We start from the raw sequence: 119794 nt of genomic DNA on the forward strand, positions 1-119794 counted from the left end.
TGAGTGTTTGTGTTTAACTTATAATTGCTGTCTTGATGGCGATTTTAATCTAAACATGAATGCTGAAGACGGAAAAGTATTTTGTAACGTCTTGAAACACGCATATAGTCAGGATTTGAAAACCAGTTCGACAACAAACATCAATTGAGAAAGTTTTTGCAGATTTGAAATGTTGTGACTTTTATCGGAGTCAAACCAGAAAAAAAAAGCATTTGACCAATGGGTGACCAGTGATCGTAATAAAGCAATCAAAATTTTTTTGGCATTCTTGACTGCTGCTCTGAAATAAAATTTTTTTCATATTATTTTTTTTTTTTACCTGTCTCTTACCTTTTTAAAGTACTTCATAAGTTTGGTTTTTGCTTGATTTTTAATTTTTAGTTACAATTCTATTTAAAAAAAAACTATTTGAACGAGATATTGAATAAATTATCAGAATTTTTTTTTTTTTTGGAAAATACTTTTTTGCATCTGAGCGTGATAAAGACAACTATTTAGGAATTTGAATAACATTGAAGAAAAAAGTGAAATAAATTTCTTTTAAAATCCTTTTCAAGTTATTTTTCGCAGTTTACATATCTTTTACAAAGAAAAACAAGTACAACATGCTTATAGGAAAAATAAATGTAAATTTATTTAAATCAATTTAAAAGCGTTGACATTTCAGATAAAAGTGCTAAAAAATACAGAATACATTTTCTAGTTTATTCACTCAGTTAAGTCAAATGCTTTCAGCATCTGAATAAGAATCACTATTATGTATGTTTAGGTTTGAAAAACATTTCTTATAACGTAACAGAGCCTCTAAAAGTGGTTTTTCGCACGTTTTTGCTTTCAACAAAAATCTGAAAGTTAGGGATATGCAGTTGCAAAAGACTTCTATTTTACAATTGTTTATCATGATGAGAAAATGTTTAAGGTTTTAATTTATCAAATTTCACTATTTATTACTTAGATGAAAAAATGAGAATAAGTTTTTATTTATTGGGAAAATGGGTATTGTTCGAGGTTTTTCGTGTCCACGTTCTTTTTGATTCGATCAACTTCAACACCATAATCATAAATAAATAATTGTGACAGTCATAAAAAATCAGGGAAGCATAAGTATTAATAAAAAAGTCAGATAAAGATCAAATTAATAATAAAAGAAAGCGGCCGATAATTTTAGAATTTCTTGATGATTTTTTTCCTGACTGAGTTTTTGTTTTGAAGTGTTGTAGTAAACCATTACTTGAAATTATAATACTCTAACTTATTTCTTTTTATTTTTACCAGGGCTCATATTTAAAGTTTTTAATGTTTTTTATGATAAAATTATTCACAATTATTTCTATTCTAATCTATATAATCTGTATTAGTTTACTACCTGTTCTTTTAACAAGTTTATAAGCAATACTAGCCGTCTTTGGTGATCAGTTTGGTCACTTTTCCAATTAATCTTGTAAAACATATAAACTTTAATGCCAACAAAGCCGAATGCGCAGTATTTAAATTTTCTAATTCTTCAATCCCTCCTCAAGTCCTAACACCTTAATTAGTTTTAAACAATATATTAACTAAATTTCTTTCGTCATCTAGCTGTTTATCTCGCGGGAGTACAATGGTTTCAAATTTTTATTTTTTCGAGAAATGTACGCGATATTTTTAAAGTTTCCTATGTATTGAATTTTAGTAATTATTTAAGATTAATTTGGCAGCCATTAAATCACACAAACCACAAACCAAAGTATGAGTTCGAGACATTTCAGTATAGTAATCAGCAAAATTATTATAATTATTTCCATCTCTGTCGCGCGATAAGATAGAAAACGCATCCCAATATTCTATTACGTTTTGTACTACTTCCTCACGCACCTTTCGATTTCTAACTTGAGTATCGTATAATATACATCTATGCTATTTTATTTTATATTATAACCGTCGTTGAACAGCCGACCCAATTAATGGGCTAACGACTACTAATGTTCAACTCTGTAGCCTTGTAATTTTGAACCTAATCCAGATGACAAAGGAACTCCTGGATCGAGTATTGGGAGAAATTAGCCTTCGTGGAGGACGTTTTCGATGGAACTAACCCGCATTTGCGTTACATGGAAAGGAAAACCTCGAAAACCTTCCACTGTTAACCTGACAGCAAAGGGACTCTAACCCATGATCTGTCTGAAACTGAGGGTTTTTCACTTCAACACTGTGGTCGATGCAAGCCGGATGCGAAATTCGTATCGACTGGGATTCGAACCCGGTTCGCCTCATTGGAAGGCGAACGCTCTATCACCTGAGCCAATGGCTCATATATCTATGCCATTGCTCTTAAAAAACAAGCTCCATCACCGATAATTAGTATGACAGTATGCGGCACCATAGCACCGTTAATGTTTAAAATTTCTACAGCCATTTTAGAAAGGATGAAGAAAAAAAAAAGAAATAATATCTTCGTAATTAAGATTTTATTTCTATAAAAATGCAAAATTATTCTCAATAAATACTTAACGTATAACTAATTATTAACTACTTAAATTATTATCTAAGATAACCTAACAAAATGAATAACTATTGTGTTATCCACAGATAGAGAAATACCTGAATATAGAAAGAAAAGAGAAGAAGAAAGATTATTAAAATAAAATAAAGTAATTTAAAAAAAACTATAAAATACATATTAAAAAGCAAGAAAGCAGAAAAATAAAAAGATATATCTCTTTATCAGCTCAGACTATTATATCCGCTAAAAAGGAGTACTTTCTTATATTGTATCAATACAGCCAAAGTAAAATATATCACGTAAAAAACAGAAAATCAAATGTAAAGAAAAAACAGAATAAAACAGAACACGAAATTTATAAAGCTAGTAGCGAATTCAAATGAATATATATGTATATTAATGAGAACTATTCTATAGTGGCGGAACATAACATATCGTAGTAAAATAAATGTTTAAATATTAGGTTTGTCCCGAGTATGGATTATCTTTAACATCAATAATGAGAAATAATCACCAATACATAGGAATTCAGAATAGGGCTATAGTAGTAGAAATGGAGCTCGCTTATGTGAGGTAAATACTCATTTATTTATAATTTATTGAATTTATTTACTTATGTAGAACATAAACGATTTCAAATTGTTAGAATTTGTGTTTGAATGCTTGTTTTGTCTGTTTCTTTAAAAATAGATAAGCGAATAACTTTTCGGGGGTCATATGAACTATTCAGTTTTAACTATAAATCAAATATAAGAATTTTGATTGAAAATTGCATTTATTAAGTAAATATTTATTTAAAATATGACCTTTCAAAAACAACATTCAATAATTTATTTAACAATTTTGAGTGTTTGTGTAGTGTAAAACTAAATAAAGGCAAGGGATTGGCTGAATAAGTATTCGCCAAACTTATCTCAGAATCGCCAAGTTTTGTATTCACTTTTAAGTATTTCCTTTTGTTTAGTTGAAAATAAATATTTACTTGTTTCTAATTCTATTTCATTTTGATTCACTAATATCTCGGATAGTTAACTTTTTAATCCTGGCTCATTTACCTTTTTTTAAATGTTACTTATGGTAATATATTGCTCAAAGTTCAAACGGCTTGTTTACATTTATAATAAGTAATCTATTTAATATACGATCTTTCATACGTTTTTAAATCTATAGATTTTGCTTTTTTTTCTTCAAAATTCTTGTTTTGAATTGCTGAAATAATTAGTTTAAGTTGTAGAATCTTTACAAAATTTATACTCTGAATCTTTTAATGTGATTTAATTTAAGTATGAAAGTATAAGACAGTATTTTAAATTTTCTTGCAGGTTCATTTTGTAGAATCTTAACTTAAAGTAAATAGGAAAGATGGTAACAAAAAAATAAGACCTGATGCTATTCTAAATCCTCCAAAAAGACTGAAATCGAAAAACTGGGATGAATTTTAGATGATCTTATATCTAATGCAAATATAAATTTATTGATTCTTCTCCATTTTCTTGTTTCTTTTATATTTTATAATTCTTAACGAACAAAAAATGCGTACAAACTGTTTCTATCTAGTAATGAATAATATTTTTATTTTAAATAATAATAATAATAAATTTTCTAATGAATTTGTTCAAGCATTAAAAAATGTTTCCGAAAAACAATGTNTTCACTAATATGTCAGATAGACTTTTTAATCCTGGCTCATTTACTTTTTTTTTAAAGTTACTTATGGTAACATATTGCTCAAAGTTCAAAAGGCTTGTTTACATTTATAATAAGTAATCTATTTAATATACGATCTTTCATACGTTTTTAAATCTATAGATTTTGCTTTTTTTTCTTCAAAATTCTTGTTTTGAATTGCTGAAATAATTAGTTTATGTTGTAGAAAAGTTAATGAGAGTGTGTGGGCGGAGTTATCGATCATGCCAACCTTCATCTATCAAAAGGTACCTCATATATGAATCAAGTTAGCATGTCTTATATACCAGTGAATTGATGTTTAATATTCGTAGTGGTAGTTACGCCACAGGAGTATCTTTACATAATTTATACTCTGAATCTTTTAATGTGATTTAATTTAAGTATGAAAGTATAAAACAGTATTTTAAATTTTCTTGCTGGTTCATTTTGTAGAATCTCAACTTAAAGTAAATAGGAAAGATGGTAACAAAAAAATAAGACCTGATGCTATTCCAAATCCTCCAAAAAGACTGAAATCGAAAAACCGGGATGAATTTTAGATGAGCTTAAATCTAATGCAAATATAAATTTATTGATTCTTCTCCATTTTCTTGTTTCTTTTATATTTTATAATTCTTAACGAACAAAAAATGCGTATAAACTGTTTCTATCTAGTAATGAATAATATTTTTATTTTAAATTACAACAATAATAAAATTTTTAATGAATTTGTTCAAGTATTAAAAAAAAGTCTCCGAAGAACAATGTAAATCGATGTAGTACTCAAAACACGCCCTTTTTTTTAAAAAAAGAGGCTTTTCCTCTATTTGAGGTTAGCGTCGTTTGTAGCGATAGGTTGCCAAATCTTGTAACTCGTCCGCATTGGTGAAAGTTTTTGCTCCGAAATGGCGGACGAGTCGGCCTCTCTAAATCAGGGGGGGGGGGATCAAGTTCAGAATACTATGATGAAAGTATGCTGAAAAGGTAAGAATTAAAACAGATGAACGAAAGATGCATTAACTCAGGCTAACGAGGGCTGTATAGTCACGTGCTTGCGGAAAAAAAAAAACGGCGAAACATCTTTATCAATATGAGGGAATATGAAACTGTAACTCATTTGACCAATGGATAACTTGTGATTGCAGTAATGCGATGAAATTTTATTATTATTTTTTAATTTTATTTATTTATTCATTTTTTAAATTTAAACATTCACCAGTTGTAGTAGCAGTTTTTTTTATCGTTGCACGATGGTCTTTTGACCATGGGGTAAGTGAAATCTAAGGATAATACCATTACAATTTTGATCCACTGAGGAGGAAATGACTTAAGCGGTTTAACAATCCGGATATATGCTTTAGCGTAGAACAGTTTAAGTAGGACTGATATTGTACACCCTCTGTCCCTTCGTAATCTGATCAAAGTGGTCACTGATCCGAACGCTCACTTGTCGGTGATGCTCGACTTCGATGATCTACTGCGAGCCGTGTATTATGAACAGTCCACTGTGTACAATCAGAACGATCAGTACAGATTCAGGGTGATAAAATACCTTGTTAAGTTAACACATCATGCATAACCATATAATTTCAGCAGTAATCTCTTTTTCGAGATGCAAGTACCCAATTAAAGAACATTTGCCTAGCTTTAGGCTAAGTTAACCGTAATGCAAACTTTTTTTTTTTTTTTTAAATCCCTTAGAGGCACGAAATTTCGGAAATTGTAAATCTGCTGTAAATCTTAAATCGTGTTAACTCAAATAGCGTTTGAGTTAGAGTTGGGAGGGAATTATAAGCCTATGTGACAATCAAGATGGGAAGGTGACTTTGATCAACGATTTCTATTGTCCTCTACTAATGGTGAAAGTTACGCTAGCAATGTAGGTAGTGGAAGCTGGGAGCATAACATAGAGAAATTGTCATTCACTTTTGTATGGTAGTGTGGAAAATGTTTATTTATGAAATGAAAATGGTGATGAAGTGGTACTTTTATACTAACTGTCTTTATTAATAATAAGCCTAATCAATATTATTAATAATGAGCAACTAAAACTTAAAAGAAAAAAAAAACGCCTAGAAAAATACCTAAAATAATTTTTTTTTATACAGATCCTTGAAAACCCATTGCTTTTTCTTTTCAATTTAATATTTTGAGAACAGAATCCTTCGTAGAGATTCTCAAAAAGAACTATTTTTGAAAAAAAATTGTTAAAGAAGTAAAAAGGTGAGTTTTCGATTTCGTTTTAAAAATTTTGTTTTTAGTTTTAGGTAGACGATGGATAGCTTATTAATTACCCAAGGCGTACTTTTGGAAACAAAACGGAAAAAAAAATGTATAATGTGAGGAAAGAAAAAAAAAAAAAATAGCGCGTGGAGTCCCTCCGCGTGGAAGAAGTGAAACTTCGTAATGTGGAAATGNCTAGATTCCAAATATGTAAAAAAAATTATATGTTTATTCAGAGAAAGTACGTTTTTGTGTCTGATTTCGTAATTTAATTAATAGTTAGCACTAATTAGTTAACATATTTGAGGTCACCCCCAGGAACCATTAAGATTGACACTTAGTTCGTGAAAATCCGATCATTAGAACGAAAGTTATTCAGGGTGATTCGTTTTTTTTTTTGCGGACTGTACACAAAACACGTCATTTCTTTAAGAAGTATCCTATTTGAGGTTAGCGTCGTTTGTAGCGATAGGTTGCCAAATCTTGTAGCTCGTCCGCATTGGTGAAAGTTTTTGCTCCGAAATGGCGGACGAGTCGGCCTCTCTTATTCAGGGTTCTAGTTCAGAATACTATGATGAAAGTATGTTGAAAAGGTAAGAATTGAAACAAATCAACGAAAGATGCATTAACTCAGGCTTACAAGGGCTGTATAGTCACGTGCTTGCGGGGAAAAAAAACGGCAAATCATCTTTATCAATATGAGAGAATATGAAACTGTAACTCATTTGACCAATGGGATACTTGTGATCGCAATAATGCGATTAAATTTTATTATTATTTTTTAATTTCTTTATTTATTCATTTTCTAAACTTAAGCATTCACCAGTTGTAGTAGCAGTTTTTTTATCGTTGCGCGATGGTCTTTTGACGACGGAGTAAGTAAAATCTAAGGACAATACCATTACAATTTTGATCCACTGCGGAAGAAATGACTTAAGCAGTTTAATAGTCCGGATATATACTTTAGGATAGAACAGTTTAAACAGGACTGATATTGTACACCCTCTGTCCTTTCGTAGTCTCATCAAAGTGGTCGCTGATCCGAACGTTCACCCTTTTCGGTGATGCTCGACTTCGATGATCTACTGCGACCCGTGTATTATGAACAGTCCACTGTGTGCAATCAGTACGATCAGTACAGATTTAGGGTGATAAAATACCTTGTTAAGTTAACACATCATGCACAACCATGTGATTTCAGCAGTAATCTCATTTCCGAGTTGTAAGTACCCAATTAAAGAAAATTTGCTAGGCTTAATTTGCTTTAGGCTTAAGTCAACCGTAATGCAAACTTCGTTTTTTTTAATCCCTTAGAGACATAAAATATAGGAAATTTGTGAGCATGCGCTGTAAATCTTAAATCGTGTTCACTCAAATAGCGTTTGAGTTAGAATTAGGAGGGAATTATAACTCTATGTGACAATCAAGACGGGAAGCTGACTTTGATCAACAATTTCTGTTGTCCTCTACTAATGGTGAAAGTTACGATAGCAATGTGGGTAGCATAACATGGAGAAATTATCATTTACTTTTGTATCGTAGCGTGGAAAATGTTTATTTATAAAATGAGAGTGGTGATGAAGCCCCCTACTTTTATACTAACGGGCTTTTTCTTTGTACTATTATTAATAATAAGCTTAATCAATATTATTGATAATGATCATTTGAAACTTTAAAAAAAAAGAACACTGAAAAAAATATCTAAAATAAATTGTTTTTGATACAGATCCTTGAAAACCTATTGCTTTTCCTTTTCAATTTAGTATTTTGAGAACAGAATCCTTCGTAGAGATTCTCAAACAGAACTATTTTTTTAAAAAAATTATTAGAGTTTCAGACTTTTTTTTAAAATTTTGCTACCAGTTTTTTAATTTTAGGTAGACGCAGGATAGCTTATTAATTACCCAAGGCGTACTTTTGGTAGAAAAAAACGAAAAGAAAAATGTATAATGTTAGGAAAGAAAAAAAAAACTACGATAAACCATACAATCTTGAGCTACCCTTTTACAGTATAAAGCACAACGGTTTTTGGAAGTCTTTTTAATCGAAGCTGGTTACAATAATGGAGCTATATATCTAACGAAAAAATATGAGCAACATCGTATATTAAATATAACAACCGTGAGGGCAGCCATAGAGATACTGCTGGCGATGACCTTCTTTCTTTCTCAGAAATAGCAACCCGGACTAGGCAAGATATTGGTTCCTGTTGGAAAAAATCTCCTGTGCATGATTGGTATGGGGGAGGCCGGCCTGGTCTTGCTCTGATCAGGGCAAGCAATAGGCGTGTCCAAACGGCGCTTGCCAGACTTAGAAGCGGACACACTCGATCCCAACGTCACGTTGCGGGCCTTAAAGTCTATCCACCCTGCCCTAAGTGCAATGTGAACCAGTCTGCTCCTGCCCACATCCTATCGTGTATTGGCTGCCAGAAGAGCCACCTGGTCTCCAACCCTGCTGCAATAGTACATAGCTTTGGGAGCTTTTTGGATGAGTTCATGGACTTGATTTAATGCTTCTTTTGGTCAAGTGGGCATAAGCAACAACAACACAAATATAACAACAGAAATAATTTGTTGCCAGTCAATAACATTGAATTTTAACGGATTTGATTTATTTGTAAATTGCTCACAAATCTTGTGATCCAGCATAGCCTTGATAAAACTTAACGTAAAGCTCCTCTACATGAGTTATAAGCTAATCATAGAGCATAGTACAATTTTCTTAGAACTTAAGTGTTAGTATTTGAACTTGAATACAAATAAGAATGGCTGAGGATGGTTTTCCTGGAAGAGAGTTTCGCGGTTACATCAAAGCTGAAGAGCCTCTTAAGATAAAACAGTCTAGTTTTGATCTTACTGTTCCCAAAGAAGAAGAAGATACCATTTCGGATGAAGAATCTTCAACACTTGATGCGCCAAAGAAAAAAATACCTTTCTTCTCCTTTCTCAAAAAAAGAAAAGCAAAGAAGGATAGTAAAAAACAAAAATCCCAAAAGCGGAAAGATTTGAGAGAGATTAAACGGACATATGACGATCCCAATAAACGCCAAGCAAGTGAAGTACAACCACTAAGACCACATGACAGTGAGCTAGAAAGTTCCGAGTCAAGTGAGCAAGAGAGTTCAGAGAGCTCATCAACAGAAACCAAAGAGAGTGAGAAAGGTCAGCATTAAAAAATATTTTTAAGATTTGACTCATCATATAATTGACTCATCCTATATCAAGCAACATTTTTTTACAATGTAATTTATTGCATAGAAATGCGAATTTTAGATTAATATATATTTTAGGAAATTGTGAACCGATCCAGATGTGAATGGATTGGAAACAACTTTTACGAATTTTCAATTCCCAACGCGAATGGAGCGGAGCCTTGTTTGGGCTTGAATGCTTATATTTGCCTCATAAGTAAGGTGATTTCTGATGCAAGGAAAAAAGGTTTAACCGATTCTAGTACAAAACAAGTTCTGCTTTGTGTATGCTTGAGAAAAGGAAAACCTCTTTGCAGGCTTCAGAGCCAGTTATTGTTCATATTCAGAACAATGATGAAGGAGCATTATGAGGAAAATATTTACGTTTTGACTTCAAGCTCGGTTAACAGTTAACTTAGATAAGTCTCGCAATGAAAATTTATCTAGTTTTCCATTCGGCATAAAGCAACTACAATGAAATAGAGCTACTACTACCATATATTGAATGAACATAATGAAAAACTATACATGAAAAATCGCGAATGCAAATTCGTAGATTTGAGCGAGAACTTGATTGGCTCGTTTTTTTCGTGGATAAATTTATTTCACCAATAAAGTTCTCGTCCGCATCTCCGAATCGGCATACGAAAATTTTTCGCATCCATTGTGAATGGTCCTCCGCGGTCCTTTTTCGAAAATATCGTTTTCTTCCCACCGTCGCTAAAAGGGGCAAGAATAAAAAAGTCTGCTTTCTGTAATAGGAATAAACACATCTCTCATGATTTATTCAAAAAAGAATATAAACCTAATTTCTATTTTGCATTTTATTTTGTTAAATTCAATGCTGTTATAGATACGCAACATATAGAAACTTAAAAGCTTATTATTAAATGAAAGAAAAATAATCATAAAACATAAAGTTCTTTATCAAGTATTATAAAATTTATTTTCAGCATAAAACTATTTTAAAAGTTTCATCTACTTAAACTAGAGTCAGATAAATAATTGAACCCTCCCCTTCAAGTTTGTGAATGCTGTGATTTGTAACCATGTCTGTAACCTTTAATCAATTCTGCCGTGTAATTGAAAAAACAACGTAGAGATTTGTGAATTCGGGCGGTACTACTTGGTGCTGTCTCTCCTATTGTGCTATCTGTCCTCTTCTACTTGACGAAGGTTTATAAGCCTATTTTGAGCACACAAGCCTGAAAATTTATGTAATTGCAATAACCAATAACCAAAACAACGTAAGTGCTTCACGACTGATTATGAAGTGGCTTGACAACTATTTTCCTTTTATTGCCAATGCTATGAACTCTAAAATAGAATTTCAAAAAACTAATAAAATAAAATTTATTTTTGAAAACTTTTTCTTCGCAATACAAAGATGCAAAATGCATAAAAATTTCAATTTTGAATCTTAGGTCACTTACGCAGATTTTTGCAATTGCGTGGCAGAATTTTGAATGAATTTAATGTATTTATGTGATATTTTTAGAGATAGATTCCTTGTTAGAAGAAAGCAGCTCTTCAATACAGATTCCCGAAGAGCTTATAAGAGAAAGATTAAAATCTAAAAGTCATAGAGTCGATGGATACAGAAGAAGAGAGAAAGGTAAGTTCCATAACAATCACCCATTGAAAACACTTTCTAAAATAAATCATTAATAGATATGTAAAATATAAGTTTCTTAATATTGGGTATGGGTTTCAATAATCTATTAGTTATCATCACACATTAAGCGAGCTCCCGATCACTAAAGAAGTTTTTAGGCACTTTGTTTACGAATTTCTTTTTTTGAAAAAACAATTATCTCATTTTTTTATTTTTTTATTTTAAATAATGAACTTAAGCAAAGCATCATATCTACTCTACAACTCTTTCCGACAATTTTAAATACATTACAAACTTAAAAATTTATAGCTATTTCCTTCTTAATATTTCCATCTTTTTTTAGTAACATATCTTTGTTCCTAGATAGTAGGGAACATTTGGTCGAATTTGATTCTTTAATTTTTTTTCAAGCAACTACGTTAATGAATATGCTTACATTTTTATCTAATTAATAAAAATAGAAATTATTTAGTACAAAAAAAATTATTTTGGTAGGAAAACTAATAATTTTTTGAGAGAATGCTGAGACCTGGTCGGATAAAACGAAGTATATATTGAAAGAATGGTCTTAAATTTTTTTTTTCCGATTGAAATATTTATTTATAGCATTCAATTAATACTATAACCTTTATACATACAGGGATTTTTAAATCAAAGAGCATAAATAGTTTAAAATTTAATTTAGTTGATCAAATTCAAGTACAAAAATCACTTTGATCACGCTTTTCTGCATTGTTTCAGGCATCTTGTACCTATTTTTTTTTTTACAGTTGAGGTACTGTATCTAATCTTCCTGGTATTCTAACATTTTTTAACTTATAGCCTTTTACACTACCCGTATTGGTCCGATTGACTAAATCTCGGTTTTATTCTATACTACTGTTTAATAGAAAAAAAGACTTTGAATAACTTAAACATGATGCAAAACCTGTTTTAATAATTAAAAAAATTAGTTGAAATATTTGTTATCAGATGATAAACTAACCCTAAATAAAACTTAATGCAATTAGAAACTAAACAGTCAAACCGGGATGTAATAATAAAAACTTTTTTAATGAAAGTTATTATTGTGATTTGTGTTTAAATGTACGCGTAATTTTACAATTTATAACAGTTTTCTGTAATTGAAGAAAAAAGAGATGAATTCTACTTTCAGTCTGTCTATTCTGTCTATTTTCAATAGTATACAGGCATACGTCATTTTATGAAGGAAATAAGACTAGCTAGAAATAAGACTAAGAAGCTAGGTGATCTTGTGTTAATTGGGTCCACTCATGGATTTCGCAAAGCAACACGGCTTTTAGTTTAGATGATCTTGATTTGATTTACTTGCTGTAAGTTTCCTCACCAGAATGAATTAGACACTTACTGACTCTTTAAGTCTGCAGATCTGAATGGTCAACCTATTTGGTCAACATCTCCTTTTTTTTAAAAAGATTATTATTGTCAAGACGCTGCTCTATGTGGCATTTTCGTCCGTGAAGGTGAAATCAGGGACAGTTTCACCTATGAAAAGGTGAATTCAGGGCTCCAAGTGGTGACATTCGCTGAATAAACATTAGGGAGGGCAATGCTAACTAGCAAACCCTTCCAACAACTACCTATGGCTTGAAAATAGCGTTGCTAAGCGAATGGAACCAATTATTCCTTGAAGGAATAAACTGACTTATGTCCTATATAAACAAACAAACAGCTTGTATACTACTGCAAATTATCTAGGAGAGGACTAAACTCTTTCTGAGTTAATTTTTTTGTTCGATTATGTAACAACTGCTTTATACCTTGCGATTCCAATAAAGTTTCAGGCACTATCATTCGTATGTATTATAACTGTTGAATGGATATTTTTTTTGTACTAGAATATTTTATTTTTCCTCTTAATTTCATCGAAATCAGTCCTGATGCTGGAAATAATCAAAGAAATCTGAAAATATAATATCATTATATAATAGCTCTATTATCAATATTACATTTTTATATTTTGATAATTTTTAACGAAATAATCAGTTTTTTTATTATTATTTTTGTCTGAATAGTACAATATGTCTCTGCTAAGAATAATAAAAATGCAATGAAATTTTATTAAAAGGTCTAAAATATTATTTTTATACAGTCATATATTTAGTATATTATTTTTATGTAGCCAATGTACTATGAGAAGAGCTTGGACGTTTTCTCTTCGACTGCTAAATAAACGGCACGCCGAATATATTCGACTTAACGTAACGTTGAACTAGTTCAAATATATTCGAAAAATATATTTGAATAACTTAATGCTTTTCTACGCTTATACTCTATTTTTTTTAAAAAGTAAAGTGAAACAAGGAAAGAATATTATATATTTGTATATTTCACTTGTGATATCCTAAAATTAAACAATGTATTTGTTGCAGGTATTTTAAAATGGTTTTTCAGATGTAGTCCGTGCATTTCCAAACTTCTATTCAGCAAGAGAACAGAATACAGAGCCATTAAGGGGATGTTCGGATTTCCAATAGGCTTAATCTTCGGATATAGTAAGTATTCATTTTTTGATTATAAATTTGGTTGGCTAAATATCAAGTTCCTTATAAAGACAGTCTCAGAAATGTTATTTCTCTATTTATGGTATTTTAATTGAGATGGTTGATGAAAAAGGAAAAACTTCGTGGGCCCACTGATTTTTGAAGACTCTGACGCCATGCGAAAAAACGCTTCTTTTTTACGAGTAATATTTTTATGAATAAATTTTTTAATATATAATATTTAAAAAATTACTTCAACACTGCATTATCTGGACTCTAAAAAATTTGCAAAAATTAAAAACCATTCATCTCAGGGTAAGATCTCGCCAAATTGGCAATTTTTAAAAAGCTTAGCAAATTCAAAAGTGTTAGGTAATTTGTATGTTCTAAATCTTAGTTAATTCTTTGCAAAATGGTTTACACTCATAGTTAAAAAATTTCAACTTTCCCTCAAGTGTAAAAACTGTGGTTTTAGTACTTTTCTTGGAGAAAGAAATTCGGAAAAGAAATATTTGTGGATCCAATAACTAGTTTGTCTGCAAAATAAATATTGCAAGCTTTTAGGAATGTTACCAATATCCCTCTATTTATCTTTTTAAGAGAGGTTTATCTTATTTACTTGAAATATCACGAGCCTACTTCCCCAAAATATTTATAAAAAGCAAAATACGAAATAAAACATTTTAGAAGAAATTAAGACTAAAGTAAATACAAAAAAAAAAAAAAAAAAAAAAAAAAAAATTGTTTTTACCGAAAGATTATACATTTAATATGCCAATAACATGTATTAGGTATGAAACGTAATATGAAATGCAATAATAATGGACAACTAACCATCTTTTCATTTCGGGGCATAAGCGAAATAAATTGGTTAACCGAACTTATAGCCAAAACATATTTATTTGCCGTCCCGCAGTGGACTGATCGTTAAGACACGGTTCCCAGCAGATCACCGAAGTCAAGCATCACTGGCTACGGTCAGTGTGCGGGTGGGTGACCACTTGGATTAGTCTGCGTAGGGACCGAGGGTGTGCGGTATTGGTCCTCGTTAAACTGTGCTACCGTAAAGTGCTCGACTTCGCGCGCAGGTCATCGGGCTACCGAAGCGGGGGTGCCATCCCCTCCGCAGAGGATCAAAATTGTGATGGCATGTCTTCGGATCATCCTCCGGGATGTTTCCCAGACCGTCGTCAATAGCCCATTGTGCAGCTCTAGTGCGACGTAAATTAACAACAATAACAACAACAACATATTTATTTGCCACAGCTTCGCACCAAATCTAAAGAAACTCTAATTGAAATCTGTCATAGTGAAGTAAACTAATAACCGAAATTATAGTCAAAAAGTATTTATTTGCCGCAACTAAGTTCCCAAAGCCTGGTCGGTAGGGCGCTGGGCCCATGTCCGAGAGTTCGTGGGTTCGAACCCCGCCGGCCGAAGACTCCCCGTGTAGTAAAGTGACTGATGCAAGTTAAATCTGTCGAGTCGCTAAAGTCCTCCATGTTCCCATAACAAATCAATACCTCTGGGGGTACTGGATTGGAGATCGATCGTTCTCTGATTCAGGTCAAAATTACGATCTGTGGATGAATGAATGGATGTATGAATGGGTCCGCCCTATAAACGGGTGTCATGTATGGTGTGGCAGAAGTCGAATTCTTGGCCATAGATGGCGCCGCTGGAAAACAAGAACAATTTCACCCCCTCTGCATAAACAGTCATACGTCGTCAACAACAACAACTAAGTTCCAAATCTAAACAAATACCGATTTTGAAGTTACTTTCACCTTCGCACACGAAAAAATAAGCAGGCTTGTTACTGGTTAAACTACTCTTCTAGCTTTGAATTGCAACAGAAGTTGAGGCAAATATTTTCTCAGAAAATGAAACAAAGACATTCCTCCCATTTTGCGTTGTGCCTCGTTTTTATAAAAATAAATTTTTTAAATGCAATATTTCTTAAGTATAATTTAGAAAAACGTCATCGGCATTAGCAATTATAATTATAGACATCATCAAAAATAGTATTTATGTTTCCATTGCATCTGCGTGGCTAATACTTGCTCTTATTCCTGCATTTTATTTAAACGAAAAGATCTTCCTGTCGAAGCTAAGGTTTTCGGATCCTTATTCGTTATTCATATAATCCAAAATAATTTATTTTATTACAATTAGAATAATATAGTATTATTGATATTGATATAATGTAGCATATTGATAATGTAGTATTATGATAATGTAGCATTATTGATTGATAGCTTACTCAAAAAGCAGAGTATGTCTGAAGAAGCAGTTGCAGAATGAAAAAGCTTTACTTCAGTTTAACTGTCAATTTGTGAAAAGTCTTTCAAGCGAATAATAATAAATATATATTTTTAACTATTGTTAGTAATGATTATCTAAAAGGTCAAGATTTGCCTTCATATATGTTAGCCTTATATGCTAATTGTTAAAATGACCTAAAACGTCAATATAAGGAAAAGTATGATACTTTCAGGAAAGTGATAAGCGTTTGAAATTTAACTTTTTAATATTTGAAAAGTAACTCCAACAATGCATTGTTTCAGCTTACAAATTTGAGGCAGTTGATTATTTTAAAGATTTTTATTTAGGAGAAAATCTTGACAAATTATTGATATTAAAAAAAAAATTATATATATTAAAAGTAAAGATTTGTTTCCAGACTTAAGTGAGAACTTAAAGACTTAAAGTGAGTCAATTTTATTTTTCTAGGTAACAAAGCTTCGAAAAACAGCACTCTTAACCCTTTACAGGGCTCTTGTTATTCTATTAATGTTATATTAAAGTATTTTTTGAGTTGAGCTTAATTTGTGAAAAGAAATTAATTTAGCTTATCACCTAATACTAAATTGATATTTAAGAACATTTTTTTCATGAGAAAGTGTCAGAAATTTTCAAAATTTTACGTACTGTAAAGAAGGGACCATAAACATCAACTCTTGTCCTCATAAGTAGCAAAATTTATAAATCCCGTGTTTTATAACAGCACCTTAAGAAATTTGTCTCTTAAGACAAAATATAGTGGTAACTACTTGACACCAAAGTGGAGTAGAACGAAGAACACTTCCTGTCGTAGTGAAACCCCAAAAATGTTCTTTTACACTACTTGGTTTAAGGTAGCTGCCACTATTTTTGGTTTTCAGTTACATGAATATTTATATTTGTAGTAAGATACGATACGTACAAGAGTCAAGTTATATTTACGAGACAATTAAAAAAAAGAAACATAAATTTAGAATGCACTAATTCTTAAAATAGAATTAATTTGTAGATCTGACATTCACGCAGCACAAAAGGAATATTAAGACGAGTTCGAATTAGGCTTAACAGAGCAGAAGCGGATAGAAATTATGCATTATAAAATTACTTAATGCAGTTTACAGAGACTTAAAAACTACGATATAACTATCCTTTTTACTCGACTAAAAACATACATATTTTAAAGGCGAATATTTGTTTGCGTTCGTAGATAGCAGAATTGAAGAAAACAACAGAACTCACGCCAATTCCTCAATCAATTGCAATCATTCCATAGATAATGTAGAAAATGTGCTAACAATGTAGCGAAAATATTTAACGTTTGGTGTGAATGCGCGTGAGTCTGGCTTAAACTTTTTAGATTGTTTATTTTTTCTAATGGTAGACACTGAACCTCTCGTTCTTTGATTCGGAAAATGCCGGGCCTGTTGCTGATTTATTATTACCCGGTGGACACCTTGAACTTTCGTCGTGAAAGTGAGAAAAATTACCCGCACGACACTGTCCCGGAACCGTTGGTAGGGTGTGCCACATTTATACAACAGAGAACAAGATACAATAAGAAACATCCATGCCCTGAGCGGGATTAGAACCCGTAAACATTGGCTTAACAGGCAGGCACATTGATCGCCAAACCGACTTTTTTTTTATATTGAAAGTTTTCTGGATTTAAAAGCATCCTTTAAATTGTATATGGAAGCTTGATTTCGTGTTAACTTGAAAAAATGTTCCTTCACGCAGTTTTTTGTGTTGTACAACATTCTATTCGGAGAGATATTGTCCCTCAGTTTTTGCAGCGAAAAAATAAGTTCGACGAAAAATGATCAAGTGAACGAACGTGCAACGCATAAGAGTAAATAGCTTAACAGCGTTAATTTCTGTTCTAGACCCCTCGCAAATCTTTATTGTTGCCCCTATTTATGTAAGCAAAGCCTTTCCTTGGGATTTTTTATTTTATTCTATGAAGTTATCAGAAAATGGCTGCACAAACCATAGCCTGGAAAATTGCCTCCCGCCGACATCTAAAAATGAATGAAGTTTGATGGGAAGAATACTCCCCAAGGCCTAATACAGAAAAAAAGTACTGATGTGTGAAGACGTGTGAGGTGACCTGTAGACAAACCAGGTATTACTGTAGCTACAGATGTGCGTGCTCATAAGCCAATTATGGTAGCCTCAAGACTCACCGCCTAAAGCAGAACAACCCTTTTCATTTTAAACGCAAGACACTAGAAAATTTTCCACTCTCTCTTAAAATGAGAAGCACTAGTATTTCTCAAACGGTACTAAACCGTTTGAAAAGGATATTGATTTATTCTTTTTGTTTGTAGTTTTACAAAAAATAATTATAGAAAGACTTCGCCTGAATCCTTTTTCAACTCGCATTTCGGGAATGATTTTGATGCTGTGGATGGGAATAGGCTATGCCATTTCAACTCAAGTCAGGTGCATCTGCTTCCTAACCATTCCATCCCTCTGTGGTAAAACTGGTAGAGCATACATCAACACTTTTATATTAACCATGATTATTACAGGTGAGTAATATTGCGGTATGTCATTAGAAAAAAATTGATATTTCACTATATATCGCTATATTTTTCCACTTTACGTTATTTTAGCATTAGTCACTAAGTGGGTCATGGTGGCTCAGGAGATAGTGCAGGAGATAGTGCAATCGTAGATACAAATGGCTGGTAGATACAAATTCTCCACCCGGCTCGCACCGACCACCGTGTTGACGTAAAATATCCTCAGGGATAAATGGATCATGGATGAGAGTACCTTTTTTGTCTGGCTAACTGTGGGAAGTTTTCGTGGTTTTCTTCTCCATGCAACGAAAAACCGGATTAGTTCCGATCATTAAGACCCCCACAAAGGCAAATTTCTCCCAATACTTGTATTAGAAGTTCCTTTGTCTTCTGGATTGGGTTCAAAATTACAAAGTTATAGAGTTGAACATTGGTAATCGCAAACTTAAAATTAAGTCGGCTGTTCAACGACAGTTATAAAATGAAGCAGTCACTATGTTCGTAAGTCGAATAAAATTTATCAACACACATGATAATATCAATAATTACCGTTACCAAAAGGTAATGTGTTCAATAACTGCCTTTTTCGATTATACCCCTGATATTATCCTTTTAGATATTTATCGATTGCAATAACGATTGTGATATTATCATTGTCGGTAAATAACGTACGTTGGATGTTAATTGTACGAAAATCATATCACGAAAATTCATTTTAATCTAGTGTTATTGTTATGCTTAAGAAATCTTGATAATGACGATACATCGATATGAATGACTTCATTAAGTAATAATTTTGTTTCTTATTTTTTCTTGGTTGCATCAGGAAAATTTAGAATGGGTGTTTCATAATTAAATCAGTAACTACATGTTTTTAGAATTGTGTTTCAAAAATAGTTCATGTTGAAATATGAATTTAAGACTTTTATAATTATATTAAATAAAGGGAAAAACAAAAATATTTTTAAAACCTGACTAATCATTAAGAAAGTAGGTTATATCAAATAATCAATACCTATTGGGGAAAACTGAAAGGTATTAGTAAGACTTTCAATTTGCGTATGGTAACCAAAGTGCTTTTTAAGTATTAATTCTAGACTTCTGAAAAGTACAAAATGAGAAATATTCTATGCATGAAATACACATAATCAATACTTTTAATATATATTTTTAAAATCTTGTTAAAAATTAAATTACGAGGTCCTATAGATTGGAAGATTGTATAATTGTTATCATTTGTATAAGTGAAATAAAAATTATCAGAATTTGACGACTCATTCTCACAGCAAAGGTGGAGTTAAAACAATCTTGCTATTAAGGGTGTATCCCGAGTGTTTTTACGATTTGTTACATAAATGAACTGGTTTTTGAGTATTTAACACCCCCTTATATGTTCTTGATAATAATACGTCTCAGGGAATAAAACGATAGACTCCCAATGAGTTGACCCGGTCTCGAATCCCATGATGGCTGTTTTGTACTAATTACGCAATCTGCTAGCAACCTTCTCAGTGCTGAAGTAAAATAACCTCTGTGGTAGACAGATCACGGGTTAGAGTCCCCTTGCCGTCAGGCTAACCATGGGAGGTTTTCGTAGTTTTACTCTCCATGTAGCGCAAATGCGGCTTAGTTCCATGAAAAAGTCCACCACGGAGGCAAATTTCTCCCAATATTTGATTCAGGAGTTCCATTGGCCTTTGGATCGCGTTTAAAATTACTAGGCTACGTCGGAGTTGGACATTGGTAGTCGTAAATTCAAAATTAGATCGGCTGTTCAAATAAAAAATAAATATAGAATGAAAATAAAATAAGACAGTGAAATGTTATGTTTTGATAATATTTTATTTTTTCCTCACTCAGGATGGTAGTTGTTGTAATTTATTTACGTCTCACTAGAGCTGCATAATAAGCTATTGGCGACGGCCTGGGAACCTGAGGATGATCCGAAGATATGCTTTCACAATTTTGATCTCACAATTTGATATTCGCTTCGGTAGCCCAACGACCCGAAAGCAAAGTCGAGCACTTTACGGTAGAACAGTTTAACTTGGATCAATACGACACAGCCTCGGTCCCATCGCATGTTGATCAAAGTGGTCATCCACCCACACAATGACCACAGCCAGTGATGCTTGACTTTGGTGATCTGCTGGGTACCATGTCTTAAGTATCAGTCCACTGCGGGACTCATCACTCAGGGGTCAATTTTCTTTTAGTAATGTGCAGGTTATAAATGCTCCATTTTTCTCTCTGCTGCCTTTTTTAAATCTAAGAAATGTAGCGTTTTCAAAATGTAGCTTTTTAGTTTTTGTCATTTGGATTCAATGTTCTTGGATTCAATTTCAAGATTGGGTATTCTTGGATTCAGTGTCAAGAGCTGTTGTATTTTTTGTGTGTTTCAGGCCCTCTAGAAAATATTATTAGCAATGCAAAGGAATCGACCCGTGTCATAAGTTGCATAGCATCATTAAATTACAACCATACAGTGAAACGCTTTAAGCTCATGTTTAAACCGGTGAAAGAAATAGTCTGGGATCTCGTGGTATGTTGACTGAATGTTATTAAAACATATGAACTGAAGCTTAAGAATATTCTTAAATATAGTCTGTTGTTTGTTTCCAGGGTGCAGGAGATAAATTAAAAGATGGTACGAAAGGATTCGAAGGAGCTTACAAAGAAATTGAAGAAGAGGTAAGTTACTCATGTTTAGCTTAATTTTGAGAGGCATTTATGACTGAAATTAGTTATGTCATTTACTGAGCTGGCCCTCAATTGAAGTTTTTCATTTAAAATTTCAGAAGTTTACTATTCAGATTTCGAGCTGATTAAATCTTGGGTTGAACAAAGAACTTCGTTCATGAATAAAATAGTGACATATACAGCAATGTTGTAGCTCGAATGTTGACTCGAGAAAAATAGAGTTAAAATTATGAAGGTTAGCTATAAAAATTAATCAGTAGAAACTGAAGGGTAGAAACTGAACTTAATAACTTCTAGTAGGTATAAATACTAAAAAAAATAATAACTGACGAATTTTTTTAAACTTCTATTTTGTCATATATTCAAAATTTCTTTCAGTTCTATTTGACCAAATAATTGAGTTTGCAATGATTTGAATTCCATCAAGGTACAAGTGGAATTCAAATCATTGCANTTGGTAAAACCGTAATCTGGGATAATAAAATTTTCTTTTGTAGTTTCTCTAGTTTTATTTCGGTAGTAGTATGTGTTGTGTGATATTTTGATATAGTATAAAAATATGAAGCAAATCTCCTTACGAAGAATTTTAAAAAAATCCCGCATTTTTTTTCATCTGCTACTTAGAAACAGCTTAAAGAGCTTAGTTTTCTGAAATTGCTTTTTATTCTAATTTTGTGCGTTCAGCAATGGTACTCGTTTTTGGAATTGAATTCTAAAAAGAAAAAGGGAAAAAATAAAGTGTATTCCTTATTGTAATATGTATTCTTAATTAACTCAATAATGAAATTTAATTGTTAGTTATTAAAATTACATAAATACCTAAAGCAACACTTTTCACATTATTTTTTCACGTGTAAAAAGTTTTACTTTTCAGACACAACTTAAAAATTTATTTGCATTTGTAAAGTTATAAAACTTTAAAATTACAATTTTCTAATTCATGGTCTCTTAACTTTTGTAATTTATGGTCACAATTGTTTTATAATGGTAAAACTTACTGAAATATTTTATAAGCTATAAAAATAGTAATTAAAGATCACTTAATCGTTATTTTTATTCAAAGCAATGTTATTTCTTTTCATTTTTCTTACACAAATGCAAATGAGCCAGAAACTAATAAACCCGAAATAATAAATTTTAGACATTCATAATAGTAAACCCATGCCCATATTTCTGAAAAAGTAACTAACCAAAAAATTTTATGACACTTTTGATTGCTAACAACATTTGACTTTTTATTCCTACAAATGGAATGAAAGATTAATCTGATAGCTACTAATAATATATCGCATGACAATATCAAATATTTGCATATGAATCATATTTGTATTTCACTTGTCGAGGGGAGTTTGAGCTTTTTAAAACATCAAGCTATGGAACAAATCGAAAAATATCTCTGTGAAAAAAATAAATAACTCTATGATTTTTCTCAATAAGGCAATAAATTTCTTCAGAAAGGCATTAAATTATTCTTAGACAAGACATTTGAAACTAAGTTTTTAAGTCATGTTATTACTTGACATATCAGAAATAAATTATAATTTATTAATTTCGCATTTAATTATTAGAATTTTTGTAAGTATATACATTATTATGTTTTACTGTCGTTCAAGAAAATTTCACTTAAAGGTAGCAACACTTATGTTTTGATGTATAAATCTTGATTTTTAAAGAGTAAAAAGGTCGCTTCACAACTTTATTCACAATAAAGAATCGAAAATTCAAATATGAATGTTTAAGATGTATTAATCAGGTATTAATGTTTATAAGTGTAGCCAAAAAAATTTTTTTTTCATAATAATCTTCCCGCTGTAATTGTTATTATTATTTATTAATATTATTATTTAATTATTATTATTTAATTATTATTATTTAATTATTATTATTTAATATTATTATTTAATTAATAATTGCGTAATTAATTTATTGTGCGATTGGGTTGCTTTCGGATTTGAGGGAAAGTCATGAGATAAAATACGTTAAGAATGATGCGAGAAAACTCAGAGAAACGTTCAACGAAGTATTAAAAATCTTCAATGAACGATGTTGTTTTTGTAATTATATAATGCGTTACTCATATAAATTGAAACCTTTTAGTGTAAAAAACGCAAAAATATGTTTGTGCATTTAAGTGTAAGGTAACGAACGGTATAGTACAATAACGCCAATACAACGTTTTAGGCATGTTAATCATTTAAGCCAATACTATGTTGCTCGCCTCCGTGACAGGTGCTCACTGGGTAACGTTAAATCCGCAACACTTCCGGCATCTTCCGAGGTGAAAAACGAAAGTTCAGTCCCTGCCGTAAAAAAAAAAATAAAAAAAAAAATAAAAAAAAATAAAAAAAAAACGTTTTAAGCATTGTTAATGCAATGTTTAATGTTTCATATTATTTCTCTATTTACAAAATTTAGCTTTGAACAACCTATTCGATAAGGGAATAGTAGTACAGAGAATAAATTCTGGGAAAAGTTACAAAAAATTAGGCAAGAACTGTGATAGAACATCCGATTCCCCTTTGTGTCACCTGAATTCACTTTTCTTTAAACTACAAATTTCCAATTGAAATGATTTTGTAGTTGTAGTTCATTTACGTCGCACTAGAGCTGCACAATGGGCTATTGGTGACGGTCTGGGAAACATCCCTGAGGATGATCCGAAGACATACCATCGCAATTTTGATCCTCTGCAGAGGGGATGTCACCCCCGCGTCGGTAGCCCAATGACCTGCACGTGAAGTCGAGCATTTTACCGTAGCGCAGTTTAACGAGGACCCATACCGCACATCCTCGGTCCCTACGCAGACTGATCCAAGTGGCCACCCACCTGCACACTGACCGCAGCCAGTGATGCTTGACTTCGGTGATCTGCTGGGAACCGTGTCTTAACTATCAGTTCACTGCGGGACCCAACTGAAATGAAACAGTGTTATTGCTTCTTATGCAAAGTTTTGTTGCAAAGTAAACTTTTCACTAAAGCTACACTAATTGGCGATGGTTTGGGATTCATCCTGAAGGATGATCCAAATACAATATTTTCACATTACACAAATATAGAGTGATTGTAATCACTCAGCATCCGCATCACATCTAAACGGGCATGGACTATTCTCGTTTCATAATCACTAGATATATAGCATCCGATAGGATTCCTATAAACTGATACAAGATTAGAGTCTGGTCAGTCATACAGCCTTTTGAACGGAAAATCGAACTCAAGCTTAAGACGTTGTAGGCTAACCCTCTATCCACCATCTCTTGATGGAAGAGTCAACCAGAGTATTGTATACAACTAAATAGCTTAGATTAAATTCACCGTGTCATTATTTTAAATGTGAAGTTTTTTTTTGTCAGTACAATTATAATATTTTCTTCTTTTTCATTCCTTTCCTTAGGGATTTTCACGAAAGGCGTTAAAGCATGCTATAAAAGCTTTGGTGCAGCCTATGATCGTTGTCATAGTTACTTACCAGTCATAGGATATCTCTTGTGTTGGCCCATGAAGCTCACTTTCATTTGTGATATTGCTGGAGGTAAGAAAAAGTGTTTGATTTATAATTTTAAATTTAATGAATGCATCTATTATATGGGGATCACCTAAAGGGTCACGGCTGTTTCTTCTACTTCACATGGCCAGCTTTCAGGTCAATTTTTTAAATCAGGAACTACTAAGCCGGTTTAACAAACATTTCTGTTTGAAATTTCTGCACTTTAAATTATGAATTTTGACATTTAGATTTGAAAATTGAATCAACTATGCCTAATAATCATGTTTGTTCAGTTCACTGATATTGATAAAATATTGACAAAATAACCATTTTTTGACCTTATTGTTTTTCAGCAATACTATTTTGATGGACTATTCATATTTTTTTTTCATTTTGGGAGAATTTTATTTGTATTTAACTAATATGGCAATGACTCTTTTCTGGTAATTTTTTTTAAATTTTGATTTTTAAGTTTATCACTTATAAAGACTTTCCTTTAGAGCTAGGTTAGAGATAATCACAGACTTTTTAATTTTGTTGTTGGGTTATGTATTTTTTAAATTTATTTCTGTAACGAAACGTAAAAGATAAAAATAAATGAAATTATTATTTTTTTTTAAAATAAATTTTTTTTCCGTGATATGTTTAACTCAAACGAAACAAAAAATCTTCTTTTTAAAAATTTGCATTTATTTTTTTAAAGAAAGTACAGTAAAAGATAATACACTAACCACTTTCAAAAAGTTAGCGCTAATTAAAGTTTAAAACATAAAGTAAAAGTTAGCGTTAATTAGCGCTTGCTTAAAGTTTATGTTCAATGTTTCTTTCATTAAAATGAAAGTGTGTACACATATTTTTCTATAATTTCTTATATACTATCTAAATATAGTATCAAATTGTATCGTAGCATTTATGGGAAAGCGAGCTTGTGATTCAAAAGATGCCTTGAGTCCCGGTTTCGGAGAAAGCATGGACACAGCGGATGAAGTTCAGAAAGAATTTGACAAGGAATTCGGTGTTCAAGTACATTACAAAGTATGAGTAAGAAATTGATGTTTGAAAGTTAAATTATTTTATTTATGATAATTAGCTGGAATTGAACTTGAGAATAACTTACGTGCCTCATGGACAACTTTTAAGGGTGTTCGTTGTTTCCACTTTAGTCTGAATAAAATTCCTTTTGAGAGAAAAAAAAAACTAAACTTGTAAAAAATATTTTACACGAAAAAATTATAGTATCCTCTCATATCTGATGTTTTCCAATGTTAAAAAAAAGATACGCAACAGAAAAATTCATTAAGTCATGAATTACTTCTAGTAGCTGCAGCATTATTGTCGGTTTTAACATATATACAGATTAAATAAGCTCGAATCGCATTATTATTATTATTTTTATTAAAACTTAGTTATAAAATAAAGTACCTGAAAAATGTTGTTTAAAATCCACATAATGTTATGCAGTGCATTATCAAAAACCTTTTATTGAACTCTAAGTTTTTTTTTGCTTCATACATTAACTTAGATTTTGTTTTATGCATATCATAAAAGTCACTGAAAAAATTACCCATATTCTATCCACGGTCCAGTGGTTGAGGCACTGAAATGTTAATTTGAAGCACTAGGGATCGATTCCGAATGGCGGCTTTAAGCCCGTTCATCTTCAGATCAATGCATTATCTAGGAAGTGAAGGCGACCTGTGCGCAATGCTAACCACATTTTCTTATATTTTGCAACCGTCGTTGAACAGCAGACCCAATTTTCGGGTTTACGACTATTAATGTTCAACTCCATAATCTTGCAATTTTGAATCCAGTTCAGAAGGCAAAGGAATTTCTGGATCAAGTATTGGGAGAAATTGGCCTTCGTGGAAGACTTATTAATGGAACAAACCAGCATTTGCGTTACACGGAGAGGTAAAGCACGAAAACCTCCCACGGTAACCTGATGGCAAGGGATCTCTAACCCATGATCCATCTACCCCTGAGGATATTTTATGTCACTGCGAGCCGAATTCAGAATTCGTATTCGATTCCGGGTCACCTCATTGGAAGGTGAAAGCTCTATCCCCTGAGCCCCCACGGCTCATGCTAGCCACATTTCCACAATCATGGTTACGTGACCAGGATAGCCTGGTTTAGTAGGGCACTGGCCCTATGTCCAATAGGTTGTGGGTTTGATTTCTGTCGGGCGAAGATTCTCCTTCCCCTTGGTGACTGGTGCAAGTTAAGTCTGTCGGGCCACCATGTTCCCATATCAAATCACACCTCTGGGGGTACTGACACGGGAGTTTCCTTGACTTCTGGATTGGGTTCAAAATTACAAGACTACGGAATTGAACTTGTTAGCCGTAAACTCAGAATCAGGTTGGCTGTTCAACGACGGATATGAAATAATGGTCACGAAATTATGGAGCCTATGGTTCATAACGGGCTGTTGCGGGATGCTTGTTTTGTATGAAAGCTTTAAAAGCATATTTTTTAGCTACGCTAGTTTTAGGCACGATTTCAAGAAAAACATGTTTAAAAATCGATCAAAAATATTATTCTATGAAATCAAAGTAAATATACTGAGGATTAAATTGTCGTTTGGTTTTTTTTCTTAATATTTGTGCAACTTCTGGGAAAATAAAATATTTGTTTTATTTTTACAAAACAATCCATTTATTTAAAATGTATTTCACACAAATAGCTCTACTAATTACTAGACATCATTAAAAAATGTCTAATATACGTTAAAAATATGTTAGTCAATGTCTACATTTGATTCCTCTTCCATCATATTAGGGTGCAAGCGTTAGGACAATCCTATTAATCACTCACCATACTAGACCCCGCAGAATATAATCTTCAAAATTACATCATATCTCATTAGATTTCAAATACGTAAATCTCTAAATTATTAATTACACTAGAAAACCCTAAGATAGTATCCCTAAAATTATTCTTTATCACATTAAAGCTCACAGATACAATCTTTCTTCATTATATTAGGAAACGCAATTTCGTGAAATATCATTGAATATGTATTTAAAAAATGCCTTTTTCTTATAATATGAAAAAAAACTACTCTTTATTTTTACAGTTAGATATCCCGCCGGAAAAAGTGGATCAAATTACACCTCAAGATATTGGACATTCTCTGAAATATCAGTTCGAAAAGAAGAAACGAACGTTAGAATTTTTTCTTAATCTCGCAACCAGAATTCTCACCTTTACATTTATCTTCGTTTTCCAGACGTATGTTCAAATATTAATCATTTTAATCATTGCATCACGATTGTCAGTCATTGGTTTTAATGAAATTATGCACGTAATCGCAATCCCGAATATTGCACGTTATCGTGTGTATAAAATGAAATAGAAATCGTAAAAATGAGTAAATTTAGTTAAATTTAAACAGTATTTTATTGTTCATGCTATAGTAAGCAAAAGTACATATTTCTAACTGCAAATCGATAGAACAGAATTATTGTTCTAAATGGAATATTTTGTTGTTCCGAAACAACATACACAATATTCACCGGCAGGAAATTAGGATCTTCAATTTGGGAAATATGTACCCAATAGTTTAGTTAGCAGAGATTTATTAGGTTGCGCTCTTTAACCTTATTTTTAACGCATCTCCTTACAATTCTGAAATTATTTTAAGCAAATCAAACAATTCAAAACTTTTTATTTTTATTATTTTCTTTAACGATGATTTTAATATTTTTGAACATTTAAATCGATAAATTTGTACCTAATTTTAACCATGTAATTTTAAGTACCAAAATCAAAATTTTATCTTAATCAAACAGTTTATGAGCAAAAAAAAATTTTTTTTTTTTAAATTTCCCTAAATTAACACTTCAGTTAAATTTTGGATTTTGTAACTAAAAACTATACAATTTAAAATTATATAAGAATTTGTGCAACTTACTATGAAAAAAACTTTTCGTTTGTTATTAACTTAAATAAAAGTCATAATTAAACCTCATTTTTTTTTCTCTACTGCATTTATAGTTGCTTAGGAAAGTCTGATGTAATAATAACAATTCTGCGAACTAAAATTAGAATGAAATTAATTTAATTTTAGACTAAATAGCTTTACAATTCTTGTTAAGCCACTTACTCATTTTAACTAATAACATTTAAAATAATCATCAATAGATTCTATTTAAAAAATGAAGCTTGTTTTAAGGATTTAAACCATTTCGTTCAAAATTTACCAATGTTTTTTTGCTGGGCAAAATTTCTTATGAGCATGAGGCTTCTAGTTTTTGTCAATGAAACCGATATTTTTCGAAAGATTTCACATTTAAGTAACATTATGATTTTAAACTTTGTGATTAATTACCTTTCTTTTTTAAAGCTCTCGTAAATACTGCGATCAATACTTAAGGAACATAGAGTTCGACAATAGGTACATAACTTCATATTTTCGTCATATTGATGAAAGAAGAAAAGCACAGGTAAGCATCTGTTTTTTTTCATAATATGAATTTCAATATATATTTATAAGAAGAGAGAAATATTCTTATACTAAGCATATCCATACTTTTTAAAAATTCAGAATTTTGGATTTTAGTGTTATTTTTTTAAATTTGAAACTCCCGTTGTCTTTCAATACACTCAGATGACTACAAAGATTTAAGTTAATATGGTTTATAGGTATCTATCAAGAATTAAAAAAAATAGGTTAAAGCTCTTTGAAATTTCAAGAGGCTAAGTCCTAGTTTTTTCTTCAAAAACTAGCATATTATAGAATAAGAAGTAACACAATCATTCTTTTCTTAGTGAAATTACAAAAACAATTAATATTTTTAATTTAATGCAACCTAAAAATAAATATACAAAGCACCGAGCAGATTAAGTCATTAAAATCTATAAATTATTAAATATAATGAGTTATATAATACTTTTGTCGAATGTAACGCAGCATGATTCATTTCCACCACACATTTTGGCCAGTGTTACTCTTCTAAAATTTTCATTTTGCAATGCTTGCATTAACGTAATTTATATGTGTGATCAAAGTTTTATTCTTTTTCAAACATATTTAATTTTGAACTGGGACGAGGCATATTCTGTTCTTGGGTAGAGTGAAGTAGCGGAACTTTGCTATTCGCCTTTATCCTGTGTGCTTTAAGGGGAATTGAGTTGAGTTGTTGTTGTTGTTGATGATGATGATGACAAAGTGAAAGTGCAAGATGTTCAGTTTTCTGAGAATTTAAAATCCAAAAGTTTGTGGTTCCAATACGGAAGTAGAGGATCTTTGCTATTCGCGTCCCGCAGTGGACTGATAGTTAAGACACGGTTCCCAGCAGATCACCGAAGTCAAGCATCACTGGCTACGATCAGTGTGCGGGTGGGTGACCACTTGGACCTGTCTGTGTAGGGACCGAGGATGTGCGGTATTGGTCTTCGTTAAACTGTTCTACTTTAAAGTGCTCAACTTCGCGTGCAGGTCGTCGGGCTACCGAAGCGGGGGTGCCATCCCCTCTGAAGAGGATCAAAATTGTGATAGCATGTCTTCGGATCATCCTCAGGGGTGTTTCTCAGACCATCGCCAATAGCCCATCGTGCAGCTCTAGTGTGACGTAAATAAACTACAAGTACTCCATTGCTATTCGCTTTCATCCTATATGTTGTAAGGGAAGTTGAGTTGTTGTTGTTGATAATGATGATGGAAAAGTGAAAGTGCAAGATGTTCATGAAGAAACTAAGCAAATTCAATGTAAAATTTGCAATTTTCCGAGAAATCAAATTATAAATTTCTTTTGGACAATATTCTGTTCGTCGTCAAGAAACTTTTTATAGCGTTAGCAATAGCTGGAAGTTGGCGAGCGAAGTGAGCAATGGTATATGCATAAATTTAGTTTATTGTTTATTGGAATTACATACATTTGCAGGTTTGTGTGTTCAATTTAGGCTTATAAACCTTTGTCAAATGGAAGGACAGATAGCACAATACAGAGAAGGACAGCACAAAGATACATCCAGGGTGATAGCGAGATTCGAACCCGTTACCTCCACGTTTTGCACTTCACTTGGCGGGAGATACCACTCGGATAGGGAGGCTTCATAAATTTAGCATAATATATACATAAACTTAGAGTATCTTTGTAAATCCAATGGACATAGAAATAGAGAAAAAATATTGGAATAAAGTATCTACTTCATTTAAAGGACTGATCCTAAAGACATGGTTCCCAATAGAACAACGAAGTCAAGCATCGCTAGCAATGGTCAGTGAGCAAGTGGGTGGCAACTTTGGTCAGTCTACAAAGAGACTGAAAATGTGAGGTATCATTGTTATACTGTTCTACCGTTAAGAGTTCGAGTTGGATTATCAAAGCAGGGTAGCAATATTCCCTGTTGAGGATCAAAATTGTGAAGGATCATCTTTGGAGATTTTTCTTGAAAAAGGAAGGTATAACCTTGAGAAGAGTTTATATTTATTTTGAAACTATGACAACATGCATAAATTTTAAGTATTAAAAGTGATCAGTATCCTACTCTCAGACAATACATAAGACGGCATTTTGAGATGATTTCCTATAGATGAGCTATATTTTTAGGATAAAGTGACACTGCTGCCTCTTAAAAAAGGTGAAAAGATAGAGTTGGTGGAGCCATTTAGAGTCAGGATCTCAAAGGATGAGAAAGCCAAACTAGTAAATAATTAAATTTTCATCATTTTTTATGTGTTTTATCATACAATCATTAAGAATTTATGTTAGTATTGATTGAAAAAAAAATTTAAAGCTTTAGAGCGGGTATAAAAAAGCTAAGGATTCTTTTCAGCAGTGTTTCTCAACCTGATTTACTGGAAAGACCAATGAAATATTTCAGTGTTTTATCATGGACCGGTAAAGTTAGAAATTGGGACTATGGATATAATTTTTGCTTATTAAAGATTGTGGCACTTAAACAAATAATTCTTTGATATGTTTATTTCTGATCATTTACATGCTCAATACAAAGAAATTATTTTGAGTCTAAACGTATTTAAATACAACTAAAATTTGTATTAATTCAAATACGAATGTTAGCTTTGCTAACATTCGTATTCTAATATGAATGTTAGCTCAAATAACAAAATTGCGAAGCCAAATTGTGTAACGATGTGTAGGTATAGTTTGTCTAAAATAAGAAATCCTCCAGATATTCGTCTGGACTTGTGACCATGGTAACGAGGTATGACTATTTCAAGTAGGGGTGCGGGGTCACTGTTTTGGAGTGGTTTCGGCTCGGGTCGGAAGGAGAAAGGGAATCTGTTTCTTCAGTCTACTGTGTTAGTCCTAGAGTAAAGCTACGCTCCCTAAAATGCACCATTCTTGTTTCCATAGCACAAAACGGCCTCAGACTTTGTGGCGGGAGGAGTTCTCCGTTAAGACAGACTGTAGTAGAAGTAAATACGAAAAAAGTAAATAGGATATAATAAACATTCAAGAAAATGAATAACTGGGTTTCTGTTGTTGCTGACTAACATGTCAATTCTAAGTGTCAAACTAGTTACAGCAGCACTTAAAGCAAAAGCAAGACTAAGCTGATTTCGTTGTTTAGTTTCAAGAACACCCATAACTAAAAATGTAGTTTCCCACAAATAAGTTATAGAAATAGATAATCTTAATTGCTCTTGCATAAAGATGGGGATAATCTTTTTTAGTTTTTATCTCGAACTTATATCTAATCTTTTTTAGTATATATCTCGAACTTATGTATCACGATTCCACGTGAAAACACATGCAGGTTTGTGCTTCCACCCAAACAAATACCACCCTAGACACAGACCACAGACACTGCCTCCTTGGCATACATCTCTTTCCCGGATGTTTGATGGATGATATCTTCAAATCGAAGAAAGCAAAGAATCAGATTTAATTAGAATAATTTTTATCCTTCTGCTTATAGGTTGGGGGAAATGTCTTTCTTGTATTCGATATTCAATAAATAACAAATTAACGGTAATAGAATTTAGCGGTTTAGGAACAATGCTTTAGAGAAAATGCGAGTTTCAAAATTTGGTCTAAGAATTTAAAACGATAATTTTTATTGTGAGGATAGTTTGATACTTGCAAGCGACGTTACGCTTGGATCAGCTAACACAGGTTTATCATATACGTGTGCCATCGCAGGTATCTAATTAAATATGAACCAAAAATATATTTAGTGTTATAAGAAAACCAAGCCTTAAGACTGTAACCTTAATACGCCATGCGCAATCTCGCGATTATATACAATCATATGATTGCGTGTAGCCAATTTAATTCAAGATTTTATGAAAATAAGTTTTTTTTTTAACCTAGACGCATAATTTGAACATACAGCATTTACATTACAACATGACAAACAACATAAAATTTTTTGGGGCCGAACTTCTAAACTGTTTCGGTTTGAATATTTGCTTCATAAGTAAGGTGATCTCCAAAGCAAAGTAAGAAGTTTTACCGGTTCTATAACATAACCGCTTTGTGTATGTTTGAGAAAAGGTAAACTTCTTAGTAAGCTACAGAAAATCTGTTTTTGTTTATATTCAGGCTTTGGCTTTGTATAATGATAAATTTACGCTTTGGCTTTGAGCTCGATTAACAGTTGATCCAGCTACGTCACACAAAGTAAAATATGAACAATAATGTCCATTATGCGTAAACTTTTTGATGCTTTGTGCACAAGCAAATATTGAGAATGCTATTAGTTGTTGCAAATATGCTAAAACGTTTCTCAATGGGAAATTTGTCCTGTTGTAAGGAATTATTTTGTTTTCTGTAAATAACAAATATCCATCCATAAAGCGATAATAAATGAAGATAACTCATACAGACGCTCTTTTCTCCGATTAGACTTCTAAATATTTGTTATACAATAAAACTTATTGACTACTTTCTGTACGTAGCTTCAGTGGTCATCTTATAGAGGGGTTTGAGGGATCAATTTTTTTGACTTCATTTCTTTTTGTATATAAATTAAAATCTTCATGTTATTCATATATTTTTTACGCAGTATATTTATTGCATATAATGATTCAAAATAAAAACAAACGTACTTAAGTTTTTTTTTAAAACTCGATTTTAACATTTTATTTAGCAAATAAACCATAAATCTTAAGAGTGGAATTAATTGCCAAAAGAAATTTTTTAGCGCATATTTGATACTAGACAGATTAGTATAAAACAGCAATTATGCATATTTTGTTAATGACGAAAGTCGATTATTGATTATGAATAATTTCTTAAAATATCAGTACACACGAACATAGATTTAAATAGAAATCTTTACATCATATTTATTTCGAGATTTCAAAGTTTATGTTGTTATATTTATAAACATATTTGTTACAGAAACCCTTAGTTGTTGTTGTCATTGGCCATTAAGGAAAGGGGTGTGATTGTTCTTGTTTTTCCAGTGGTGTCATCTACGGCTTAGAATTCGTCTTCTTCCACACCCATACGTCACACCCGTTTATAGGGTGGACACATTCATACATCCATTCATTCATCCACAGATCGTAATTTTGCCCTCAACCAGAGAACGATCAATCTCCAATCCAGTACACACAGAGATATAATTTGTTACGGATGACTTTGTGACCCGACATATTTAATGTGCACCTGTCACCATTCACTATACGGGAAAAGCTCTTAGTAGTTTTCTCATACGGTCAACTTACAAAGAGGTTTAATTAGTTTTTTCACATTATGTTACTGATTCAGTGAAATTAAGGAAAAGAATACAGTATATAAAATTTCCGGAGAAAGTTTATTCTTCCGGTAAAATTATGAAGGGTTTAAAATAGTGTTTAATATCAATAGTCAAATATATCAATAAAAATAGTGTTTAATATCAATAGTTAATAGTCACCTAGTAAAATTTGACTTACTTCATCGGTCAACATAGAAGATAGACAAGTCTAGTTTACATGGTTTGTTGTAAATTAAAACTGTCAGTTTTTTTATAGACACTAACTAAAAATGGTGTTTTTTATTTATTGAAAGCTTATGAATTCAATTTTGTTGGTTGGAGAGTTATTGACTGCTTCGATTATTTTGACATTTGACTGGATATTCTGCGAATTTCTAATGCTTATACAAAGACATTCCCAGATTACATATTATCAGACTGGTATATATATATTTTTATTTCTTCTTTCCTAAAAAAATAGTAATAACAATAAAATAATAAATAATTTAAAAGTGAGCTTTTAGAATGCTAGCTTGATGTTTATATAGATTATAAGGCATTATTGAGGAAATGTATGTACAATTTATTTTAAAGTAAAATTAATATTCGGGAATTATGTATATTGAAGTGTAATAATTATACAAACAATAACGGAGTGAATATCTCATTGTATTTTATTTTAATATTTTGCACCAAAATACAGATTTGAAAGAATACGAAGTTTTCAAGATAAAGCAAAACCTACGCCAAAACTGGTGTTAAAATTTTTATTCAATTACTGAAAATATTTTTGTTGTGCTTGTTAATTTTGCTAGAAAATAGAAGCATTATTTTAGTAGATAAAAGTTAACTCAATATCCCTTTTATAGGATCCTACAACATGATAAAAATCAATTTTAAGCTTACAATGTTTTGTTTGAACATTTCTAAAGTGAATTATTTTTGAGATGGAAAAAGGCTTATTCGGTTTTGCATATATCAAAAGCAAATAAAAGTTTTTGTTCTTTGAATATCTATCAACTATTTTTGAATTTTCTTCCACCTCAGTTTTTCATAAGCAGAGAAATTCAATTTTCAACTGAAAGAAAATCTACTAAACTTTAAAAAATATGTTGATGCTCATGACTAACCTTTGAATGATTATCTTTCAAAAATATAGTCCTACAGTGGATTGATCGTAAAATACAGGGAGCCGGGGTTGTGCTGTATCATTCCTCGTTAAACTATCGTAATGCTCGAATTCATGCGTAGGTCGTCAGTGTATTTTTAATTTTATAACCGTTGTTAAGCAACTGACCCAATTTTGAGTTAACGACTACCAATGTTCAACTCCGTAACCTTGTAATTTTGAACTAAGTCCAGAAGGCAATGGAACTCCTGGATCAAGTATTGGGAGAAATTTGCCTTCGTGGAGGAATTTATGATGGAACTAACCCGCATTTGCGTTACATGGAGAGGAAAACCCCGAAAACCTCTCATGGTTAGGCTGGCGACAAGGGGACTCTAAACTCATGATCCGTCGACCACTGAGAATGTTTTACGTCAGCACTGTGGTCGGTGCAAGGCGAGTGCGGAATCAAATCGACCAGCCATCGCTCAGATCCAAACCCAGTTCACGGCTTTGGTAGGTAAGCGCTCAATCCCCTGAGCCACCACGGCTCTCATGGGTGTATTCAAGCTGGTCAGTCATTCTCTCTGCAGAGGATCAACACTGTGATGGCGTGTTTTCGGATCATCATCAGGGATGCTTCCCAGACTACCGATAATTGGCAATTGAAATGGACTGCAGACGGTATAGAGCAGAACTCTATACTTCGTCTGCTTGCACTATTAGCGCGGGGAGAGTCATAGAGGAAGGAAGTACGTTAGTTTCTGCTTTGATTTTCAAATAGATTAAAAACTTTTAAGTTAGGCAACTATATGGAACTGAAAACTACAGTAAACATAGTTCGAAAGGAATTTTAGTTCGAATCGTCATGGAATTTTTAAAATCTATTTGTGACAATTAAATACGAAAAATATTTAGAAAAGTGAAAATATCGTTGTACATTCCTGTACAACTGAGACGAGGAGGAGAGGGACTGGGAGAGGGTCAGGACATGGAACTGGTCTTCTCCCCAGATGCCGTATTTCGAGCGTTGCTATCGCGAATATTCCGTTGTGCAGCTCTAGAGGGACGGCTTATTCAAAAATGTCTTTATTGTCGCGAAAACAACATTAAAAAAAAGCAGCAGACAAAAAGATAGCATTATAAAGTTAGTTTTAAAAGAAAACCTCACTGAAACCAGAAAGAAAGAAAGTGAATTGTGTTGTTTAGTACCAGTAATGGTTGAAAAGATGGTATTAAACAATCTATGATGCTCAAAAGATTGAAGTTGAGTGATGTTAATACCTTTTAGGCGTCCACCACATAAAGATGACTGTCTTTGGCGATGGATTTGTGGGAACAATGGTGCGAAGTGTTTTGAAAGGATTCGATAAGAAACATAAGATTGATGAATTTACAACAACGGCAGGTACTTTATTACTAATGTTATCGATCCAATATTTGAATAACTGAAGGGAAGAACAGGTTAGAGCAACATTTTAGTAAAATCACAAAAATCTATATTGGAATGTTTAGAGGCATCAAAAAGCTGTTTGAACAACCATGTTATTCACTTAAAACAACTTTGTATTCAAAGGCAGATTAGAAAAAGTTTTAAAACATCCACTAAAAAACTACCCTTGTCAAAAAAAAATTGCAAAACATCTTTATCCACGAAATACCTCCTTTTATTCAAAGGTATGTGAAAAAATAAATGAAATAGATTTAGACTATAAAATCTTATTAAACATGGACATTTAAGAGCAGCAGAACGCATAGAAATAGAAATAGGGAGTTAATAATCCAATAACACGTGATGTACTAGTATAATGAAAAAAATAAATGGCGCAATGTCCCAATCTAAAACTTATCGAGAGTTCAAAATTTCGTCGGACAAGCATAATATTAAGGCATATCATTGAAACATTAAGCTCAGAAAGGTGTTTACTGGTCAAGGTGGTGCTTTTTGCTAATAAAAAGTTTTTTTTTCAATTATTTCTTAACAAATCTGTATTCCTTTATTGCTCATATCATGCTTGAAGCGTCGCATTTTCCTCTACCAGTGATTTTCGTTTTATATTTTTTGTGACCCACCTAGTAAATCGCGTAATAAGGGTTCTTAACAACTTTGCGTTATCTTATGCTCATCCTATATTTTCGAAGTGAGGAGTGACGTTATAACATACAGGCGTTAGTGTCGTGAAGAGTGTCGTTATAACTAATCGACATTTGCCTTATATGGAAAGTAAAACTAAAGCCTCCCATGGTTAGCCCGATGGCAAAGTGATTCTAGCCCTTGATCCGTCTACCACTCAGGATATTTGTACATCAGAACTGCGGTAGTCGGGAGCAAACTTTTCATCTACCATTCATTGCTGGGATTCGAACCTGAGTCACCTATTTGGAAGACGAGTGTTCGCTAATCGCGAGCCACCACTGTTCGCTGACAGGATTACTTCTTTTTATAGATTTAGTTAGACTTCAATTGGCCTGAACTACTTCTGCTGTAATTTTAGAGTGCATATATATTGGGTGTTTAGTAATGATCACGCTTAAGTTGCACCTTTAGAGTTCTTGCTCAATGTAAAGTGAGAAAAAAGTACATAAAAATTGATATACAAGCGAAGAAGAAACAAAAAAAAAATATCGTAGTCCGTAAAATCACTTGTATGGATGGTGGTTTGAAACACATCAAACCTAGTTTGATTTCTTGATAATGCGTGGAAGCGTTGCAAATAATTATCTTCCAACTATTCTCTCTTTCTTGCGACAATCAAGCAGTTTTTAATGTTTTCAGTTCCACAGTTTAACTAGTGTTTTATTAAATTTCGATATCAATATTATTTTTTATTACCTCACCTTTTGTATGCTGAGTACGTAAGGCATTTTAATGAAACAAATTTAATCATAAAAAACTTTAAACACACAGTATAATTTTTCCACACAATAAATAATTATCATAGAATAAAATGGCTACTAAATAGGAGGGTATAAACGTTTTAAAATTTTCAACGAGTTGAAGGTTTAATATTCATTTATGACACCTAATATTTATTCTTTTTTGACGCCATTTTTGACAAATATGCCGTCGTTGGGGAAGAATTTTTATGTTACTCTCTTTCTCATTTATCTGTTTTTTTTCCCTTTTCTTTCAGAATGTTTACCTCGAGCCTCGAAATTGCATTCCAACTCTATCATTATTTTATATTCAACCTTTCTTCTCATTTTCGCTCTGATGTTCATAGAGACTTATGCGTTGAGACTGCGCCGAGCAATCTGCAGGTTCTTCTTTCCCAAAGTAAATATTGCTTAACTATATATTATATCTCTGTATGCAGTGTGTGTAACTCAATAACGAGAAGATTAAGAACTGAAGAAGAATGAAATTTACAAAGAAAAGTTAAGAATCTCCCTTCTCTCGACCCTCAAAATTCTTGAAGGGGGGTAGTTGCAATCTGGGTTAATAGTTCTCTAATAGATTAGGCAAGAGAGAATTCGAAGTTTGGATCTTTTTTTAATTTCACATTTTGCTTATTTAGTCATCTCAAGGAAGTCGTACACTTAAATTTTATTTCTCATTAACTATTAGACCCATTCAAATTTCAAATTTTATCATTTAAAATTATGTAGATTGAATTGATGAAAGATATTATGTACATTACAATTCAAAAATTTTCGACCTTTATTTAATTAAATAATAAAGAAAATAATCAGTAAGCATGAAAAATTATTTTATCTTTAAATAAATAAACTTTACAAATGTTTTCAAAAACTTTAAGATTAGTTTAATAAGTTCTTGAGTTATGGAAAAATATGCAAAAAGTGAAATTAATATTTAAGGGTCCAAATTTTCGCCTGCTTATCTCCATTTTGGGAGTCTAACAGTCTAAATTCAGATTTCAGATTTTATCATTCAATCAAGTCTTTCATTTCAATTATTTCAAGTCAAATGTTTCTCGACTGTTCCAAATATTATCAAATGCTTTCAATTAATTTATTTTTTTTAAAATCATTAAAATTTTTTTTTACATGAAATTTTTTTCGAATCAAAATTTTTTATAATAGAGAGAAAAACATTTTAGTTTCGCTTCATGAGTTACAGAAACATGCAAAAACTGCTCAAATTTTCAACTGCTTAAAGTTCTGAACTTTAGGAAGCCTATTTTCCATATTGCTGCTATTCACTATGCTCAAAAAACGAAGAATTTAAATGCGTCGAAAAAATAAGTTTATTCGGAAAAGATTCAGATTTCAGTGTCAGATTTCGTAACTTAAAATATCGTCTATTTGAACGATCTTCTTCTATTCGATCATCTATTTAATCAGCATTTCAAAGATCGCTTCTTTTTACGTACAAATTTGATCATTAGATCAGAATTTATTCAGGATGTTTGCATTTTTATTTCGTGCAATGAACATCTGCTTCAGTTAAAGTTTCAGGGTGAATAAGCTTGATAAATTTTTTATACACGCATTTATTAAATTTAGTTCATATATATCTGTTGCCATGAAGTTTATAAAAAATAGTTTCTGTGTCTTATTCTAATTTTATCAATTTTGCGGGTAAATAAAAAAGACGAGGAAACACAATGGTTTTTGAAGAAAATATATAGAATGTATTTTCCTTGTCAGTACATGTACAGTGAGTCACAAAAAAAAAAAAAAAAACAAACAGACCACCCTGAATAACTTTTGANGCACAAAAAAAAAAACAGACCACCCTGAATAACTTATGATCTAATCATTGAATCTTCACGTTCTGAGACTCAATCTTAATGGTTTGAGGGAGTGATCTCAAATATGCTGATTAATTAGTGCTAGCGATATTTTAAGTTACGAAATCAGACACAAAAATCTACTTTCTGTGAATAAACAAACCTCTTATCAAGAGATTCAGATTTCTGATACCCAAAATATAGGGGAAGCCGAAATCTGGAAAATATGGTCCCCATAGTTTGGTCAGGAGAGTGATTCAAAGTTTGGACATCTAAATATTCATATTATTTTTTTGCGTATTTTGCCATATCTCGAGATATTTCTAAGCGAATTGAAAATTTTTTTGCCTACAATTATTAAACTCGTTTATCCGAAGATAATTCCAAGCAAAAAGTAAATTTTAATAAACATATATGTATTTTATTAAATAAAAGTTTAAAAATTTTCGAAATGTAATGTATGCAACTTTTAACCTAATTACATATTTTTTATACGTAATTTTATAATTACGTAATTTTTTTTGAATGTCACATGGCAAAATTTCAACAAAATCGGTTGAATAGTTCCTGAGAAATCGAATTTTTAAAAAAAGTCGTATATTTAAAATTTGATTTCTCAGGAGCTGTTCAACCGATTTTGCTCAAATTTTGTATTTTGACATGTAAAATTACATAATTTAAAATAATGTAAAAAATTGTATACCTTACAATTAAAAATTTCTTCGACTATCATTTAATAAAATAATGAAAAATACATATTGTCTAAAATTTATTTTTTGCATTTATTTTTTGCATTTCATAATTGTGTGCAAAAATGGGATATTTTTTGGGATGTGCTGTTATACGCAAGAAGTTAATTTAACATTGGGGAGTCAAAACTTTGGATCGCTCCTCTGACCAAACTATGGAGACCCTTTTTCCCAGATTGCGGCCCATATTTTGGGATCAGAAATCCGGATTCGTTGAAAAAAGGCATTCACAGAAAGTGCGTTTTTGTGTTTGATTTTGTAACTTAAGGTATTGCCAGCACTAATTAATTAGCATATTTGAGGTCACCCTCTTTAACCATTAAAAATGAGTCTCGGAAAGTGAAGATCCGATAAAAAGTTATTCAAAGTGATTCGTTTTTATTTTGGCTGACTGTACGTGTACTGACAAAGAGAAAATATATTTTCCTCAAAAACCAATGTTTTTGTTCAACTTTTTTTATTTACCTACAAAATTGATGAAAATTAGAAAAGTCCTTTGAAACTACTTTTTATACACTTCATTTTTTAAATGGCAAAAAATATATGTAAACTAAATTTAATAAATGTGCGTATAAAAAATGTATAAAGATTATTCATCCTGAAACTTTAACCGAAGCACGAAATATCAATTCATATGCTTGTTGGAATTTTGAACATTCTTTAGGTTTTTATTAAAACTTTTATTCTCATAGAAAAAACATACAAAAAAAACAAACAACGTAGCTTAATACAAAAATAAAGTTAAAAAATTCAGAAAACTGCTTTTGCTGTAAATATTTAAGTTAAAATCTTTAGAATAATGTTTCGTAGAGAATTTGTTTGCTAGTGGATTGAATTGAATTAGTGTAGGATTTGTTTGCTTGTGATGAACCAATTAATGTCTTCATATTTATTTTGCTTTAATTAAATTTCTTGAAAATGAGTAGAAAATTAAAAAAAAAAATTACTTGAAATTACTTTGTTTTTTACTTTCGATAGTTAAAACAGTTTTTTAAGTATGCTGTATAAAATGTCAAAAATTATCATAATCTAATAAATGATGTTATATTTCAAGAATTAAAGCAATCTCAGGATTAATTAATTATTAAATACAAATTAATAGAAAAGATTAATATTTTCTAGTTATTGAAATTACATTGAAGTCGCATATAAAAATGTCACAATCGATCCCATTCATGATATTTTATCGAAATGTTTAAAGTTGATAGGAAAATAATGCTTTAAAAAAAATTATGTCTAATTAATGCCAGAAAATGTATTTTTAGAGTAATCTTTAAAACTTTTTAAATTTAATATAAAAGTATCAAATTTTTATCTCTGATTATAGATAAGAAAAAACAGTTTACTTTATCATTTTAAAGAAAAGTAGTATTTTTTTCATCTCATAATAAACAGCTATTTTTAAATTTTTTTTTTAAGCCTTAGTAAAACAATAACTGAATTTTTCATACCATCAACATAAATTCTGCAAAAAGATTTCTGTCATTTTTTACTGAAGTACCTATTTTTTTTGGAAAATGTTTTATTCAGAGAAACAGGAAAGGTTTGCTCTTAAAGTTTGCATTGAGCAAAGAACGTTTGAATTATGCAGTGTATTATAGAAATATCGACTATTTTCCTCATTTGAATAAATGCAGTCACAGATAGATATTTTATGACTAAGGAGCTCTGATCCCTGTTTGGTGCGCTCATTAACCCCCAGGATTGAAATACTATCAATTTTTTTTATCACTATGGATAAATTAATAAATCAAAACCAAAAATTATTCAATTAAAAGATCCCAGAAACGTATTTACGTTAAAATTTAGTTCATGTATCCAGTATCGATACTAATGAAATAAAATTTTATCCTGATCCACATGTGGAATTTTTGTTTAAACCCCCAAATATTTTTAATTATCAAAACTCGTTAAATATTTTTCGAGATTGTTTAGCAATAGTGTTAAAAGTTATTTATGAATAATTTCGTATTCATTACTGAAATCGTTGACTGGACACATAATTACTTTTGTTATTAGCTTAGTGTAAAAATTAACTTAATTCCAGTGTGGTAACTATAAATGGTAAATGGGTAAGATTTGTAAATATCTTAACCAAAAACTGTCGCGTAACAAAGTAATATCTAGGATTAATTAATAATAAAAGAATACTGGTTTTAATAATTTAATTTGGTACAATAATCAAAAACATAATCACAGCAGTGAATAAGGCCAATCAAGAGTTGAATGGCGTTTTCTTGAAATATGGTTTTTAATGCTAGCAGATACTTCAAATTTTGTCCGTTTTGATTGATTTAACTTTTATATCATTGATTTCATTTCTTTGCTAATAAGATTTACGTTCATCGTTTCTTAGCTAATTGGACAAAAGCCTTAACCTATGCACGCTAGGGATTCTCAATTCATTCTGTAGTCCCTTATTCAACATTGATAGATCTCCACCATTATAATCCTATGTGGTCTCTACAAGTACCACAATCGTAATTTAAAATAGTGTCTGGTAATTGAATAAAAAATGTCGAACATAACATTAGAAAAATTTAATATAATTACTTAGATCTTTATTTTGAGCATATCAATAAAACATATGAAATCGAAGTAGTAAATATATTTAGGATTTAGATGAGGTAATCATATTTGTCTTTGACACGCTATTGAATTTTATATTGCAACTGTAAAAAAAAAAAAAAAAAAAAAAAAAAAAAAAAAAACCTCAGATCATTTTAAATGTCTTCCGGATATTTAAACTTCATGTATGTAAGTTATATTTTATTTTATAACCGCCATTGAACTGCCGACCCAATTTTTGAGTTTACGACTACTAATCAACGCAGTAGCTTTGTAATTTTGAACCCAATCTAGAATACAAGGGAACTCCTGCATCAAGTATTGGGTGAAATTTGCCTTCGCGGAGGACTTGTTGATGGAACTAGCCTGCATTTGTGTTACATAAAGAGGAAAACCTCCTATGGCTAGCCTGAAGGTAAGGGGACTCTACCATTGAGGATATTTTGCGTCGACACTGTGAGTTGAGGTTTGAGTTCGAGATTAGTTAGATAGTTTTGAGTTTCCTGTGCTGGCAACATCTTTCTTGTTTTTATATTCTTTTTGATGTAAATAAAAGTTAAGTTTTCAGTTTGTTCTACGTGACTTTCAGTCTGATTTGCTCTCAACAAAGTCCAATATTTGGTGCCGAATAATCGGTGTATTGATTGTAATCGAAGAATACAGGCTTTAGATGCTTTAGGAGAAAAAACTCAATCATACGGAAGAATTTTGGCTCCTAAAATACTTCGTGCTTTTCCTCATGAAATCTGTCGTAACTGGATTGTACATGCCAAACGTGAAAATTTTGGTGAAAGCGATATTTCAAAATTAATGAAATTTTTATCAGAAGAGGTCGAGGGATCAATTACTGCAAGTAATATTAAAGGTTCACTTGCTCCAGACTATCCTATTAAATCTTCCTTAGAAAATTTTAACGTGAATTCTAAACCAGTTACCAAAAGTAAAATAATGTCACCCTTTTGTCCTTTCTGTGAAACTGTCGGACATTGGCCTCAACAGTGCAATGTTGTAACGGACATAGACGCGCCCATACAGAAATTGAAGACTAGTAATAGATGTTTTTTGTGCACTAACCGAGGACATAACAAAAAAAATTGCCCTCGTAGAGAAAAATTTGTCTGTTCCAAATGCAAGAGAAAACACCATACATCAATATGCAAACCTCTAACCAATGAGCAGCCTGCGGCTACATATACAAACAAAATTGATGTATCGTCTTCCAGTTTCGTTCATTTGCAAACTGCACGAGTTTTCATAACTGGGCCCACAGGCATTACAAAATTAACACGTTGTCTTTTGGATGGTGGAAGTCAATCTAGTTTCGTTTCTTCTAATCTTGTGGATACTTTAAAACTTCCAGTAATTTCAACCAGACATTTGTACATTCAAGCCTTTGAATCCCCAGCTAATGTTGGCTACATGCGAAGACAAGTCAAATTTCAGTTATCAAGTATCTGGGACAAATCTAAAGTTAATGTTACTGCATTTGAAAGCTCCAACACTGTGGTTGCTGCAAGCCGGATGCAGAATTCGTATCTACCAGCCATCGCTGGGATTCGAATCCAGTTCACCTCATTGGAAGGCAAACGTTCTATCCCCTAAGCCATCACGGCCCGTAACTAAATTATAGCCAGTTTTGCTTCTTTTTACTTGGAAAAAGAACTCACGTCTCAATTGAAATTTTTTGACACCACCCAAGATGGGTATCCCCTCCCCCTCCAGGGAGAGAATCACCGATGTACGGCCATTAGTGAGTTTTGGGGAATAATTTAAAGTGGATTTGGACTTTTTTTTTCTAATTGTTTTGATGTCCAATTCGCTACAATTATGGAAGCCGTGATGACTCAGGAGATAGAGCATTCGCCTTTCAATGAGGTGAAGCGGGTTCGAATCTCAGCTATTGCTGGTCGATACGCATACGACCACCTTGCACCGACCACAGTGCTGACGACGTAAAATATCTTCAGTGGTAGACGGATCATGGGTTGGAGTCCCCTTGCCGTCAGGCTAACCGTGGGAGGTTTTCCTTTCCATGTAACGCAAATGCGGGCTAGTTCCATCAAAAAGGCTTCCACCAAGGCAAATTTCTCCCAATGCTCGATCCAGGAGTTCCCTAGTCTTCTGGATTGGGTTCAAAAATGCAAGACTACGGAATTGAACATTAGTGGTAGTAAACCCAAAAGAATTGGGTCGTCTGTTCAACTACAGTTATAAAATGAAAAAAAAAAAAATATGGACGCCAAAGTAACATAGTTTGCGATCAGTTTAGTAAAAACGAGATGAATTCATTATTCTGTTTTCATTTCAGAGAGAGAAAAAACGTATACTTTTTTTGTACAATGACTGGTTAAAGAAGAGGAACGCCTACATGCGATTCATGCGCCATCGAGTTAGGAAAAGAGCACGAGATCAGGCATTAGCGGTGAGATTTTGATCCTTTAACTTTTACTTTACTATGCCAATCTAAAATTTAAAAAAAATTTCTGATGTGTAATTCGTACTTTTGCACAATTCGATACCTTTTATGCTCGAGAATATTATTCTAAGAGCATAAGTTAAAAACAGAGAAATATGTTAAGATTTTCCACTCTAATAGTAGAGCATCTAAAAGGGCGAAGCGTTTTAGAGCAATGGCTACATGGATATACATTTCGACCAACTGTGCTCGCAGCGGTAATAAACTTAAGGCTTAAATGATGATTCTTTTGTGTTATTTCAATATTTTTAACTGAATTCATGATATTGTTTGATTTTTTGTTTCAATTCTATAAAATGAATGTTTTTGAAAGGATATTTCGATTTTAAAACAATTGCATTTTGAAGCACCTTAAATATTTAAACTTATATCCTTTTATTTAAATTTCGATGCCGAATATAATGTAATAATATGACAGAAACCAATATGACCAATGCACTCAATTTTAGAGTGCATACTCTTTAAATCTTTAGCATCACCTCAACGGTTTCTAAGTTAATACGGGAATCTCCTGTTGGTGTAACAAAAAGAAACTTGTTTTGTGTTTGCTTCGAAGTGGATCCTATTATTTGTCTGTGACTGAAACTCATATAAACAAGATATATATAGCTGATTTGTATTTATGTGCGAACGGATGCTATAAACTTTTCCAAGTTTTAAATGGAGTTTTTTACTCAAGCATTTTTTTTTTAAAATTTGCACTCTACAATTCATTCAGTTTTTATTTAATTTAGTAAAAAATGTAACATCCAATATATATTATTAAAAGTATAGTAATTAAAATTTGTCGACACATATACTCTCACTGTCATATCGATGTATTTGTTACAATCACTATTTTTCACATGACGACGGAAAATGTTGCAATTCAACACAGTGAATTAAACTTTTTTGTAGAACATCATTATTTCTCTCTGACATTATATTCTATAATTGACGTTTAACAGCGAACTCACAATGTTGAGTTCACGTCTATCAACTTCGGAGCTTTTTAATTTTTATCCTAACCCAGAAGACAAGATAACTCCTGAATTAAGCATTGGATAAACTAGTCAGAGGGGGAATTTTTCATGGAACTAACCAGCATTTGCGTTAATTTGAAGTGGTTTTTAACTTATGATCTGACTATCGCTGACGATAGTTTTACGTCAGTATTATAGTCTGTGCGAGCCGGGAGTAGAATTCCAATCGAGGCGTCATCGTTGGGATTTGAGTCCAGATCATCTCATTGGGAGGCGAGTGTTCTCTCACTGACATTTTATTTTTATTTTTCAACAGTCATTGAGCAGCCGACCCAATTTTTTGTGTTCACGACTACTAATGTTCAAGTCCGTACTCTTGTAATTTGGAACCCAATCCAGAAGACAAGGGAACTTCTGGATATTGGGAAAAATCTGCCTTCGTGGAAGACTTTTTGTTGGTACTAATCTACGTTCGCGTTACATGGATAGGAAAAAACCACGAAAGCATCTCACGGTTAGCTTAACGGCAAGGATACTCTTACCCATAATCCGCCTATAACTGAGGATATTTCACGCCATCACTGTGGTCGGTGCAAGCTTGATGCGAAATTCAAATCGTGCAGACATTGGTTCCAACCCGATTCACCTCACTGGAATACGAACTCTCTATCCCCTAAGCCGTCATAAGATATTTTTGAATTGTCATTATTTCTCTCTTGCATCAGTAAATGATGATATTTTGGATTTTTAGATTGTAAGGGAAAAATGATTTTAACCAAAATTATGTTCAACGTTCACAATGCTTAAAGTTGATATGCTTGAATGTGTTCAAGCAAAAAGTTTTAATATTTAAAGAAATTTTCCAATTTTCATCGAAAAGACTTTTTAACTGTTAACTGGTGACATTTATGACTAAGTAAATACATTTAGAAATTTTCGCATTGCCCGTGAGACTTTTTTTGTTGATTAAAACAAGCTGATTGAATAGTGCTCTAAACTAAGTCTGGCTCAAAGAATGAAAACCCAAGAAAAGTTCATGGAAGGTTCCGGATAATCATGTTTATGTGAAGAAGGAAGGATTAATTAACAAAATTTTTTTAGCTGTGATAAACGTAATTACGGATATTGCACGTTTTCTTTTTCCAGCTCGACAGTGGGGTGTTTCTCTCTTTACGACTTTTGTATCCAAGATATTTCGGTTGGTTGGGAAAATTAGGCTTTGGTAAAAAGAAATGTTTGGTATGCGAAGAAGTGGAATCAAGAAAGAGACCCTTCATTGTATGTTCTAAAGAATGTCCCTTCTGTTATTGTCCGGAATGTTGGAAGGACATGCAGGTACGTAGAACATCTTGTTACTTGAAGATTTAACTAAGCATCGTTTTGGTGAAAATGACATTCTTTACAATATTAAATAATAATATTCCTTCACTTCCTTTTGATGCGATATCATTCCCTTTTTTGAAATTAACTTTGATCCTAACAATCTGAAATGATCTTCTCTTTATCCCTATCATATGAAATGGTAACTTTATTACCTTCACAATGATATGAAGCGATAATACTCACTTTCTTCCATACAACTCTAAACGATGCATTCCCTTTTTCCCCAACAATATGAAACAATAGCAGTCAAGTTCTTTACGATATTAAATGATATCATTCACTTTTTTTTCCCGAACAATATTAAACGATATTATTAATTTTCCTTCACATTGAATTTCTCTCGCTAATTCATCAATGATTAATTTAAGAAGCTTATGCTTTTTTCGCCATTCACTATTTTTTGTACTCGTACATTACACCCATTAATATCCCATTTTAAGACTATTTTAAAACTATCTCATTAGCCCATGCGAAGTTCTATTTTTAATAGTTTGTAGCGCTTATCTCTTTATACAACACACTTTAACTAATATATAGTTTTAAAACTACTTTTGAGTTGTCTCAGGATATTTTCCCCTCTGCAACCATATTTATTGTATTAAATTATTTCTGTCGAAATGGCAGTCGCGTGACTCCCAGAATAGTCTATTTTTAGATAGATAAGGTAGCCATTTTAAAAATTGTTATTTTATTTGCTGTGTTCTAAGATAATAAAGCTTTGGCAAGGTAAAGATGTTTAAATTCACTTTTCTCTCTGTTACTAGCATAATTGCTTTAAATTTATTATTTTAATGTTCAGTTGATTTTTTTATGCTAAGATCAAATTATGGTCTTCAGTTTTATATAAATATTTTTCTTTTTAATTGAGCCGGTGAAAGTAAATTGACATGTTTCCTTTCTTAGTTACTCTTCCCCAATATTACCATGTTTATGATAACTTTATACTCTGACTTTAAGTTTAGTATTTCATTAAATATTAAGGTTATTAAAAGAAATAAAGGTAGGTTAAGGTTATTTGTATGACTAAAATTCAGTAATTTGCAATGAAAGAATATTTTAAATTTAGCTCCACTGTCATCTTTCCCTTTTGTTACATTTTTCCACTCTGTTATCCACCATTTCAAAATTAAGTTTTAATTTCCTTATATGATTTAACAGAAAGCACTTTTGGTGATTTACTGTATAAATTTGACNAGTGATGACATGGCTTTGGGAGGAAACAGAAATCAAATTCAACCAAATGTGCAAGAAAACTATTGTTACCGCTTTCATCTTCATATTTAGCTGAATGTGGATTTAGTGCTGTAAATGATTTACTGGTAAAAAAAGAAATCGTCTGGATATAACAACACAACGAGGAGCCAACCAAATTGGAACCTAACATGAAATCTCTGTTCGTCCAGCGCAAGGATCTCACTAAATTGAAATATTAAATTACTATAGAAAAATCCTTATTAAAATTATATCGAATTTGAATTTTAGTTTTTTATTATATGTTTTGAAAATTTATTTACTGTGTTTCGTTAACAATTTCCTAGTGATTTCTTCCTAAAACATATCATTTAAGTTTCTTAAGTGAACAATTCAATTTTTTAATATTAAAAATTATGTATATGTTACATAGGGGGGCATAAGATTTTTAGAAAGGCTTAGGTGGGGCATGGCACAAAAGAGGTTGGGAAACACTGGTCTAATGCATTCCAACATTCGACAGGTAGTAATAGTGAGTGTTATATAAAATATTGTTATTATTTTTCTCTTGCTTCAGCAAATGTTGATATTTGGGATTGTAAGTGAAAAATGATTTTAACAAAACTAATAATGTTCAACGCTCACCATCACTGCATGATTAAAGTTGATATGTTTGTAGGTGTTCAAGCGAAAAATATTGACATTTAACGAATTTCCCAATCATCGTCTAAAAGATTTTTTACCTGTTGACTTGCATCAGATTTCGGGGTCGGAGACATTTTTTACTAAGTAAATACATTTATTAATTTTCGCATTGCATCGGAGACTTTTTTTGTTGTTGATTAAATTAAGCTGATCGAATAGTGCTCTAAACTAAGTCTGACACAAAAGGGAAAAACCAAAGGATGGAAGATTCCGAAAAGCCGCGTTTACGTGAAGGATTAATTATCACATTTCTTTAGCTAACGACAAACGTAATTATGGATTTTTATTTTATCTAGCTCGACAGTGGGGTGTTTCTCTCTTTACGACTTTTGTATCCAAGATATTTCGGTTGGTTGGGAAAATTAGGATTTGGTAAAAAGAAATGTTTGGTATGTGAAGAAGTGGAATCAAGAAAGAGACCCTTCATTGTATGTTCAAAAGAATGTCCCTTCTGTTATTGTCCGGAATGTTGGAAGGACATGCAGGTATGTAAAACATCTTGTTACTTAAAGATTTAATTTAAACATCATTTTGGTGAAATTGAAATTCTTTACAATATTAAATAATAATATCCTTATGATGCGATATCATTCATTCCCTTGTCTGATTCTAACAATCTGAAATGATATTCTCCTTATCCCCATAATATGAAATGGTAACTTCATTACCTTCCCAATGATGTAAAACTATAATACTTACTTTCTTTCCAACAACTTTAAACGATATATTCACTTTTTCCCCAACAATCTGAAACAACAGCAGTCAATTTGAATGACAGTCAATGATATTGTGGGGGCGGAGTTATCGACCATGGATCACAATACTCCCCCACCAGAATTTCATCAGGGATAGAATTCGATGAACGGATACCACTAGTTGCTGTACTTGTGAAAGACCGGGAGAGCTGGAATTAAGGTCACCGGGTTTTTGAGTGCTGAATGTGAGAGGTGTATTAAACTCACAGTCGTAGTCGCTCCTGCGTTGCCATTAGCAGTCGAGTGTATGCAAGCAGACGTTGTGTTTAATCGAGACGAGACTGAGTAGCAACTGCGTGAGGAGGTTGATTATGTCGCAGTCACAAGTAGCAAGTCAACTGTTCAATGTGAATCATTCAACGAAGTAGGCGTTACTGTCAAGATTTGTGCGAAGTGGGCGTTACTGCGTGTTCAAATCACGTCCGGGTCACCAATGTGGCGGCGGAGTTATCGACCATGCCAACCTTCATCTATCAAAAGGTACCTCATGATTGAATCAAGTTAGCATGTCTTATATACCAGTGAATTGATGTTTAATTTTCGTAGTGGTAGTTGTTCCACAATATCATTCACTTTTTTCCAACAATATTAAACGAGATTATTAACTTTCCATCGCATTATTCTCTCGCTAATGGTGTTTTTTTTATTATCAATGATTGATTTAAGAAACTTATGCTTTTTTCGCCATTCACTATTTTTTATAGTCGTACATTTAACTTATTATTGTCCTGTTTTAAGATTATTCTAAAACTACCTTACCAGCCCATACAAAATTCTATTTTTAATAGTTTTTAACGTTTACTTCTTTACACAACACACTTTATCTAATATATAGTTTTAAAACTACCTTTGAGTTAAAATCAAACATTTTAATGTTGTCTCAGGATATTTCCCCCTCTGTAACCATAATTATTGTATTAAATTATTTCTGTTGAGTTGGCAGTCGCGTGACTCCCAGAATAGTCTATTTTTAGATAAGGTAGTCATTTTAAAAATTGTATTTTATTTGCTGTAGTCTAAGATAATAAAGCTTTGCCAAGGTAAAGATATTTAATTCGCTTTCCCCTCTGTTACTAGCATAACGGTTTTAAATTTATTATTTTAATGTTCATTTGATTTTTTTATGGTAAGCTCAAATTAAGATCTTCAGTTTTAGATAAATATTTTTCTTTTCAATTGAGCCCGTCAAAGTAAATTGACACGTAGTTTCCTTTCTTAGTTTTCCACTCTATTACCATGCTTATGAAACTTTATAGTCTGACTTTAAGTTTAGTATTTCATTAAATATTAAGGTTATTAAAAGTATTAAAGGCAGTTTAAGGTTAGTTGTATGACTAAGATTCAGTAATTTGGAATTAAAGAATATTTTAACCACTGTCAGCTTTCCCTTTTGTTACATTTTTCCACTCTGTTACCCACCATTTCAAAATTAAGTTTTAATTTCCTTATATGATTTAACAGAAAGCACTTTTAGTGATTTACTGCATAAATTTGACTAAAATGTAAATTGTTAATTGCCTCAGATAATTTATTTTTATTGAAACACTTTTTAACATTGGTAGCAGAATGGTTGATGTTTATTTATTTATTTATTTTATATTCCAATAAAAAAAGTGCATTGTTTTTTTAGAATTTATGAATAAGAAACATTCCAATTGTAGCTATAGTTTTTTTTCGGAAGTAATTATTGGAACACTAATTTTTTTAAGAAATTTTTTTCTAAATGCCTCTCTATTTTGAAAATGAAGCTCTCACACACGTGTTTTTTAAAATTATTTTCTAATTTGCAATTTTTTTAGTGTATATTATTAGTAATAATATTATATAATAAGTCAAAATAAAAAAAGATGTCCAGAAACATTAGTTTATTTATCGGCTAAAACTGATTGCTTTTTTGTTTAAATCCGATCGTATTAAAATAATACTTAAGTGTTTCCGACCTACAGTGTTCATCTTTAATAAAATTCATACAAAAAATGCAATTTGTGGATTTTAAATATACTTTTTCTCTTATTTACCACAACAATAATTCATCAAAAAGTGATATCTTTTCTTGCTTATTTATGAGGAGGATTGTGGTATATCCTCCTCCAATAACTGTGTTACGTCTGTGGTATTGTGAATACTGTGTTACGAATGTGGTATTATGAATATTCGCACAATTATCGCACCATCAGAATACTATCATTTAAATATAATCTTTTATTTCGAAATATTTATTAATCAGGGTAAATGTTATGTTTGTCTTCCGGATGATGATGAAGATTCTCCTCTGAGCGATGAAGATTTTGATGATGAAGATGCATAATTATAACTGAATGTTTTTAAAATATTTGTGATTTTTAACTGTTGTTTTCGTCAAAAACTTTTGGAGTTCAGATCCAGGAAATAAGTGATTAAAATTTAGTTCATTTTTAATTTATTATACTTGTGTTATTATTTCTGCCATAAATCTTATCAAGTAATATTATTAAGAAAACTGAATAAAAATTGATTGATTGATTGTAGTTATATAAAATCTGCTGTAAAATTTTCTGAAGAATACTTAGCAACCACTAATTGATTGATTGTAAATATTTGAACTTAATTGATTGTATTAATTTGTAATTGAAATATACAAAAGGGTAATTTATATGTCAAAAAAATCAAGCCGTAATTTGAAATATATTGATAAATACTGATTGACAATTCATATCAAACATTATTTTGACACCATGTACTTTTTGACACTTAACTAATACATAGAATCGTTGCCTTTACATGCATTTAGATCTTTTCTTAATACAATTTCATTATACAAAGATATTATTCAAGATAACGCTGATGTGTTATTCTAATAAAATGATGGTAATTTCTTTTTAAAAAATCTTTTGAGTTTATTTATTTAGTTTTAAATTAGAATAAATGTTTATAATAACTAAAAATGTAAATAATACAACTTTTTAATAAATATACTGCAAACTAAAAAAAAAGCCTTGGGAGACTTGATTGAAATCACGAGAAGACAAATCATAAAATGATTCCGTAAATTAAAATAGGAGTTAAGTAGAGACGCTTTTAAGGAGAAAAATGTACAGGAATCAAAGGAAGATGAAATCAATTGCGTGCTTACGATGAATGGAATATAAATGTGGAAAAGACAGATCACTATTTTTTTTTACAATGGCTGTTGTAGTAATCTAATACAAACTATGAATATAGTCCTCAATCACTGAACACTTTTATGATAAAATTACGGAAAAAGATAAAGCGAAAATATTTAAACTACAGAAGCCAGTAATGAGCAGCTATTTTTCTTAGTTTTATAAATGTTTTATTATTTTCAACTACATGTAAGATCTTTTTTTGACACTGTAAGGGTAAAATGTGAGATGTGATTTTATAATTTCATGTGTAGAAACGTTTTACAAACACTGCTGCGACTGTGACACTTCCTAAAATGCCCGAGAAAACTAACCATTTCAGAAATTGTCCAACAGACGGAGAATACTTTTCTGACAAAGTATATGTAAATGGTTTCGCCACAATATCCTGCAAAAGAAGAACAACATTGCGATATTTATATCATATTGGCACAAATCTATGAAATTTTCTTTCCACTTCTAAATACTTTGATTAAACTACGTCTTATTTGAATTCATAAATTTGCTATGGAAAAAAGATTGAATATTTTAAGCCATCCAAACTATTTCCACAATAAATTAAAGTGCGTGAAAACTCTGCATTCATATTTTATGTGACTAATGCATTTAAATTAGCACTCACGGTTTAAGTAACTTATCTGCTGATGTAAAAAAATGCCACATAAAAAGATAGATACATTTTATCCCCACGTAAGATGTCTCTTTTAATTATTATTTTTTATAAAAATCAAATAAGACACATTAAAAGATTTTCTTACTGAAACTTTATTTACGATAGGAACATCTCGGTAGAGCATTTTCACTAGAAAATAACATAACTACCTAACGAACAAGAAGTATTATTTGAGAAGTGTTAGAGCTATTTATTTTAGAAATGTTAGATGAAAGATTCGAGTGCTTTCTCTCGAGACATTAAGGTACTTCAGTTGTACTCTTTTTTCCTCAAGTTAAATGCAACTCAAAACATTTTTTTTAATGGAGGGAGTAGGAGAGGATACCTTGGGACCGCTACAAGTTGCTTCAAATAAAATAACATTTTCCGATACAGCAAGTAAAAATCAATAAGGAAAGATTTTCTTTGATATCAAAATTTTGTGCTATATTTGGTTCCCTTTCTTTGTAAGATAGAGCAATTAACAGTTACTTGGAGAATGGCAGTTTGAAATATGAAAACTGATTGGCTTAAAGGCTGAAGTCATTTATGGTTGATAAAGTCTCAGATTTATGTCCAAGAGTTATTCAAGAACCTGCGATTACAATACACTAAAATCTAAACACTTAATCTTAGAGTTACATAGTAAAACTGCTCAAACGATGTTGTCAATGATTCAGCTGCAAATACGTTCTAACAATTCACTAGACGATGGAATATCACTCCTCGCAGAGATTTAATAAGTGCCTCAGCACATTTGCGTACTGATTCTTCAGGCGGATTATACAACCGTATTAAACTGGAGGTGTGAAATTCACTCAAAGGATTGCATTACTGAAACGCAAGTTAACTATCGTTCCAATCATAAGTTTATTTATGCATATTTTTTACGTCCCGCAGTGGACTGATCGTTAAGACACGGTTCCTAGCAGATCTCCGAAGTCAAGCATCACTGGCTGCTGTCAGTGTGCGGACCACTGTCAGTGACCACTTGGATCAGTCTGCGTAAGTACCGAGGGTGTGCGGTATTGGTCCTCGTTGAACTGTGCTACCGTAAAGTGCTCGACTTCGCGTGCAGGTCGTTGGGCTACCGAAGCGGGGGTGCCATCCCCTCCGCAGAGGATCGAAATTGTGATGGCATGTCTTCGGATCATCTTCCGTGATGTTTCCCAGACCGTCGCCAATAGCCCATTGTGCAGCTCTAGTGCGACGTAAATGAACTACAACAATAACAACATGCATATTTTTTACTATGAGAGTTAATATAAATACACGTCTCGAAATTTTGTGTAAAGAAATTGATTTAAAGCAGTAGTTTTTATGATGAATACTATAGAATAAAAACCTTGGACTCTGGTTCTTTTATCCATATCTGGTCCTTCGTTATTTTCCCCAGACTGTGCAGAATTTCTCTAGCCGCCCTCTCACCAGCTTCAACGGCACCAGTCATGTATCCCGACCAATAAATAGCAGTTTCAGTGCCGGCGAAGTACAGTCTATCGATAGGTTGTCTGAGTGCTCTACAAGTAGTTGAAAAAATGAATCAATGGATCAATTTGCCTTTCATAATTCACAAGAAAGGATAATAACTTTTGTTTCAAAACAATATATGGAAAAGTTCAGTTGAAATGTAATGCTTAATATAGTTATATAATCTAATACATCTCAGCTAATATATCTAATATATAGTCTAATATACCTCAGATCAGATGAACGTGCATATAAAGATAAATAAAGACTACGGACTTTTAGTCTGCGAGAAAATTAAAAACAGAATAATTTGAAACATTAGTTTTAATTATATAAGTTTAAAAATCTCATTCTTCGAAGGAAAATAATACTACGTAAAATAATGAAAATAAAAAAAAAATTCTTGAAAAAAAATTATTAGAAGGTGTTTTATATTATCAACACCTAACAACACAACGTAAAATAAGAGGGTGTTTTGTATTATCACCCTCTACTACATATTTATGCACATTTTATATGCATCTATAAAATATTTGTAAATGCGTGAAGTAAAAAAACCATGCATGTTAGAGGTCACTCTTTAATAGATAAAGCATGCTTACAAATCAATCATAATTTGGTCTGTATTTTACTACTATCTAGAAATTATTTTCAGGATAGTAAATAAAGAGTAAAATGTAGAGAAAATGTTTCTGAGGTAAATAGATAAAGAATAAAATGTAAATTACAGTCAAGAAAATGTTTTCGGTGTCAATAGATAAATAGTAAAATGTAAATTACTATCTAGAAAATGTAGATAAAGAGAAAATTTAGATAGAGTAGATAAATAAAGAGTAAAATATAAATTGCTATCTAGAAAATGCTTTTCGAGTAGATAGATAAAGAGTAAAATATAAATTACTGACTAGAAAAATGTTTTTGGAGTCGATAGATAAAGAGTAAAATGTAAATTACTTTCTAGAAAATGATTTTGGGGTCAGTAAATGAAGAATAAACTAACTACTAACTAGAATATATTTTCGGGACGGGTCAGTAGATAAAGAGTAAAATGTAACCCGAAACTATGTAGAAAATGTTTAGAAAGTACTTGATAAATTACCTGCCATATCTAGTAAAGAAGCCAGGAGGATATATAGCTGTATAGCAACCTCCGATATATTGTTCTGCCATCCAGTTCTTCTCCTCGTAATGAACAGGCTGTACAAGTTAACAAGAATTCTTAGTGAAGTAAATGAAAATAAATTGCCAATTAATCTTCGTAAATATATAAATAATTTATTTCTCTGGTACTTAAATTCTTCGTAGTGAAATATAACAAATTCTCAGAATAGTTAATGCGTAAGGTTTTACTTAATGACCACCTTTAATGTATATTTTTAAGATCCTCATCAAAAATAAAGTCACAAAAGTATAACATTAGCGGCTGAAAATTGATATTCAAACTAGGAATATAATGAAATATAATGAATCGCTACTGCGGAAAGTGAGACTGAAATATCAAATCCTGTTTGATTACCTTGTGGAAACAGAGGAGTTACATGATGATTATTTGAAGCAGTAAAACACTTTTATCAGACAATCAAAATATTCGTCTTTCTCACTAGTGATTCGGTAGATTTCGATAGCGTTTTTGATCTTCCTCGATCAAATATTAGTTTACTACCTTTCATAAATATATTTTACAAACCATATTTTTAATATGAATTTTAAAAATTATGATATTTTTTGCAGAACAGTGTGCATATGAAAGCGAAAAGTGAAAAATCGTATACTGAAATAAATAAGCATAAATTTATCTTAAAAAGAATTAAAATTCAAGATGCAAATAATACCGTAATTATGTAAATATTTTTTATAGTGCTCTAAAATTTTTCACCACCCATAATACACAATTTTTTCAAATTTCATTTTCGACAAGAATTCAAAAATATGAATAAAGGACTTTGATTATAGAACGCAAATTTTTTTTACAGAAACAAATAAACATAAATTTATAAATTGTCATTAATCTTGAAAAAAAATACAAATTCAAGGTTCAAATGATACCGTAACTATGCAAATATTTTTCATTGACTTTTAAAAATTTTGTATAAATATTAGCGAGTGTGCTGAAAGCAATTAAAAAATATTTTTTCCAAGACTTCTAATTTGAAAAAAAATTTCCTATCATTTTTCCATAAAAAGAAAATTTATACACAGAAAATACTAAATGAAGTATTTTTGTGCGTGGGCAATATTAATTTAATCAGAAACAAAGTGATATTACGTACGTGTAAAAATTCGTTTAAACCAGTTGCTTGAGCTAAACTTCGGGCAAGGATTTCTTTCCTTTGTTCAGGAGTTAAATCAAGAAGGCTACGACAATGGTCTGCAGGAATGAAACTGAAAAAAAAGAAGAAAATAAAAGATATACGATCATTAAATTTCGATTATTTTTTTTAAATTAGAGAAATACTCTTAAACTTATAACTTAAAATGATATTTATCTTTAATACAATCTATAGAAAAACAAACTAAATTCGTAATATCTTTTAAACTTTTCGGCAACTCGAAAGAAATTCGAAAACCTTTTTATCTTTTGAATTCAGTTTCATTTCCGAAGTAAAAAGCCACGTGATTAAACCTTAACTAAAATTAAACAAATAATCTCACAAAAACAAAAGAATAAAAGGGAAAGTAAATAAAATGCAGAGAGTAACTCAAAGTTTTCAAGTAATGGAGAATCTATTTCTTTTTTTTTTTTATCAGGAATTTATATTCTGCACAATTCTTATCTTTTTCCAGCCAGATTAAAATTTCAATTTTATTTAACGTAAACTAAGAAAATATACACAACTATTTTAAAATACCTTAACCCTTGCTCAATTGAATTACTTTTGGAGATGTTTTTTTTAAACTTTTCATTTTCTTTAAAATAACATGGCTAAAAATACCGTAAAGAAAATGTTTAGATTTATTTTTAAGTTTTCCTTAGATTATTCCATCTAATTCCATTCCTCATGAATGAACGAATATTATTATTTTCGATACTTTCTCTATTAAAGCAAGTTTTCGGTTTTTTTTTGTTGTGGATAAATATGCATTAAATTTTATCTAAAAAAACAAACTAAAAAAACGCAATGAAGACATATCTTCTGAATGTATCCCTAATCAAAGGTGATTTTCGTTGTGGGTAATAACACCAAAATGGGCGCCAAGATTTCAGAAGAAAGAAAAAAAAAACATAACAGGATAGGAAGAACTAAAGCAAAAATCATATATGTCTTACATAAACATGACATATTACTGGGTGGCCAAGCAGCAAAAACACATGGATCGTACATTGTTTAATACAAATAAAGGAAGTTTTCTTTCCCTCTTTACGCATCTCATTACGCATCCCATTGTGTACCACAGTTTGTACTAAATACTTCCAGTGCAGCAAATGGTGATTGATTGCTCACGAGGCAGATGGCCTCACCATTTGTTTAATTGTCCTGTACTGTGTTTATTTAATAAATGTTTTGCTAAATTAGTTAGAGTCGTTGCCTTTTCCCATAATATTTTTCATTCCATTATTTTTCTAGTTTGGCAGAGCTTCAAATCGCACCCGGGAAATGGGTGTACTTGAGTTTTTATTTTAGAGAAAGTAACACAAGTTTGTCTCTATGATAAGTTACGCCTCAATTCAAAAGGGAAATATTAGTAATTACATTTGGTTCGTTAAATAGATCTAGGGAATAATATGGTTCTCACACGTAGTAAAGGGAAAAACTTAAAGCGCCAATTCTTACATACTTGAATTTAAACGCCATGTGTGAATAATAAAATGTGAGGAACCATTTAATTTTGAATAATAAATTAAGAAGTAGAATTTGGATAAAGAAATAACATATTAAAGCTTATGTAACATACATATAACATATGTATACATTATGTTTAAATTGGGAGTGCAAGTACCGGAAGTGCAATTTGGCAATTTAAGTTGCCGCGGTGAGCCTACTGCACTGTATCGGGGTCAGCCCTTTCACCAGAAAGGTTTTGGGATCGAATCCCGAGCAAGACTTGGATGTTCTTTAATTCTCTGTACTATTTGTCCTTACTGAAAGAGCAACGTTGGCCCACTTGATAAGGTTCCCCTGGAAAAGTGGCCAACAAATCTGCCCTTCAAATGCCTGCATGACGTAGATCATTACCTAGGAGGGGAAAAAAAAGTTGGCGTGGCTCAAACAAATACTGACATGGAAGCATCTCCCTAATTTCTGAGCAGTAAGGTTTTCAGAAAATGTTCTTCAGATAACAAAGCGCTAAAAGAAGTTACAGTGAAAAGGATAGTAATCAGAAGAGCAAAGTAGCTATATTAGTTTAAAAATTCGTTTTAAATATAGCAAAAAGAAAGTAAATACGAAGGAATTGATTAAACTGGGTTCGATCAAGATCGTCAGCCGTAATTTGCATCGAAAAACTTAAATTTGGCGCTTAGAAAATTGCACCCAGTCGTCATTTCTTACACCTAACTTGCGAAATACCTTTGCTCCTCCTATTCAACTAAATTAAAATTTAGACAATGAATTAAATGAAATTTATGAAATTTACAATAATTTAAAAATTCTATTAAACCTTATCAGCGGATGTCATTCATTTCGCTTGAGGCTCCAAGTTTTCTGTTCAGTCACGTAGTCCGTATATAAAATTTTATCACCCTGTAATATGATTAGAAGAGAAAAAAGATAAAAGAAATGAAAGATTTTCACCCTATAAGTGCAGGATAACTACCATCAGGTTTTGTGTCATCCATTGCTAAATACATAGGATGTTCATCACCTCCTTCTATGTATATAGTTCCACACAAACCTGAAAAGGTTGAAAAACACGTCTCAACCTATCTGTTATGTGTCTGGATAATTTTTATCCAAGTAAACATGATTCAAAATATCAAGTGCTCTTAAATAGTTTGTCAGACAGTAAAAAAGCACCTCTTTAGTAATTACAGGAATTTAACAGTCGAGTCAATTCTGGCCGTTGAACCAGAGTCACTACCTAAATAATTACGAATACTAAAAATATGATTAAAATTAGATATTTAAAAAGAAAAATCAGGATTAATTTAAAGTTTGCGGAAAGGAGCCATCTCCACTTCATACTATTTGACAAAATAATCGAATCTCTTAATCAATTCTAAAATTATTCTAAATTTTAATAATTGCATCCACATAATGCTTTTCAACTATTTTAATTCTTTAAAAAAGTATATTAGATTGAAATACTTTATCATTTTTGTTCATATTATTAACTTATCATGCGATAAAAAGAACATAAAAAGTATCAAAAATTTCTTTCATTTAACTTTGATTTTTCATTTTTCTTTAATTTAACTTTCTTTCGTTAAACTTAATTTTAACTCCATAGATTAATAAACGTTTCTAAAAATTATCTAATTACATCGAGTCATTACTAAATTACATTTAATTCGAGTTTAACAGAATCGAATCGGACGTTAAATTTACATAATACTGAATCAGATGCTACTTTCCCCTCGATTCTTAATTTAGATATACCTTTTTCCTTCCAGAATGCAGTTTCATAATAGAGTATATTTTTGAAAGTAGTGCCCATTGGAAGCCTTTGCAGGAGTTGGTTTCTCAAAGGGGGTAAGGGGGGAGTGAAATGAATTTTCATTTGAACCACTGGAGGACAAGCTAAAATGACATATTTTGCCTGAAATAGAAGAACAAAATAAATTAGTAAAGGCTAGTTGAAATCAAACTATGTCACAAAATAAAAATAATGAAATTCAAATTGTTCTCTGAATAAACAGAAAGAAAGTCGTCGTCCCCCAAACCTTTTAAACGTCTAGTTTTTTTTTCTTCCTTAAGGCAAGTTTTCAGGATCAATTTTTTATGCAAATGCCAACTTTATGAAAAATGTTTGAAGCTAGTTTCGTGAAATAGGCACTCGCCTGTCGGCAATTCACTATTTTTTTTGTTCTCTAATTAAAATGCATCGTCAGGCTAATATTCTTTTTAAAAATTAATTGTAAGAAAACTTTAGTTTTTTTTTCAGCAATCGCTTTGGGAAGCACCAGAACAATTTAGAAGCAATGTAACTTGAATTGCGCATTTTATTTATATTTACGAGAAATGTGAATACCTTGGGAAATATTACGATATTTTCGTAAGATGTTTTAAGAGCAATTAATACTAACAATTACCTTAAAAGTTTCTCCTTTTAGGGTTGTTATCGTGACATAATCTGTCGATTCTTGATTTATACCTATGACTGGAGAATTTGTAATAACTTGCGAACCTAAAACAATATATAAATTGGTTTAATTGCATCTCATATCTACTATACTTGAAATGTTTTTTTCTCTCCAATGCCCAACCAATTGACACTAGTCATTCAGGTATAAGACGGTATATTTGTTGGTCACTCTTTCAGGGGCACTCTATTAAGTGGGCCAACATTGCTCCCACAGTAAAGACAGATAGCACAGAGAATGAATGCCTTGTTCGGGATTCGAACATAGCATTTTACTTGAAATGTAATACGCCTTAAAAATGCTTTAAATCTAGAATATGGCAAAATTAGGAAAATTTGTTACAGGTCAGTTATAGAATTTTTAATAAGAGACACTTTTTAAAACAGGGTCATATTTATTTTTTAAAAAATTAAGAATTATTTTAAGAAACAAGCGTGAAATAAAGTAATTTTCCAAATGGCATAAAATATTATTAAATAATTCCATGCTGGGAAATCAAGGGAGGAAAGCAGCTTAGAGAAGTCCATTTTCCCCATAAAGGACGATTGAATCGTTATCTGATGAATTTTGTGGATTACTTAGTTTTGAAAAATCAATAACATGCTAAATCGGTTCTCCAAGAGAGTTATTACGCAGTGGAAATGGGCTGTGATAAGAAAAAACAGTTCCTATGCTCCTTGAAAATTGTTCTTTTTTTTAAGAATCAGTTTTCATGGACACACCGTTCTTCTCATTTGATCTTTATTTGTAAGGAAACAATATGTATAATATCCTTGGGATTGAATGAGTCATAAAAGATTTGGTCTGGATTAGCTTACTTACCTTTATAGGCGTTAATTTTCAAAGCTAGTTTTTCACATATCTGTTGAGATCCACCTTTGAATTTTCTTTCCTAATAATATATTTATAAAGAATAAATAGAAAATTTGATTTTAGTTTTTACAAAGCAGCTTTAGGGAAATAAAAAAAGAAAACAATTCTGATCGTATTATCCGGATTACTGATGACCCGTTGGTCAAATATTTTCTTTCTATTTTTCCTCGAATAAACTTTCATAAATGCCACAAAATTTCAAGTAATCGGTTACAAAAACTGCATCAAAAGATGCCCTCTTGTCGTTCGATTTCAGCAAATATATGTTATTTATGGCGTCCTTTTTAAGTATTCATATTTGTATTAAAATCGTCGCTAAGCCAGTAATAATAAGTAAATCATAACACGAACATAAAAATACTTTAAATTATTATCATGTAAAATATTAAAAACACATGCTGGTGAAAATAAAATCCCAGTCATGTAAAACAATCCACCCCAAGAAGCTCTAAATTTAATGTCAACTTTTTTTAATTTTACCTTGTCGCGCTGTTTTCTTTGTTAATGTTTACGTTAGCCTTATTTTTTGAGGCTCTCCCAACTTTTTATTTACTATTATAGTGTAAAATTTGATCTAGCTGAAAAGTATGAGGACATGAATTCCTATAATTTCATCCCTTTTATTAGCGAGTAATTTAAATGATTCATTTTAAACGTTGTTAAGATGTTAAGAGCGTAAAAAACATAGTTATGATACAAACAAATAATATCCAACTGCAAATGTTAAAATTAGACGCCCAACTTTTAGCAACTAACTTTTCAAATTATTAGTTTGTGCAGTGGTGGCTTTGGGGATAGAGCGCTCACCTCCTAATTAGGTAAACTGGGTTCGAATTCCAGCGTGGGCTGGTCGATACGAATTCCGCACCCGATCCTCACCAACCACAATATTGTCGTAAAATATCCTCAGCGGTAGATGGATCAGTGGTTACAGTCTTCTTGCCATCAGGCTAAACATGAAAAGTTTTCGTGATTTTCCTCTCCAAGTAACGTCAGATGTGGATTATTTGTTATAAAAAAAGACTCCACGAAAGCAATTTCTCCCAATACTTGATCCAGGAGTTCTCTTGTCTTCTGGATTAGTTTTAAAATTACAAAGCTATGGAGCTGAACATTGGCTGTCGTGAACTCAAAATTGGATCGGATGTTCAACGACTGTTATGAAATAAAATGAAGTTAAATAATTAGTTTAAAGTTACAAAAAGAATTCAAAGTATTGAGCAAAATAATATAAGAATTATTTTTTTTTTGAAATTTTCTATTCATAAATTTTAAACTTTAGTTTTTTGGATATCATATACTTTTTGGGTGGCAAATTGTATTGAATGGTTTGCAGCTGCCAAAAGGTTTATTTTTGATATGCTGAATTTGATTAAAACAAAATGAATACTTTATTATTTATATTTTTATTTTCATACTTAATGATTAACTAAAGGGCAGTTCTTTGGAAATAATATTAATTTCAAAGATATCCTGGAATTATTTTTTTAAAACTTTTTTAAAAATGCATTCATTATTGTGAATTTTTTATACTGGTGCACCACAAATATAAAAAATTGAGTTTAAAAAAATTGCCCGAAAGTCTACTGCGAGTTATTTTTTTAACAAATATTTAAAATTTAAAAAAATTGATGTTTTTAATTTGGCTAATTTTTGGTTTACTTTTTATAGCTTAAAATAATATGCTTCAACATTTAAACCAGTTGTGTTTATTTTGAATAAAAGTGTTCACACTTTCTCTTCGTGAGTTTCTTGCTGTTTTGTTTTTAAAAAAAGTTTATAAATTTTGTTTTTTTTACTTTTAAAAAATTTTTTTTGAAAAAGTATAAACAAGAGCAAAATTGTAATTTTTTTTTTTATAAATTTCCTAAAAATAAAATAAAAGAAAATATTTAAAATAAATGCATTACTATTTTCATGCAGTTTTCTTCAATTGAAATGTAAATAACGTTTCAAAGTAGGAAATTTTTTTATAATAATTAGTGCATGTGTTACTGTAAAAGCCCGAAGTCTTGTAAATTACATTCTTTATCAATAAAAACCCGGATCGAGCAAAGTGACCAAGTAACTCTTAGGTTTTACCTCAAAAGCTTGGTAAAGTACCGAAATAGAATCCTTTTAAATCATGCTTCGGAATTTTACCAAGCCAGTATGGTAGAAGCTTTTACCAGGGAAATTTAAGATTTACCAAAGTGGCTTGGTAGCTCTCAGATTTTACTGTAAAGGCTTTCGGTAAAAGGAATCGTATTAAAGCATTCTTCGGCCAAAGTAATCCACTTTCGAAAAAGCTAGTTTTACTCGTAAAACGTAAAATTTTCAAGACATGATATGCATCACAGGGCTGTGGTTAAAAGCGTGTTGTTTACAACGCTTTGTTTATTGGGACTAACAAGCACCAAAAAAAGAAAANACAACGTCCTTTTATACCTTTAAAATATACCTCGTTTGTACCTCATTTATACCTCAATTTTTTCATAAGGGAACAGGCACCAAAAAAAGAAAAGTTGTTGTTCTTACCTGCGCACCGTTTTCAGTACCCATATATCTCTTAAATCCACCACATTGTTTTGTGTAAAATAGCATGTTCAAAAACGATACCTCATATGGGTCAGATGTAATGCTCAAATTCATTATATTCTTAAAAAATGTTTTGGCTTCACTAAAAAATAAAAAAAAATAATATAAACATACTTCTTATATAATTTAGTTCAGTGAAGTCTGGAGAATCTTATATTTATCATCCAATATTGCTTTTTAACTCATTAATTAATGACAGGTAATGACACTGCCTGTCATATTAATATTTTTCATGTCAATAGTAATCGAGTGAGTTCCAAATTTCAAAAGTGCACTTATTATGAAAGAAACCCCGACAATAATAGATTTAACTATGACAATGAGTGTAAATTATTGTGTTAAAGGAGCTGATGACAAATCTAAGGTCGAAATATCATAATTTAAATTGCAAAAAAAAAGTTTGGAGGATTTGTTAAAAATTATAAGGGAAACAATTACAAGAAAGGCAAGAATTAACAAATTATCTGAAAATATAAAAAAAAAAATAGCGCTAAAAAATTAAAGGCAAATAGAAATAGCTAAAATATAAGGCAATGAAATAATTATCGATTTTTTTATCTAACATATACTTTTAGTAACATAAATTTGTTTTTCACTGTTATCGTCGCATTCTTATTGGCCAGAAAATCACACGAAATGATACTTTTTTTAATTTTATAACCATCGCTGAACAGCCGATTCAATTTTTTGGGATTAAGACTACTAATGTTCAACTCCGTAGCCTTGCCATTTTGAACCCAATCCAGAAGACAAGGGAACTCCTGGATCGAGAATTGGGGAAAATTTGCCTTCGTGGAGGACTTTTTGATGGGACTAACCCACCTTTGCGTTATATGGAGTAGAAGATCACGAGAACCTCCCATGGTTAGCCTGACGGCAAAGGGACTCTAATCCATGATCCGTCTACCAATGAGGATATTTTGCGTCAGCACTGAGGCCGGTGCATGCCGGATGTGGAATTCGTATCGACTTGCTATCGCTGGGATTCGAACCCGGTTCACCTCATTGGAAGGCGAACTCTCTATCCCCTGAGTCATCACGGCTCACGATGTGATACTGAAATATTCCTTTATTCTTAAAGGAATACTCTCAACTAGAGAAGAAGACTACTGATACACAACCGTCTAACTTAAGACCTCAGCGCCAACTGGTTGTTTATAAACAAGTTGGCGTATTAATATTCTGCGTATTGCTGACCACAGAGAAATATAAATAGTTTTCACTCTAATGCTAGAGCATATAAGAAGATTACAAGTTTTTTTAAAGGATGCGAGCCAAAATGGCAACAGTGTACCAAACGGTTTCAGCGCCAAGCTACGGCAAGATTTTTAACTGTCAGTTAGATTGATGAGTTTATCGTTTTCTTTTCAGTTTATAGTTTTCTTTTATTATTTTCAATAGAATTTATGAAGTTCTTTACAACTGACCGATCATTTGTTTCATTTTATTCAATGCATAGATGTTGATTCGATGAGGATGTTGTTTATTAATAAAGACAAAAATACATTTTGCAAAGTTTTGTTAGTATTTAGTTTAAATAATTTGATTTCTTACCGTTTTTTTTATTATATTCATTTTAATGTTGAATAAAATACATATTTATATGAATGACGTGTATCATTATTCTTTTTGAACTAAAGAACAAATTGCGAAAAGCGTTAGAAATGCAGATATTTTTATTTTCTTAGTTTATAGTCATTATATGAGAAATTAAAGTCGGTAAATAAAAATAAAACCGAAATCTTCTTTCCGCATTATAAAACTAACATATAAAATAAATAATTTGGAGTCGATTAAAAACAATTATGCTTCAACATAAATGTTCAAAATGAAAAAATTTCGAAACACTAATATAAATTCACGCAATCCAAACTTGATTCAATAATTTTGATTAAAATGAAGTATAAATCTTAGCTTTAGAACAATAAATCACAAAGAATCATTATTCACTCCTTCATGCTACAAATGCTGTACAAAATAAAATAAAACGACAATATATATTATATCGTAGGGTGTCAACTACTAACATTTATTGAATCAACAAACCATTTCCGTTAACCCGCGAGGGCATGCGTCCGAAAAAAAATAAACGTATATATTGTTTTTTGCAGACGATTTTCTTTTACAGCGAAACAAAAGCAAAAGTTTTTAATCTCGTACTTGATTTTTTTAAGGCAAGTAAGACGCGCCATTGTTAGTGGTCCTATCAAATCCAATGTTCTTGCAATGTCATGTAGTTGTGCCTTTTTCAGGAACGAATGTTCTCCTTATTTCAATAAGGCTACGAAACTATAACTTTTTTTAATAATTCTATGATATATATCGTAAAAGATAGCACGAATTAAATTTCTGTCTGATGTGATTAAATTTTAAAAGGTTTTATATTGTTTTGAAAGCATATTTGTATAATTTAATAAGGAAATAAAACGGAACTATATGCAGCTGCGGAGGATTACAAGGTGCAACGGTGCATACCTTGCAACGGTGTATAATATTTTTCAGAATATAAATACAAAGTCGTTGCAACGTCTTGTTAAGCAATTGTGATGTTACCACTGACAGTCTATACAATAAGCTTGTTTTACGGATTTGTATAAGTAAAATGGAATAAGTGATTTTTATTATTGTGTACGTTAGTTCCCAATTAAAATTACTCTTTTTTTGATTAAAACAATCAAGCACGGAGTTTAAAATTCTACTGTTAGTACTTTTACTTTATTTTGAGAAAAATAAGGGAATGCTTACATCGTTAAACTGTGTTAACTCTTAAACTCTAATTTAGAACAAACCTTCTCAGTGAATCAAACTGTAATGAAATATTTATTATAAATTAATAAATGAATAATTAGTTGTATTCTTTTGTATAATGAAAACAGTACACAAAAATTTAATAAAAAATGGTTTTTAGAATTTTAAGTGTGTAAATAAAGGTATGATCATAATTAAAATTTTAATACTGTAAAAACAAGGTTTGTTTGTTTATTTCTCCAACTTTTTAATTTAAATATTACTAGAATTTTTTTTATAGCAAGAACGTTTTGTAATTTTTGGTTTTTAATTACATTCAGAATATTTTTTGTTTCGGATTCTAAAAATCTGTAGATATTAGTTAAACGTTTTAATTTTTTTTTGTTTAATAGTAAAGCTTCGATGTGACAAAAACAAACAAACAAACTATAATCTTTCGATTTAATATCAGCAGGTTTCTGAAACTATTTAAATTTTTCAATAAAGTATTTGAAAATTAAATTTAATAAAAATTTGTTTGATTTATACTGTGGTCTGGATAATTTTACTAAATATTACTTGTTTTGTGTTTTTTTAATATATTTCGCTATTTAAATTATTTCGGTAATTTAATGCACAATTTTATGTTTATTGTAATTATACTTATCGTATATAAAATTATTCATTATCTTTAAACTAATATTTTTAGAAACGAGTTTTTTAGAACGAACTTTTTTTTCTTTATAAATTAAGTTTCTTTTGTTAAATATATTGCTCACTATAATTTTGTATACTATAGAATTTTTGAGTGTTTCTTAATGTTCCTATACAAAAAAAATATCTTTTAATAAGATATGTATAGTTTTAAACAAATAATAAAATGTATGTTTTTGGTTTAAAACTTTGTTTAGAGTTTCACTTTGATAAGAATAATTTGTAATACATTATGATTTGTAATTGGCGGGTATTGAAAAACCTATTTTTAAATTAAATAAATATTCTTGGTTAAATATTTTTCAAATGTTCAATAAAAACTCTTAATATGTCATGTCCTTAATTTCTTCGAAGGATAACCTTTAAAATTTTAATTAATTTTTTCAAGAATTATCTCCATAGTGATGCGGTAGGTGGATTAAATTTCCACTTTATCCATTTCTATTTTATCCATTTGAGTTAAATTTCCACTTGTTTTTAGACGTATAATAATGATATTTATGTACTCGTAAGATTTATATTAATCTTTCGTTTTTATAAAATATTGTTATAACATTTTTGTTCTATGCACTTCGGTTTTGTTTAAATCCATATTATTATTCTGTATGTGTCGTGTGTATGCTTGATTAAAAAATTTCAATTTAAGAAATAGTGTATAAATGCATCCTAATTTTGATTATTGCTTTAGATTGTTACCTAAAAGTAGATTTTTATGCTTGTCATATCTGTTCAAGAGTAACAGTAAACAGTGCGCATGCGTCGTCATTGCACGCGTTGCTATGGCGACAGCTGCTGTTTCATAATTCTTTTAGAATTCTTTTTTCATTCAGCTCATTATGCAGAGATATTTTTTGCGAGTTTACTCTGGGACCGGAGAGATCCCATAAATATCACTGAAATTGTCAATAAAGAGAGTTTAATAACGATCATTCTAATTGTTTCACTACACCAGGAACTATCCTTAATTCAGGTGTATTGGAACACTTGGTGAAACAGTACTTTGGTGTAAATAAGTTGTTACCATTTTTATTGTTCAGATACATGAAACTTTTTTATAATGTTTATGAAAATTCAATTTGCTGTTAACATACAATTAAATGTTCCTTCACATAAATTGTGGGATTGTTTAACATCAAATTAGAATAAATATTACACTATGGGTTTTACAGGGTGGAAATGAAATAGATTTACCTTGTCCAGCAATTTTTATCCAAAAACTCCTTAAAAGTCATGGTGTCATATTCATCAGCGTGAGGGGAATTCCATGGGGAATCATAAGGAATCTACACAGACCGAAAAAATGAAGATAAGAGAAATAAGACAGTATATTAAAAAAGGATTAATAACATTTTTGCAATATTGCCAATTGTTCTTGTTCAAATATATAAATAAGGCAATAAATAGCAAGAAAAAGCCTTAAAAATTAAATAAAAAGTATTAATTATGAGAAAAAACTAAATAGTAAAAAACTTCTAATGAAGTTTAAACTTATGATCTAAGTAAGAATTGTTTTACTTTTTCTTACTCTTGCAAAAATGTTTTCGAAATAAATAAGAAATGAAGATGATACAGCAAAGCAATTTTATAAATAAATTTTACAAATATGCTTTACAAACCAAATTTAAAAAACTTTCTTAAAAAAATATTAATTATTGAAAGGAATTTTACTTCACTTCATACACTTCAGCAATGAAGTAAATCAAATAGCGTTCTTTTTATTTTAAATAAATAAATCGGAATAAACTTATCAAGAATCGAAACCTGCTTATTGCAGAGATTTTTTTTTTTATTTAATGGAAACTAAAAATATATTCCAATGGATACTTTTTCATAACCAACTTGAATCTCGATGTACTTACTATCTTAAAAAAAAGGAGATATTTGCACAAACCGAATGTTTAAGTATTTAAAGAAGAAATATTTGCACAAACTTAAACATATAGGTTAAATGAGTTTTTACCCCCTCTAATACAAAATTTCTAGAACTGGTTCGCAATGACATTTTAACTAAATGGTCTTATAATAAATGTTGGGATAAAACTTGCAAAGTACAAAAAGTGACTTCAGTTTGCTTAATAGAAATTTTTTTCAAGGCCAAGGCAAATATTACAATTTTTTTTGAATATTATGAAGAAAGTGTAAAAAATTCAGCAAAATATTTACTTTTATAAACTCAACATATGGATAATTTATTCAAACGCCCCTAATATCTCATATATTTATATGAAATCATAATTATTCCTTCATATTTATGTGTTTGTATGTTTAATATCTTTCTTACACAGTAAAAACTGTGGTGTAATATCTCTCCGAATATGAACATTGAACAATTTAAAATGTGTTAAACAGCACTTTATTCCGGGTTCACATTTTATTTATATATGATTTAAAGGGTGTAATTTAAATCTGAGCACTTAAAATTGAGCAATCCTATATCAAATTCTCAAGCTTTCAGGCTCTACCAGAATTATTTTCATTCTCGCAAACATCGAGATTCGTGCCTTTTGAACATCAAAAATTCACGAAACGCCAAATAGAATATTGCGAGTAGTTTGTTTACAATCTGGAATAAGCTGGCGAGAATTGGTTTTTATTTTCTATGCAGACCTTCTGCAATGGAAGCAAAAATTCGTAATGCATTTTTTAAATAGTACAATAGCGATAATTATGTTTTTATTTTCAAATCTCTGAGAACTCTATTAAATGATTTTAGAATGTATAATTTCAATCCTCTTCCATTCCGTTAAGCCTAGATCGAATTTTGTTTTAATATTATCTTTAATCTACCCGATGTTTAACTCACAATGCATGTTTGATTATTTAATAAAGTAGGCTTTTATGTGTGATTACGTAAAGTAAAATCTTGCAACTTAAAATTTGCATTATTTATTTAGCATAATAAGATTAGGCCCTCGAAATATCAAGATTATTTTCAAACTAACTCTAAGGTGAAGGAAAAAAAAAAGATGTCACCCTGAATAACTTTTGATGTAATGATTGGATTTTCATGTGCTGAGACTCAATGTTCCGAGAGTGTAACTTTAAGTATGCTAATTATTCAGCACAGACGATAATTTAAGATATGAAATCAGACACAATAACTACTTTTCCTGCATTAACATACCTTTTTTTCGGAAGGATTTGGATTTTTGACCCTAAAAAAAACGGGGTAACAGCAATCTGGAAAATGTGGTCACTTCAGTTTAGTCAGGAGAACGGTCAAAAGATTGAACCTTTTAATGCTAGTTATAGTTTTTGTGCATAATTTTTATAAAAAAAAATTAAATTTCGTCTATTTTTTGTCATAATCGATTGAGAAATTATATTTAAATATATGTAAAACACTAGATCCAAGAGTTATGCATGGTGTTTTATTACAACACTTCGATGTAAAATAGTTACTACCATTTTTGGAGTTAAGACGCACTAAAATGTTTTACTGTGCATTTATATAAATATTAATTACTTAAGCCGCAATGGCTCAGGGGATAGAGCGTTCGCTTTCCAATCCCAGTCGATACGAATTCCGCATCCGGCTTTCACCGACCATAGTGCTGACGTGAAATATCCTCAGTGGTAGACGGATCATGGGTTAGATTCCCATTGCCATCAAGCTATCCGTGAGAGGTTTTCGTGGTCTTCCTCTCCATGTAACGCAAATGCGGGTTAGTTCCATCAGAATGTCCTCCACGAAGGCAAATTTCTCCCAATGTTCGATCCAGGAGTTCCCTTGTCTTCCGGATTGCGTTAAAAATGACAAGGCTACGGAGTTGAACATAAGTAGTCGTAAACCCTTGAAATTGGGTCGGCTGTTCATCGACCGTTATAAAATAGAATAAAAATGTTAATTACTTGGCCGGGATAGCCTGGTTGGTAGGGCACTTGGCTTCTATGTCCAAGAGTTCGTGGGTTTTATCCCAGGCAGGTCAAGACTCTCCTTGTATTAATGGTGACTGATGCACGTTAAATCTGTCGAGTCACAAAGTCCTCCATGTTCCCTTAACAGATCAGGACCTCTGGGGGTACTGATCCTGGAGTGTTCTTGCCTTTTGGTTTGGTTCAAAATTAAAAGGCCACGGAGTTGAACATTAGCAGTCGTTAACCCAAAATTGGGTAGGCTGTTCAACGACTGATATAAAATAAAAAAATAAAATTAATTATTTATTTTAGGAAACTTTTCTCGAGAACTCTCGAGAACGAAACTTTTCTCATTCTGCAGAGCTGCGCTCAAGGACAATAATAAATTACTTTTAATAGTATAAGAAGGAATAGTTGGGAATGTTTTACCATATTTTAAACGTTGAAAATGTTCAAAATAAAAATATGTGTATTTAAAAATTATTTTGATTTTCCGCTTCAACTTCAGGCCAAACTTTTTGTGTTATTAATCCTCTATCTAGTAGGTGTCTAGAAAACAGAATTTCGAATTCTGGGATTACTTATATAAGAAGTAATAATTTATTTACGTTGCACTAGAGTTGCTCAATGAGCTATTGGTGACGATCTGGGAAGCATCCCTGAGTATGGTCTGAGGACATGCCATCAAAACTTTGATCCTCTGCAAAGGGGATGGCTCGTCCACTTAGGCAGTCAGATGATTTGTGTGCCAAGTTGAGCACTTTATGGAAAAAACAGTTTAACGAAGACAGATAATGCTCACCCTCGGTCCCTTCTCAGGGTGATTAAAGTGGTTTTCCACTCCCTCACTGACCGCTGTCATTGATGTCTTACTATCAATCTACTGAGGGATATTTTATAGCTAAATAGAGCTAAAATGTTGATTAACAATAGATCGATAATGTTAAGGGTGTTCTCCTATTCTTATATTTAGAGTTTTTTTTTCCAGAAAAATACTTCTGGAAAAAATTTTTTTTTTAGAAACTTACCTCCTTACTCAGTTTATCCATAAGTCTAATAATATACTTTATTTCCATATCAGCGAAAGGATTTTTATGTTTGAAGTTATCATCTTTTGATCGAATTCGCCTTCCCTAAATAAATGAATAAAATGTACGAAAATAGTTACAATAAATAAAATTTTATAATGAATGAAATTTCAAAAAACGGTTAAATAAATGTTTATAAAATGATTACGCTCTGCTTAAAATTTTTCCCAATTTGCAAATATTTTTTCTAGAAGAATTAATGAATTTTTATTTCAGTTTATTTCCCCTTTGGTAGTTTTTAACTCCTAATCCAGCCAAAAAGAAATTACACAAGAAAAGAATTCGATGCAAAGTAAATTAAAAGTAATGCTTGCAATAAAAAAGTAGATTAAGAACTTTTGTAGCATATTTTTAATTCTTATATTAAATAAACTGTCAAAACTATATGTTTGATTTCATTTGATGGTCTAAAAACGAATTTGGTTTTAATAATTATAAGCTAAAACTCAACAGAAAGATTGAGTTTTAAAACCCGGTGGAGGCAAGAACTATGTATTGAACTTTTCAGAGATATACATTTAGACATATTATTTCCCTTTACAAATTTTAGCTGTTTGTACTTTGAGCTAAAATTTGTGAAATAATATGCAGTCAAGATTTTTCTCATATTGTTTTAGTAATAAAATAATAGAATATTTTTCTTCTTAATAAATAAATGGCACCCCTATCATTTTTATGGCGTAGCATTTGAAACTTATTTGTAATGTTTACAACATATTACAAAAAGATAGATGAAAAGTTTTAATAGTGGCTAAAGAAAAGCGGTATTTTTATTATTAAACTTAAAGATTTCTGTACGTTTTAGAGACTTTAAAACAAACAGGATATATAATCAGTTACAGTTATGAGATCATTGGTGCCTCTGAACCCGTTTTCAAATAAATTGAATTATAAATTCACCGCTTACATAATTGTAGTGAAGTAAATCTTCCTCTTCTTTAATTAAATAAGTTTCGACTTCCAAATCTTTTGCCAATCGAAGAATATGGTCTTGTGTGGGGCCAATGTAAGATCCGCCAAGATCAACATATCCCACCTTAGGATCCTGTAAATTAATCATAATTCAATAAATTAACGAAAATATTAACTGATAATATACATGTTAATTCATTAAGGAAATATATAATCCATTTCTCCTAAAACCAACTTTACCAGTTTTGTAAAGCAACGTCCTCCTATTCTATCGTTGGCCTCTAGAACTGTAACAGATGCGCCATTTTCGCACAACCACTTCGCAGCACTCAACCCTAGAAATTAAAAAAATATATACTTTCGTACTTAATTAAAACTACTAATTTTTGCTGTATTAATCGGCCACTAGACACTTAAAAATACTTTTCTGGGAAATATTAGAGTAATTAGCGGAAAGCGGGAAAGCATTTTATAAAAATTTTGGTTTTTGTTCTATAGAAATGCTTTAAGTTTTCTCCCTCTTTCTAAATGAGCTTGAGTCGCCATCTTAATATTACTGAAAGGGGATTATTTAAAATATTGCTATTTTGACAAGTGAGGTATGAGGTATACGATGTATTTTTTTAAAATTTCTCTGAATGGAGTAAAATCGAACCAAGTCGATAGGACTAATAGGTAGGAAGAAATATTCTAATTTTATTTTAAAAATGGTACACATTTTGACTTACGCCAGTTCAACGCGTGTGACTTATTACTATTTTCACAACTGATGCATCATTTTCTTCGTTTTTTTGTTCACGCTGAATCTAATGAAACTGAAAAAAGTAAATAGGAAAAAAGTTTCAGAAGTTATGAAAGTTTTTATGCATAAAAATACAGTTTTTTTAAAATTTATAATACTTATTCATGCTTTTGACATTGGGGTGGATTTCAAATAGAATGCATTTTTGATGGCAAAAGAATATTTTTTATTTTATTTTTAAAGAACCTGTTTGCTAAGATGCATGTTTTTTTTTGCAAAAATACAATTAAGTATCAGATTTTGTAATATTATAGGAATTTGTCAAACCTTTTATTTTTTATACATTTTTAACAAAGAGCGATGCTAGAAAATAAGCTGCCCAAAGCAAAAAAGTTTATTTTTTAAAAAAAATATTTTACTTATTTTCAATACGTAAAAATGCTTCAAAACACTCACGTATTTTATAAAATTTATTTTGTAATAAACTTTGAAAATAATTTTGAATTTTGTTTTAAAATTTCTTGATACATACATATTTGTTTTGTGTTGCCCAAGAGAAGACAAGTCTGTTACCAAAAATCTTTAAAATTATTCAGTAAATGATACTACCACTTTTTAATATCATGCATGTATGGAAGAAAAATCTTTCAAAAAAATCTTGAAATGAAACATTAGTTTTGAAGAATTTTGGATTTTCAAAAACTGAGTATTTTTTTTTTGAGACATGATGTCTTAAGCCTAAAAAGATTGCACGCGGAAGTAAAAAGATTCAATTATGTAAAATTATCCGGTATGTTACCTGTTAATGTATTTCTTAGTTTTATGACTTATAACCCCCATAAGTCTAAATTTCAACTTGATGCTGACTACTGAAATGTTTGAAAACATATAAAGGAATCAATGTTAATCATCTATCAATTTTAATTTTATTTTTAAAACGATTTTAGTTTCAAAAATGCCTCAAATTTGAAAATTCCTCTTAAGCGAGGATTTGTATGAAATGTATTGTATCACGTTAAATCAAATGAGACCAATATCAAGCTGATAGAACTAATAATTTAGAAGTTATGAAGGTTTTATGTATCAAAACTATAGTTTTGAGCAGATACTTTTTTTACGATTACTTTTCCTTTTTAACTTCAAAGCATTCACTTCTATTGACTTAACTTTTTTTTTAATTGGATTTAGCGTAAAAAACATATGAGACAATGATTTTCGTCTAGAGGAGTAAAATGAAATTGAAAACTGCAATTTTCACGCATGAATTCCTTATAACTCTATTGACTTTGTTTTAGTTGCCTCCAATGTAGCAAAAAAAAAGTAGTAACATGGGATTCAAAACTTAAACCCCTTTCTAACTTCTAAAATAAATTCTTAAAAAATATTCTTAAGATAAATTCTTAAAAACATAATATATAATTTTTATTAATTTTATGCAGATGATGGACAAAGAAATCTGAATCTTCTCGCTTAATTCACAAACCATACCATGCGACTTTTTGGCGAATAAAAATTCGCAGAGATCAATGGAAATGGGTTTTATGATTAATATATTTTTATGGTATACGAAAATTTTTTTACATGCTTTGTTTTGAAGTTATTTGAGGTACTAATCTTAACACTAGGTTTACGGACGTTTCTTATATACCTATCTCTTCGAACACACGGCAATTTGACTCATGAACGAATACATATAATTGTGATTCTTAATTTAATAAATTTAATTTAGTAGATTTTTATCCACCACTATTTCTAAATAATTCGTGGATTTACATAATTCAACACTTTATATTTGAAAAATTTACTTGGTAGTTATTTACCGTTTTTTTAATTTGGCGTGTCCGGAGCAGTTGGCATATTTGCACTTAGAAAGCAATGTAAATACGTATATACTATAAGAAAAATAATGAAAGTATGAAATATATATTTAAGAAATATTCTAGTATTTTATTTTTCAATACTCGAACTAAGCAACTGAAACCTTCAAAATTTGTCACTCTGGCATCAATTGACATTCTGCGTTTGTTCTTTCTATTATATCTTATTGGCAGCAGTTGTTAATTGCTTGTTTCATTTGAGATAACGATATCGGATAACGTTGTCGGTACATTCCTATTTATTATTGATGTGATATTTGCAAGTTTACTCAAAATTTTGTCTAAATTACGATCGCGTCAAATTGACGCATATTCATAGAGATAGGTATAACACAAAGAAAATTTCAATATTTCAACGCTTTACTTCAATATATATTTACTTCGATCAATGGTTAAAAGTCATTTCAAGAGATAAAATAAAAACTCAAACGGGTTTTATAATTTTCCTTACAAAACTCGAAATGCGTCAAAATGACGCGTCCCGTAAACCTAGTTTTAATACACACTCAACCAATAACATCTTAATATTTAATAACCTTATTTCACTATATTATAACGTGGACTAAGATACAGGTGTTGGGCAAAATAATGGAAACACGCCTGTACTTATTAATTTTTTCATATTTCTCAGTAAATGATTAGAGAATTACTTTAAAACTTTAAAAGTGGTTAAGGCATGCGATATCGCATTCATATCAATAAACTTTAAAGCTTTTACAGGTTTGAGGGACCGGTAATAATTTACGAATGAATGTTTTTGAACACCCTATGCCATTAAAAACAGCTTGTAATTTATGTAAATTATTTTCGTTATCCTATGAAATAACTGCACAACATTTTGTAAACCTAGTTTAAATATTCATGGAGAAAAAAATTTATTAAAAAAAACCCAGTTTTTTTTATTTACCTTGAGTACTATGACTGCAGAAATATTTAATAAAATTAAACAAAATTTTATAGTAATTTTTGAATTAATAATACAAATATCATTTTAAATTTTAAAAAGTTCGTTAAAAATTGCACAAGATATGAGTATTTAACCCCTTAACTTGTGCGCTCGAGCGCGCTGAACAGGCCAAACTGTGCACACTCGAGATAATTCGAGCGGCGTTGTATTTCATGCTGCTATAATTTTTCACACTCGAATATAATCGATAATTGAAAATGATGCGAAAGCTAAGAAAAAAAAACGTTTTATTGATATTTATCATTAACATAGGACAGTAAGCTATAACACTTATTCATTCAAGAATAAAATATAGCCTTTTTCCATGGAGCAAAAACGCAGTATATCAAAATTTTCCCCCAAAAGAAAAGTTGAACCAGAAGCGGCAACAAATGGAAACCTTATTCTAAAGTGTGTTCTTGTACATTAAAAAAAATTGATTTTCTTTGTCTGGTTTTTTTTCAAAAAATCTGTGCGTTAAGGGGTTAAAGTTGTAATTTCATAAGTTCACACAAAAAAACATTTTAAATTTTTTTTCTTCTTAATTTTGTTTTTAATTGTATTTGATAACTTATTGAAAAAATCTGGTTTAAGCATCCGGAAAATTTAAAAAGTTTTCTAGCGTTTTTCAAAGTAATTTTTGTTCATTTTGAAAAAAAAAAGCTTTGAATGGCAAGGGTTTTTTTACACATTTAATTTTGCATCAGATTGACAAGATTTATAAAAAAATATATCATAATGAAATTTGAAAAAGTTAGTTGAAAATAGCTTTGTATTTTCGAATACTATCACAGTATTCGGACCATAATTTTAAGGTACTTTTTGTTATGAAAATTTGTTTTATGATACAAAATGAAATTTGGGAAAAACAACCTTATTATTTAGAGCTTCTAATAAAAAAGTTTCTTAGAAATTACCTAGAATTTTTTTAAATTTTTCAAATATTTAAATTGGATTTTTTTTATAATTTACCAAATACGACTCAAAAAATTTTGTATAATTTTATTGAATATTTCAGAAGTTATAGTAAGAAAGCGTAGGTCAAAAAATTAGATTTTATAAAAATCTCCAATATCTCCATGAATATTTACGCTAGGTTTACGAAATTTTGTGCAATTATTTCATGTGATAACCAAAATAATTGACATCAGTTACAAGTTTATCTCTGTATTTAATGGCAAAGGGTGTTCAAAAACATTTGCTCGTAATTTATTGATGGTCCCTCAAGACTCTAAAAGCTTTAAACTTTATTGACATGTATGTGAAATCGCATGATTTAAACACTTCTAAAGTTTTAAAATAATTCTCTAAGTATTTATTGAGGAATAGGAAGAAATAAGTAAGTAAAGAATTGTTTCCATTATTTTGTCCAACTCCTGTAATGGGATAATAAGTACGTAAATCATGTAAAGGTAATGAAAATCTAATTTAGAAACTAAAGAAAACTATAATAAATAAAATAAATAAAATAAAACTATAACTATTATAATATAATACATAACTATAACTATTATAATATAATATATAACTATAACTATAATATGCAACTGTAATAATATAAATAAAATAAAACTAAATAAAAATAGTCTTTTGGGCCCAAGAATTTAGAAGTGATAAGTCACATATTTTTTAAAAAGTTTTATTCAATGAAAAAAAGAAAAATGAAGAAAATAGGAAAAATGAATTAAATTTAACTCTGAAAATTCTAAGGTAACATTTGATTTTTATTTTTATTGGAAATAAATCTAACCAACAAGAAAAGCGTTTTATATTTTTGTCTAAAATTCATTAATTATAGTTTTTTATCCACAAATTTGAAATTGATAGATGTAAGGCACTCACCACTTAAACCAGCTCCAACAATAGCGACGGTGAAATCCATTGCGAAATAAAAGATATACAAAATATCACGATGTTTATAGCTTGGGTATATTTGATTGAATGTTGATTCAGTAAGGTAAAGAAAAGTTGAGAATACCGGTTACGCTACAGCAGCCTTCGCGCTTAAAGAACTCTTAATTACTGTTTATTCATTCATCATTATTATTTTATTTTGTTACTTTCGGTTACATTGCGAAAGGTTTTTTTTTACTAGGTCTTAATTTTAGATCATAGCCTAATTTTAAATTTCTCGTTCAACTTTGTTAAAAGAAGTTTTATAATAGCCGCTGAAATTAGCGTTTTTGCGATTTCATCGTTTTTCATTAAAGGTTTAATATACAATACTTCCATACTTACGTCATTTTAAACATGCTTCATCACTCGAAATAAGATTGAAATAGATAAAACTAGAAAACAGAAAAAAGTGGAATTTTGTAAGGAATATTAATGAAGTCATTATTCCCTGTTTGTTATCCCTGTTAATGGCTATTGTTAGAAATTTGGAGCGTGTTGAACTATATTATCGGAAAAATTAACTGCAATCTTAATAGTGGGCTAAATATGTTGTTGTACTTCTTAATCTTTTACTCTGTACTATGGTTAAGCTTAAACGAAAATATGGTTCAGTTGAATGCCTTATAATGGTTTCTACTAGAAATTTGAATAAAACCAGAAATTTGAAAACAGAAAAAAATGCGGAATTTAGTAAGGAATATTAATGAAGTCATTATTCCCTGTTTGTTATCAATGTTAATGGTTATTGTTAGAAATTAGGAGCGTGTTGAACTATATTATCGGGAAAATTAACTGCAATCTTAAGAGTGGGCTAAATATGCTATTGTACTTCTTAATCTTTTACTCTATACTATGGTTAAGCTTAAACGAAAATATGGTTCAGTTGAATGCCTTATAATGGTTTCTAAATGTTAGAGTCGTATTATGGTTCAAGGTACCGATATCACGGTCCAATGCTGTACCGATGCTTCTGAGAAAGTTGGAATGCACAGTTAAAAATTGTGAACCGGCGTTGACTCACAATATCGTGCAAGTTTACAAACATATTAAACTTGATTTCAAAATATTATGCACTTGAATGGAAACATGATACAGTTTAATACTTTATATGGTTTTTATATTATGGTTTTAGGAAATTTGCACCTCATTAAGGTTCAATCTATTTACTAAGGTTGCAATATTAATTAATAAATTAATTAATAATTTAGTTAATAACACTTCTTTTTATATCTAAAAAAGAGGATTACTTATTTTTTAGCACGCGTGTTCAAGTCAATGATAATCATTATTTCCATTCGGACCGATATAAATTGTATTTATTTATCGAAAGAATTAAGTCTGGCTAGCAATTGTGGTCAAGGCCTATTTGACTTTCCACCAAAACTATTGCTGCGGGCAAAAAGCACGAGGAGTATAATAAAAATAATAGTTTACTTTAAGGTATATTCATTTAGAAGAAACATTGTCTGCGATTCTAATGACAGTTCTCAACCATTTGAAGCTAAAATTACTAACAATGTCCTTTCAAATCGGTGAAGGCCGAATGTATGTTTCGTAGGATAATGAAATTCAGATTAAGTGCATGGAATCTTCTAGGAAGTGAAAACTATTATAATATCATTAATGAAAATTGCAATGTCTAAATATATTCACATTTATTGAAATGAGGGGAATTTTTTCAAGGTAACAAGCAAGGATAAAGATATACAGAAAACTACACAAATTTTTCTGTATGTATATATATATATATATATATATTCACTTAAATACAAACGTTTATATATCAAGTTAATGGTAATTTAATGTAAAATCTAATAATAAATGCAGTATTACAATATCTGTATTACAAAAAAAGTTATGCAACTAATAGTAAGATCTATTCTAGATTTGCATTTTTTTGAAGTGATACTTGCACAATCAATACTTAGTAGGATAACCCTTATTTTTAAGACAGCTTCAGTAATATTTCGCAGGTTCTTTTTCAGATTTTTCAATGTGAAATGATTTCACCATAAACCTTTCTTGGCATAAACGATTTTATTTAGATGCATACTTATGCCACGGAACAAACATGAAGTATATAGAAAATAATAGTAATTAATCACATAATCAATGAAACTTCGCGCTCCATCATAGAACATTCCAGTCTTCTCACACCAAGCTAGAGAACNCTTGCAAAAAATAGATCAATCTTTTTCATATTTAAGTCTTTTTGCGGACTCCTAACCGAAAAAAAAATCGTCGATGAAGTTTCATTTTTTAAAACAAATTTACGATGACGAAATCTGTTATGCACATAGTATTTTTGATCTTCGGCACATTACTTACAATATTATGTAGACTTACTGTTGCTGACATTTGCCGATGGCTTTGTGGGGAGTGTGTTGTGGAGAGATCGGAATGTGCAGAAAGTTGCAAAATTTATTGCTGGAACGGATAGTAAGTTACTTTTATATTCCAAAATAACTTCATTTTTCTCATTTTATATTGTAAGATCCCCTTTTTTTACTCATCAACAACCAGGAATGCTTTGTAATCACAAATGTAATTATTGACGTCAAGCAGATCTTCACATAAAAATTTAAAAATTATTAAATTAGGAGATCCAAATTTTTTTTTTGCATTAACGTTAATTAGGTTCTCTAGATTTATTTCCAGAATAAAGTTTAAAACTTATTTCGTTCAGTCGCCATATCAGTTTTAACCACGTATTTTAAATTTGTATTTTGTTTCTTTTTATTATAAAAACTAGTAAATATTTAGAAATTATTAAGAATTGTTTCAGAAATGAAGCGAAAAGTTAACTCTTAATATCGGTTTGCAATATCTTGAATAATTATTGCGTTTTCCTCATTTTCATTGCATGATAAATGAATGATACTGGTAAATATAGTTATAGAGTCAACGGTTTACAGATAAAAGTTACAGCACCTTTTAATTTTTAAATTGAAAAAAGAATGCAAATTTCTGAACATAAATTATTAGAACGTGGCGCATGTATAATAAACTATATCAATGGAAGTATTCTCTATAAAATAAAATTAGAAGCAAAAATAAGTAAATAAAAATTAAATTCATCAAAAAAAATATTTCGTGTCTCAATGCTTACTATGCTCAATGAAGTCATGTAATTGTTCTAACCTAAATTATTATTTAATTCTATTAAACACAGAAGTGCCATTTTCATTTAGATTCAGATGTGACACTGGCACTTGTGAACTATTTAATCACTAATGGGACTCTGCCCCAGTTCGCTTTGTTCACCAACCCTCACAATTTCTACGTAATCACCTTTTTTGTCGTAACAATAAACAGATACTTACATCAAAATTAAAAAATATTTTATTCTAAGGTCGCAAAATATTTTATAGTATGTACGGACTAGATTACACAGATTACACAGGGATAAAGTTTATACCTAATCATTTTGCCCGGTTACTATGGCAATATCTTTTACAGGGAGTGATTGATGGATATGGAGATAAATAGATTGAATAGAGAATGAGTGATAAATAAAGAGAGGGAAATCTCAAGTCTGTTAAATTTATACTTATGTCTTAATTTGCTGCCTCAAAAATGGACAACGTATTTTTCAAATTTTACGGGAAACAGTGAAAATATGTCTAAATACTATACCGATTGGTATTTAAATAAAAAAATAATATTAAAAAGGTATGTAAGGTAAGACCTAATATCTTCTTTTATGACCCATAAATTATATGACGGTATAGAGTCAGTTAAAAAATAACGGTTACGACTAGTTTCATTGTGCTTGAATATTTCCACTCATTTGTATAATACGGAAATAAATAAATTTAGTAAATTGTATAACATTGAAGTGTGCTTATACATACATTACTTTTTACTGATTTACGCTGAAAGTTTCATTGTTGAATGCAACAGAATTAAACCTTGCTCGCTGTCGACCTTTGCAATCTCGTCACGTACTTTCATGTCGTTACACTTCCTCATTTCTAATTATTATTCTGTGCGATTTGCATTGTATGGCAATACGAAAAAAAAAAAGGAGAATGTTTGAACTTATCATTGATTCACGAGTGTTGAAAAGAAATTTCTTTTTTTTTTCGCCAATAAGTTGTAACAGCGGAAGTATATAATTATTTTTAATGGGGCAATTAGAAATATTCTTTATTAAAAAGATCGTAGATTCGCTTTGTTTCAATTTATTCTTAAGAAGTCGCAGAAAAAATGTGTAGTCAACGAATTTGATTTGAATAATTTATTTATATTGTTATTATCATTAAAGTTTGTTAATTTATTAACTATCCCAATTTTCTACGATATTAAAGTATATCATTTATTGAACTGATTTTTTCCGCTCTTCTTAATAATGTAGTTATCAATGGGTAAAACAGTCATATTAATAACAAGAAAACAGTTAATATTATATTATCAATCATGAATATAATATTAATAATTTAGCTATCAATGAAAATTATATTAACAATAAAGTTATTAATGATCAAAATAATGTTAATAAAGTAGCTATCAATGATTAAAAAAAACATCTTTTCCACTTCAGAATTTTCCTAAATTTGAATACATTTAAATTAATTCGAGTAGTAGGTTATTAAAACGTAATTACTATATTACTGCTTATATCTATAAAGCGTGGCTGATTAAATAATGTTTAGTTACAGTAGTAAAATTAAATTATGTTTAGTTCAGTCTCATTATATGTTTCTTTCATACAATTTTTGCGGAGAAAGTAAAATCCTGTTTTCTGTCTAAAGGAAAACAATACGGCATTTTTAAATCTTTAGAATGCACTGAAATTTCCTCAAATTTCATCCAGCTTGATTTTTTCCCTTTTGACTAAATTTTTATTTTCAAATGAAAAAAAAAACAATCAATTGTATCGACACAATTTTTGGGGTGGTTTACGACTACTAATGTTCAACTCCATAGCCTTGCAATTATGAACCAAATCCAGAAGACAAGGTAACTTCTGGATCAAGTATTGGGAGAAATTAGCCTTCGCGGAGGACTTTTTGATTGAACTAACCCACATTCGCGCTACATGGAGAGGATAACCACGAAATCCTCCCACGGTTAGCCTGACGGCAAGGGGACTCTAACCCATGATCCTTGAACCACTGAGGATATTTTACGTCTGCACTGTGGTGGGTGCAAACTGAATGCGGAATTCGTATCGACAAGCCATCTCTGGGATTCGAACTCGTTTCACCTCACTAGTAGGCGAGTACTCTATCCTCTAAGCTACCACGGCTGAACGCTCAAAAAGTTTCAAAGGCGTTGATGATTTTACGAGACCATTATTGAAGTTTGTCTATTATTTAAAAGGAAAACGCCAGCTTCCTTGGAAAAAGAAAACAATATAGTTTTTATCCATCGAGATCCAATTTTTTTAAAAAAGGGAGTGTGATTTTTCTCATCTGGTCTTACTACTTATGAGACGAAAATGGTAAACTTTAACAGAAATAAATCACTCAGAAACGTTTACGTGAAACAATGTCTTGATCCTATTGCCGAACATAGCCTGATACGGGATCACAACGGCAAATTTAGATATTTTGTATCTTTCCCGTTCTAAATTGGGACACATTGTAATTCGAAACATAATCTACCATCGCTTTATTACATATGATACAGCTGAACACTGGCATGAGTTTAGGATTAAAGACAAAAGTTTTAGAAACAGCTGCGCACCCATAAGTCATGTGAACTATAATCCCTTCCGTTGTGTATCTTGCAAAAAATAGATCAATCTTTTTCATATTTAAGTCTTTTTGCGGACTCCTAACCGAAAAAAAAATCGTCGATGAAGTTTCATTTTTTAAAACAAATTTACGATGACGAAATCTGTTATGCACATAGTATTTTTGATCTTCGGCACATTACTTACAATATTATGTAGACTTACTGTTGCTGACATTTGCCGATGGCTTTGTGGGGAGTGTGTTGTGGAGAGATCGGAATGTGCAGAAAGTTGCAAAATTTATTGCTGGAACGGATAGTAAGTTACTTTTATATTCCAAAATAACTTCATTTTTCTCATTTTATATTGTAAGATCCCCTTTTTTTACTCATCAACAACCAGGAATGCTTTGTAATCACAAATGTAATTATTGACGTCAAGCAGATCTTCACATAAAAATTTAAAAATTATTAAATTAGGAGATCCAAATTTTTTTTTTGCATTAACGTTAATTAGGTTCTCTAGATTTATTTCCAGAATAAAGTTTAAAACTTATTTCGTTCAGTCGCCATATCAGTTTTAACCACGTATTTTAAATTTGTATTTTGTTTCTTTTTATTATAAAAACTAGTAAATATTTAGAAATTATTAAGAATTGTTTCAGAAATGAAGCGAAAAGTTAACTCTTAATATCGGTTTGCAATATCTTGAATAATTATTGCGTTTTCCTCATTTTCATTGCATGATAAATGAATGATACTGGTAAATATAGTTATAGAGTCAACGGTTTACAGATAAAAGTTACAGCACCTTTTAATTTTTAAATTGAAAAAAGAATGCAAATTTCTGAACATAAATTATTAGAACGTGGCGCATGTATAATAAACTATATCAATGGAAGTATTCTCTATAAAATAAAATTAGAAGCAAAAATAAGTAAATAAAAATTAAATTCATCAAAAAAAATATTTCGTGTCTCAATGCTTACTATGCTCAATGAAGTCATGTAATTGTTCTAACCTAAATTATTATTTAATTCTATTAAACACAGAAGTGCCATTTTGATTTAGATTCAGACGTGACACTGGCACTTGTGAACTATTTAATCACTAATGGGACTCTGCGCCAGTTCGCTTTGTTCACCAACCCTCACAATTTCTACGTAATCACCTTTCTTGTCGTAACAATAAACAGATACTTACATCAAAATTAAAAAATATTTTATTCTAAGGTCGCAAAATATTTTATAGTATGTACGGACTAGATTACACAGATTACACAGGGATAAAGTTTATACCTAATCATTTTGCCCGGTTACTATGGCAATTTCTAATGCAATTTTTTTTTTAAATTCCTATCTCGTTAAACGTTTTCCGTTATGGAGATTATTTTGTAGCGGAGAGGAATTTAGTTGGTAAACACAGTTTTACATGAAACTCATTATAAAGGAAAACCTGAATTTTTTACTATTTAATAATCAAGAAAAGGGTTAAGTTTAGAGGCAGTTTTCCATAGGGTATTTCTAGGATAGATGGCCATAGTGTTTTCAAATCGAAACAAAAGCACAAAGAAATGGTTGTGCATATTTTATATTCTTATACATGTACTCAATATATTTTGAGCAAAAAAATAATGGAGTATTGAAAACAAAAAATGAAGCGAAAACTGTATGGAATTAAACTAACAAGTGGCCATCTCCCCTTAATGTCGAGGTGAGATGGCCATCCAATACAATAAAGAAAAAGTCAAGTTTAAATTTGGAAAATAGCATATTTCCTACAGCTAATCATGAAAAAGTTACAATAAGTTCTAAGGGATAAATTTTATCTTAGAAAATAAGAAGTAAAAAAACACTAAAAACCAAGTCTAATTCACAGATTTACTCATCACTTTCCAAAAGACTTTACTTCATTTCTGACAAAGGTTTTCGAAGTTTTGTATATTTCATGGAACTATTCCATGCACTTTACTCAACTCATCCAATCATCATTTTTAGTAGTGAATTCTTCCACACCAGGGGTTTCCAACTTACATGTGGCCGGGGGCAGCAATTAAAAACACCAGTCAAATGGCGGGGTGCAAACTTAATCAAAATTTTATATAGGACTCTTTTATGTTTGAAGGAACAATAAATATTACTGTCAGATTTTTATCAACGCTCTTTTTAATATCAAAAAGCGAAATAACAAGCATTACAAATAATGCTTATTACGTATCATTTTAAATTTTCTCTTAATAAGAAACTTAGTGACAAGATTTTTTTTTCTTTTTAATTTAATTCTGTGATAAATTGAAATTTTTTTTTGACGTATTAGGAATTATAGCACGAACAAAAAAAATTCTCGAGCATCTGAAATTAATTCTTTTTCTTTTCCGCTCATGCAATATTCAATTCAAGGGATTTAAATAAAACATGATATTCATTCCCTCTTTTATGTGTTTTAAAATTTACAAATGTAAATAATTTCGTCCATAATGAATGGTTTCAAAAAGTTAAATGGGAGAATTTCTTCGCGGAAATTTCTGTTACGCACATGCTGAATTATATTCACAAAATACAAGAAAAAAAAAACGAAATAAAAAAGAGCAACATACACGATTATTTTTGTATTTGAATAAATATTTTCTTGGGTGCAAAACCTGAAAAATAAATTGTTTTGCACCGTTGGTATGTTAAATTTCACAGAAACGAAGAAATTAGGTTTTTTTAAACGAAAGAAAGGTATTTTAAACTCATATAGATGTTTTACGAAAATTGTCCGCAAAAAAACGACCACTAATATATTTAAGTTCGCGGGCCACAAAAAAGGCTTCGCGGGCCGCCAGTTGGTAACCATTGTTCTACACAGGTAACAGACGGATATTCATCAAATTCTGAGTCTGTAGAATTAATATTATAGGCATATAATACTATATACATATAAGTATTAATGTTATTGGTAGTAATTATGTTATAGGGTTCTGTCGGATAATATGTTTGGTTCAGAAAATCGGAATGTAATATGCAGGTTTCATACAGTCCTGAAAAATTTGAAAAAGTGAGGGTTTAATTCTCTTAAAATTACGAAACTAAACCAAACTACAGGAAAACCCTTAACGGACGCAATTATTTCGCAACTAGATTTATTTATTTGGAGATATTAATCGTGGTGATGAAGACTCATCTATTAAAATACATCTTTCTTTCTTAACTTTGATACCTATTTTTAATTTTTTGAGTCCCTTTCGATCCTAAGTGAAAAGTGGTCATTTCTCCTAAAGTGGATGATGAGATGGTCAAGGAATTTATAGCCGTCACTTTAGTATAATACATTCCTCTATTTTTTATTCAGACAAAAAAAGTTTGGAATATATATGTGCCTTAAGGGTCCAGCTAGTTGCAAAACAAAGACATAACATACGCATTGAAGAACAAAAGTTTACCTAATTCCCAAAAAAATATTTGATCCCTAAATAAAATAAGCATTAAAAATTCACTGCTTTTTGTTGTCACGGAAAGCAATGCTTTATTCATATTGATAAACAAGTTAAACCGCATCTGCTGCATTAAGTTAAAAAAATATCGAGAATATTTTAAATGGTCATCTCTACCCTATTGCCATCCAATTTAGACTTACTCTATGTTTATCATGAAAAGTTTATCATAAAAAGTTTTCGTAATAAACTAATACCATAGGATGATTTTATAATAAAGGGATATCGCTTTTACATTTAAGCCTCTAATTTGCAATAATAAGTAAATTTAGAAATATAGTAATTGCTGAGAATAATACTAAGACAGGATGATAAATAAATAAGAGAGATCCCTACCACAGCTCGTAGTGTCAATCCTTGTTATTCTCGCAGTTCCTTTCAGATTGCTTTGAGATTCGAGCTCGCTTCTCTCACTATTACTAATTTTTCTCTAGCTTTATGTGCATCATATTGCTTTATATGTATGTAATATAGAATGCCTCATACGAGTCTTTTTACACTAAATAATAAGCTTAAAACAAATGTCTCTTATCAATTTTAAGATATAGAAATCGTTCTCTCGCAAAGAGCCATAAAAAGTCAAAATGCCAGATAAAAGATTATTTTCTGAAGTTAATGGGCAATAATTCGTAGATAAAGTACGCATTAAGATAGTTCCAAAAATTCCCCAGAGACAGAGTGGCGCCATCCTTTTAGCGATTCAAAATCTCAAAATTTAGTGAATCAAATTTTATCATTTGAATGACGTTTCATTAAGATAAGGGTACTCTTGCAACCAACTCCCTTTTCAGAACCCCCCTTTAAATATCAAGAGCACCAAAAATTCGTGGTTTTTTAATATTTTCATGGCTAGATAAGTCTGTGCCAAAACCCAACACCCCTGCCTCTCACCAATGTAATCAATGCAAATATCCAACGAACACTATTTTAAATAACTTAAGATAATTAATAAAATGCCTTATTTGCTGTATCAGCCTTAGTCTCTTGAATTATCTAGCCTTCCTAAAAAAGCTATCACCCTGAATAATATTTGTTCTAATGAACAGATTTTCACCAGATTTATTTGTAGTCGATTATAATAGTTCAAGAGGGCAACCTCAAATATGCTAATTAATTAATGCTAACTATGAATTAAATTACAGTATCAGACTTTCTCTGAATAAATATACCTTTTCCTCGACAGATTCAGATTTTTTACTATCAAAATGAAGTGGGTATCAGTCATCAGGGAAATATGGTTCCAGTCAGGAAAACAGTCGACTCACTCACCCATGTGGGGCCCATTCAGTTTCACTTTTTGTGTATTTTGCCATGTTTTAATTTTTCAAGAGAATAAAAGAAAAGAATTGCACACAATCATAAATTTCGTTTAACGAAAGAAAATTTCCTGCAAAATTTTTTTAAAAATTTTTTGGTATCATTTTTAATTGTTCTCATTATTTTTAACTGCTTGTTATTTTTTTTATTACTGTATTTAGTAGAAGTCGTTTGGTTTGTAAGGAATGAAAAGTTTTTTTATTATTTAAAGCTATGTAATTTTAAATTTTAATTAAAGACAACAATTACAAATTTTAAAATCTTTCCATACGCTTTTTTGGTGTCATATTGGTACACCCTTCACCAGTAAAATAACGGGCAGGGATGATAAAACACAAATGATGCAATTCGACAGAGGTTACGTCGCACTAAAGAAATAAATATACAGAACAACACTAAATTAACAGTAAGTGTAAGGAAATTGAAAAAAAAAATAACGATTCCCAAATATTTCAAAATTATAGTATAGCAGAAAGACCATTAACAACAGAATTTTTGATGATGTGAAAACACTCTCGGAAATCTAGGTAAACGCATTTATGAATAACACAAGGAAAATAAACCTTCAACCTATTAATGGATAACTTAAGGGTGATGTTCCTTTAAAGAAAGTTTGATGTGACATGAAATTCCTCATTTAATGATGCAACCAATAAGCTATTTGGGGTTCGAGAAAGCAAATTTTGATGGTCCGAGAAAAATCATACCTGTCATTTACTCTACTGATGAAAGTGTACCAATGTGATACCGAAACGCGTATAGGTTTTAAAAGATTATGCTGTTTCAGATTTTCAAACGTAGTAATTTCGAGTAAAAAATTTGAGAGTAGGTCTAATAATTTTTGAGGAATCAAGTTTTGAAAAATATGAATTTAAAAAAAAAAAAAATTGTAACTCACAAGATTTTTAATCAATTTTGCTCAAGTTTTGAATTTCGAGACGAAAGATTTATATTCTGTCACATAAATTTACTGTAAGTGTTTTTCTTTTAAATATTAGCCGCTGTGACGTGGTGTCCAGCTATACAGTGTGGTGTCCTGAATCGTAAGGAACTTGTAAAAAAAGAAAAATGCCCTACCGGATCTCAACCCGCGTTTACGCTACTAGTGCGCTATTAAAACCTTTATTCATTTGTATTTTTTCCTGCAATAAATTATTGTTTTTCTTTGATTTTTTTAATCACCTACTTATATTAACGTTGTACTTAAATTTCGCTTAACATCTTTTCCTTGATGAGTTAATTTTTATGACGATAAGGACTAATTTTAGTTTAATTTTTTTTTTAATGTATACTGTAAGAATAGCATTCAAACATAGAATGTGTAAAGAAATGGACTGGAAATTTCCAGAAGGATTTATAACATTCATAGATTCTATTGGCAACGTCATTTTTCTTAAAATTATGCTCCATATACTTTTCGTGACTATGGAATAAGTATGTTTTTACAGATATCGATAAATTGCACTCATCTTATGACCTAAGGGCTGCAAACAAATGTGAACGATATTCAAAAGAACATTCTGTTTCCAGAAATACAAAATCAGATAGCTCAATTATTATTTGAAAAGCTGTAGAAAAGATAATGATAATATCTGTCAATGTTAGAACATTAAAAAAAAAACTATGAGTAGATTAATAAAAAATGTGCTTATATTTTTTGAAATATTGCTTTCGAAAAAATTGTTATCAAAAAGTGATATATTTAAAATAACCCTTCGTGGCTTGCTCTCAGCTACCAAAGCTTTTCTAATGTCCCAGTATGGTATGTCACCATTTTCCAACAAAAATTAATTTTGACCATTATGAGAACTATATATAAACTTAATTCAAACGCAAAAGGATTAAACGTACTAAGTTAAACATATAATTTTCAGTAAATGATTCCAAAAATATACATTTTATATAAATGGTTCTTTTAAAAAAACGTGTTTTATTACTTAAAATAATTACGAGGGCTGTTTTTTAAGTAAGGGCCGTTTTGCTGTGTACACTAAAATAGGTGACGCGTGAGTCGCAACTAGTGCTCGAGTCGTGTCTTGACATTCCTCGGGAACAACTGTGCTCCGTTACAGTTGTGTAAGGAATCTGTACTGTCAGTTCTGTGTGTTTAAAATGTTCAAGTTTAACAAATCACTCACCGCGTATGAGGTACGGGCATTGATGCGTTTTTTGTCGGCAAAAAACTTGTCTGCTGCATACATTCACCGGCAGATTTGTGAAGTTTTTGAAGTTTTCTATTGGCATGTCGACAAGAAATTTTGCTTCTCTATGACAATGACCCTCTTCACAGCTCAGTCTCGAGCTTTATTGAACTCTTTTGTCTGGGAAGTTTGAACCACCCCTTAATACAGCCCAGATGTTGCGCTAAGTGATTTTCATCATATCCGATGCTTCAAACGTCATTTTGCCGGCAACCAGTACAATGATGACGAAGACTTGAAAAACTGTCGTGATCTCCTCGTTATCGGAGCAAGCGGTATGTTACTATGAATAGGGTATTCTAAATCTAGTTGTAAGGTATAATAAGTGTTCAAGCAAACTTGGAAACCATTATGAAAAAAAAGAGAGAAGTATGAAGAATTAAAAAATAAATTTGCTTCATAAAAATTTTCTTTCGTTTGGTTTTCATTTTCAAACGGCCCTTACTTAAAAACAGCCCTCGTAATTTAATACACTGTGAATTCGAATTATTGTTCCAATAAGAATCACGTAGGAATGAATGGTTGTGGTTGAAAACGAATTGCACTCATACTATATGCGCATAAAGCCAGATAATGAGAGACAGGTCACAAATTACGATAATTTATGTAAGTTTACATATAATTTTTGTTACAAAGAAAGGTTTTGTAGCTGCTATTCTCTCTTTGGCTTTGACAAGGCAGCGATCAATGAACACCAGGCATTCTTGCAGTTTTCTACGATATCATTACAATCATGCAAACATACGCAACTTATTCACAATGTTTTAAAAACTAAATTATCATTTCTTTTAATCCTTACAAAAAGAAACGTAAATATTTAATTAATTTTTATCCAGTAATTAAGTCATGCGAGCAGAAATCATTCCATTTTAGAGATTTTTATTTTAATTTTATTACCGTCGTTGAACAACCGACTGAATTATGAGTTTAGGACTACCAATGTTCAACTCCGAAGAATCGTTGAACCCAATACTGAAAACAGGGAAACTACTGGATCAAGTACTGGGAGAAAATTTGCCTTCGTGGAGAACTTTTTGGTGGAACTAATCTGCATTTATGTACATGGAGATTAAAAGCACAAAACACTCCTACGCTTACCCCGACGGTTATTTTAAATCAGCATTTCGATTGAGCTGGATGCGGAATTCGTATCAACCGGCCATAGCTGGAATTCGAGCCCAGGTCACCTCATTGGGAGGCGAGCGCTCTATCCCCTGAGTCACCACTGCCTATTCTTAGAGATTTTAACATTTGTATACAGTTCAAGAACTGAAGCTGGGTTATTCTTTTGTGTTGATTTAAAAAAAAATCGTTTTCGATTTTCCCATCAACACATTTTAAATTCGAAGAATTTCGCTTTTAACATTTAGATAAAGCTTATTTAATGCTTTATCTAAAGCTTTAATTTTAACTTTTAGGTAAAGCTTAGACTAAACTTTTTAACGCCTCTTAGTTTCACGGAATCCTAAACTTTCTATGATGAAAAAGTAATCTAGCATTTTACTTCTTCTCTCTTTCATATTTTCATTGCAGTCACACTTTACGGGCCTATTTCGAAATTCATTATTAATTTTTTTAAACTCATTTTTGTTAAAATAATTACAAGCATGTATACTGCGCTAAAAAGAGAACACATTGAATAATTTTTGTCTAATGTCTTTTGCATACTAAGACTTAATTTTAATAGTTCGAGTGCTTAATTCTAAAAATGCTAATCATTTAGTGCTGAGCCGTGATGGATCATGGGATAGAGCATTCGCCTTCTTATGAGGTGAACCGGGTTTGATCCCAGCGATGGCTGGTCGATACGAATTCCGCATCCGGCTTGCACCGACCATAGTGCCGACGTAAAATACCCACAGTGGTAGACGGATCAAGGATTAGAGGCAAACCGTGGGAGATTTTCATGGTTTTCCTCTCCATGTAATGCAAATGGGGATTAGTTCCAACAAAAAGTCCTCCACGAAGGCAAATTTCTATCAACACTTGATCTAGAAGTTTCCTTGTCTTCTGGGTTGAGTTCAAAATGACAAGACTACGGAGTTGAACATTAGTAGTCGTAAACCCTAAAGATTGGGTCTGCTATTCAACGACGGTTATAAAATCAAATCAAATCATCTAATGCAGACGATAATTTAAGTTTCAAAATTTGATATAAAAACGTATTTTCTCTGTATAAACGTAGCTTTTTTTAAACGAATTTGGACTTTTGACCCTAAAACATGTGGGGTAGTCACAAACTAGAAAATATGGTCCGAATAGTTAGGTCATGAAAGAAATCGAAGGTTTGGAATCCCCTTCATGTCAATTTCATTTTTAAATTAAGAAATTTTTAACGCTGTCAAAAAAGTTTTGCACTTAATTATAAAATTTGAGTTTAAACTGTCCTCTGCTCTAATAAATTTAAAAACTTGAGGCTCGGACCTTAAAAATTGAGAGTGTGAAAATCTGATCATTAAATCACAAGTAATTTAGAGTTTAGTTTGCATTAAATTGAAAAATTGTAACTGGAGCTTCAGGCATCAAAATAAAGTTGTATTAATCGATCTGATTTGATAATTTATGATTTGTTTAGTTTCATCATTGGGATAATGAAATGTAGAAAATTTTCTTAAGTTCATTTTCTGCAACTATTACATCACCCCCAACATCATAACTATAGGAACTATTCATCTGTTTTGCTTCCTTAAGTAACAATCTATTGAATTCTCCACAATTTAGCGAAATATCGTCTTGCTATCTTTATTTTTCGAAACTTTCAGAAGTTAAATTTAATATAAAAAGCTCTTTTTTCTCAAATTTCCCGTATCTTAGAATTTCGAAAAGAAAAACATCGCTGGTAATTTTCTTTTCCTAGTTTTTAAAGTTTTTATACATATTTTTATATATATTTTTATAAATATATATTTATATAGTTTGAAAACCATTTAAAAGATAGAACAAGTGGACAGGTTGCTTTTTAAGCATGCTTATAATTTATACATAACTTATAATTCAAACTTATAATACTAATAATTTATAGAACAATTTTATCAAAATTAAATAAATAATAAAACAAAAATAATATTGACTATAGAATAAATTTCAAAGATTTGCAGAGTTTTTGCAAATTAGAATTCAATGTGAGATCCTCCTCCCTTAAAAACAAATTGTTTTTCTTCTCATTCCTTTTGTTTCAGCTAATTAGATATATTATCTACATGAAGTGAAAAAAGAAGAAAATTATTCACTAATTCTTTCATACGTAAACTCATAACCAAAATTAATGCAGCCTTAATGCTGGGCATATGAGAATATAAAAAAAAAATGCTTCACAATTTGAGAGTTTATTTTACAGATTCATATTCAATACATGCTTAGAAAATAGCATTCAATGCATTCAAAGAACGGTTTTAAAATAACATTTTCAATTTTAAGTGTTTCTCGATGAATAAATAAAATTCTGAAACAGCTAATATTCACCATTCAGTGAAATGTTATGCAGTTCGTTTATTCAGTTTCAGACCATTTGCAAAACATATTACTTTAAATAAGAAAAAAAATGCACAAATTTATCGCTATTTTTCTCGTAAAAAGAAATAAAATTTTCATCGTTTCTGTGAAAAAACTTTATCTTTGTTTATTAATGGTATTTGCAGTTTATTTAATGTTCTTTATATTTTTAAAATATGTTAAATGCGCTTAGTGAATTTATTCTATTTCCCTGGTATGCTTCTTTAAGTATGCATTAAATAAAAAAATTTTTTTTGAAGAAAATTGAAACAGAGGTAGAAAAGAGTAGACTGTTATTAAACAGTAAATTAAATTTTAATATATCCAGTATAATTTAAAAATAAAATACAATTTATTTAAAAAGTAAATTTGCAAGTAAAGCAGAATTTAAATTTATTATTATTATTTTTTTTCTCCAATGCCCACCTGGATAATGATCTACGTTCTACCATATTAGGTGGGCCAACGTTGCTCCCACAGTAAGGACAGATAGTACAGAGAAGGAAAGAACATCCATGACTTGCCCGGAATTCGAACCCAGAACTTTTCTGATGCAAGGGCAGTTCCCTAACCCCTACACAGGCCGGTCAGCATTTAAATTTATTATACGTAGTAACAGATTCAGTACAATTACATATCAAACCAATAGATATTACCGATGCTCAATTAGTTCCCCGATTGTTTCGTAAATTTTACGAAAACCTATCGATTGTTTCTCTCAATATTACGAAAGGTTACAAGTGACTTTAAATGTTGAGACGCCATTTATTTATTAAAGAGAAAAGTAATATATGAAAAATATTAATGCATTTTATTAAAAATTATACTCTTAAAAATTGGTTAAATTTGTTCAAATTCTAATGAATGCATGTTACATTTCTAATTTTCCCGGAAATTGGTCTCCGGAGTTAATCAAAGATATAATAAATATCGAGTAAAAGAAATTAAAAGAAATATCTCTTTTACGATCACTGTGGTGAGAGGTAAATCTTAATATTTGTATGCAACATAAAATATTTCAATCATAACATCAGAAATGTAAATATTATACGTAGAGTGGGCTAAAACAACAGACCACACTGAATTACTTTTGATCTAATGATCGAATCTTCAAGTTTTAGGAATCAAACATAATGGTTTGAGGGGGTACTCTAAAATATGTTTATTAATTGGTGCAGACGATAATTTCGACGATAATTTAAAGAAGCCGTATATTTAAACTAATCAATTTATACTTATTCTAAAAGATTATGTTATGTAATCATAAGTATTTGCTTAAAAAATTTTATGTTGTATTTAATAATTGAATAGCCTAATTTAAACGTGCTAATTATCAGCTTTTGTAAATTAGAGAAAAACATCGACAGAATGCAGGAAATATCAAAAATTGTTTACAAAACATGTTTCCTTCTTCGAACTTATGAACAATTTTAAGTTTACCATATGAAAAAAAAATGTGCTACGCGTACAGAAAAGTGAAATTCCGGAAATTTTTTAAAAAATAGTGTTTTAAAATGTTCCTCTACTGGGTTATTCGATTTTTGATTGACGAAAAATTTAATAATTTTTAAAATAAGAAATATTTAAAATTCTATTAAAAAAGAGATTAAGAAAAGGGATTAAGTAATAAAAAAACACGATAAATCATTTGAAAATTAGTCAATTACTAGTTTATTAACAGTATTTAACAATTAAAGAAATAGTGGAAGAAATAAAATCAGTTGTTGAAAAGATAAATATATTAAAATACTTTTAACAGAGCATATTTTCTAATTAAAATTAAACATAGTAAAAGATTTAACGGAAAACAATTAATGTTCTATCTTTACAGTAAACAAAAATTCGTTTTTTCAAATGTGTAAGAAGCATTCTTCAAACGTCTCATATTCTTCAACTGGGAACTTAAAGATAAAAGATTACTGCTTAAAGATAGAAGTTTTAAAAATGAATTATTTAGAATTCTGTCAAATAAATAATGAGGAAAGTGACTATGCATCAGAAAAACGCAATCAATTATTTAGAAAAAAGAAAAATATTTGAAGAAACTCTTTGAATTAATTTCATAATAATAACATTAATACGTAATATAACAAAAAGGAAGAGATATGCAATTTAGAGATATCAAAATGAGAATGATAAAAATATAGAATAACAAAAAGAATTCTACTAGAATTTTCTTCTATTCTAATTCTTCTTCAGCTATTGATTAAAGAAAACTAAAATAATTAATAAAAGATAAATATTTAAGCTTGATTTAAAGAATTCATGAAAAAAGGGAATAAGTTATAAAAATTTATGACTGAAACAAAGCAAGTTTGAAAAAAAAAGTGGTAAATATTTATAATAAAAAAAGAGTTAATTTTATAATCGCAACATAAATACGTAATACAATAAAAAACAAAAGGGGTGAAATTTAAAGTTATCAAAAGTAAATTGATAAGAATATTATCTAACAAAAAAAACTTCTGATGTAATTCTTCTTCAATCTTTTTCCTTAGTGAAAATTAAAATAGTTGTAAAAGAGAAATATTTGAAATTCATTTAAAGAAACAATAAAGAGAAGTAATAAAAATACTCGATAAAAGCACATTTGAAAGAAAGGGGAAATATCGGTTGTACTACAGAGAGTTATCTCAAAAAAGAATATTACTTGATTCTTATTGAAAATGCCTTCATTCTAATTCTTTTTTTAATTATTGATTAGTAAAAACACAAATACATGAGCAAAAATTAAATTTTGTTAGCAAAATGATAAATAAAAGGAATAAGGAATAAAAAGGTTCAATAAATTGTTTGAAATGATAATATTAATTTATTAAATGCATTTAGCACTAGAAGGGATCGTAGAAAAAAGAAAATTAGCTGGAAGAATTAAAGAAATATCAGGAAATTGTTTACAAATATATTTTTGCTGTTGAAAAGTATCTAAATACTTAGCAAAACCAACTGAATTTGACTTGACAATATAAATTAATGTTCCATACTTACAATAAATACAAACTTTACCTTAAATATTAAAAAAGGGAGAGCTTTCTCCCTATCCTTCAATTACATTTTAAAAAGTTGATTTTCCAACAAAAAAAAATTACATTACGCCTCAAATAAAATAAAAGGAATTAAAAAAATAATGAAGAAAGACTAAAAAAAATCGTTTAAGAAATTGGAAAATATTTGCAGCAGTAAAATAATTAATCTTAAAAAAGCAATATAAATACTTAATATAATAGAAACCAGAGAAATAAAATTTAAATCTATCAAAAGAAAATTGATAAAAAGGAATCCCGAAAAAAAAGAAGAATATTCATTGATGGAATGAAAAAGAAATTGAAAAACTCAGGATCAATTCAAAAGAAAAAGAATATTCTTTTGATCTTTCAACAAATGAAGTGAATAAGAAATGAACTATTCATGTGAAGAGAGGATTTACATCCCTGCGGAGTAAAGTGAAACGCCCCAGTTTTACCTGAACAAGGTCTGATGAAAAATAACATTTACGTCATAGCATACGGGGCTTTGATTTCGGGGCGGCGAATACAACCAACACAGATGACTGAGTCTTCATGTGCTCTGCGTTCCATCAACATTCACCTGTGGAATCTTCTTTTTAAGTCAAGTGTTTGACTCCAAGATTTATTTTTTAAAAAACTTCTTAAAAAAAAATATATCGTCTGCGCAGTTTTGCAAACGATTTTTTGAATGTATCCGTGAAAGGTGGTCGCAAATTTTGGTTTGTTAATCGTTTGAAAATTTATTTTATTTCGAGAGAAGCATTTAAGATTAGAAATTGAGGTGTGGTATTTAATATCATGAGACAATTTTCAGTAAAGATGTGGAAGTGAAATTTCAAAAAATCCATGCCATAGTTTAATGTGATTAACTTTCAAATTTTGATTTTCATAGGAATAATTTGAAAAAATAATAATATTGAATATGTAGTTTAGAAACTAGTACTTGAAGTTAGAATAGTCTAGTTATTTTTTTGCTAAATACATACATTGTAGTTTTTCTAGTTAAATTTATCAGAATTCAAATCTTAACTAATTAAAAAACTTTTTAACTATTATTTACGTAAAAACAGAGGATAAAATGGAAAATATTTCCTTTTAAATTATCGCAGTTTTATCGAACAATTCCATTCAAGATAAATCTTTAAGTCAGATTTTTTTGTATTAAATTATGCATTGAGATATACAAATTAAATAAAACGAATGTTTCTAAATATATTAATTTTAAAATACATCATAAATTGTTTATTTACTTAGCAGAACTATCTTATTGAAATAAAAACTTAAGGAATATCTTAAAAAATGTTTTGACTTACAACATACCTTTATATAATTTAGTGTCTTCTGTATTAGGAATTTCTACATACTAGAACTTATTAGAGAAAATAAGAATAACTTCAAAGGAGATAAATATTTTTGAAATAGATTTCGATATAGAGGTATTAAAAAACAATGTTTTTTTCTGAAGCAAATGTTAGAAAGAGAGTTTTGGATTAATATATGTTGAATAAAGCAAGATAAAAGAAATTAAGCCAGAAAGTATGAGTAATTATTTTAAAAAAAATGGTTAAAATGAGTTCATATTTAAAATTGTTGAACTGATACAAATTTGATTGGTAGAATTTGGATCGATTTTTATTGGTATAAGTCTCTCTTTTGTTGATAATATAATTGCAACTCGCCAATAATTCTTTTTATTTAATGAAATTAAAAATAACATATTTAAATTCGTTGAGAAATAATGAAGTTTTTAGATTAAATAAAGAATATGAAGTATGTCAGCATAGATTGAAAAAAATAAATAAGTAGAATATGTGTGTAAGTTTAGACCAAAGATAAATTAGAAATTGTCTTAAAACATAATTTCGAAATCCATTTTAAGACGTATTTGAGAACTTTAAAATTGTGATTGTATCTAAAATAGTTACTACAAGGTGAAACATTTCTAAAGCATTTTTTTGTAGAAGAATCTGTGTGTGACAACTTATGATATTATAAAAACATCTTGTTCAGCTTTCCAAAAAATGTACAAAGATTTTCAAGAACAAAAGTTTCGCAGAATAAAGTAGAGGTGTTTTATTTTAAATGCCTGAAGTGTTACAAAATTCGCTGATTTGTTCAACTTCAGGTTAAGCGAGTCGGAAGAAAAAATAAATAAAAATGTCTAAGGATGCTTTTTTTCGGATCTTAACACCATTATCATTGAACAAAAGGCTGAGAGAGCAGAATTACAACACTTTCAAGATTTTAAGAACTGGTAAGTGAATATTTTTCCTCTCTGTTTATTTTATTCTTCTTAAGGAAAAGCTTCTTAAAAAGCTTTTTAAAAAAGTTTGTGTAAGAAGATAAAAGCAAATTTGAATAACAGATAATTCTTTCTTTTAATTCCTTTAAAGAGGTTTAATTTAATGTTAACTAATGCTCAGAACATATAAATACATTAATCATAGAGAAATTATTAACAGCACATAAATGCATGTAAAATACATGTAAAGATATAAATAAACTCAATGACTGTGTCTATGTATATTCAATGTATATTTAAATGGTGCATTCAAATGTCAAATGTGATTCAAATGTATATTCAAATGATGTATATTCAATGACCTCGTGTCGTAAAATTAATGAAATCAATTATTTTAAGCGAAGTAAGATTATTAGTGAAAAAATAAAATCAATGTTTCAATGTGAAAATAGACATAATTAACAGAGACACATGAAAATAAATAAAATCAATGGTTGTGTAAAAAAAAATTAAAATTATGATTTCATTTAAAAATTGATTGTCTCTATAGACAGAAATAAAATTAATGATGGAGTGCAAAAACTGAATGAAATATAAGTGTGCTTAAACATAAATAAAATCAATTATTTTAAATAAAAGCACGTAATATCAATAATGTGCAAATAAAAAAATAAAATCAACGTTTTGTAAAAATAGACGCAATTAACTATAATGCTTGAAATTAAATAAATTCTACAGCTGTCTTAAAAAATATAAATATTACAATAAACGATTTCATCTGAAATGCAAATAAAACAGCTGATTTGTGTATAAAATTGACGAAATCAATAAAATGTATAATTAATAAATAAATGAAGCGATTTTTTAATGTCTTTTCCCCTGACCAAACACAAAATAAATAGTACAGCTTAAAAGTGAGGTTAAAACCAGAGCTGGGGAATTGGTAGTTCAAATGTACAACTCTTAACTTCTCTGAGAGCTCGTCTCCAATACACAACTGGAATCGGGAGGAGCCTCTAATCTGTTTCGTTCTCTATGTAAATATTTGCCTCTTAGTGAGGAGATTTCCGAAGCCAGGAAATAGGTTCAATCGGTTCTATTACGTAACATGTTCTGCTTTACTTATGAGGAGAGTAGAACCTCTTCGCAGGACTGATTTTTGCTTATTTTCAGTACAAGGATGAGACCTTGACAAAGTAAATGAGTCATTTTGGCTTAAGCTTGGTTAACAATTAACTTAGGTCACAAAATGAAAAGTTGACTTTTCCATTTCTAACTTGTACTTTACTAAAACTTCCACCGAGTTTCAGGAAAGTAATTATATTATTAATGTGAATGTTACTAAGTAAATGCTATTTTTAAATTATGCATTTTTATTTTTTATGTATGGTTAGACATTAAAACATTCTTCTCAAAAACAGTTTTCACACTTAAAGAATACCAAGTGAAAGAATAGCTTTAAAAAAAAACATGTTTCTGCAAAATACTGAAATAGTAGAAAATACATATAAAAAGGAACTAAATACAAAAATTTCATTTGCATAATCGCACACACATAAACATCAAATTGAAGTAAGATCCTTTATAAAATATTTATAAACTAGGAAAGGTTTAAAAAAAAATGCATTCAATCTGTTTACATATCTTTTTCAAAAAAATTGCAACTTATTTACATTAATTTGGTTCAGGAATTTACGTATAAGAAGATAACTCACTTATAATTTAATTAATAATATCCATTTTCCAATCGTTTAATGAATGTTTTGTGCTCTCTTTCGATTATTTAATTAAACACAAATCAAAAGTAATAATTTTTTTTATAAGTATTAATTTAAATAATTGTCATAGTATTCGTTCGAGTAATAATTTTGTTTAATTATAAATATTGGGCCGCTCGGAACTTCGTCAGGCGGGGTTCTAAAAGGTTTAGCAAAAATATTTTAATTACTTGTCAAAGCAAATTGAAGTCTTTCTGATTGCCTTCAATTTAGTACAGACTTCTATACTTGTAATAAGTTTCCCAAATTTCTTTGGTAATCGAGAAACTTTTACACATAAATTTTTAAAAACCAGAAATATATTTTATAATATAAGTTTTGCTATCACTTTAAAAATTTCAACGCACCTTTGGAACTCCCCCCTCCCATCAAAAATTAGTATGAACTTTCTGGAAGACCCAATATTGGTCAAAATAATTTTCATGTGATCAAAGTCTTCTTTTAAATTAATTAAATTAACTTTTAACAAGCATGATTTGGAGTTGAGCATCAACGGACGCAATTGATGCAAAATTGTTGTCATTTTCATCACAGGCTTGTCTACTCAACAAAAATAAAATAAATTACTAAATAATAAATATAGTTAAATATTAATTATTAATTCTTCCATTATTTTTTTAAGGTAAGCAAGTATAGTGCTTTTGCTATTTTCAGAAAAAAAAAAGTATTTTAATTCTTTACTAAATTTTTTAAAAGAAATTCAAGCTTTTTTTGAACGAAAAAATAATGTTTGTACTTTTCTGGATATGAAAACTTTAATTTACGAGGTTACGCAACAAATGTATGAGGCTTAAGAATTTGTATATCGAAGATCTTTTTACTGTGAAATATATCAAGAAAAGAATTAGGTAACTGAAAACTCTTTATTTATTTGGAATACTTTTTATTCGATTATTCTTTTGATACCAGATAATAGGAGAAAAACGTTCATATATTCTTCTTCTTCCGCATGTGAAAGACTCGATGCAAAAAAGAAAAACGTATTCTCTTTTATTGCAGCTGGTGATATTGCATCCATAAAAGCAACTGTCTTACATCAATAAATTTATTCTTTAGTGACATAATTTTTTTTCTTTCTTCTTATGGTTGAAAACTAAAATAGATGCAACTGCGGAAATTTATTACCAATTAATGTGCTTCCGTAGACTTTTTATAAATCATACATATCTTTTTATGCAGTAGAAATGCAATAATAGTTATCATTATATTTTTATTTAATGGAAATTTTTTTTCGTTAAACATATTTTCATAATTTATAGGATTTAGGGGACAAGGCAATTGAGTGGACACGGGTGCTAAAGGCATGCATCTTGACTAATTTTTATTTATTTATTGATCAATTCTCCTCAGTGAGATAACATAAATTGGCAACACTGGTGTGCAATTTCATGTGCAGTTTCATAAGCAGGCAGTGAATACTTTGATAGATACCTGCGAAAGAAGGTTTTTAAAGTGCAAAAGTAACTTTCAAATTTTCTCCCAACTTAATGACACATTTTATTGTCAGAATTTCAAAAGATGGTGATAATATGTTATAAATCATAGGTTCTCAACCTTTTTAACGTTGCCGCCCCCTTAAGGAGCAAAAAATATTTTAACGCCCCCCTTTATAAAAATCCTGTTATTTTGAGCATGGGGACGGAGGGATGTGTGCTGGATTTATAAGAGGCAAATTTTTTAAGCAATTTTTTTACGCTTTGAATTTGTTTGGTTTTTTAAAAAAGAATAAATTAACTCGATAATTTTCTCACGGCAGTTAATCGCCGTCTATTTGTTATGATCAAAATAAATACGTTTAATGAAAAAAAAAATACAACTAAGAAACCTATGCTTAAGAAGAAGAATTTATTCTAAATTAGATAATTAAAATAACACCCAAAAAAATTTTGTTACACTAAAAAGTAGTATCAACAAAACATTCAAGTAACTATTTTAGTGGGAGGATTGTACTTAATGTTTCAGACAGTAATTTCTTAACGCTCGGTTCAATACTTTTAGTGAGATGAAGATGCAAATACCCACGTTTGCACAATTTCGAGTCGATTTCTTCTTTTTGTGACAAGATCCGTAACAACACTGAATCCACATTCGACAAGTTAGGAGGCAGGGAAGGCAATTAAAAAATTTTTAGCGATAGTCTACAGTCCAAGATAGAGACGACTGTTACCTTTAACACTAGATTGCCCATGGAAGTCATTTTGACTGCTTTTTAATTTCAATTAGAAAAACAATGATAACACAATTTCTTAGAATTTTGTGACTTTTTGTACAACATATAATTTTTTTATTGTTAATATTTACAAATAACTTGTTATATAACTGAAAATAATAACAAAAATATTAAATCTTATTTTAAACAAATTTCTTTATACATTAGTTATGCTTTCTTTATTCATTAGTTATTCTATGCAGTCATTTTGACTGCTTTTGAGCAATATAGGTATTTCAGTCTTTTTAGTGTTAAGTAAAAATTCTGTGAGACGATCACCATTTCAAAGTTTCATTAGTTAAAAGTTCGACCAATTCCTCGTAAATCTGAACCTCTGCTGTTTCAATATTTACAAAAGGGTTCATAAACCCATTGAGGGACTTCGAGGGAACAAAACATCTTTAAAATGGTCAGAAAAGTCCATGTGCAAAGAGTCAAGGTGTTGACAATATTCTTGTGTATGTGCATCATCAGAGAGAATTTTCCCTGCATGGCTGAACTCATTCCAACCAAAATTCTGCTAAAACAAAATCAGTTTTTTTAGAAAAACGAAAATAACTTATTTTGTAGGGATCGAATTGAGCTCGTCGCCTTGAAGTTGTAAATTAATGCCCTTAAATTTTACAGATAAATCAGCCAAAGTCTTTCTTAAACTCTAGCAATCTGTCTCTTAGAGCTACATTTCTGTTTTCGAGGAACTCAAGCACAGAGTCGAAAAGATTCCAATACCTATTGAGACAGAAGCTTTTGGAAAGTCAGTGAATCTCGGTGTATATTGCAAGCGATTGAATTTACGTCACGTTTTTCTTACACAGTTGTCTAAATAATCGATCTTAGAGAGCATTACTGTGAATTTTGTTCACAGCAGATACGGCATATTGCAATGATTGATGCAAACGGTCACTGAGATTTTTTCTTACTAAATACTGTCTGTGAATCACGCAGTGAACAGCTAAAATATCTGGTACCTCCCTTTCCAAAAGGGCGATAAACTCACGATGTCGACCCACCATTGCAGGAGCCTATCAGTGGCAATGGACATAATATTCGCAAGAGGAATGTTTTTCTCTTTAAAATAATCTTTGACAGTACTAAAAATAGATTTACCTTTGATATCTACAATCAAGCTTCCTGCAAAAAGCATATCTTGAATAATTTTCCCTTCCTTTACAAACCGGACCTATGCCTACAGTAAAGCCTGCATTACCTGGCAAGGTAGATTCATCAACTTGAAGGGAAAATTCGTTGGACATCAAAAGTTTGCATAAAGAAATTTCAACGTCTTCACCCATCTCATCATTTCGTCGCCGCACTGAATCGTTGCTTATGGGATAGTTTTTTATTACATTGGATGATGTAAAACTGTTTCTAAAACTTCCTTGACAACCGGCAGTATCAACTCTACTCCGATGGTTTGAGCTTTCCCAGATTTAGCAATAAATTTTGATATATTATAAGAAGCGATCAAACCATCGTCGCATTTTTGTGATGACGTTACTAGTAACCCTGAGACCGAAGGTGCCTTCAGAAACGTGAAAAAAGACGTTCGTCAAAAATGACAAATCTATATCTAGTTTTTTGCAAATGCTCTTGCTAACGGTAAGATTTCCTTACCTCATTAGATAAAACTTTATTACAAAGTAAACACATAGGTAATTGAGAGTTCAACAGTAATTGAACAAATCCCAACTTCAAGTACGTGACACTGTATTGATGACACTTCTTTTTGTCAACCGACATTGTTGGTGTCAGCAAAATACAAACGATGAAAGAAAATCAACTATTTCTCAAAATTAATAAATAATTTATGATACTATAAAGAACTAATTCGCGTATGTACCAGGCCAAATAAACTATGAGATCTAATCGAAACTGGGGAAAAAAAACCGCAAGAAAGCTAACGAAAATCATTATAAGAAACAGGGGTCCAATCAAACATTCATACTGAATGCGCATGTACTGCAATTTCAACCAAATGGCTTGAATGAGTCAGAGGCAAAAACTACTGGCTCATGCGCTGAGCTGTGTTGGTTCGGATCGAAGAATAGGTGTCGTATAAGTTCGTTTTATTGCTGTTTCAAATAGTGTATAGGATAATCTTTATTTATTATATTAATTTAATCTTTTTTTCTTTATTACAAATTTTTTTTATTAAATTAATCTTAATTTAATAATTTTATTTGTAAGTTTTAAAATTCAATTTGAATGACAAAACATGCCCAACGCTCCCCTACTGCCCAAAACAAGCTCACCGCCCCTCAGCATGGTCCCACCGCCCCCGTTGAGAACCAATGGAGTAGAGTCTCAACTGTCCTAGATATTCGTTGCGAAACCTTTGCGTTGCGAAATTGTTGTCTGTACTTGGCTCTACGACTAAGTTCTTCAGCATCTATTTCATCAATATCTGGGACTCCTGATGATGGTAGTTCATGGAAGAAACATCATATGTATCAAAGGGGAAGGATCTTTTGCATCTTCGGACACATATGTAATTGGTCTAGAATTTAAAATCTGTTCGCACTCACATAGTATTAAGTTCTTCATAGTTCAGGAAAGCATGACCCAGAACTTTCCTTAAGACTTGTTTCACCATTCTAACTAGTCTCTCCCACCATCCACCCCACCATGCGGTGGATGAGGGGTTAAATCTCCAACGTATCTTTTGAGCAATTGTCATATTTTGTACTGTCTGCCAATCAATGTTCATGAGTGCTCTCTGCGCTTTTTAAGACAAGCAATTGCGTCGTCAGCCATTGCTTAAGTGTTCTGATTCTGACGAGCTCGTTTCATAAACAAATACTTTCACTTTCGATTCCTATTCTTTCTCGTTTGTTAACTTATTTTTAGTCCTCAAGAAAGGCCAGATCCCAGTAGGAGATGTCACTAAATGTATCGCCCCCGTTGAGAACCAATGTTATAAATGATACTGTTTTCTTTTACCTATTTCAATAGTCTAAGAAAAATCTTTATTTGCTTTACCCAGGAGTATACTCATACAGGTATATATATATATAATTTTTCTTCTTCTTTCAAATGTATTAATTTGCAATCATAATGTCTATCGATGAAGTTCGAAAGTGTGTTCAAATGGAAAACTTAGAACAATACCCATTTTCCCAATGGGTGCTAATGTGATGGATACAGGAAAGATTTTGAATTTTAACTAAAACTTAATAAACATGAAAAGCTGCTAAAATTAGTTATCTGCAAATTCAGTTTTATTTGAAAAACTAAAAAAAATCGTATTTATCTAATTCATTATTTGATCATAACATTTTATTCTTCAATATTTATATTCAACAACAAATGAATAAACTGAAATCGATTTTCTTCTCTGCTGTAATCAACTATATTATAGATTCCATAAAATTGCCAAGTTAACTTGAACTGACGCATAGTCAATATAGTGCTGGAGCACTTTAAAAATTTTTTTGTTGCAAAGCAATTTGATTAGTGGTTTTCGAGTTCCTGAGGGCGTATCCAAAAGTTAAATTTCCTAAAGACAATATAGCCATGCTGTGTTAGGTTTTTGGAAAAAAACTTTCTGGAAAATTCTTTCTTTACATGTTCAATAAAGACTCTCAACCAATTTTGTCATCTTTGACAGCCTTACTTTTTTCCTTTTCTATGCAACCTCATTGATCTTTTGGGTGAAGATTGCATCGAAATTCTGGATTCTTCCAGCCATGTGACGTAGAAGAAAGGAGAGATGGAAGTATTTTTTTTCTTTTTCTTTTGGGAAAATTATATTCTGGTTGAGGTTAGTATGGATTTTGTAAGAAGAGTCTGAGAGTCTTATACAATGAGTGATGTGGTGTAAAGATAGTTATGATGCGGATTGTCCAAAATCCTTCTGACAATGAAATCATAGCTAGCAGTTCCATTCGTTTTGAAAGATGATTCTGTTAAAATATTTTGCTTATATTGTTGAAAGGACTCAAAAGAATCTGTTGCTAGTTAAAGTTGAAGAAAGAAGTGGTTAAAACTATCGGTTGACAAAAACTTGAAAGGAAAAAAAAAGAAGAAGAAACAAAGGAAAAATGATAATTTGAGAAAAACGCGTCCAGACAATGAGGAGACGAAATGAGTGAATTTTAATGTAGAAGAAAAGAAGACATTCAAATAGAAAAATCAGCTGGAATTCCCCCCAAATGAAAAATACAGAATAAAGAAGTTCATGAAAAGACACATTTATGGTATTTACTTAATGTTTCATTACAGCCTTTTTGGTGCAAAATAGTTGTCACCAATTTTTGTGTTCCAGTACAATGACATTCTTACAGTGTAGGAACAAAATATGATAGTACTTTCCATAGTATTTTATACCCACAAAAAATGTCTGAATATTTGTTAAACAGATAAATTCTAAACATGTATCGAATCCTATAATTTTTCCGGGTCCAGGTACCCAAAGAAAATTGAATCCTTTGTTCTGCCGGTTCAGGTTATTTGGCCTGGTATTATAACATTTATGTTAAACAATAAAAAATTTTCTGTCGAACTAAGATTTACTATAGTTTGAGGGAAATTAAAAACAAGCTCATCTAAATAAAAACATATTTTTAATTTTTAAAAATTAAATTTTAAAAGAAGTTTCTAAAAGAAATTTTGCAATGAATGTTCGGATGTAGAAATAATTAACGCAAAACTTTGCGATGAATGCGAAACGTCTATTAATAGAACAATTTATTATTAATTAAATTTTCATTTAATTAAAGTTTCGGTGCAATTTATTAATGTAGCTTCTAATATACGTAGGATATTTTTTAAACTATTTAATAAATGATGACATATTAAATGAAACCTGTTTTAACTAACAGGAATTAATTTTTAATTCCTGTTAAAGTAATTTACTTGTAATGAGATCTATCTTAGTACACTAACTTTATCGATACACGTTGAGACATTTTATTTTATAACCAAAGTTGAGCAGAAGTTTCATAGAGTGGCTTTACTGTTCTTCATCCTACGAATCTATATTCGTATCCAAATCATTTTGATCCTCTCAAAAAATAAAGTATTTTCTTGATCAAGCTGCAACCAAAGGACCAAATGGCATAAAAAAAACTTTTTCTGTAAAAACTAACGGATATTTGCGTTACTCGGAGAAAAAAACCGCGAAAACCTTTCATGGCTAGTCCGATCGTAGTTTCACTTTACCAGACCGGTTGGAAATTGGCATTTTTGAGCTTTTGAGTAACTAACAAGCTTTCGAGTAAAAATTGAGTTTAAAGGAATCGAGGACCACTTTAATTGTGATTAATTATCACACGCTTAATCAACTTATACTAAAAATATCATAAAATATTTTCAAGCGAATTTTTGATTGAGTAACGAAAAAATAAATCATTATTAATTCTTTTTAAATAAGAACTACTTAAATTTTTTTTAGTAATTTTTGTTAAAACAATTGGCTGGGATGTGCTTTTATTTTCTAGGATATTAATTTTCAATGATTGTTTAACCAATGTATAATAGCATTAGATTAATTCATGCTTCATTCGTGAGAAAATATTTATAATTTTCTTGCAAGTGTTGACCATTTAGATTCTACAAGAGGCAAAGCTTCCATCCCCAATTAATAAAAGCATATTACTGCACTTACTCTTTTGCTAAAAGCAAATTTATAATCAGAGTAATACATAGATCGTATTTTACTTCTCTTAGCTTTGAATTTTATTCATTACGCTTTCATTAACTTTAAATAAATATATCCAAATACTCCAACTTTGTATTTTTAACTATTATATTAATTTAGCTGAATCAGTAATCAGTATTAAATTTCTGAATTTGCGCGTCTTTCTCCTCAAAAAAGGTTTCCCCGAATTAAAATTCTGCACATGTGTAAAATATGTTTAAATAAATGTGTAATACTAGGCGGCCAGGCCCCCTGTTCGCTGACTCTCACCAATCCCGATGATTGCTTCGCAATAATTGTTGTGTCTTGTCACGAAACAGGTGAAATTATTCTACTAAACATATATGTACTAAAAAGAACACTTGTGCCACCACATCCATATATTTCTCTTATGATACTATTTAGATTTATTAGTGGACATAAATCCTTTTTTGAAATAACTTTTATAACTAAAAGTATATTGTTGTAACAAATGTGTGAATTCACAACTATAATTTAATATTTTTGCTTACCAAACGGACGGATATATTCTAAATACAATGTTTGCACTCCTCACTTTGGGCATAAAGCTAAAAGTTAAGTTCTGAATCATTAAATGAATCTCTTTAAACGTTATTCATATTAGTATATTAATGGAATTCGGACCAAAAAATAATGCATGTAAAATGATTAACAAGATCGGACACCGATTTCAATAACTTTATCTTAAAATGTAACGTAGAATTACTTTATTCTAATAATAACCAGCTTAAACTCTTAATTTAGAAAACAAACAAAATTAAAAGTATAATAATAAATGCCTTTAAATTAGGAATACAAAAATATTTAAAGGAAAGCAATTCGCAAACGCAACGACCTGTAGGTGGCGTTGCTATTTGAAACGAATGAGACCACACCATCATTAGACTTTTATATATACGAGTAGTTAGATATGTTCAAGTTGATTACTAAGAAGCTGATGGAATGCACGGATTTTCAAAACTGAAATTATTTTTATCAATAGTTTAAAGTTCACAATGAATCTGAATATGGTTGTGTCGAACATAAATGTGTGTTATTGGATACCGGTTAAAATTGGCAGGATCCGAGTACCCATTACCTGGTAGTGAAATTCGTTTGCCGGTCCGGATAATGAGAGAAATTTAGGCCGGGTACCCGAAATATTTCCAATTTTAGGAAAGTTTTTATTAAATTTTTGCTCCCGTATGACGTCTCCCAAATTGAGTGTAGTGTAACTAAGAATTGAATCTCAAAATAAATCCTTATTTTCGCTATTTGTATTTATTTGACTCTAGTAAAAATATTACTGGCTTCTATTCACAAACACTCATACTTCATAAATCTTTTCCAAATCACATTTATAATGAAACGGACGATAGCTAGAGCCCATGTTTTGATTATTACACCAGCACTACGCTTTTAGAATATTCGCGTGGTGAATTTTCTAGGGATTTGAAATGGCGGTTTAAGTGGAACGGATTAAATCACCTAAACAGCTGAATAATTGGAAATTCAATCAAGACTCCTGTCCAACTTAGATTAGAACATGCGGGTACATTTAATCTCATATTTAAATTAAAGTTAGAATAATGGCTGGATTTATGAGCGAGGAAGGAAAAGGCTGTTTTGCCTCGATGGCTAAGTACTAGGAAGATAGTATGTACTTAACGGTCAATGGTAAAATCCTTTTTTTTTATTATAAAATAATTTTAATTGAGGTGTACTGCACAAAATTTCCGTAAAATGTCGTATCTATAATAAAGTGGGTCAAAAAAGTTCAAAAAAGTTTAAACATTTCAGTGGTTGTAAGGTTAGGTGTCAAGTAAAAGCACAAAGTGAGCATCAATGGTACAAAAGTTATGATACTTTTGAATACGTAATGAAATGAAAAAATTCATTGAATTTATGAAAATATGAGTAATACTAAAAAAAAAAAATGTAAAAATAATTTGGATTCTGTTGTTTATTAGCGCTAAAAAGTTTTTTTAGTAAAAGTATTTTTTAACAATGTTTACATAAAAATTCAGAATTATCTATAATAAATAAAAATTTGTGTGTATGTGTTTCTCTTCTTACTCCAGAACCACTGGTACTAGCGTCCTGAAATTCGGACATCACCGAAAAAAAACTAAAGTTATCTGAAATCACGCTTTTATTTTGTTTATAGATACGCTTTAAAAACTTTTTTCTATAAAACTTAATATTTTAAAATCAATTAACGATGAAAATAATCAGGGAGAACAGGTGAAGGACGTTTAGAAGAACCATGAAAAACAGCCAAACTATTATTAACGCCAATGATGCAGAGGTAAATTTTGATAGTAAATACTTCTGTTATTATTGTAATTGATGCTGTTTGCATTGGTACCAAATACACTTATGTAGGAACTGAGGTACCTACTATAGGCACTATTCACATTTTCTTGTGGTATTAGGTTTATACATTCATCAGCGAAAGGAATAAGTACTGGAGAAAATTGCTTGTTTATGGTAAATATTAATTATCCTGCGTTGGCTTCCAGCATCATGCTAAATGTAACTGAACACGGTAAATCTTTCTCTTGATGGAATGTACTGCTGAAAATTTGTTTTCCTTAATCTAATAAAGTAAAAATACTGGGAAGGGTAAGAAATTGTAATATATGAGGAAAAAAGTGGAGTTTTTAACTGTGTCGGTTTATGTTTTTCAGTTTTGTGCTTGATTTCACACTGTTGATCAAAGTCGATTTATTGATTATTTACTTTTTTCCGTACGATTACAGGCTATTCGGACAGTAACTTATTATTTTATGCCTCTTTAACTTCTTTGAGGTGGCAGAAGATCGATTATAGAATTGATCCAGATTCAATTCAGAAGATTCAATTCTGATCCCCAGAGGAACCGAACCAAATTTCGTTGAAGCAGGACAAAATTCAGACTAACAATTCCGAAATTTTGTACAGATATTCTTGTTTAGAAATTTCCGCTTCTTAACGAACCACTCAACAAGATAAAATTTTTTTTGAGATGTTCCATCATGCACAACAAATAACGAATGAACCAAACTTTTCTCCATTAAATCTTTTTCCTGAGAAGAATTCTTATTTTTTAATATCATTTTCTTTTAATAACCTATTTTCTTCCTTATTTTGAAGATAGAAATGACTTGACATTTTTCATTCAACGGAGAGTAAAAAAAATAAAATCGGTTTTGTCATTTAATGTGAAAGAATGCAGCTAATTCTTACAAATAATCCATTTTTGTATCTTAAACATTTTTTTGCTCACCAAATTAAATAATCTGCTTGCAGGCATTTTCTAATTATTCAAGACAGGTTGAGAGCCAAAGCTCTTTTCTCTGATTTTTAAATCTTTCACCATTTTGCCATTTTACGTGGATTTATTAATTAAGATTTACTTTTAATTTGTTTTGTTTCTAATCCCTTTAAGTGCTTGTAATGCATTAAAATACGCGTTCAACAATCTAATGAATCACTCCAAGTATGCACATTTAACTATTTATTTTATGCAATTCGTTTTTAATTTGATGCATCAAACAGCTTTCTCTTTACATAAAATTAATTAAATAGCAAAAGTTTTAAACTTAATCATGAAACTTTTCAAATAATATGATTTTTTGCATTTGTTCTAGGAAGAATATTATAATGAGAAATTCGGTATAAGTCTCTTAATTAGTGGGAAAGAGTGCTCTTTTGAATAGTTTGTAATTTAACTGAATTATGAAATTCAATTATTGCAATTGAATTATTGGAATGAAGTTCATTCAAACTTTTCATTTAAAAATAGCAAATGGAGAAATAAATTTTTTTTTATTGGTTTATGAGGATGAATAGAAATTTGCTTTCATGTAAAATATATTTTAATTTGTAAATGTTTTCAAGTCTTATGGAATGGAACGTGTGGCATTTTCTGCACATTTGTGCATGAGCCAAGTCTGCTTCGATTTCTTTAACTCTTTCAAGACTGACCTCCAATTTTTCAGAGAAAATTTTCTTCTAGCAGGACCTTGTTTTTTACTATGATAATATTCCAAAACATTTTTTTGTTTGTTTAAATCTGGACTCATTTCTTGCAGTTAAGCAAAAGGGACATTGATGTCCCATCAGTCTTTTTGAGTGGGACATATTGCCGCCCCTAACATTTGTCTTTTTGAGTGGGACATATTGCCGCCCCTAACATTTAATAGTAACAGATGATAGTAAAAAATATATCCAGATTAAAACATACAATTAGTTATTTATTACAAATGAGAGCTGCAGCTTGTAGAAAGTCTGCATTATGTACTTGTATTAAATTGCAAAGATAAGATGGTTTTCATATGATGAACTTTTATTCTCATACAAGTTATGATTCAAAACAACATAAAAGGATATAAGTAATACTCATAATACACTTTTTCGTAGTATTTTCTATATTAGTATTATTTCTCATGCACAAATGCACAAATTTTTACATCATTTCAAAGCTATGCTGCTATGGCAGTTTTACAAGTGCTGCCAGCTATCCAAATGGAAGGAGGGAAGTTTAAAAGACTATAATGTGCGAATCTAATGTTAAAATGGGATCTATTAAACCCATCAGTTTACTTGGAGCATCCGATGGGACATATTTGTCTCATAAGGTTCGAAGAGGTTAAGACCGGGATGCTACGGAAAAAAACAGATGTAGGTTGCTTATTTCGCAGTACGCTTACGCTCTTTAAAACTTTAGAAATTGCACACCTGTGCGTCATTCTGATTCTCGAAGCAGAATAGTATACGATTAATAAGATCTTGGCTCTCGAAAACGAGCAGTGCATTTCTAGGGCGTGTAATTAAAAGGCCAAATAGAAAGAAAAAACTACTACGGCAATATGTGCAGTTTTCTAAAATAAATGCTATAATTTATAGTTCATCGCCTCATTCCAACTTCACTCGCCAACCCCAAAAACGTTTTCGTCCCCCAAACGCTTCGTTTTCACATAATAACCACATTGTACTTACTACATCGATCATATTGGAAGTGTTAAATTTGTTATAAGATAGAGATTAACTCTCCCTAAGAAATGTTAAGCTTTATCAAAATAGCTACAACTAGTAAAACCGACAATACTTACTTTTCAAATATGTTAGTTTAAGATCTATAATTTAGGAAAATGATTCAAAATTCAGTGGCAAAAGCTATTACCACAAAACTATCTTGAATTTATTATAATTAAAAGAAAAAAATATTTTTATTACATAAATCCCGTTCGAAACTTGTTTTGTAAGAAAGAAAGGAATAAACGAAACACTACTCAAACTTATCAAATGGCAATATACTTCTTTAGCGGATAGGCTATTTTTTTAAAATCATAAGTTTATGTCATAAGATTGATCACAACTAAGTACTTGTTTACGTTATAATCATACACAGATTTAATTGAAATTTAACACATGTATTCACAAACTTAAACATTAACAAAGAAAGAACAAAACTAGTATACCTAGATTCTTGTTCAAATCAGGAAGTTTCTCAGTTAAAAAATGACAGGTATATTCAAGACGGTCTACAGTTTTTTTTCCAATTTGCCACAATAAGTTTCATTACTTAAGATTTTTGTTTTATTTTTTTTTCTAAGTAAGCACAAAAAATTTCTTTTCTCAGTTTAGTTTTGTCCCGCAGTGGACTGATCGTTAAGACACGGTTCTCATCAGATCACCGAAGTCAAGCATCACTGGCTGCGGTCAGTGTGCGGGTGGGTGACCCACGGGTCTGGGATTCTGTTTATNGTGCAGCTCTAGTGCGACGTAAATCAACAGCAACAACAACAACTCAGTTTAGTTTTTATTATACAATTTTGCTGAATACAAGCCACAAGCTAAGGTGAAAAAAATCAATGTCAGATGCAATGTATATCATATTTATTAGCTTCCAAAGCTGAAGCAAAGCTTTCTACTTTTTGTCACTATAATTATTTTGTGGTTTATTACCATTTCACATTAAGTCATTCAATTAGCTATTATGAACACAGAGAAGTTAAAGTAGCAAATATGCACCAATCAAACAGTAAAAGATCACAAAATATTGCACAAGGAAAATTCCTCCCGGCTCTTCATAATTGAGAAAATATCCAGCACGTAAATATGTACTTGAAGTTCTGGAATAACTGAGTGCTCTTATGAACCGAAAGAATGTTTGAAAGGAATCAGAAAATTGTTTCCATAATCCCCGGAGCAGATCTATTGATTTATTTGAAACAAACGAATCTTATCCCAAAGGGATTTTAACATTTAAAATTCCCTTTATTGGTTAACGGAAACAATGCACATTTCACTCTCTCTCTATTCCGAGAAAAATAAGACATCGTTTCTATCTTTCACTGAAATCTCTTCGCCTAACGAAATTTGAATAAGTTAAACAATGTTATACTCACTTATCTGAAACATAAGAGAAGGTTTGGGGATTAACTGAAAAATTTTCCCTTTCATAGGGATATTTTGCTTTAATGTGGTTAGACAAATATTTGTTTAAGGGAACAATCATTTAAATTTCAAAAATGGCACGAAACCTTCAATGGAAAATATTGAATATAAGAAGTTTCATTGTCATAAATAATGAATTCCCTTACATATTTTATTATCATAGAATACATACATAAATAAAAGGGCTTTGTTTTAATTATAATTTAATGCACATATAACTCGATTAAAGTGAAATTTATTTATAATTATTAAAATTTTTTGGTATTGACAATTGTTTACAAAAATCTTTTAGATTGTTAGACAAAATTAATTTAACTGAAAGCAACTATATTTTTCACCGGCCATTGAGGGCTATTTAAATGATTCTGATTTCATATAATGTATAAAATAAATTTTTTTAAATTGCTAAAACTACGAACTGAAAAAAAGAATACTGTATTATCTTATACATATATGTTTGAAATCACAAAATCATTTACCACAACATTTTTGAAAATACTAAGTAAACAATTTAATATATTAGAATACATAAAAATGCTGCAAGTGCTTTGTCTTAGTAATAATTTATTGCCTTCAATAAGCGATTTAATTTTAGTAATAATATTTTTAAATTAGTCGGATTGGTACACATTGACGCTGCACAGGTCCTAATACTCGATACGGTGTCGTCAATTCGTTGTGCTTTAATTCGACGCTTCAGTTTTACGTAAATTTTGCGTACTTTTGACGTAAATATTATGTAAAATATAACGTACTGATTCTTACCTAGTAAAAAGTGGCTGGTAAAATATTCGCAAAATAAATTATTTTATTACAAATTAGCGGATTTTCGTGTCTTGTTTAAGTATTTTTATATTTTTATAACCATCGTTGACCGGCCGACCCAAATTCAGGTTTACGACTACTAATGTTCAACTCTGTTGACTTGCTGTTTTGAACCCAATCCAGAAGACAAGGGAACTCCTGGAACAAGGATTAGGAGAAATTTATCTTTGTGGAGGACTTTTTGATGAAACTAACCGGCAGTTGCGTTGCATAAAGAGGAAAACCACCAAAACCCTTCCGGTTAACCTGATCGCAAGGGGATTCAAATCAATGATCCGTCTACCACTGAGGATATTTTAAGCCAGCACTGTGGTCGGTGTGAGTCGGGTGCGGAATTCATATCGACCTATTATCGCTGAGATTCGAACCCGGTTCACTTCATTGAATATTGTGTGTTATTGTGCATTACTTGTGTTTGAACGAATATACATACATTGTCTGTAAAATGTATGTCCCATGCATGCATGTGCAATTTATTGATTAACAGTATAATGTATGTATGCATGTACAATATAGGTATATCTGTAGGATGTACAATATATGTATGTATACATGAACATGATATGCATGTCCAGTGTATTTATGTACATATACATAATATGTTCATGCTCAATGTATGTATCCAAATATGCATAATACATTTGTGTACGATTGTACGTACATTGGGCGTATTTATATTTTACATATATTCATACATACATTCGACATGCATAACGTACGTACATACACACATTTGAGATGCATATATTGTACAGATGTATATACATATAGCGTACAGATGTATATTCATATAATGTACATATGATGAAATGAACATATAATATTCATATAATGT

General features: G+C 30.5%; 2 protein-coding genes across 2 annotated transcripts; one reads left to right on the top strand and one right to left on the bottom strand.

Annotated features, from left to right (window-relative positions):
* Positions 1-10665: 10665 nt before the first annotated feature.
* On the top strand, positions 10666-53440 carry LOC107449749 (ubiquitin protein ligase sneaky). Its single transcript, XM_071186096.1, has 18 exons — positions 10666-10813; positions 11065-11181; positions 13575-13697; positions 18296-18499; positions 20896-21035; positions 21116-21184; positions 21878-21945; positions 24548-24726; positions 25589-25716; positions 27764-27918; positions 29033-29132; positions 31242-31337; positions 34659-34785; positions 36744-36860; positions 38587-38729; positions 45772-45885; positions 48048-48236; positions 53163-53440. The coding sequence occupies exons 3-18, from the start codon at positions 13661-13663 to the stop codon at positions 53241-53243; spliced, it is 1947 nt and encodes a 648-aa protein (XP_071042197.1). The 5' UTR covers positions 10666-10813; positions 11065-11181; positions 13575-13660; the 3' UTR covers positions 53244-53440.
* A 785-nt stretch (positions 53441-54225) lies between these two features.
* Positions 54226-80747, bottom strand: LOC107443357 (amine oxidase [flavin-containing]). The gene is made up of 14 exons (XM_016057202.3): positions 80598-80747; positions 75431-75525; positions 75186-75323; positions 74219-74323; positions 70524-70615; positions 65832-65973; positions 63264-63333; positions 62391-62485; positions 61738-61897; positions 60934-61033; positions 58471-58582; positions 57300-57397; positions 56076-56250; positions 54226-54466 (listed from the first exon to the last, which is right to left on the bottom strand). Exons 1-14 carry the CDS (start codon positions 80635-80637, stop codon positions 54323-54325), a joined length of 1566 nt encoding a protein of 521 aa, XP_015912688.2. The 5' UTR covers positions 80638-80747; the 3' UTR covers positions 54226-54322.
* Between the last annotated feature and the right edge of the window lie 39047 nt (positions 80748-119794).

The sequence above is a fragment of the Parasteatoda tepidariorum genome, chromosome 1 (assembly GCF_043381705.1).
Source record: "Parasteatoda tepidariorum isolate YZ-2023 chromosome 1, CAS_Ptep_4.0, whole genome shotgun sequence".
NCBI lineage: Eukaryota > Metazoa > Arthropoda > Arachnida > Araneae > Theridiidae > Parasteatoda > Parasteatoda tepidariorum.

What these genes read in the sequence shown, in the direction of transcription:
- LOC107449749 (XM_071186096.1), top strand. Translation starts at nt 13,661, where the DNA reads ATGTTCGGATTTCCAATAGGCTTAATCTTCGGATATA. An exon ending in GATTACATATTATCAGACTG is followed by an intron (nt 34,786 to 36,743) that starts GTATATATATAT and finishes AATACCTTTTAG; the next exon opens with GCGTCCACCACATAAAGATG. An exon ending in CACGAGATCAGGCATTAGCG is followed by an intron (nt 45,886 to 48,047) that starts GTGAGATTTTGA and finishes TTCTTTTTCCAG; the next exon opens with CTCGACAGTGGGGTGTTTCT.
- LOC107443357 (XM_016057202.3), bottom strand. Translation starts at nt 80,637, where the DNA reads ATGGATTTCACCGTCGCTATTGTTGGAGCTGGTTTAAGTG. An exon ending in TAAAAGGAGAAACTTTTAAG is followed by an intron (nt 61,898 to 62,390) that starts GTAATTGTTAGT and finishes CTTCTATTTCAG; the next exon opens with GCAAAATATGTCATTTTAGC. An exon ending in GTTTAAACGAATTTTTACAC is followed by an intron (nt 57,398 to 58,470) that starts GTACGTAATATC and finishes TAACTTGTACAG; the next exon opens with CCTGTTCATTACGAGGAGAA.